This window comes from Megalobrama amblycephala, linkage group LG2 (assembly GCF_018812025.1).
Source record: "Megalobrama amblycephala isolate DHTTF-2021 linkage group LG2, ASM1881202v1, whole genome shotgun sequence".
NCBI lineage: Eukaryota > Metazoa > Chordata > Actinopteri > Cypriniformes > Xenocyprididae > Megalobrama > Megalobrama amblycephala.
The window spans coordinates 32,519,183-32,628,785 of NC_063045.1; the positions used below are offsets into that span (position 1 = coordinate 32,519,183).

At 36.1% G+C, this 109,603-nt stretch overlaps 4 protein-coding genes across 11 annotated transcripts; 3 read left to right on the forward strand and 1 right to left on the reverse strand.

The window, feature by feature from the left end:
* Nucleotides 1-5,542: 5,542 nt before the first annotated feature.
* Nucleotides 5,543-37,806, reverse strand: sec31a (SEC31 homolog A, COPII coat complex component). 7 transcript variants are annotated; one of them, XM_048171072.1, is made up of 28 exons: nt 37,668-37,806; nt 37,043-37,122; nt 34,898-35,021; nt 34,152-34,350; nt 33,948-34,043; nt 32,420-32,560; nt 32,047-32,189; nt 27,900-27,999; nt 27,652-27,813; nt 27,408-27,560; nt 27,093-27,320; nt 26,912-26,986; nt 26,763-26,819; nt 22,437-22,605; nt 22,110-22,288; nt 20,992-21,118; nt 20,290-20,435; nt 19,966-20,139; nt 19,055-19,264; nt 18,849-18,944; nt 15,840-15,933; nt 13,264-13,569; nt 11,330-11,365; nt 10,457-10,515; nt 10,119-10,370; nt 9,872-9,991; nt 6,926-6,997; nt 5,543-6,691 (listed from the first exon to the last, which is right to left on the reverse strand). In XM_048171072.1, the coding sequence occupies exons 2-28, from the start codon at nt 37,119-37,121 to the stop codon at nt 6,512-6,514; spliced, it is 3,777 nt and encodes a 1,258-aa protein (XP_048027029.1). In that variant the 5' UTR covers nt 37,122; nt 37,668-37,806; the 3' UTR covers nt 5,543-6,511. The 7 variants fall into 7 exon arrangements, with proteins under 7 accessions (XP_048027029.1, XP_048027016.1, XP_048027043.1 ...); XM_048171059.1 differs by having other exon boundaries at nt 13,219-13,569; XM_048171086.1 differs by lacking the exon at nt 18,849-18,944 and having other exon boundaries at nt 13,219-13,569.
* Nucleotides 37,807-37,813: 7 nt separating this feature from the next.
* On the forward strand, nt 37,814-41,185 carry zgc:113274 (uncharacterized protein LOC552925 homolog). The gene is made up of 5 exons (XM_048171110.1): nt 37,814-37,938; nt 39,520-39,740; nt 39,821-40,206; nt 40,288-40,373; nt 40,676-41,185. Exons 3-5 carry the CDS (start codon nt 39,831-39,833, stop codon nt 40,832-40,834), a joined length of 621 nt encoding a protein of 206 aa, XP_048027067.1. The 5' UTR covers nt 37,814-37,938; nt 39,520-39,740; nt 39,821-39,830; the 3' UTR covers nt 40,835-41,185.
* A 131-nt stretch (nt 41,186-41,316) lies between these two features.
* Nucleotides 41,317-82,659, forward strand: cdc42se2 (CDC42 small effector 2). Of its 2 annotated transcripts, none has more exons than XM_048171119.1 (5): nt 41,317-42,238; nt 67,160-67,433; nt 74,470-74,571; nt 77,061-77,174; nt 79,120-82,659. In XM_048171119.1, exons 2-4 carry the CDS (start codon nt 67,380-67,382, stop codon nt 77,154-77,156), a joined length of 252 nt encoding a protein of 83 aa, XP_048027076.1. In that variant the 5' UTR covers nt 41,317-42,238; nt 67,160-67,379; the 3' UTR covers nt 77,157-77,174; nt 79,120-82,659. The 2 variants fall into 2 exon arrangements, with proteins under 2 accessions (XP_048027076.1, XP_048027081.1); XM_048171124.1 differs by lacking the exon at nt 41,317-42,238 and adding an exon at nt 59,204-59,376.
* A 4,517-nt stretch (nt 82,660-87,176) lies between these two features.
* sptlc1 (serine palmitoyltransferase, long chain base subunit 1) lies at nt 87,177-105,091 on the forward strand. The gene is made up of 15 exons (XM_048171135.1): nt 87,177-87,286; nt 88,078-88,185; nt 89,861-89,955; nt 90,110-90,203; nt 94,321-94,393; nt 94,472-94,604; nt 94,754-94,883; nt 96,469-96,558; nt 97,311-97,418; nt 97,502-97,597; nt 100,612-100,708; nt 102,860-102,914; nt 103,220-103,337; nt 104,158-104,231; nt 104,321-105,091. Exons 1-15 carry the CDS (start codon nt 87,233-87,235, stop codon nt 104,412-104,414), a joined length of 1,419 nt encoding a protein of 472 aa, XP_048027092.1. The 5' UTR covers nt 87,177-87,232; the 3' UTR covers nt 104,415-105,091.
* The last annotated feature ends 4,512 nt before the right edge of the window (nt 105,092-109,603 follow it).

Below are 109,603 nucleotides of genomic sequence, written 5' to 3' on the forward strand. Positions count from 1 at the left end.
TGGATTACAGTTCTTATCTGTTTTATGTGGTGAAGAATTGCGGTGGTTGGACTGGATGACTGACGCTGGTAGCTGATGGCTGAAAATGGACGAGTAGAGAAGAGGATAACACAGGTAAGTGTAATGCAGGCAAGTAGTCAGGAAAGAATTCAGGTAGAACGACAAGACCAGACAACCATGGAGGGTATTGTGCAGGCCATTACAGTGTGGAGCTGATAAGGGTGATTGATATCAGGTGTAGGTGATGGTGGATTGTGTGCAGGTGGAAGCCCAAAAGGATTATGGGAATTCATTCATTACACAGAGACTGATATATTTCAAATGTTTATTTCTTTTAATTTTGATGATTATAACTGACAACTAAGGAAAATCCCAAATTCAGTATCTCAGAAAATTAGAATATTGTGAAAAGGTTCAATATTGAAGACACCTGGTGCCACACTCTAATCAGCTAATTAAATCAAAACACCTGCAAAGGCCTTTAAATGGTTTCTCAGTCTAGTTCTGTAGGCTACACAATCATGGGGAAGACTGCTGACTTGACAGTTGTCCAAAAGACGACCATTGACACCTTGCACAAGGAGGGCAAGAAACAAAAGGTCATTGCAAAAGAGGCTGGCTGTGTACAAACACATTAATAGAGAGGCGAAGGGAAGGAAAAGATGTGGTAGAAAAAAGTGTACAAGCAATAGGGATAACCGCACCCTGGAGAGGAATGAGAAACAAAACCCATTCAAAAATGTGGGGGAGATTCACAAATAGTGGACTGCAGTTGGAGTCAGTGCTTCAAGAACCACTACGCACAGACGTATGCAAGACATGGGTTTCAGCTGTCGCATTCCTTGTGTCAAGCCACTCTTGAACAACAGACAGCGTCAGAAGCGTCTCACCTGGGCTAAAGACAAAAAGGTCTGGACTGCTGCTGAGTGGTCCAAAGTTATGTTCTCTGATGAAAGTAAATTTTGCATTTCCTTTGGAAATCAGGGTCCCAGAGTCTGGAGGAAGAGAGGAGAGGCACACAATCCACGTTGCTTGAGGTCCAGTGTAAAGTTTCCACAGTCAGTGATGGTTTGGGGTGCCATACTGGTGTTGGTCCACTGTGTTTTCTGAGGTCCAAGGTCAACACAGCCGTATACCAGGAAGTTTTAGAGCACTTCATGCTTCCTGCTGCTGACCAACTTTATGGAGATGCAGATTTCATTTTCCAACAGGACTTGGCACCTGCACAAAGCTACCAGTACCTGGTTTAAGGACCATAGTATCCCTGTTCTTAATTGGCCAGCAAACTCGCCTGACCTTAACCCCATAGAAAATCTATGGGGTATTGTGAAGAGGAAGATGCGATATGCCAGACCCAACGATGCAGAAGAGCTGAAGGCCACTATCAGAACAACCTGGGCTCTCATAACACCTGAGCAGTGCCACAGACTGATCGACTCCATGCCATGCCGCATTGCTGCAGTAATTCAGGCAAAAGGAGCCCCAACTAAGTATTGAGTGCTGTACATGCTCATACTTTTCATGTTCATACTTTTCAGTTGGCCAAGATTTCTAAAAATCCTTTCTTTGAATTGGTCTTAAGTAATATTCTAAATTTCTGAGATATTGAATTTGGGATATTCCTTAGTTGTCAGTTATAATCATCAAAATTAAAAGAAATAAACATTTGAAATATATCAGTCTGTGTGTAATGAATGAATATTAACGAGTTCGTTTGCCCATATAATTTTTAGGGTATTAGCTAATTTGGCTTGCTGTCCACTGAGAAGGGGCTCGATGAAGTATCTTCAACTCGAGCTCTGATACACCCCCCCAGTGAATAAATATAGGATGTGATTACATAGGGCAAGGTACCGGAGATGAAGGTGGAGTTTGGGGAGGTGGAGGGATGCTGAAACAGCTGAGACTGAAGAGAGGTAAGCCGCTGCTTATATACTCTGGCTGTTGATTGGAAGATCAGATGGGCTTGCTCCTCCCTAAATTATGTTTAGGAACTTCACTAATATACAAGTTTCACTTTTTGAATGGAATTAGTGAAATAAATAAACTTTTTGATGATATTCTAATTATATGACCAGCACCTGTATTCTTGTTTCAAGTGTGGCTATACTATCCACTAGTGGTTGTCATAGACCTTCACAGAAAGGGTGTATTCAACATGCCTAGCAAGTAACAGAACAAACAACATACATATATATACATGTATATACATTTAAAAATACTATGAATCCCCCTCCAAAATTGCACAGATGTATAGTAAAAAACATGAAGTGAGTGATATTTCTTTATTTTTTAATTGAGTTGGCTTTAAAAAATCCAACTTACTGATCAACTATATAAACTTATTCTTCTGAGCCAAATTTTAGAATGTATCGCCACCGAGAGCTTTAAAGCTACAACCACCAAACTGCTTTAGTGTGCTATATCTTTTCAGACTGATCAGACTTACGTTTTTCCTAAAAATAAAACTTGGAAAAACTCCCACAGACTTACATTGAAAAGTCTGAACATTCCATCAAACTCCAACTATCAAAAATTCAAATCTAAACACACTGAAGCCCATTAGACTCAATGAAGCTGCCATTCTATGTATTATTAGCCATTTAAACTCATAAACTCATCTATCTATCAATCAATCAATCACACTCACTAAATTACGCACACTCACATACTCTCACATACACACACACTATCACACACTCACACACTCAGTCACATACTCTCACACTCACTCACTCTCACACACTCACATACACACTCACTCTCTCACTCACGCACTCTCACACTCACAAATTTACTCACACACTCACTCACAAACACACACACACACACACACTCACTCACTCTCACACACTGTGTGAGAGGGAGTGTGTGTGTGCTCGAGGGATCGAAGTTTGGCCATCTTGAGCGGCTCAAAGGGAGGGCCTCAAAGAGCCCTAAGAACTATGGAGAGGTCCCATGATAGGATTTTGCAGACCAACTTGGCTTTGTATCTCTGATAATAAAGTTAATGTTCTGGCATGGAAACCTGGACTTTGAGAGTAATTCTTCACCAAGGTTGCAGACACCATGACAGTTGTCTGTAAGGATAGGCTTCCTCTTCAAAAAAAGATGTAGAGCCAGTGCAAACTTGGATTGACGGTTGTGCTTGCCGTCGCTTCTCTATCGTCATCATGTTATACCCGCCAATAGCAAGCAAGGTGGATAAGCCAGTCTGTGATTGGTTCAAAAGTGTAACAGAAGCAGCAGAAATGAATGTATGGGTTTCCAGACTGAGTTGCCAGGCGAAATCAAATCGCCGGCAGATCAGGCTGGGTTTACCCAGTCTAGCATAAAAATACCCCAATATGTTTGCAGATATTTAGGAAACATGCTAAGTTCACCTACTTGTTTCTCAGAAAAACAATGCTACAGCCAGATATTCTACTTTGAAATGTGCGTTCCATGTCGGAATGTCTGTCTTTGTTTTGGTCTGTGCGAAACCGCGTGCTGCCAGTTTATCCAATAGTATTTTGACATCACAGGTTGCCAGTTGGCGGAAAACACTACATATTGCAGCCATGAAAACCAGCAAACAAACTGAGTCAGAGAATCGCAGATTCTACCCAACCTAAAAAGCCTCTGCATCCATCTAAAAATCTCAGCGTATTACAGTTTTTTCAGTTGCTAACAAGCATTGTTCAATACCGAAACCACATTTTCAAAACTCTTCACACAGTCAGTGAAACAGAAGTCAATGCAGACCAAACTGTGAACCATTTTTCATTGCTTTCAGACAAAATGCATTCAGTGACCACACTTTTCAAAATTCAACAACTTTTTTCCCATTCATACTCCACAACATGCAAAATACTATGTATTTTCAGCACATTTTTCTAATGCTAACACACTGCATTCAAAATGATTAAAAACACATTCAAAACAGAATGATGGCAAATTCCAAGCATTTATGCAGTAATTATTTTAAAATATTCTCAATTTTATAGCCAAAAATTTAAAAAATAATCATTACAAGCTAATTGCAATTTTAGCTGAAATTCCACCCACTCCAATGCAAGAGAGAGAGAGCAGACTAGAACCATCACTGTAATTTACTATAATGAACAACTACACATGTTGTTACAGTAATGTGTAGAATGTATTTTATTTATTCTTTTTTTTTATTATCATTGCAGCCCGGGAGTTTTTTCCCTCTTTTTTCACTTTTTGGTTATCATTTTCAAGTACTATATTCATATAAAAAAATGACATTTTGATAAATTTCTGATTCATTCGTGTTACAAATGCTTTCAATAAAGTGAAATTGTGTTACAGTATTCTATGAAGAACTGATTTATGTGGAAAATCATTGAAACTTTAAAAAAGAAAAGTTCATCAATTATGTAATGCTTCCTGTTGTTAGTGTTTTTTAGGTCAGTGTGTTGTGAATGAAATGTGTGTTTTCTGAATGAGAATTGTTGCCAGTGTTATGTTGGTCTGAGTGAGTTTTGTAGGTGAGATTAACTGTTTGGCCAACATTCATGCTGGTAATGCAGACTGTGTGAAGAGTTTTGAAAATGTGGTGCTTGTTAGCAACTGAAAAAAAAACTGTAAAACACAGATAAATCAACTCATCAACTTACATTGTGTAAGTTTCCTCAGCTTTCATTGTCAATTGCGCTCCCTTTTGTTGCGTGTCTTCAAGCTGGCCACCCGCGTCTTTGAACGAGGGGGCGGGTCAAACAATATTTTGAATTTGGACTGCAGTTCCTACATAGAGCCCCTTTAAAACGGATATTCTGGCTTAATTTAAGCTCTCTGTCGTTTTAAAAGTGTAACAATCTTGTTTCTGCATGTGATCTAATGATCATCTAGCTTTCGTTGAAGGTCATATAAAAAAATTCATACCGTCGTCATCTGTTCATTTAACAGCATTGAAGTACTGCATTACTTTCACTGCCAAACAATACATAAGTTGACAGAAATATACAGTACAATACAGTAGTCAAACTGTATATTAGCAATGCTGTACGACTGCATGCAATGTTAATAACAGCCTAGATAACACTGAACACAGAGAAGTGATGCACAGGGTATTAACAGACATATGGCTTGAGAAAGTGTGGTAAGAGAGAGAGAGAGAGAGAAATAAAACCAAAATATACAAAATATGGAGGAAATAACTTTACCAGTATAGAGTTGGATTATAAAATGGGTGTGCATATCAGCCATAATTTGGGGACAAATTTGTACCCAGAAGTGAGCTAAATCTGACAAAAACTCCTTTAGAGAACACCCAAGGATGTCCTCATTACTAGGAAATTAAAAGGGAAATAAATGTGTATATACAGTGTATATTCAGTATGTGTAAAAATTATTCATATTTGAAAGTACAGTAGACTCCTGTTCTGTTAAGGATGTTGGTGAATTAATTCGATGTTTGCAAATAAAATTATTAGGTTGGCATAATAGTACAGAATATGAATATTGCAGTAAAAACGGTTACATACATTTTATGAATTTAACATTTAAAATAAACATCTGTAAAAAAAAGAATCAAACCAGCGGTCTCAATTTGTTTTTAATAAAACAGCAAAAGTGTCATCAGATTTACAGTACAACCTCAATTATTGAGACAGTACATAGATTTCATTAAAAACCCCAACATTTTAGAGCAAGCCTCTAAAACTTTTGTGCAGCTATATGTAAAACTGCAGAATGACAGCTAGCTGAGACTGTGATTTAAAAAAAGAAAAGATTATAAAAATAATATTCCCCTTTACTGTAGCCTGACCTTTTTTCTTTTCTACACATCAATCCTGTTTCTTTTGCTCCTTTGTATCAGAAGTAGGATCCATTATCTGAAAAGATGTTTGAAACGTAGTGACGCACAATAAAGACAGGCAGCATTATTATGGCACAAATATGAATCAAAATTTAATTCTAAATTTCCAATTGTACGAGTGCCACACTGAATCAATAAAAATTAATTGCAAATATTTTACCATGTTACTTTGTTGACATATCCAAGCTTCATCTGCAGAAATGCCATAAATCATATCAGAGAAGATTTCCAGAAAATAAATTGTAATGGAGAGGAGCTGAGATAATCGTGATAATCAAAAATGGAAGATAAAATAATAATAATAATGCCAAATGAATGGTGTGACTAAAGAATAATGCACGGTGCACTGGAAACAATTAGCTTGCTGCTTAGACTACTCTTCACTTAAAGCATAAAACGCATTTCATTTTATGAAGCTAAATTACCATTAAAACTCGAGACATAAAAGGGGAAAGCCCTATTGCACTCTGCTCTGTCATGATTACAAATATGTAATAACAACATTAAAATACATGAAACGAAGAATATTCAGAAGACAAAAGAATAAACAAATAAACAAAACGTGACTGTAAACCAAATCTGTTAAAACTGGCAAAATATATGCACAACTGGTCCTTGCGGAATGATGGCTTGAGGGTTTTTTGAGAATACTTGTTGGTTTGTGTGCGCACATTGAGACAGCGGACATCAAACACCCAGTTTGTTGGCCTGCGTCAGCACCACCTTCAGGACTGGCATGAAGGCAGATGTCTCACTGAAGTTGCTGTTGCTAACGATGTGCGTGTGAATGTTGAGTCCGTCGGTGTAGCTGCGGCACTCGATGCTGCGGGCCATATTGTGAAGTCCACCTACAATAGCTGGAGATAGCTGGAAAGAACAAACGGCATCTAAGTTTGTGTCTCAACCAAACCATTGGAAAAATCACTGCGCCAATTACAATATATAAACAACGGCAGTAAAAAAAAAACAAAACAAAAAAAAACTGTGGAAGCAGTATTTTGAGGCTTTGTTATTACTGTCGCAATGAAAACGTGCAACACTATATTAGCATACACTGACTGGATTAAATAAAAGTGTGTTCGTTAACAGTACAATACTCACTGTTTGTTCTCTCAGCTTGTCATAGAGATACTCAAGTCTCTTATGAGCATCATCCAACTTCCTCTTGGTTTGCTGTTAGGATGAAGGGGGAAAAACTTGGTTATTTGTAATGCTGGGGAATTTGAAAATGGAATAAATAATATTCTTTTTCTATTTGATAAATCTAATTTTCAATTATTGTATTTGTCTATTTTGAGATGGTATCTATGGATTGGTATCTACTCTAGTTCAATTTTTGTTTTCAAATATTTTTATTAGTGAATTGAGTAAATATTGTATATAAAAATTCCATTGAAAAATAAATATTGTGCATAAAAAAATGTAAATCTAAATTTTTGTTATCGTTACTAGCTTGTATCATCAGAGCACATGTGAGCTAATCATCTTTTCCTCTTTACTACGACTACAGCACTAAAAAAATGAATGAAAATCAGAAGGAATGTTGAAAGATACAGTACAACTTACTGTATTATGTCTCATGTAATCACTCAGCTTAATGTTGCATTTACCTTTGCAATGCATTTAATGTTTATAGCTCATAAGTCAGCTTGAAAAATCAACTCTAGAGAAGAGCATTTTGATAAATATGTGCACTATATTATATATTCATATATTTTGACTTAACCTGTTAGTGATATCTTATTTAATGTATGTTTGAATCTGTCGTGAAAACAAGTTCACAACAGAAAAGGCATCTGAAATAATAAACTAAGATACATATCGATGCTGAAATATCTGAAATGCTTTCAATACTCATTTTCCACAGAATATCCAGCTGCGCGTTCCTGCTCTCTCATCTTTCCGACAGCAAGTTGACTCACAAACCTGTATCTCCTCCCTCACTCATTTCATTTGCTCCGGATGAATATTGTTGGTGTTACAGGGCTTGAATATCAGCTTAGAAATGCATGTATTATGCATAATTTTACTTATTCCCACAGATTTTGTGCTCACACCCAGAGTGTGTGCACATAAATCCGCCTCTCAGTACTAAAGTTGTTTTTCGCAGCTTATTGCGTTTAAACAGTGAAATACACAAAATAATGTAAAAATGCTGGTCTTGGCGAGTATTCACTTAAAAACAGTCAGTTATGCGATAACTTGCAATAAAATTGCAATAAAACAAATTGCATGTATTTATTAGAACATTTAGTAGTAAGTATGAAAAAAAAAAAAAAATGGACAAACTACATAGAAATGGCATGAGAACCAATATAATAATATACACTATGGTTAAAAAATTTGTGAAGTTGTTTTTTTGTTTGTTTTTGAAGTAACTGATTTTATTCAGCAAGGACACAATAAATTGATCAAAAATGATCAATTAAAAAAAGATGTTCTTCAAACTTTGTTTATCAAACAATCAACCGTGGAAAGATGTCGAAACATTTACCTCAAAAAAAGCCATTTAATGTCCACAATATTACCGTTTGGACTATTTTTGATTAAATAGGCCTTGGTGATAAATTTTCTTTCAAAAACATAAAAAAATTTAGTAGTGTATAATGGCTGGTACAGAGAACTATTTTTGATGGCTGATATTATAGATGTCTACTGTCTGGCCTGTTAGTGTTTTTTTTTTTTTTTAAATAAACAACATTCTCACTAGTTTATATATAAAAATGTAGACTGTATTTAGTAAAACCAGGAATCACATTATTATAGTATACAAGGATAACTCACTAGCACTTGTGAAGTCTGGCATTAGCCATTTGGAAAGGAAATAATGCATTCTACCGAGCCCCTAAAGGGACATGGGGATGAGATGTGTTGGGAGGAAAACATTTATTTCAATGCTTTTGCGTTCTCTCGCAATTATATTACACTGTATTTAATTTGCAGGCATCAGGGAGCTGCTATCAAAATGCTGGATATTAAAATTGCTTTTGAATGCACGCTCGTTTTTCACTTTCAAATTCGTGATCAGGCCTACTCTGTGTATCGGGTGCGGCGGTACTGACCACACATTTTACAAAATAATATATTTGTCAATATTAGCTGTGTTAACTTGCGAATTTAACTTGTGCGCAAAATTTGAATATCGCATTAAACATTTGAAAATAAAGCAGCGTTTCCATCCCATGTGATCAAGAGAACAAAATTGTCACTTCCAGGAAAATAGGAGAAAAATATCAGTAATAAAAATGGAAGTCTTTTTTCCTCCATCATAAATAACTTGCGTCAGAGCGCGCAGATGAAACAAACACTGTCATGTTCTCTTGCCATCAGATGCTGGTGTTTGGTAACACAATCATGTGAGACGCTTTTGAGAGGGAATTAAATCATTCTGAAGACAGACTCTGCCTCAAAAACGATCAAATCAACACTTTAGATGCTGGTTAGTCCATTTATCCAGTCATATCCACTGTTGAGGCAAAGTCACCTGAGGTTTTTGATGTGCATCGAGGGATTTATTCGGTGAATGTGTTTCCATTGTAGTCTATGCGCATGACTTAATTGAGTGCATATGTTTTTTTTATGTGCATTTTTAGAATTTTTATGCTCATGCTTTTTTTTTTTTTAAGCAAAATGTGCATAAAAATAGGTGGATGGAAACATAGCTAATGATGCTCAGGATCTGTTGCGCACCAAATCCTTTACCATCAGTCATCTCTTCTTACTCTCATCATGTGATAAGTGAAATCTGACTCCTGCCGCTCGTGCTGTAGGGAGCAGAGCAGATGCTTTCAGTTCATAATTGTAGTGTCCGTTGTCCAACTAAGTAGTTTTTATTTCTATCAAAATTACTGTGTATCACAGACTACTGCAGCAAGCCAAACCACATCCCTTTAGGGACTCCGGAGAATGCATTATTCATTTTCCATGCCTTTCCAAATAAGGTATTCGGCTTTGGGCACATCTCTACTGGTTTCTATAGCTTTGGGAAAACAGGAAATCATGAAATATGAGATTGCTTTAATTAGTGTCATTTCACTGTAAACAAACCGGGTCTGAAGCTGCAGCCAAGCATTTCTGGATCAGTCCCTCAAATGTGGTCTTCAGGACCATGTGTTCCTCAGGGATTGGCTTCTTGGTGATCTTCTCAGTGGGTATGGACTGATGTAGCTGAGAGAGACCACAAAATAGAGTGCAACATCAGTAAAACACAAAGCGTATTACCACTGATATGTTTTCAACAAACATTTCCAGGTTAGCATTACAGTTTTATTTTTTAATTTACATAAATTAATACCTTTATGACATCTCCAATTGGTGCTCCTGGTGCACCTTCCATGTTAACCTGAGGCATGTTGGGATTTCTGCTTGGGGGTCCCAGTGGCTGCTGTTGGATGGGGGTGAAGGTTGTTGGGCCCACATGCTGATCTGGAACCTGTTGTTGCGATTGAAGGGTCTGCATACTTGGGGCAGCAGGGACCTGTGGTTCCCCTAGAGGGGTCATAATGGGTGCTGTAATGGGTGCTGGTGGAGTGAAGTTGTCTGGAATCTGGAGACCAAAAACAGGGAATGTTTTCTTGAAATAAAGGCAAATCCATGTACATTATGAGCAAGACAATCTTCAGTCAAACCCACCTTCTTCTTTTTGGGTGCTCTGTTGAGTGTGGGGGGATCGTTCCAGCCATTCTGAGGTCCTGCAGCAGAACAAAACAGATCTTCTCATTTTAGATTTCAGTTGGTGGTGCTGCACTGTCCAACCTGCTGTACCTCTGAGAGGCTAATGCCAGGTGGACATCTGTTTAAAGGGATAGTTCACCCAAAAATGAAAATTCTGTCATCATTTACTCACCCTCAAGTTGTTCTAAACCTGTATGAATTTCTTTCTCCTGCTGAACACAAAAGATATTTTGAGGAATGTTGGTAAGCAAACAGTTGACAGGCACAGTTGACTTCCATAGTATGGAAAAAACAATACTATGGAAGTCAATAAGGCCCATCAACTGTTTGGTTACCGACATTCCTCAAAATATCTTTTGTGTTCAGCAGGAGAACAGATTCATACAGTGTTCATACAGGTTTAGAACAAATTGAGGGTGAGTAAATGTTGACAGAATTTTCATTTTTGGGTGAACTATCCCTTTAACTCTCAAAATTAAATTTCAATGCAATTTCAGTTTCTTAATCACAGCTACTGTGGGGCTAATTTAAAATTATAAGCTAATAAAGCCAGAGTGAGGTTTTGGAAGTTGCCACTGACTGACCTTCATTGCTTACCATGCAAATGCAGAGCAAATTGATTGCTTATTTTTAGCCACTACTTGATCATTACATAGAAAATGACTTCTGAATTAGTGATTAATACATTTTAGAAAAATAAAATCATCAATGTGAAAAAAAAAAAAAAACATCTCTGGCTCTCGGATTGTTAGAAAATTATTCATTAATAATTTGAGATAGACAATTATGGTCCACCATATTAGATTGTTATAACGCTCTTTATAAATTCACCTTCCAAAGACCAGTCTGAGTCTTGGTTTAATCCTCCTGTAAATAAATAAGGTAGCTGCCGCATAACTTGTCCAAAAACATATTTTTAATCAACATGAAGATATTAATTTTAAAATTTAAATGAATAAACATGTAATAAACAAAATAAAATGTAATAAACAACATGTAATAAATACATAATGAACAGTAACTGTGACAACTGTAACCATTTTTAACTGTTGTGTACAACTCAACTGATCACCACTTTTAATCAGCTGTTTGTCTGTACTAGTTAAAATATAGCCCTGCAGTAATAGCAATTGCATTTTTACAAATATCCATGTAGTATTTTAATTAATATGAGGTAATAAAAGTTGCTAAGATAAAATTTTGAATTAACTAAATACTGAAATTAGTTTTAAATGGAGCATGTCACATCGCAGAACAGTTTTTAAAGGATTAGTTCGCTTTCAAATTAAAATTTCCTGATAATTTACTCACCCCCATGTCATCCAAGATGTTCATGTCTTTCTTTCTTCAGTCGAAAAGAAATGAAGGTTTTTCATGAAAACATTCCAGGATTTTTCTCCATATAGTAGACTTCAATGGAGCCCAAATGGTTGAAGGTCAAAATTACAGTTTCATTGCAGCTTCAAAGCGTTCTATGCGATCCCAGACGAGAAATAAGGGTCTTATCTAGAGAAACCATCACTCATTTTTTTTTTTTTTTAAATGTTAACATTTTATACATTTTAACCATAAATGCTCATCTTGAACTAGCTCTCTTCTTCTTCTCTATTAGAATTCCGGCAGTGTAGATGCTGCTAAGTGCATTACTGCCCTCCTCAGGTCAAAATTTGAACTAAATTGTCATATACAATATGCTAGTGCAAGTATATAGTTCAAACTTTGACCTGTGGAGGGCAGTAATACACTTATTCTAATAGAGAAGAAGAAGAAGAGAGCTAGTTCAAGATAAGCATTTATGGTTAAAACATAATTTTTTAATTTTTTTTAGAAAATGAGCGATGGTTTCTCTAGATAAGACCCTTATTCCTCGTCTGGGATCGTGTAGAACGCTTTGAAGCTGCTCTGAAACTGTAATTTTGACCTTCAACCGTTTGGTGTCCATTGAAGTCCACTATATGGAGAGAAATCCTGGAATGTTTTTCATCAAAAACCTTAATTTCTTTTCGACTGAAGAAAGAAAGACATGAACATCTTGGATGACATGGGGGTGAGTAAATTATCAGGAAATTTTAATTTGAAAGTGAACTAATCCTTTAAATGCATTTTGATGCAGTATTTTGATCAGAAATATCAAATCTGTCATTTCTTTGGGATTGAGAAGAATGTAAGGCTGCACTATTCATTGAAAAAAAATAACAGATTTTGATTTTAGCTGCTGTGAATAAGTAATTGTGAAAATGCAAATTGCAGAATTCCACTATTCCACAGCATCTACTATCCAAATCTACTGACGGCCAGTCAGAGCTGTTTAAATGAGTCTGCAAGTCTAGCAGTAACACCAATTGCTCTAATTACAGTAAAACAGTAATACTGTAAAATTCTTGAGAGGCAATTCCGCATATTAGAATGATTTCTGAAGGATCATGTGACACTGAAGACTGGAGTAATGATGCTGAAAATTCAGCTTTGATCACAGGAATAAATTACATTTTACAATATATTCACACAGAAAACAGCTATTTTAAATTGTAATATTTCACTATATTGACCTTTTTATTTTTGATCAAATAAATGCAGCCTTGGTGAGTGATTTCTTTTGACAACAAAAAAACCTTTTTTCCTAATTCTAACTTTTGACAGGTAGTGCGTGTATGGTATACTGATTGATGAGTTTCATCAACCATGTCTTATATGTTTTAGAGCTAGTACTGTGTGCAGACCTGTTCTCTGGGAGGCAGGAATCAGTGCGGGTTCATTCTGAGTACCTGGAGCTCTGGCTACTGGAGGAGGAAGATAAGCTGTGGGCGACCCAGGCCCACCATGCTGGAAAGACACTCCAGAAGACAGAGGTGGAGGAGAGAAAGGTTGACCTCCCTGAGGAGGCCCAGAAACCATAGGAGGTGGTGCTGGCTGAGAGGAGGCAGGATGCATGAACTGTGGCGGATAGACAGCAGCAGCAGAGGATGAAGGTGGAGGAGGAAGAGGAGAGGCCATAGAGGAAGAGTAGGGTACAGGTTGATAGATGCCGGGTGTCCCGGCAGCAGGGGTGAACTGCTGAACAGGGGGGTAGTCTAAAGTTTATGAGGAAGAGGAGACAATAGGCATACGCAGTTAGTCATTTATAGAGATATTTCACATTACAGCCACAGTTACAAGCATGCAAATATTAATACAGTTAATTCTCAAAAAGATCTAGTGAAATGATCTTTAACAGTTAACATACAACTGAATACATACACTAGCAAAAGGTTAATACAAAGAGTTTACAGCATTCTTACAAAAAATCATCATGCACTGCTTAAGTTTAAACTTTGTAGTTCAAGTATGTAATTTCTGCACCACTGGTAGAGCCAAACGGAATTCCAAAAATAACAAGATTCGAGTGTCGCTATGATCTAGCCTAGCTGTGTTTTAGCACTTCAAAGGGTGTTCCAGACAGATGCCCACTGAGCAAGACAAAATGATCCACCCCAAGAACTAAATCTATTAAAAATCGTTTGCAGTAATTGAATAGCTAAAATAAAATATTAATTGAAAAAATTAAACTTAAAAGAAAAAAAAAGCTGCATTGGCATATAATTGAAATAAATAAAGAGTGCTACAGGGATGATTTTTGTTGCCCCGGAAAATTTTAGCATTTTAGCACTTCTGGTTCAATCATCCTGAAGTCATTGGGATTTTTTTCAATGAGATTTTGCCTGACATAAACTCTGTAGCTAATGATATTTTCACGTTTATTCTACGATAAAACAAATCAGTAATACCCCACTTGTACTTGTTTAAAGCTTTTACCTATATTGAAAAAGCCAGTTGCTATCAAGTGTCTAAATGGGACTACAGAGTTTGTTGTACATTAGACATCATCACACGGAACAGGTAAACTCATCTACTCACTAGTCGCTTTCACAGCCTCATTGTGTTTATATGATCACACTCTTGCAAAGTATTATAACTTACACTTTATATATATATATATATATATATATACACACACATATATATACACTTTATATATATATATATACATATATACATATACATATATATACATATACATATATACATATATATATACATATATATATATATACATATACATATATATATACATATATACATATACATATACATATATACATATATACATATACATATACATATATACATATATACATATACATATATACATATATATATATTATATATATATATATATATATATATATATATATATATATATAAACTGAAAAGAGTTGTCGGAAGCTTAGTGTGACGTTGAAGTCATGTGACCGTGGTGTGGTTAGTTTATAACCTAACTTTAGCTTTTTACTTCTGATTATATTTAGGCTTCAAAATTCATAAAAGTTATGTTCATTTGTGACAATTATCCTGATGGACAAAACGTGTAATTATCGTAAACTTTTGTCACAGAGCTTATTTTCTGCAATAATACAAAAGCCAATGGAAAAATCCTACTGGGTTTTTGTCGAGGAAAGTAGAGTGATGCTAACCATATATCTACTAAATATCACAAAAGCACAGAACAAATATACTTTATTAAAAAAAAAAAAAAATAATAATAATAAATTCTATAAATACTACTAAAATAAGTCTTAATAATATCTCCCCTAGATTTGGCTTAAGTCATTTCAATGTAAAGGCTGTGACATACCAGCTGCATCTGAATATGCCTACTTCCTGACCATATAGTAGGTAGAAAATGGTATGTGAAAAGAGTTATGATAGGGAGGTGAAGCGACGTAACTGACTGATTAATTCACGTGGCAATGACAACATGGCAAACATAGTACATCGTAAACATAGTACATCATGGCCACTCTTTCATGGCTTATACTGAAGTGTTGCACTGAAATTCTTCAGTCAGACCCCAGACAGCAGCTTTTTGGTCGATTAAGGATGTTGAATTGGCGACGGAGCCCGTTGTTGAGAGAACGCCCATCAATGTAAATGAGGCCAATTAAATTAAAGGCAAGCTTTACTGTTCACAGAAGCAGAGCATGAATTCTAGCAAAATTCAGTTTAACGGTGAAAGAGTGAGAGGGAAGGCATAGCTAAACATTTATTTTTTACACCCGTTTTATGACAGAAATGTAATAAACAACCTACAGTTATATCTAGTGATGCAAAGTATTCAACTGTCAAATTTCACTGTTTTGAATCTAAAACAGCCCAAATCAATTATGTGATTTATTTAATGTAATTCATAATTGAATATGACGAGACAAGAAACATTAATGTAGCCATTTATGCTTATTTAGTAAAAAGAAACATTTTCATATTGGTAAAACATATACATGACCTACTGTCTCTGTAGACTTACTCTGGTATTGCTGAGAGTACATGGATGGAGTGGAGGAAGGTACGAATGCAGTCATTGGAGACTGAAGGCCAAAGGCTGGAGGCGTGGACTCGGCCTGAGAAAAGAATGAAAGAGACAGATATGTATTTAGAGAGAGCCTTCTGTCACAGCGTGATCCAAACTCACATGGCCCTGTGTGAAACTCACATGGCCCTGTGTGAAAAAGTGCTGTGAAAACATAACTTAAATGTTGTTTATCACACCTGAGTTCAGTTTCTCTAGCCAGATTACTGCCAGGCCTGATTACTGCCAGACCTGTTCGCAATCAAGAAATCACTTAAATAGGACCTGCCTGACAAAGTGAAGTAGACCAAAAGATCCTCAAAAGCTACATATCATGTTGAGATCCAAAGAAATTCAGGAACAAATGAGAAAGAAAGTAATTGAGATCTATCAGTCTGGAAAAGGTTATAAAGCCATTTCTAAATCTTTGGGACTTTCCAAGACGAAAAACGCTGCTGAGCAAAAAGAACATAAAGGCTCGTCTCAGTTTTGCCAGAAAACATCTTGATTATCCCCAAGACTTGGGAAAATACTCTGTGGACTGACGAGACAAAAGTTGAACTTTTTGGAAGGTGTGTGACCCATTACGTCTGGCGTAAAAGTAACAGCATTTCAGAAAAAGAACATCATACCAAAAGTAAAATATGGTGGTGGTAGTATGATGGTCTGGGGCTGTTTTGCTGCTTCAGGATCTGGAAGACTTGCTGTGATAAATGGAACCATGAATTCTGCTGTCTACCAAAAAATCCTGAAGGACAATGTCTGGCCATCTGTTCGTGACCTCAAGCTGAAGTGAACTTGGGTTCTGCAGCAGGACAATGATCCAAAACAGACCAGCAAGTCCACCTCTGAATGGCTGAAGAAAAACAAAATGAAGACTTTGGAGTGGCCTAGTCAAAGTCCTGACCTAAATCCTATTGAGATGCTTGGCATGACCTTAAAAAGGTGGTTCACGCTTGAAAACCCTCCAGTGTGGCTCAATTACAACAATTCTGCAAAGACGAGTGGGCCAAAATTCCTCCACAGCGCTGTAACAGACTCATTGCAAGTTATCGCAAACGCTTGATTGCAGTTGTTGCTGCTAAGGGTGGCCCAACCAGTTATTAGGTTTAGGGGGCAAGCACTTTTTCACACAGGGCCATGTGGGTTTGGATTTTGTTTTCCCTTCATAATAAAAACCTTCATTTAAAAACTGAATGTTGTGTTTACTTGTGTTATCTTTGATTCATATTTAAATTTGTTTGATGATCTGAAACATTAAAGTGTGACAAACATGCAAAAAAATAAGAAAAAATCAGGAAGGGGGCAAGCACTTTTTCACACCACTGTACATTTTGTTCAGGATTCTTTGATAAAGAATTATTATTATTTTTTTTTTTTAAAGAAATTAATACTTTTATCCAGTAGTGACGCATTCAATCGATCAAAAGTGACAGTAATGGCATTTATAATGTTACAAAAAATGTTGTAAAAAATGTTACATAAACACAAAGAACTAGCTACTCCTGTCATAAGTGTTGCATACATTTTTTCCGATATACAGAAACATGTTGACAGACTAATTTTAAAAAACCATCGACTTTCTATTGTGAAAACAGGATACTGTGACTTCTGACTCTGGCTTTATAGAAAACAGCTTCAGCAAAAAATATATTTAACAATCATGTAAATACATGTGAAGGATTTGAAAATTATTGTCCTTGAGGAAAAAAACAACAATTGAGGATCTGTCTAGCTGCTAGGACACAGTCAGGACACACAAACATGCAGGACACAGTCAGGAATCTAAATGTTGAATGGGGTGTTTGTCAACTGCACTGCTTCAGGGGAATAAAGGAGGTTGGATTATCAGTGATATGAAGTTATTACATGCATAAACACTGGAGTAACATCACACCACAGTAGCCAGTCAGACTATTTGCAGAAGGTAGCTAGTTATGGACATTCAGTGGTACCCTATTTTCCAAAATAAGTCACTTTTTTAATCATCAAAATGTGCTGTGACTTATGTTCCAAAGCAACTTGTATAATGCAATTAACGCCAAGCATGCAAAACGCACAAAGCGCACACATTTGGATTTGTCGAATGAGAGATGTATGTGAGCACAAGTTCATTAGTACACCGAGTTCATTACTTCATTAGTTCATTAGTACACCGACTTGTGTGTTGTTGTTTTTATCTCAACAATGCAAAATATGGTAGGTAAAACTCTACATTAGATGCTATTAACATAAAATGTGATGAAAGAAATTGATTATTTGTGTAATAAAACAAATGCATAAATGTATGAATGAAGGGAAGTCACAGAAAATCATTTAAACTTCATACCTGAAAACTCTGGAAAAAGGATGAAAAAGGAGATCAACTCTAATAATACAAATAGTACTTAATAAAGTAAAAACAAAACAAAAAAGTTTTATATAAATGTCTATATATATGCTGTCAAATTGATTAATTGCAATTATTTGCATCTAACATAAAAGTTTTAAAATTTATAATATATATATGCATGTATATATATTTACAAATTTTTATGTTAGATGAGATTAATTGATTTGACAGACAGCATTAATATATACAGTGTGTGTGTGTGTAATATATATATATATATATATATATATATATATATATATATATAGAGAGAGAGAGAGAGAGAGAGAGAGAGAGAGAGAGAGAGAGAGAGAGATTGGAGGGGTATGAAATTTGTTCCTCAGTTTGGAAACAGTAAAATGCACCTAAAAATGGAAGTCTCTTCAGGCCACTGGAATAAACTAAAAAAAAGGTACATTACTGTTTGTACCCAAATACAGTTCACATGGAGCAAACTCCACTAGAGATCGACCAATAATGAAAATGTCAAAAAATGAGCGGTTTGGAGATTCAATAGCCCTAAAGCATTGCTCATGCGGTATGTAGAGTCTGTATCTGTGAGTGTGAGGAGCGCGGGCACAGCTCTGTGTCTGTACCTGCGGGTCTGCGGCAGGCACTAGCTGGTGAGGGACACTGGGCAGAGCTGTTGGGGTTTGGTTACTCCAGGACGTGACAGTAGTGGCAGATCTACCCTGAACACAAACACAAACACACGCTGGTATCGGCCACTGGGTGGCCACTGGTGAGTCAAATAATGTACCTGCGTGTGTTTTTCTCAGCTGTATGTGAGTGTATCTTGTACCTGCTGGTAATACTGAGGAGGCACAGCAGGCTGTGAGGGGCCCTGTGGAGGTTGAGGTTGTGTGTATGTTTGCACGGGTGCAGCAGCAGGAACCGTTTGGTGCATGTTCTGCCTTCCAGTCGCCGCGGCTACAGGCTGCTGCTGCTGCTGCTGCTGCTGCTGATGCCCCAGAGCTCTGCTCAAACGATCTCGCAACTGCTGCACAGCAACCTACAAGGAAGAAGGAAAAAAAAAAAAAAAAAAAAATTCACCAAATACACAAAGCTGATGTTAAACCTTATAGAAATAATCTAAAAAAAGCAATAAATAGTGCCACAAAGTGCAAGAGAGGCCAATGTTTATGAGACTCAATTCCACTATATTCGACAGTTTCAGGATCTCATAATCATTGTCATTAATGTTAACTAAAAATTACTTGTTCACTTTAATAACTAATTTCAATTCTTAATTTAAATAAATATACAAAATGTGAGTAGTAGTTATACATTTAAAGATTTTCAGTTCAAAATATTTATGGGTCATGCATGTGACAGTGATTCAGTGATCATTTTTGATGCATACAAATAGAGTTTTAAAGTAACCAAAGCTGTCAATTTTAACTGATTTATGGAAATAAATCTAACTTTCTGAATCTTGGTGCTTTCAAACTTGAGTTGCGAGAAAAAGATCACAAAATAAAACTCTAAATACAAATTCTTTAGGAAAATTAATAACCTCATAAAGCACATTCAAATCAAGCAACATTGCTTAGTTTTATAAAATGCCCAAAAAATCCTTGTATTATATTTTAAATATTTACCCAACACAGAGTTATTTTAGTATTATTTATATACTACTGTAGTGTTAATTGATATTCTGAATTGGGATTTATTTTTATATTTTCATTTTAGCTTAAGTAATAAAATGATTACCTGCTCAGTGTTGGTGGGCAGGTAGGATATGGCAGTCTGTAAGCTGCCCTGAGATGCCAGCAGACTGGCATATTGATTCATTTTCTCTGCCAGCAGCACACCCATATCAGGGGAAACACCACCCTGAGCCTTCACCACAGCTCTCTGCAGGACCACCACCTTCTCAACCAGCTCCTACAAACAGGTGATGACCATACAGTTAAATCAGTCAACTTAATCATATTCCAATGCTCATACTGTTTTCATTACACAACAAAACAAAATTCATTATCAAGCCCAATAAAAACAGTCGTGTGTGAGTGGGTTCCTGTAGTCCTGTCTAACCTGCAGTGACAATGGGCTGTAGGAGTCCTGAGCTTTGGCCCAGTAGGCGACAAGCTGCTCTACTGTGCCTGCGCAGATGTAACAGAGACAGGCCTGAGCCTGCAGCGCCACGTCCTCAGAAGCCTCCAGCCTGGAGCCCAGCAAACCTGCAGGAGAAACAATCATTTAAATACAATCAAACATTAAATGCACAAAACTACCCATGAAAATATCTGAATGAAGTACTTTCACTTTTTAGATGTCACTTTTTATTAAATTGCATATATGCATCCATGGCGAATTTATAATGTGGGTGTAGCATAAAGCTGAAAGTTATTTGAAACAATGGGTGTAAACATTGACCCTGGACCATGTAAAACTCACCAGTTGTATTATATATATATAAAAAAACTAAACTGAATGGAGGAGTGACTACAAGCAAAAAGGGAAAGTGACAGTCTCTCAGTTGTACGGCAGTCAAAAACGGACAAACACAAGAAGACTCATTATGAGTATTACATCATCAATCCGTGACACGTCCAGTGACTGTGAGCTGCATTTACATGCAGGATCGAAATGGTGGCTAGCTAGCACTAATTTTGACATGATAGCCATGTAGCACTGCATGAGTTCATTATATAATGTTTGACCTTATCAAACCAGCAATCATTATGTCTAATTGTAATGTAATCTTTTGACACATGGAAAAGATAGCAGACTCACCACATAGTGACGAGAACTCCTCTGGCTTGGCGTAAGTCATTACTGCAGCTAAAGCTTCCTTCCAGTTCTGGAGGTCACATGTCTCCAAAATTTCCAACCAGTCCTTCATCACCACGGCACTAATGAGCTAAAATACATTTAGATCCTACATTAATTTAGAAAATCTCAAGATGTGCATTTCAGATAATTCAAAAGACCAACTACAAGTTCTTTCAGGTTACACTAGTAGCAGTACAATATTAAACATTCAGAACACATCTGAGAGCCTGAAGTGAAAATTTAACAATTATTGACCCATATTATTCTGTGTTTTGGAAGTCTGCATAAATATTTTATATTAAAACTATAACTATAAAAGTTTATAGTTTATTAACTATAAAACCATAAAAAGGAAACATCAAGGGGCTGATTCTTGGTCTGATCCAAAAAAAAAAAAAATATCAGAAGGACAGATCTCTTATTATTCATAACTCCTATATAAAGTATAGAAGAACAGTAGTGGGAACTAGGAAAATAATGATTTCTCGATTCACATTTTGAAGAACCAATAGATTTTTAAATACTAAGAATCAATCTTGAGCGTTTCAGTGTTTCAACCACTCGAAGACGTCAATAAAACAGCTTGTAAACAATGTCATGTAATGTTACATTTACCTCAGAAAAGTCATTTAATGTCCAAAGCTTGTTAGTTAGCAAGAAAAACTAACTCTAGAGAGGAGCATTTTGCTTAATATATCCACTATATTGAATTTTTACTTTACCTGTTCTTCAGTTTTTAATGTGTTTGAATAAATCTGTCATGTTTTTGTGACAGCCACCATTAAAATGTTTATATTAAAAAAATAAATAAATTAGAAACACAATTGTGTCATTAAAAATGTATTATTATAATTATAATACAAAAACGTCCTTGTGTGTAATTTAAATATAAGTACCCTACAAATCGGTTCATTGTAACCTTTGATGTAATAGTAATTCACCAATTGGGGTTCCCTGTGGTTCTACAGCATAAGTTGAGAGATATTGAATCAAAACGAAATCGAATGTTTGTGGATCGAAATCGAATTGAAACATTAAATTTGTGTCAATGCCCAGCCCTTGGTATTATAGGACCTCACCTTGGAAATTTTGCTCTGAGTTTTGGTGAAGTATTTCTTCTGAGTCTTTTCCAGAAGCTCAGGACCACCAGCAATAGCAAGGATGATGCCGTCAGCCATTCGGTTGTCATGGAGACAGAGATTAACAGCAGCTTCGTAATCTCCAGTGAGCAGTGCTTGGGTGATCAGCCCATCAATATCTGAAACACAAAGCAAGCATGAAAAATCTATAAATTTATTAAAAGTTCCCTTAGTAGAATTTGAGTCTTTTTTTTTTTTTTTTGATCAATGAACTATTGTTATATCAGTTAGGTTTCCTATGTGATGAACATATAAAAAGAAACTTGCCCTGGTTAACTTTAAGGTCAATGTCATCGGAGGTTAGAGCTGGAGTAACTTCTATGTTGGATGTCTCCTCAATAACAGGCTCTTCATCATCAACAGGAATCTCATCTAGGTCAGGTGTGTCTGTGGCAGGAGGTTCTGCTTCTTCCTCTACAAGGCTTTTCTCTTCAACCTGAATAAGAAAAAAAATACTGATTTTAGAACTGTTAAAGAACCATTTGTTGATATAATCAAAATTGGCTTTAAATGAAAATCTACCCTATCCATTTTCTAAATCCATGTTATTGATCTTCTTGTGAACAATTCATTTGTGCATCCATTGTGCATCGCTTCTTTTTTTCCTCAATTGACCTCGCAATTCTCAATCAAAACATCATAACTCGTTCTTCTGGTGCAATGACAGACTAGAGGTCTTCTTGGGTCCTAAAATCTGTACTAGACCCGAATCGACCCAAAACCTAAAAAGTCCTGACTTCACTCAAAAGGTTCCTGGTCCAGGTAAATGCCTCTGCTTCAGGTCTTTGGGCAGTCCTGATCCAGGGAAACCAGGGAAATGAGAGGCCAGTTGTCTACCTCAGCCATAAGCTGTTGCCAAGGGACACTCACTACTCTGCGGTTGAAAAGGAGTGCCTTGCCATTAAGTGGGCCCTGGAAAGCTTACAGTATTACCTCCTTGGAAGAGATTTCGATCTAGAGACAGGTTGGTTTGGGTCAGACCTCGGGTTTTCGGATCTAAGTGGACTCGTGAAGATCTCTATGACAGACTTCTCTCTGGTGACGTATGCTGGACTCCATGTACACAACAGGTGGTAGAAAAAGTCCATGCACACCACAAGACTGTCCTTCAAGACAATTTCAAGATTTGGCTGAGATTTGGCTGAGAATAGTCACAATACTCCGACTACCGTGCAAGCATTCCTGTGCGAGATTGAAAGTTTCACAGAGTACAGCTCTAGGTGGAATATTGCTGGGCAGGGTAAAGTTACCTCCTCCGATGTAGTTTTCTCTTTAGCCCTGGCATTTTTTGGGCCCCCATCACCAGAAACCAAAAACCTCAAATGGAAAAGCTTACAAAGACATGGCTTCTTGAAGTAGTATGTCTGGAGAAAGGCCAAGAGCAGCCAGTAGCTAAGGGGCACATGGTGGCATCACATCAGATGCTGGCTGTTTGTAAATCAACAGTAGGTGCTTGTATGGATCAAATCAGCTGGTAAAGTTAGCTCTGGCCTAGACTGTATTTTACTAGATGCTTGGTGGTTGACTGGCACAGACTGCTGTAACTCAACTGGTGGAGAACATGAAAGGAAGAGACTGTTGTGGCACATTCGCAGCAATAGGTTCAGGTGGTAACAGTAGAGGATCCCAGACCATGCTTGGAATGTTGCTGACAAGTTGGGGCAAGGCCTGTGACTGCTCTTGAGGTGTAGACTTATGATCAGAAGAATCAAGCTATGACAGTGTCTGGTCAAAGGAGTAGGTGAGATCCACTGGTGGGGTAAAGTCCACTGAGGGATGTGACTGAGGTTTCAAGGTTCTGTCACTGGGGACAAATGTGGGTCAAACAAAAGGTTCGTTCACAAACTGAATGATTAGCTCAAGGTCTGAAAGACTTGAACATTTTGTTCTGAGCTGAGGAGCAGCCAGCACAACAATGGGTTCAGATTTTGATTGAGCTTCAAGGACTGGTTCAAGCTTAACAACAGGGTCAGACATGGGATCAGGAGCAGGAGTGGGATAATGGTGAGGAATGCAAACAAGTATGAAGGAAAGCTTTACACATCACAGTCAGGATAAAAGGGAAGGCAAGCGGTGAAAATTAGGCACACAAGATTAATACACAGAAGTGATGCCAACATGAAAAGCTAATAAAGCCACTGACAAGTATTCAAGAGATTTTATTTTTCAAAAGATTCTTTGCCATTTTCACTTTTGGCAACCTCTGTTTACACTGTTTTACAGATTTCCATTTCAATGTTTTGTTAGAAATGGAAACGGACCATCAATATATATTAGCTGTCTCTCATTTCGAAGGTTGTGTCCTAAACCTAGAATTAAAATGGAGTGTTATTCCACAAGAGACGTAATTACTGTAATTTATTTCTTACATTGGAACATAATGGTTGCTTTTCTAAAATGAGACCACCTCGATGACATACACGAACAACAAATGCAACCTCCGGAGGGCAAAATCGTCAAAATGAGAGACAGTTATAGAGCTGTTAAAGGTCCATTCAGTAGTTCTTTTAGGTAGCATTAGAAAGGCCGCTAGTGGCCAAATGGGTGCCCTATAAGAAGAATCTGCTTTTCCTGAGGTATCTCCCCCTCTGTAAAAATCACTCTTCGCATCTGCAAACAACACTACACTACTAGCGCATCTAGAGAGGTGGCAGCCGATGAGCGTGAAGATTCTCTCTGATGTTTAGTGAAACACCACAGGTCACATCATTTGAACACTTTCAAACACTTTTTAAAGAAAACTATTATGGGTACAGTCTTCATCTCATGTAAGTGTACACCATTCAGATGACTTCACAAAAACAGTTAATTTCTTAATGTGTCAAATATTTAAAATTAGCACCAAATTACTGAATGCTGAATTTAGTGTTAGTTCTAGATTTGATGGCAAACAGTTCAGTCAGCTTCTTATATTATATGTCCTATATTTTTGACTGGCTGGCTACTAAGCAACTTCCAGGGGTCAGGGAGAAGCTCACAACCTTTTTTCAGTTTGCCATTACACAAAAAAGTTGTTTATAAGCTAACAGGCTTATACAACGAGTGTTTTAGAAGAAAAGTTACTTTCCAAAAATTTGCCAATCATGCACTGAAAGATTCAACTGTTGAACTGAGGTAGAAGTATACACTGATAAGCCAAAACATTATGACCACCTGCATAATATGATGTTGGTCCTTAACATGCTGCTAAAACAGTGCCGAGCCCCCAAGGCATGGACTCTACAAGACCCCTGAAGACTGTGGTTTCTGGTACCAAGACTTTAGCAACGGATCCTTCAAGTCCAGCAGGTTGTGGGGTGAAGCCGCAGTGGATCGAACTTGTTGGTCCAGCACATCCCAAAGATTGAATTGACATCTGGGGAATTTGGAGGCCAGGGCAACACCTTGAACTCTTTGTCATGTTCCTCAAACCATTCCTGAGCATTGTGTGCAGTGTGAGAGGGTGCATTATCCTGCTGAAAGAGGCCACTTCCACCAGGGAACACCATTGTCATAAAGGGGTGTACTTGGTCTGCAACAACGTTTAGGTAGGTGGCACGTGTCAAATTGACGTCCACATGAATGGTCGAACCCAGGGTTTCACACTCCCTCCACCTGCTTGTCGCCATCCCACGGTGCATCCTGGAGCCATCATTTCCCCAGGTAAACGGCGCACGCGTAACATAGCCATCCACGTGATGAAAAAAAAACAAGACTCATCAGACCAGGCAACCTTCTTCCACTGCTCCAAAGTTCAGTTCCGACGCTCCAATGCCCATTGTAGGCACTTTCAACAGTGGACAGGGGTTATCATAGGCACTCTGACATACGCAGCAGAGTGTGATGCCCTGTGTGTTGTGACACATTCCTCCCATAACAATCATTAAAATTTTGTGGGACTCGTGCCACATTAGACCTTCGGTTGGCTAGGACCAGATAGGATAGCCTTCGTTGCCCTCGCGCATTGATGAGCCTTGGGCGCCCAACACCATATTGCAGTTTGTGATTTGTCCCAGATCACTGTTGGTAAATTCTCATCACTGCTGACCAGGAGCAACACATAAGCTTTGCTGTTTCAGAGATACTCTGGCCCTGTCGCCTTGCCATAACAATTTAGCCCTTCTCAAAGTCGCTAAGATCTTTATTCCTGCCCATTTCTCCTGCATCCAACACACTGATTACTAGAACTGATTGTTCACATACCATCTAATCTACTCTAAAAGTATGTGGCCTTGTTAGGAGATCTGCTTCAGCTGTGACTGGCCATAATATTTTGGCTCATCAGTGTATATTCTGCTTTGTTTGGTTTAAAGAAAAAAAAGTTGCTTTAGCTGCTGAAGGGTTTTACTGTGCAAGTTTCTTTTACAAATCATTTTTTCCCACTTCCCCTTCTTAAAAGGGAAGCTCATGAAACAAATAGGAAAAAACGTTTGTGTTCCTGTCTTGTTTTGTATAATTAAAGTGTATCTTCTTGTTTTGTTCTCAAAAACCCATTACAAATTCAAACATGCTGAACTTGAATACAGAGGCTCCCTGAACAAGTCACAAAAAAGGAAATAGAAAGGAAATAGAAATAGAACATTTAGTTAAAAACACAATAACTCGTGCACTTACCACATTGGCCACATCGGCCACATCAGATTTGCAATTTCCTTCTATCGCTGATGCAATCTGAAAACCATAAGCAAAACATATCAAGTCCTATACTCTAAGATCCAAAGAAGTAGATTCAGATATTCACACTACAACCCATGTACAAATACCTTTAGGGCGAGCTCTTCCTTTTTGTATCCCAAAAGTTCCAAATATTTGCCACGTGCATCTTCTTCAAAGTTTACCTGAAAACATAAATCTATTGGGTTACACCTTTGATAAAAAGTTGATACAAGCCTGCGGTTCTTGTAACACAAGTACGACAGTTTGGGAAATATTCTAGCAACCTACCTTCAGAAAAGACCAAATGGTTTTCTCAAATTCATTCTGAGCAGCTTCAATCTTGGTTTGGCAGTACTCAAGGAAATTTCCTGCATTGAGTGTCGCCTGAAGTTGGTTTGATCGATCAATGAAATCTGTTTCTGTCACAACCTGACTGACATGCACAACATGGGCAGAAGTCTGCTGGGGCTGTTGGGCCGGTGGCTTGTTGTCCAAAGTGACTAGTTTTCCACCAAACTGTTCACAAAAAGAAAGTTGATTTAAAACAAGCACACTATGTTTGGGGTGTCTAAAATGCACAGTGTTAGGTCTGTGACCACTTACAGCAAAAGATGCTCCAACAGGTCTACGAATCCATTTGGGGGGTTTCTTCAGAGGAGTGATGGTGCTCTGCGAGGAGGTGGGCTGCGGCAGTTGTAAAGGTGGCAGCGTCTTCCCCGTACCAAAAGGATCCATATTTCCAAATGAGCTACTTAACTATTGACCCAAAGGACATCAGGAGCAACTGTGAGATCATCAATGTTCATGCTAGCTTATGAGAATGTTTTTATTAAGAGTTCAGTTGTACCTGATCAGCCTGTAAATTAATGGCATTATCATTGCTTCCACCCATAATGGAGTAGATGCTGATATGGCCATCGAAGGCAGCAGCAGAGAGAACAGCTGGGTTTCTCGGGCACCACTGGATATCAAAACACCACTGCGCACTGGTGGGCAGCTCATACAGGACCTGACAGGTACCAGGGGGACATTGCATGTTATACTGCTGAAGATATTGGCGGCAACACCGCATTCTTCAAATGACTAAAGTCTCACCTCAGCCGTGTTGGGGTTCCAGCACAGGATCCTGTTATCTTTCCCACAGCTCAGGAGCAGCTCTGGATCTGCTACACTCCACGCTATGGACAAAATACCTCTGAAAGCACACATACAAACAGATAAGCATGCAGAAAGACTCATGAAGAGATAGGTGTGTGCAATCTGTATTATCTACAATAGTACAGCAATTGCGGTTTTAATGTGGAAGCTGTCATTATCAATTTATGTCACTCATTTTGCAAAAACTAAACAAAAACACGCCTTGAGATCACACTTTCAACACATGATGCAGCTTAGACAATGCAGTTAGAATGACCCCAAAATTCAATATATGGGGGCAAAAATTCCACTGTATGAGTTTGTGTAGTATAGTTCTACAATATAGTTAAGCAATAACACAGAGAAAACATGCTGTTTTCCTCAACACAATTTTATACAACATTTCAATAAACAAGTTAAAGGTGCCCTAGAATTAAAAATGGAATTTTCTTCAGCATAGTTAAATAACAAGAGTTCAGTACATGGAAATGACATACAGTGAGTCTCAAACTCCATTGTTTCCTCCTTCTTATATAAATCTCATTTGTTTAAAAGACCTCCGAAGAACAGGCGAATCTCAACATAACACCGACTGTTACGTAACAGTCGGGGTGTACGCCCCCAATATTTGCACATGCCAGCTCATGTTCAAAGGCATTACACAAGGGCAGCCGGTATTATCGTCTGGATCTGTGCACAGCTGAATCATCAGACTAGGTAAGCAAGCAAGGACAATAGCGAAAAATGGCAGATGGAGCAATAATAACTGACATGATCCATGATATCATGATATTTTTAGTGATATTTAGGGCCCGAGCACCGATGGTGTGAGGACCCTATTGGAATTGCTCAGCCAATTATTATTCTTCTCCAAAATGAATCGCATTTTTGAGGGCCTAAACGTTCTCAAAAACTCATGAAACTTTGCACACGCGTCAGAAGTGGTGAAAATTTACATCTGATATGGGTTTCACAATTAGGTGTGGCAAAACGGCTCGATAGCGCCACCTACAAAATTTCAATTAAGCGCCCTTCGTGCTACGTTTCACGTACAGTTATGAAATTCGGTAGACAGATGTAACAGCCCAATACCTACAAAAAAGCCCCTGGGTGCAAAGTTTGTAAACCCAACAGGAAGTGAGATATTTTGAATTTTCTCTACAAAATTTTGGCAGTTTTTGCCATTTCCACATGTTGTACTTTGACGAACTCCTCCTAGAGCTTTAATCAGATCAATGTCATATTTGGTCAGTCTAATCTAAAGGCCTTTGAGACGTTAAATTGCGAAGATCTAGAGTTTTCACCAAAGGGCGTGTCCGTGGCGGCCTGGCAAAGTTTGATGTTTCGCCATGAAACAGGAAGTTGTTGTAACTCGGGCATACAGTGTCTGATCTGCCCCAAACTTCACATGTTTTGTTAGAGTCCTGACCCGAAGACATCTATATGACAATATTCAGTTACAGTCATAGCGCCACCTGGGGGCAACAGGAAATGACATGTTTTACACTGTGATTAACTCCTCTTAGAGATTAAACCAGATCAACATCATATATGGCCAGTCTAATCTTAAGGCCTTTGAGATGTTAAATTGCAAAGATCTTGAGTTTTCGTTGAAGGGTGTGTCCGTGATGGACTGACAAAGTCTGTTGTTTCGCCATGTAAGGTGAATCGCTTTTTTGAGGGCCGAAACATACTCGAAAACTCATGAAACTTTGCAGATGCGTCAGAAGTGGTGAAAATTTACGTCTGATATGGGTTTCAGAATTAAGTGTGGCAAAATGGCTCGATAGCGCCACCTAAAAAATTTCAACGAAGTGCCCCTGACACTACGTTTCACGTACAGGTATGAAATTTGGTACACACATCTAACAGCCCAATACCTACAAAAAAGTCTCTTGGAGTGAAATCTGAAAACCAACTAGAAGTGAGATATTTTGAATTTTCTTTGCAAAATTTGTGCAGTTTTTGCCATTTCCAGACGTTGTACTTTAATTAACTCCTCTTAGAGCTTTTATCAGATCAACATCATATTTGGTCAGTATAATCTAAAGGCCTTTGAGACGTTAAATTGCGAAGATCTAGAGTTTTCGCTGAAAGGCATGTCCGTGGCGGCCTGGCAAAGTTCGATGTTTCACCATGAAACAGGAAGTTGTTGTAACTCGGGTATACAATGTCTGATCTGCCCCAAACTTCACATGTTTTATTAGAGTCCTGACCTGAAGACATCTCTATGGCAATATTCAGTTACAGTCATAGCGGCACCTGGGGGCAACAGGAAATGACATGTTTTACACTGTGATTAACTCCTCATAGAGATTAAACCAGATCAACATCATATATGGCCAGTCTAATCTTAAGGCCTTGGAGATGTTAAATATCAAAGATCTTGAGTTTTCGTTGAAGGGCGTGTCCGTGACGGACTGACAAAGTCTGATGTTTCGCCATTAATGATGAAGCTGTTGTAACTCAAGCATACAATGTCTGATCTGCCCCAAACTTCACATGTGTGATAAGAGTCCTGGCCTAAAGACATCTATATGACAATATTCAGTTAGCCATAGCGCCACCTGCTGGCAACAGGAAATGGCATGCTTTACACTGTAATTCACTACCAGATTCACGTTTCATTATGCCACGAAGTACCAAACATGCTAGAAACACGTTAAATTATGCAACACTTGGCTGAGTGCTAATGTTTGCAAATAATGCCACGAAAGAAACAGGAAGTTGTTGTAACCCAGGCATACAATGTCCGATCTGTTTCAAACTTCACATGTTCGATGATAGTCCTTGCCTGAAGACATCAACATGGCAATATTCAGTGACGGTCAAAGTGCCACCTGTTGGCCACAGGAAGTGTGGCATTTCGAAATGACTTTGGCATAATTCTCTTGTATTCACTCACTTACATGCATGTCGCCCACTGTTCACTGTTTTCCTAAGGCCAATGGGTGGCAGTGAGCCCGGGTGCGAGGGCCCTTTCATCGCTGCTTGCAGCTTTAATTGTAAATTGTCTTTCTAAATGTTTCGTTAGCATGTTGCTAATGTACTGTTAAATGTGGTTAAAGTTACCATCGTTTCTTACTGTATTCACGGAGACAAGAGCCATCTCTATTTTCATTTTTAAACACTTGCAGTCTGTATAATTCATAAACACAACTTCATTCTTTATAAATCTCTCCAACAGTGTAGCATTAGCCATTAGCCACAGAGCACTATCAAACTCATTCAGAATCAAATGTAAACATCCAAATAAACGCTGTACTTACGCGATTAGACATGCTGCATGATGAACATTTTGTAAAGATCCATTTTGAGGGTTATATTAGCTGTGTGAACTTTGTTTATGCTGTTCAAGGCAAGCGCGAGCTCCGTGGGCGGGGAGCGTGAGCATTTAAAGGGTCCGCAGCCTGAATCGGTGCATAGTTAATGATGCCCCAAAATAGGCAGTTAAAAAAATTAATTAAAAAAAAAATCTATGGGGTATTTTGAGCTGAAACTTCACAGACACATTCAGGGGACACCTTAGACTTATATTACATCTTGTAAAAAAACGTTCGATGGCACCTTTAATACTGTGAGTAACATTTTAGCCACAATATTGCAATATTGCTTTTTTTCTATTTAGCCAAGCAAAATAGTTCCAAACAGTGTTGCTAACCATTTTCAATGGAGAGTAGCTAAAGCCTGTGTAAAAAGTGACGTAATGCCCCAACTGTCGGCAGTTTACATCCGTTTTCTCTCCTAATCCATGCTCACATACTGAAATTTTAATGTAATATATAGCCAAAAGTCCAATAAAGCTGTTCTCATTTACTTATTTTCTGTCAGATAACAGAAAGAGTATGATATAGTGACTGACTACAAGTTAACCAGCAAACCAATAAGTCACTAGATTTGCTGCCAGTCAGATTTGGAAGTCAGTTGTCCACGACAGGCTTAAACCAGCTAAGGTACCACCACAAAATCACACTTAGAAAAATATTGAAAATATTTTCTAGTTATCATTAACAACAAAATCCCTGAAAAATTCAATTTAAATCTTTTTGGTCAATATCACACACCCCGCAGAGGGCAAGATAAACAGAAAAAATTTTATATCTACCTTGTGTGGTTCTCCAGCACTTTAAGAGGCGAGGTGGCAAAGCGCAGGTCCCACATTTGGATGACAGGCATTCGGTCATCTTCAGAAGCCAGAACCAACTGAGTCGCCACCTCTGGGTTCCAGGCCAGACCAGAGCAATGCATCTAAAGCACAACACAAACATCATCAACATCACTGCATGAACACTAATACGGTCTCAGATAATAATAGTAATAATGACATAGTACTTAAAAAAAAAAAATACTATAGAAACACCATGATAATAACATGATACTTTGTCCTAAGTTAAGTACACCAAGTTATTAGGTATTATTAATTAAAGTTATCTGTTATTATTAGGACGTTTAGTAAAATGACGAATAACTTCACAAACCCTGTTGCTGTGGTCGCTGACTTTAATGATCAAGTCGTTCTTTCTCAGATCCCAGACCGAAGCTTTTCCGCTGGGGCTGGCCGAGGCCAGGATGTGCTGCACCTGTTTGTTCCACGCAACACAGCTGATGTCCTCCAGGGGCTAGAAGAAACACCAAAGTCAAAACTGGACAAGGTTGAGGGTGGCTGCTTACTGTGCCTGGACAAAAGAGTCCACCCCATGTCTCTATGATGTTTCCATCCCTAGATACATGTTGGCTTTCTTTTCTATGCAAGTCTACAGGACTGTCTTTTTTGACAGTTGTTTCATCCACCAGGCACAAATCTGATTGCTTAGAAAAGCAAATTTGGTTCAATCCTCTAATACAGTGATTCTCAGCCTTTTTAACTCCAAGGGCCTTGATTGTCCACAGTAATATTCAAAGGCTGTAATACTATAATTTACATCTGCTGTAATGATTTGTTTTCAAAACATTATCTATTTACAGAAAGTAGTGTGAGTGTCTATTAGAGCTGCATGGTTCTGGATAAATTGAGAAGCATGATTTTTATGTTTAAAATGGGTTACAATTCTCCCACAATTCTGAACAGACAACTACATAAAATAACATGTCATTTACTAGAGGTTCTGACAAAATGACTATTTAAAAATACTCAATTAATTTGAATTAATTTGAATGAATGATTCAATGACTCGCTCATAAAGACTTTTCTTGTTTCGTTACTGGATAAATCAGTGTTTTTGAATGAATCTCTTGAATGAATGATTCAATGACAAATACTACTGGTGTAACGATGTAATTATACAATCTTTATTTGAAGCGCCAAGTTCCATTCAAAAAGTGATTTACTCTATTTTGATCACTTCCATAGACAACAGTGTTTTTATTCGAAATATAAACTTTTATCCCAGTACTTCTGTAATAATTTGAATTAATGTAAGACAGAAATAACGATCCTGTGTAGTTGAAAAGCGTTTTTGTAAAGCTGTTGCATATACATGACAACTGCTCACTCTGGATCAGCAGCAGTGCAAATGCAGATCTGAATATTTGCTGTGATCATACTTGTCAAAAGTTTAATAAAAATAAATGTTTGAATTGATATTGCAACCTTTTAACAATTAATTTGCAGTTCTAGTGTTCATTGATTAAAATAAATAACTTAAGTAATTGTAATTAAAAGAAGTTCCAGAATTTCAGAGGTTTGAATTCCCTCACTTTTTAACCAATGAATCTATGTGACTTTTCCAGTTGTTTGCGATTTGCTTGAATGTGTGAACTAAAATAATATTTATTTTTAATTGTTTTATCTTATTTTAAATAATTTTAAGTCATCTTGTGGACCCCTCAGAAGTTTGTTGAGGCTCTTGGGTGAGAACTACTGCTTTAACTACGTACAAGCTATAGTGATAGTGAACCTTTCCCATGAAAACATTACAGATGGCATTCTTAAAAACACAGTTAAATGTAAGGAAAATGCATTTGCACAATGTTTATCATTCTCCTGAGTGCACATAAGATTTGTACCTGTGTTTTGGGTCCTGGCGTCATTGGGGAGCTAAAGTTGTTCAAATCCCAAATGTAGATTTCTGACTCATTTCCCCCAGAGGCCACAAGGTTTGGCTAAAGAAAAAAAAAAAACAGTCATGCACACTGCTCAAAACACCACTTACTGTCATGGACAAATAATTATTCTAGTGTAAAGTATAAGAACTTGGTTAGGGTGATTACCTGAAACGAGTTGACATCGAGGGCTCTTACTGGCCCTGTATGTTTCTCGCTCTCGGAAATTATCACTTCACTATCTCCAGCAATGATTTTGGAGGCGTCATAGAGGATGATGTTGCCATTCTCCCCTCCAGCAATGAGAACGCCTGATGGAAAACCCTGGTCTTCAATGCCCTGTGGACCCCAGACTAGTTTGTGGTATCTAGAGACAGAACAGAAGGGTTACTACTGGGATTCATAACTCTTTACATAAGTCTTTACTAGTGAGTCATTAATTCAAACCAATTTTTTTTTTTTTTTTTTTTTTTTTTTTTTTACATAATTCATTCAGATTCATTAAACATTTTAAATAGACTGCAGCAATTAATATTTGTCAGAACCTCTAGTAAATTACATGTTATTTTGTTTGGTTTGTTTGTTCAGAATCGTGGGAGAATCGTGATCTGTTTTAAACAACAACAACAAAAATCATGATTCTCAATTTATCAAGAATCACACAGCTCTAAAGGAAAGTTAATGGGCATAGGCACTTAACAAAAGGCACCATAAAAAATGTATTCCAAGTCTTGCAAAGTCATACAAAAAAAGTCATTATTTGCCTATTTTTGGAGGACTATTTTAAGGATTATACTTTTAATCAGTAAAAGCATTGTCTGTCAGGATGTAAAGCCAAACACAATACTGTTACTGAAAAACAAAGCACCGTTTTAAATAAATCATCAGCATGCAATGTGAGCAAAACTTAGTACCTGTGTGGAGAGGAGAAAGACCCACATGACTTCATGGCTAAACTGGGATCAGCCAGGTCCAGTTCAAAGATCTCCAGCGATGCACTGGTGCTGAAGGTGGCATCGAGCTGCTGGGCCGAGGTTCCTGAACAAATATTCATCAATGACACAAATTAAACCAAATATTCAGGGTGCCCACTTCCCAGACATTTTGGCCAATAACTTTTCCAGTTCTTTTTGATTACTAATCAAATTCCAAATCAATTCACTAATGAATCATTCAGACTGATTTGTAAACCAGTTTGACTCACTGTAAAGAACTGATCAGGGAAAGAAAAAACAAAACAAAAAAACATCACAGATGTCTCTATGACTTGAGCAAGTTTAACTCTGCACAGGAGCGATATCACGAAAAACACAATTTAAAAAAAAAAATCTAATAATAACAATGAAACCATTACTCAAAATCACAGATAATTCTTTATTAATCATATTTTATGATCATATCTGATTGTTCATAATAAACGGATCTATTAAAGGGCTAGTTCACCCAAAACTGAAAATCGTCATTAATTACTCACCCTCATGTCGTTCCAAACTCTCATTCATCTTCTGAACACAAATGAAGATGTTTTTAGTAATAAAATATGAGAACTTTCTGTCCCTCCATTAACAGCCTACACAACTACAACATCATTAAAGTCATCCATATGACTCCAGTGGTTTAACGTCAAATATATGAAGAGACATGAGTACTTTGTGCAAAAATAAATAAATAAAATAATTTCCTACTTTATTTACAAAATATTAATCTCCAAATGCACGTTCACGAAAGCACCATGACGCGAGAGTGGACGTTGTTATGTGAACGCGAGTTTGAGATTAAATATATAGTTCACCCAAAATTTTAAATTCTGTCATCACTTACTCACCCTCAAATTATTCCAAACCTGTGTGTGTTTCTTTCTTCTGTTGAACACAAAAGAAGATAATTTAAAGAATGTTGGTAACTAACCAGACAGTTGACGGTAGTCATTGACTATTTTTTTTCCCCGACTATGGAATTCAATGACTTTCGTCAACTGTCTGGTTAGTTACCAACATTCTTTAAAATATCTTCTTTTGTGTTCAACAGAAGAAACTCATACAAGATTGGAACAACTTGTGGGTGAGTAAGTGGTGACAACATTTTCATTTTGGGGTGAACTTTAATATTTTGTAAAAGTGTAAATTTTTTTTTTTTTTTTTTTGCGCAAACAAAGTACTCACGTTTTTTCATAAAACTGAGGTTAAACCACTGGAGTCACGTGGATTACTTTAATGATGTCTTTACTACCTGTCTGGGGCTTGAAAGTGGTAGTTGCGTATGCTGTCAATGGAGGGAGAGAAAGCTCTCAGATTTCATCAAAAATGTGTTCAGAGGATGTCTCCAAAGATGTCTTATATCTAGAAAGTCTTACGTGTTTGGAACGACAGGAGGGTGAGGAAATAATGACAATCTTTTCATTTTTTGGGTGAACTATCCATTTAAACATTTTGTGAAACTGTAAAAAAAATATTGGCTGCATCCGAAAACTTAGGTAGCTGTCTTGCTGCCTCGCTGCCTTATAAGAGAATGACTTGTACAACAGCGTTTGTGCATGAAGGCACCTTACAAAACTGATTTCAGACAGACTTCTGAGGCAGCGTAAAAGTTTAATGATCTACAGCAAAATAACGTGAGCTTTGGTGAGAACTAAACAAATAATTAATTACTACAGTAGTAATTTCTCAAAATTTAAATATGTTGGTCAAAATCGTACATTTATACACAAACTGAGCAGCAAACGCAACTTTCGGATGCCATATTTATTTTTCTAGCTCAACTGTCACAGAATGGAAAGCACAGGATTGTGGGATATCAAAGGCAGCTAAGGATACATCTATGCTTCCTTCAAAAATCTGTCTGAGGAAGGTATCTCATGAGACAGGAAGTGAAGCTAACATTGGATTCGGACGTGCCTTGATGCGTTCCTGCCTTGAAATGTGTCCTCAGAAGGCAGCATTTTCCAGTATTCGGACACAGCCATTGTGTTTCTCTTTCACTGCTTAGCTAGAGCCAGTGAAATTTCCCATGTCAGCTGTACTGTGTATAATGCAAAGGTCTTGAGGAATGAACACAGTTACCTGCAGCCAGATAGATAGGGTGTTGCTGCGCTGGACTCCAGGCCTGGATAGCTGTTCGGTTGATTTCTTTAAGCTTCATCCTAATATTAAAAAAAACAAATACATATGTTATATGCTATGATTACTTTAACAAATGAGACCATTTACAGTTAATGTCCACATTTTCTAGGTAAGGAAAGGTAATAGGGTTTGTTCTGTTTAGCAGATTGTATCACTCAATGGGATTAACACTACTTGATACACTTGCAGTTAATTTGGGAGAATCTCCAGAAAATAATGCAATTATTCATGAATAATTATTATGACAATTAATATCGTAAAAGCAATAATACAAGAGCAGCTGGGACGTTGAAATGACAAATCTAACAGCATCATGCTGCTAAATTTAATAATTTAAGACATTAGGTACCTATCACAATACAAGTTATTGAACAATTAAATATGATTATGATTCACTAGGATTTCATAATAAAACACTGTTAAGAACAAGAAGAGACTAGATTTTCGCCTTGGTGAATGAAACGTGCAATCTATATTTGTAATGTCCTTTTAATACAGAAAATAATGTAGCAGAGAGGCTAATGCAGCAGTCTACTGAAGGATTTTCCTAGTTTTAAGTGTTTACCTTCAGTTGTCGTGCTTCCAGCGGTCACACACACAGATTCATCCACGCACAAACACAAGCGTTAAGCGAATTAGCAGAATAATTGTATAAACCCGTGGGTTTGTGTGCTGTGTGAGATTTGCCCCGGCAGCAGATGGACTGGATTCCACGTCCCCACTGCTGTCCATCAACGTGGCACAACAAGCCCCGCCCATTGCCCTGACGACTTCCGGCAACAACTCCCTCCCCATCAGGCGACAAATTCCGGCGGAAGAGCAGAGCTATGTGTTTTGTAAGTGTGTGTTTTGGTTTTTGTGGCACCTGTGTGTGTTTATACTTCTCAAATCTCAGTTAGTGATACTTGAAGCAGCTTCAAATAGCCATTAGCGATTTGTAAGAATATCTTTGCATGTAAAAATTGCATTACTTACTGTGGACATATTGACAGTGCATAATCATTTCATTTACACGCAGTGGCAGTACTATGGTACAGTGGTGGTGTCAAATACCATGGTACTGAGTGATTAACATATTAATTTACCGTGGTAATTTTAAGGTGTTTTTACACAGTACAGGCTAAACAAAGTGGTAGTGATAGTTTTTGTGGTAGCGCAATACAGAAGTGATAGTATACAAAGAAAGCATTTGTGTGTAATGACAGTAAATGTAGATGTGAAGTTGCTGTTAAATCAAGCTGAATGCTTTTGAATAAAAAAAGCCTTCAAAAACACCATTTGAGAAAACAGTGTTCTCTAAATGTTAAGCTTAAGATGTGAAAGATTTATAGCATTAACATACTTAGATTTAAAGTTTATTAAACAATAAATGTACAAACCATGTCAACTTTTTAAGTAAATTTGCTGTAATATGCTGTATGTAATTAGCCCATTGAGATGTGACTATATTCACAACATAGCAAGTGCCCTATCGTTTTAATTATTGATTGCAGTTACATCATAATAAATTCATTCAGGACCAAATGTTTCTTTATTTGTGCTAGAGAAAAGATTCTCAACCTTTTTGATTCCAAGGTCTCCCTTACTCGAAGGGCCTCTAATCTGATATCTACAAATAAATACTCAAAAATATGATGTGACTTTCATGTTGTACAACTTTATTTTTTGTGTGTTTAGCATTTTTTTATTAAGATTATATTAATAAAACTGAATTTAAATAATTTTAAGACTTTGGACCTGTCCCAAATGGCACAATTCATGTGCACTTTTGGTCTCGTGGACTTACAATGGCCGCTGCGTGCGCGTGTCCGTTAAGTCCACAAGACCGCAGGGTGGCCCATTCGTCATTTAAGCTTAAAGAAGGGTGCTCGTGTGCGCCCTCGATGCGCACTTCAGCTGAGTCCGCAAGACTGTGAGCTACGCAGAGGACTTTACCAGGCAGTCAAAGCGGCATTACGTCGTGAAATTGCGGACGGAAGAACGTGAGGGTTTAGGGTGCCATTTCGGACAGGGCCTTACTGGAGCCTCCTTGAAGTTTGCGAGGCTCCCTAGTGGGCCCCTGTCTCCTGGTTGAGAAGATATAGTGCCTGGCATAACAAAACTTTCCTATCCTATCAAGCAAAAAATGTTAATTATGTGATTGTCTACATAATACTGTCAAGAGAACATCAAACTTATAGCAGAAGAAATCATCTAGTAAAAATCCATGTGAAATGAATGCAAGAATATTATCTCAAAGCACGAATTTCTTCTCTGACAATATGTGGGTGTGGGGACCATATTTCTATATCAAATAATATGACATTCTATTTCTCACTTGAATAACCTAATTTGAGCTTATTATGTACAGTTTCTGTGTCAATATGAAGTGTTATACCTTCAGATGGCTACGACAAAATTATTTCTTCTTCTTTCAGAGTACAGATCCTGGAGCAGAGACTGTCAGGTCACATCACTCTGTTCATTGGTGGTAGAACAGAAAGTAGAAGATAGGGGTTTGGTGGGGTAAGATGAGCCAGCGTGTAAGCTGAGACAACCTTTTATCTAGGCAACTGTGCGTTGTTTTGTCATGTGACCAAACATTCTGAAGGTGCACATCATATCCAGCTGTCTGTAAATGAGAAAACACAAAGGAAAAGTAAGTTTGTATTACTTAAAAAAGTTTTTTCCCATGTCAAAGCATATTTATTCAGCTTATGTTGTTGTCAAACATCATAGGAAAGCTATCATGCCACGAAACTATATTCGAAAAACTGACTGGGGCTCAGTAACCTACGAGGAGCTGGAGAAAGCGTTCGTTGAAGTCAAGCGTGGGAAATCTATCAGAACAGTGGCAAAGGAAAGGAAGATTGGCAGGTCCACCCTGCAGAGGTACATGAAAAAGGCTGAAGAAAAAAGAGAGAAAACAGTAGGGTACAGAGGAACAGCAGAAGCCAAGAGGATCTTGTCCGAGGAGTTGGAGGAGGAGCTCGCAGAAAACATCAGGATGCTGGCTGATCGCCTCCACAGCCTTACTCCAAAGAAATGCAGAGAAGTTGCATTTGAATTTGCGCAAAAGAACAACATTCCTGTGCCTAACAACTGGGGAGAGCAGAGGTTAGCAGGTAGGGTTTGTTGTGACAACTCGCTGCAGTAAATCAAGCCACTGTTCTTGTGTTGCTAACTTGAATTTGTGATTCCTGTAGGTCGAGATTGGCTCAGTAGTTTCATAGCCCGCCACAATCTCTACAGCCACGTAACAGAAGCAACATCTTTGGGAAGCCATGGACAGGTGACAGAGCTATAGCATGTCTGACGAAATGATTAACTGTTGACAGAGTTCCTGCAGTCATGGAAAACTTCCAAATGTCCAGGCCTGGAGATATGGAAATTAATATAGTCAGTGAGCATTTATCAGCACAAAAATAATTCAGTGGTCAGAAATTGCTCTTTGTGATTTTTAAAAATCCTTATCTAGCAATTTGAAATGACTTGTAAAAGTGATGGAAATGCATTGGTCAAAATGTGTGGGAGATTTAGAGCTGTAACACTTTATTTATTCATGTCTACTAAAATACTATCTACATTTTGTAGATCATCAGTTTCAGTCTGGACAACCAAGATGAAATCAAGAAGGAAATCAAAGAGGAGAGTACTGTTCCTGTCCCGATTCAGGACGCTTCAGAGGAGGAGAGCGTGGAAATTTGTGATTCAGACCGAAACCTGTTAGATACTGACTTATTTCTTACATGATATTACCTTTATATGATGAAACTAAATGTAAAAAAAAAAAAAAAAAAAAAAGGTTAAAACATTTTGATGTTTAATCTTGTTTGCTGTTGGTTGAAGTATATCTTTAAGAATACAAGAATAAGTGCTGCAAAATTACTTGAAGTTTTGATCACATATTATTAAATTATTATTATCATACTTTTGTTTTTGCTTTTACTTATGTAAATATTTTTTTCTTCAAATAATGCAACAAGAAATTGTCAGTTAAAATCTTTCTGTATCCATATACAGTAGTAGCCAAAAGTGATTTCCAGTCTAGGAAATTCGACATATTCAGCCTTTATTAAAAAATGTGTTAAAGATTTTGTAAGCATATTGTGTAGTTGTGCTTGGAGTCAATTGTTTTATTAGTGATAATGCAATGAAACATGCCAGATTGTACCAACATCATTTTTGTCCAGGCTGTCATACAAAGAATTTAAGAACATGCGAAAACAAGAGAGAACCAACTAAATATTAATAACTGATTATGTTGTAGTCACTCTAAAATACCCTGGGTTCTTTACTAAATTTTAAAGAACCCTTTATGCCAAAAAGTTTCTATATAAGGAGATTTGACTTAAATGACTGCATAATACGTTTCATGTTAACTTTTTTCTAGTGATAAAGTATGTTTGTTAAGCTGTTCATAAAATTTAAAAAAACAAATTAATTTGATTCAAAGAGTTGTATGACTGAAATTGCCGCCGTGTGAAATGACTACATCTACTATTTAAAACTGCATTTTGCTAATTCTAAGCATTCTCTCAAACATTTATTTTGAATATTAAGTGGTAATGAACTGAGCGGGAATGATTTATTGCTTCATTTATTCATTTAATTATTGCTGGGGTCAAACTGCTACTTAAAAGTTACATAACAGAAAGGTAGCCTACATACTTGACTAAACCCGGCTGAAGCTTCAATAACACATTTTTACTGGATTTTAATATGAGGTCAGATGAATTTTTAGGAAAGAATGGGTTAAATTCGAATTTACCGTTATTAATTTTACTCCAACACCATTGAGGATGTGGAAACAAATCTCAACAGAACGTGGGCTGGCTAATGTGGGAAGATGTGTTGTATTATTCCGTATTGACGCATAGGCGGCGCTGTTTCTTTGTGTTTTTGTCCACCGAACGCACAGTGGGAGTGTTCCGTCTCATTCAAGGGTTCCTTCTCCAACGCTGCTGTCATTTACAAGCAGAAAAGACACAAAGAAAGACGACTGATGACAGTGTAGATCTGAGTGCGTGATAGTGCTGGATGTGTGTCGCTCTGTGTTCATGCTGTTGGCGGATCGTCTCATCGGATCTCTAGCGCAGGTGGATCATTTACCGCATTGATCAGCTGAGCCTCGAAAATCAGCATCAGCATCAGTCGGTAAGACAGCTACTCATACAAATGAAATGATTCATGTCAGTAGTACATCAGTTCACATCAATGAACTTAACGATACGTCTCAGTAAACTGCTTTATTAATCACCCTGAATAAGTATTGAAACCACTTTTTCCTGTAAATGGATTTATCCTTTGAATAATAGTAACTGGTTTCATAAGATGGTAATGCAGCAATTTTTCATAATCATTAAAGGATTTAGGCTTCTTTTTTTCTTTTTTACACGTTTTCAACGTGATATATCAAGACATAACATCAGTGTAATTCCCTGTTACACCTTACTTGTGTTATGGTATAGTAGTCGGCTATAGGTGTACGTGTGTGCTGGAACATTATGATCTATACTGGCATTGTACGTTATGGTACCAGACACTGCCTTACAGAAATGCTGCAGGAACTGTTGAATACCAGTACATTTTAGGAAGTAGTTTATATTCGTTCTGTTTTGACTTGCCTTTTTAGCAGGGCAAACTCAGATGACTCGCTTATTGTTATGAAAATTATAATTTTAGTCTTAGCGTTGCACTGCAAACGCCCATGTGAAGTGGAATTCATGATAGTTATAGTTCATTCTGATTGGTTATACCTGGTGGGTAAAATGTAGGTAAACACACAGAAAACAGTTGAACTTTAGCAGAATAATTGTTTGTTTTTCATATTATATTTATTACTATTAATGAATTAAATAATATATTGAAAATTGGTGCCTTTTATGATATTGCTTCGTAAAATAACTGTAACTTCTCTAACCTGTGGTAAATCACTGCAACACTCATTAAGTGAGGCTATTAAAATGCATGAACCAAACAACCTACATGAATGTATAAAGGGGAATTAAGTAGTGGAATTAATTATTTAAAAAAAAAAGAAAAAAGAAATAAGGTGTCCTAATAATTAAATATTTAAAATAATTGATGATACACAAATGTTTTAACATATCAAACATGTTAGCATGTGCATTACAAAAGATGAAATTCTTTTTAAAATGCTGTACTTTCTCTTAACAAACTCATTTGGATCTAGGGCTGTCAAACGATTAATCGCGATTAATCGCATACAAAATAAAAGTTTGAGTTTGCCTAATATATGTGTGAGTACTGTGTATAATTATTATGTATATATAAATACACACAAATTTATGTATATATTTAAGAGAAATTTGTTATTTATGTACAAAATATTTTTATTTATATATAATAAAAATTATATAAAAATAGAAATAAATACATATACTTGTAAGTATTTCTCAAATATATACATGAATGTGTTTTTATACATAATAATTACACACAGTACTCACACATATATTAGGCAAACTCAAACTTTTATTTTGTATGCGATTAATCGCGATTAATCGTTTGACAGCCCTATTTGGATCTACTGTAGAGTATATTCTAGTCTGAACCTTCACTCCTCACATTTCTTACAGACCAGTTAAAAATGATCTTTGCAGACAGAGACAATATTTCACATAAGATGTGCACCTTTCTAAGCATAACTTCTGGGTAGAGTTTGCACCTCTTCCTTTGTTTGGGCCTTCAGGTGTCCTTTCCTGTTGCCTTTCTCTACTTATCTACAGCAGTGTCTGAGTAGGTTTTACATTTTGATGAAGAACCTAAAGACTTTTACAAAAGCATGCATGTGTATAGTATGACTATCAAGCATTAATATGTGTAGTATGAATGCAGTCCGAATGTACTATATCCGCCACCATGTTAGCATTGTCATGTGAGCTACAGAGTGAGCTGTGTCATTTCCCTGTCATTCACGACTCCTCTCCCATGGCTTCATGCGATAGTAAAGTGTCCATTGGATGTGAACTTGAGAATCATAGCAGAATTAGGTCATCCAGATACTTTTTTGCCTACTGTTTTATGAATACTCTTAAGTCGGACATACAGTATCTCGCAGAAGTGAGTACACCCCTCACATTTTTGTAAATATTTTATTATATCTTTTCATGTGACAACACTGAAGAAGTTACACATTGCTACAATGTAAAGTAGTGAGTGTACAGCTTGTATAACAGTGTAAATTTGCTGTCCCTTCAAAATAACTCAACACACAGCCATTAATGTCTAAACAGCTAGCCACAAAAGTGAGTACACCCCTAAGTGAAAATGTCTAAATTGGGCCCAATTAGCCATTTTCTCTCCCCGGTGTCATGTGACTTGTTAGTGTTACAAGGTCTCAGGTGTGAATGTGGAGCAGGTGTATTAAATTTGGAGTTATCGCTCTCACTCTCTCATACTGGTCACTGGAAGTTCAACATGGCACCTCATGGCAAAGAACCCTCTGAGGATCTGAAAAAATAATTGTTGCTCTACATAAAGATGGCGTAGGCTATAAGAAGATTATCAAGACCCTAAAACTGTCTTATTATAGACAAAAATGTATCCAAAAATACGGTGTTGAGTCGAAATTCCATAGGAAATGAATACAGGTAAATTTGACCCCCTTTATGCATTCTGTTGTTAAAGCAGTTGTGAACATTGTTTCTTGTCTATCTGACATATATTACTGAAATGGGTGTCTTAAAGCCAGCATAATGGAAATTCAATGGAATCTATTTTCTAAATGCATGTTATTGGACTTATTGTGAACAGTCCATGCATATGTTTTTTTGTTTTTTGTTTTTTTGACCTTGTAATGTTTAATCGCAGAGTCATAACTGGATCTTCCGGTGAAAACTCTCTGGTGACATATGCAGGAATTCTCCAATCATTAGTCCACTTATAGAAGAGTTACTTATACAAGAAGTGCTCCATGTTTTAACAAAAAGGAACATGACCTCTGGTCCAGTCTGGACTGTTCTAAGCTTCTGTACATCAAGCAGATAAGATAAGACAGTATTTTCAGGCACATTTGCCAGTTGGTACATTTCCATCCCTTTAATCGCTTATTGTTAGATCAGCAGATCAGAATGTGAAGTCACCATGAAGCAATTTGCTGTTTATTGTAATCATCCCTTTGGTCACAATGCAGCAGGGAAAGCAGATATGGTCTTTGCTCTGCGGTGTGACATGTGAGACATGCAGTCAGGAAAGTAGTTAAGTCAGCGCAGTCGCTCACATCATGGTTGTGCAGAAAGGAAGGAAATGATCTTCAACACCTCAGTCAATCTTACATAGTGTGCTGCAATGAACACCTTGCAACTGTACTTAAACCTTCAAGATACTTTAAGACACTTACTCATTATTAATCATTTTGTTTAATCAATATTGTGACATAGCTACTTAATTATTGGCATTGTTTAGAATGCATAGCCAGAAGAGAAATGGACCCCCGGTGTAGCCTAAAGATTATTTTACTCATTATCTGATTATATGTTTTTCATATCTTGCCACAGTCGCCACTAAAGTGGTAACACTTTATTTTGATAGTCTCCTTTAGCAAGGCCGCAACCATGTCTTGAAGATTGGGGGGGACAAATATTTTATAAAAGTGAAGGAAATTCTGGGTCTAATTCTAGTTGGGAAATAGGTTGTATAAATTTGTATAATATTTGCATTAATTTGCACAAATGTAGTTTTATTTGTATGCCTAATATGTCAAAAACATAAAACCTTTCTTGTCTCGTCACACTCAGTTAGCAACATGAATCAAGTAAATGCATTTTCAATTAAAAAACGACCATGTTTGAGAAAGAAGTCGAGTAGTTTGCATCAATGGATGTTACTGTCGGTCGTTTAACATTTCTATTATAAAAAGTTGACATGTATTAAATGTTTCGCTATTTACATCTTACCACACTCTCTTTCAACGTTAAACTGACAGTTCACGCTGGAGTTTACACTGTGCTTCTGTGAATAGTAAACCCCGCCTACTTGGATTTGATTGGTCATCTCAATCATTTTGACGTTGACGAGCGCCGTTAGACCGATGAGGCAGACCAGACTAAAAATTAATTTTTAAACCTTTTTGTCATCCTAACAACATACAGAGCACTGCGTAATGGAGTGCAGCAGAGCAGTACAAGAATTTCAAATATATGGGGGGGACAATTTTGCAATTTCTATCTGTTGGGAGGGACTTGTCCCCCTCAATGTCTGTGGTGGTTATGGCCCTGTCTTTTAGACATTCTGTTAACTATAAGTAACGTTGCACATATATGTCAGCTAATTCTCATTAGAGTATTGTAAAGTACTATTAGACTGGGCTTAATATCTGCTTAATATCTTAAATAGGCTTAATATCTGCTAACACTTTATTTTAATGCTCCCCAACAGACATACTGACTTTAAGTAGCTTTACAAGTACATGTCAGCTTATTCTATACTAACCCGAACACCGAACACCTAACCCTAACCTAATATTCTACTAATACTCTGAGAGTTATTTGACATATAGTTGCAAAGTTACTTATAGGTAGTAGAATGTCTAAAGTGGACCATCGAAATAAAGTGTAAGCAAAAGTGCTATAGACTTTATTGGTATTTTAACTTATTAATTACAGGATTTCATTGAATTATATTAAATTGTCTTGGCTTGACACCTTTTTGCTTAGCTAAATCTTCAAGGAAATACACCGTTCAAAAGTTTGTGGTTGGTAAGATTTTTTAATGTTTTTGAAAGAAGTCAGTTCTGCTCACCAAGGCTGCATTTATTTGATAATAAAAATACAGTAAAAACAGTAATATTATTATAATTCAAAATAAACTGTTTTCTATGTTTTCTTTTCATTTTACAATATATGAATATATTGTAAAATGTAATTTATTCCTGTGATCAAAGCTGAATTTTTACTCCACATGATCCTTCAGAAATCATTCTGATATGAGGATTTGCTACTCAAGAAACATTTCTGATCATTATCAAAGTTGAAAACTGTTGCACTGCTTCATATTTTTGTGGAAACCATGCTACTTTTTAAAAAAATTAGGATTCTTTGATGAATAGAAACTTAAAAAAACTGCATTTATTTGAAATATAAATCTCTTTATAACATTATAAATGTCTTTACAGTCACTTTTGACCAATTTAATGTGTCCTTGCATAATAAAAGTATTAATTAAAAATCTTACTGACTCCAAACTTTTAATGGTATTGGGATTATGATTTAGACAACACAGCAATGGCAAGTATAAAATATGCAAAAAAAAAAACTCTGTTTGCAAATTTTGCTGCACTACTCTTGAGAAAATGAATTTTGTATATATTGTATAACTATTAACTGAAACCATACATTTTTAGTAAGTGAGATTTTGCCTGCTTCATTAAACTGTCTAGCTCAAGAATTAGCTCCCCTTATCTCCTTGTCAGATTTTTAAGAGTTATGGCAAAGCTCTCGTAAAGATAAGGGAAAGGATACTTTTGAACACTGTGTGTTTTTATGCTTTTTTATACTTTGCTTCTTGCCTACATCTGCAACAAGTGGAGCTCTTGGACAATTTCAGGCTTAAGTTGTATGAAGTGTTGCATCTGTTGTTATTTGGATCTTGATTGTACTAACAGGATTTAATTGACAAATGCCAACAGCTTGGATTAAATCCACGGACAAATCCTGGCAGAACTTTTGTGAACCCAAGAGTAGTTAGTAACAAATTAGTAACTGAATTGGTGAGCTGAAAGTTGTACCCTCTGGTTAGTAGTATAAGTCACCCAAAAATTAAAATGTCATTATTTACTCACCCCTGTAATGTGTCAAATTTGTATGCTGTTTTTTTTTTTTTTTTTGTTCTTCATGGATTGAATTCAATTCAAATAAAATTTTTAAAACAATATATTCATATAACATGCCGTATATAAAAAAAAAAATTCTCTTTTTGTGTTCTAGAAAAAAATCTGAGCATATAGGTTGATAGAATGACATGAGGGTGAGCGAATAACTGCAAGCCATAAGAGCATGTTACTGTTATGCAAACTAGTTCATCATATGATCCAAGAGCAAATCAAATAATCTTTATTTGGTGCTAAGCACTGAAATCTGGTCAAATACTCATTGAGTGGGAGATTGCACCATTGTTATTCAGGACAAAACAAGAGTGTATTCTAGGATTGTTTTAATACCAACTGTTAAATCGCATTTTCCGCTCAAACCATTGCGTTTTTCTACAAGTGTGTTACAACATGTTGTTAAGCTGTGTGTTTGTAGTCAACACTGCAGAATGCTCAGGAACGTCCTAATCTAATCTAGCCTCCATATGTTTCTCTTTAAGAGATCCTCCCATGCTTAAGACCTTTCGTCTGTGCGATGGTCAAAAATTCCTCACATAATTGTACCTTGGCACTTGTCCCTGAGAGTTTGTGGCATTTCAGCTTTAATTCAGTTTTGGTCTTTGCTGAAGAACCAAATCCATTAGTTCATAATGTTATTTTGAGTATCTAACATGGCCTAATTTGATGTAAACTATATTAAAGAGTGTAGAATCTTTGGTGTTTTTATTCTAAGGCAAGCATCACATCTAAGTATAAACTTGTAACATAGGCTCATTGTAAAAAAATGCCTCCACCAACATGTTTGCAAAACTCTAAAAACACACCTATACATACAATTCACTGCAGTTTCCAATAGTAGCCTAAGTGAATAAATGAACATCATTAATTTGTTTAATTTATAACTGAAATATTTGAACATTTAACACTTAAAGGTGCCCTAGAACTTTTTTTTAAAAGATGTAATATAAGTCTAAGGTGTCCCCTGAATGTGTCTGTGAAGTTTCAGCTCAAAATACCCCATAGATTTTTTTTTTAATTCATTTTTTTAACTGCCTATTTTGGGGCATAATTAGAAATGAGCCGATTCAGGGTGTGTGGCCCTTTAATTCTCGTGCTCCACGCCCCAAGAGCTCGCGCTTGCCTTAAACAACATAAAAAAAGTTCAAACAGCTAATATAACCCTCAAAATGGATCTTTACAAAGTGTTCGTCATGCAGCATGTCTAATCGCGTAAGTACAGTGTTTATTTTGATGTTTACATTTGATTCTGAATGAGTTTGAGGCTATGCTGCGTGGCTAACGGCTAATGCTACACTGTTGGAGAGATTTATAAAGAATGAAGTTGTGTTTATGCAAGTGTTTAAAAATGAAAATTGTCTCCATGAATACAGTAAGAAACGATGGTAACTTTAACCACATTTAACAGTACATTAGCAACATGCTAACGAAACATTTAGAAAGACAATTTACAAATATCACTAAAAATATCATGTTATCATGGATCATGTCAGTTATTATTGCTCCATCTGCCATTTTTTGCCATTGTCCTTGCTTGCTTACCTAGTCTGTTGATTCAGCTCTGCACATCCAGACGTTAATACTGGCTGCCCTTGTGTAATGCCTCGATCATGGGCTGGCATATGCAGATATTGGGGGCGTACATATTAATGATCCCGACTGTTACGTAACAGTCGGTGTTATGTTGAGATTTGCCTGTTCTTCGGAGGTCTTTTAAACAAATGAGATTTATATAAGAAGGAGGAAACAATGGAGTTTGAGACTCACTGTATGTCTTTTCCATGTACTGAACTCTTGTTATTTAATTATGCAGAGGTAAATTCAATTTTTAATCTAGGGCACCTTTAATATAACACATAATTACATTAATGATGATTGTGAACATATATAGGGTAAGTAGGGTAAGCTATCAGGCTAATCGCTTATCTCTATGCTATGCTAGTACATAAGCTAAATAATAATGGCCATTACAACCTATTTTAAACAGCATTTATCATAACATGATTTTGTAGGAATTGTAATCAAGTGCTAAAGAGAGTACCTATTAAAAGCAGTTTGAACCAATGGGATCGCTTGGGTTCCTATAGGAGACCCGATTTCAGAGGGGAACCAATTTGTCATTTTATCAGTTAATGATAAAAATACAGAAAAATGTCCTATAGACTTGTGTAAAAGGACCTGAGACACTAAAATATCATTGACACTAAGTGCTCTTTTCATTTCAGTAAATAATCACAAAGTAACACCCTAGAAACCATTCAGAACACCCTCAGAGCTGCAGAGCAGCAGTTTTTTTGTAGCAACTACAAAAATGCTCAACCAACCACATGATTAACTTGCTGTGTGAAGACAGTATCAAGCAATGTCAAATTTAAGAACTGTGGTAGATTTCATTTTTGAGGAAACTGTAATTGAATGTGAGCTGAACCAGAAGTCTTTTTCCATATAATGTCTCTTCTACAGCTGAGAAACTTTTGTAAAGCATATTGCTCATGTTATTGCAATCACTTTCATGGAGTTACAGGAGATACACTGGCATCTAGAGACTCACACTTGTCACTTTGACAATTATGAATTTGAAACTTGTTGATCAGATGAGTTATAACTTTACAGTATTTTTCCAATTTGATCTATGTGCATTGTGTGATTTTCTTGATGTACAATGTGTCACTGTGCCATTATTTTGAAGAAAGGGTCAGAATAATAGTTCAAAAATCATACTAAACTCAAAGAGCTTTAAAAAGTTTTAGAAATAAGATGAGGATGAGTAAATGATAACACGATTTTCATTTTTTTGGTGAACCAACCATTTAATATGGATTGTCGTATAGAGTCTCAGAACAGATACTACAGGCGGTAGGGATGTGTACCATTCAGGATTTGAGAATGCTTTAAAATTCAAATTTTTATTTTTTATTTTAAAAAGTCTTTAAATGTAATGTTTATATATATATATATATATATATATATCGAAAGGAACCCAATTCTGAATTTTGCCTGACCCTGTCTGGCAGAAAGGAATAAATCAGTCAGTGTGTGAAATAGGTAGAGGTGGTGGTAGCAAAGATTTGATATATAGAAAGATGGTGCATTCATATTACTATGAATGGGAGAAAGTGCAACACGCAAAATGGTGGAATAAGTCTTGCCTTCTAAACAAAAGGGCCAATCGCCGAAGTCATCGCATCATTGCAGCTGCCGTTAGAAGGACTGTGCATGTACATTGGCTGGTCTAGCCTGAAAAATAAGTTTTTTTTAATGCAATTTCAGCATAAGATACCACATTTATGATACAGTTGTTGTCAGATTTCATTGATGATTTCAAATATGAGATTAAAACATAAGCTTGGTGAACAGCTTTTGAGAATTTGATGTTTCCCCTTTCAAAGCGATAGGAGCTGTGCTGAAATAGCTGCCTGAGAGGCGTTTCAAAGATGGCCGCCGAGTGAAATGACTTGTCTAAAGGGACTTTGGTGATAGTCTTTGATTTAATTTGATTCGGAGAGTCACAATGTATCCAACATGTTTCTTAAAGGTGGCTTGTTGCCAAGTTCTGTGAAAATATTTCTCATAAAAGCCAAAATGTCTACTTTGAGATGCCAATAGAAATATAATAAGGAAGTATGGCCTATAGTATCAGGGGCAGCTCAGTGTTTTTGGCTCTTTGTAGACTGAAACCCATTGCCAATCAGTGTACATCCTGTTTTCTGTGGCTGTGTATGAGAATGATCAACTTTCAAGCATGTGATGCATGTGTCCTGCAATTGTGAGTTCATGACGAAAAACGCTGATTGGATGTTGTTGTTTTTCTTAATACGTAAAACAATCTTGTTCTGAGTTTTTGTCTTTAGATGTTAAATTTATCTGAAGACTCCAGCACCTCCCTGCCTCTTTGCAGTGCTTGACACCACCATGTTTTTCAATAACCAGAAATATGAATTCATTTAAAATTGTGAGTTTGTTTCCCAGAATAATTTGAAAAAGATAAGTGATGCATTGTTGAATTCATTTTTTTTTACATTGATATATTGTGATTATTTTTGCGTGAGACTTCATTTTTATTTTGAATTGATATTTTATTTATCAATGAGTATTTACTTTGAAGCAAGTCATTAAAATAAGTGCAAATACTAAAACTGCCAATTCTTTGTGGTCAGAGCTGTACTGGACAAAAGTGAAGTGAAGCATGCAATAGAGGTTGAAACTGATATCACAGTTTTAATCTCATGGACATGTTGGATCTCTTGTGCATTTGACATAGTGTCTATCATGATCCAATTATGATATTATATGCATTGCTGTTTATTTAATTGTAATGTATTATGCTGTCATATCATAAGGTATTTGCTAATACCAAGCTGTAGTGTGAGATTAACTTAGAGATGTTTGTATAATTATATCAAGAACCTAGTACACTGATAATAACATTTTTCTTAGGACATTTTTGGTATGATTTCTAAAAATAAAAAAGCTACTTCCCTGATCACCCTGGAGGGTATCATGGTTATGAAGAATCTGAGTTATTCCTTGACAAGCCAAAAATGCAAGTAGGCAGACAGTAATGGCTTTATTAAGCAGTTAGTCAATAGTCAATAGTATCTGGGTCATTCCCTTAAGGAGAGACGAGACATTGATGTTGCCTTTGCCAGCTGGCTGTAATGGCAGTATAAGGCGAGCATTGTTACCACTTTCTTTACAGAGGGAAATTAACCCTCTACCATTGGTGTCATGCAAACATATCCTGCCAGACTTGGTGACATTTGTGGTAAAACACATCCTTTCATGCATGCTGCAAGGTGTAGCATGCTGCATCAGATATCTCAAGTCACACAATGAACTCAAAGTTGCACTGACCTCTCTAAAACAACATCTTTCGATCTCTAGTATGCAAAAAAAAAAAAAAGTATATATATATATAACATTTACTAACAGTTTTAGCATGTTAATGTATATGATCAAGTATGGACTTGCTACTGCTAATAGATACACAGACATGAACATGTAAGATATGCTGCAGCTGCATGAATAAACATGAAAATCCTGTAGCAGATTTACGCAGGTGGAGCTGGGGGAGGTGGAGGGTTTCAGAGGAACCCTATATATGCAGTCGGCAAGCAATCATATCATTACTGCATGGCACAAGCTGATTGACCTCTGCTGATCTTGCAGCCAATGAGATGCTTGCACAACATTTAAAGGATTAGTTCACTTTAAAATTAAAATTACCCCAAGCTTTACTCACACTCAAGCCATCCTAGGTGTATATGACTTTCTTATTTCTGATGAACACTATCGGAGGTATATAAATAAATATCCTGACACCTCTAAGCTTTATAATGGCAGTGAACAGGACCAACGAGTTTGAGCTGAAGAAAGTGTATCCATCCATCATAAACGTACTCCACACGGCTCTGAGTGGTTAATAAAGGCCTCCTTAAGCGAAGCGATGAGTTTGTGCAAGAAAAATATCCATATTTAACAAGTTATTAAGTAAAATGTCTTCCATATTCAACTTAGGAAGAAAGCGTAACTGACATTGCAGTTCCATATGTTAAATATGGATATTTTACTTACACAAATGCATCGCTTTGCTTCAAAAGGCCTTTATTAACCCCCTGGAGCCGTGTGGAGTACACGTTTATTATGGATGGATGCACTTAGATGCAATCAGGATATATGTTAATATAACTCTTGTTCATCAGAAAGAAAGAAAGAAAGAAAGAAAGAAGAAAGTCATACACCTAGGATGGCTTGAGGGAGAGCAAAGCTTGGTGTGATTTTCATTTTAAAGTGAACTAATCCTTTAAATGTTGTGCAAGAACCTTATTGGCTGCAATATCAGCAGAGGTCAATCAGCTTGTGCCATGCAGTAATGATATGATTGCTTGCCCGTTGCATATATAGGACCTAACAGCCTGCGCCCTCTAGAGTTTCATGACTGTTTCATTAGTATTATCATGCCACAGGGATTTTAAGGGGGAAGCAATGGTTTGTTATGATTGAAAATAATAGAAAAATCATATCATCATGCATAAATTAATGATTGAAAAATCTCATCTATCTGAGAGAATTGAAATAATAAATCAGATGTTTGTTTGAAAGGTTTTCTAAAAGTTAAAGTGGATCAGTGGTCTTGTGATTTGGATCACAAAAGGAGGACTGGTCTAATGGATACTGAGGAAAAAGCATGATGTCATCAGAATGTGCCCCTGGCACAGTGGAGAGAAAAAGTTGTAAATATTTCAGCAGCTTTATTATGAAATCAGACATAAATGTTGAGGGTCTGAGTAATGGTTGGCTGATGGGTGGCTGTTGCTTGATACAATGCAAAAATATCTAGTAGATGATGTAATAGGCATTAGTTTGTATTATGTATATGTGCTACATAAACTACATTGTTTCCCATACATTGTCTAGACTGTGGCGGCCCGCCACATTCTAATTTGTACCGCCACAGTCTCAAAGTGAAACGGAAATTAGGCTTGTCGCGATATTTAAATAGCCATCTGATAGTGGGAGTCACAGAGCAAAAGAAATAGACTAGCACCAATTAAGTTTTCGTGCACTATATACAAACTCATCTGAAGCCATTTCATAGCTTCATGTGAGGGACAGAAGAATATGTGCATCGTTAAATTTAAGTTCACGGAAACTCGTCTTCCCTCCGCTGCAGCTGTCAGTCATTCTCACAGCGCGTCGTGTTTGGTAACGGCAGTCAGCAGCACGCACGGTAAAGTATATATCTATGTTTGTGCTGCTGTTGTGAAGCGTTTCATATTATCATTTTTTGCACACTGAAAGATTATTAATAGCCTATTTTGTTCTGTCGTATCTATAGCTTGTTGCCCCATTAAAAATCTGCACAATACATATTTTTTTCATTTCGTAATACAAATAGTAATTTTAAACTTTTGGATTTTATAAAATTACTGTGCAAAGTTTTCTTTTCAAGAATTAGGCCAGCATAATTTTTGCTGCTGAATTATATACTCACCTAGTTTTTATTTATTTATTTATTGGTCAGCTTATGATTATATATTTTTAATCATTTTGTTGTTTTTCTCTATAATGAAGTAGTGTGTTTAGTGCATTCTGGATTGTCAAAGAGTGACCATTAGTTGCACAAATACAGATGTATAGATACAGGCCCCCACTAATAAATTAATTCAACAAAGGTAACCTCTTTTGCTACATATTTTTAATGGTTTAAATGTATGTTTGACCACTTATGAACTATCATTTAGCCTACTATATGTTGTGTCTGTGACTAATGTGCCCTACAATCACCAATAAATAAATTACTTTTAAAGCACAAAATTGTTTACAAGAGAACAAGTTTCTTCATTGATCTAATCACTTAAATTTTGGTCTCAGAAAGCACCAGATTTATGCATTTAAATTTAAAACGTACAAAAATTTCCCTAGAGGAACCGAGGGACCGATGTCCACTCACCACAGGAAACACTGTACTATATTGCCAAAAGTATTTGGACACCCCTCCAAATAATTGAATTCAGGCGTTCCAATCAATTCCATGGCCACAGGTGTATAAAATCAAGCACCTAGGCATGCAGACTGCTTCTACAAACATTTGTGAAAGAATGGGTCGCTCTCAGGAGCTCAGTGAATTCAAGCATGGTACCGTGATAGGTTGCCACCTGTGCAATAAGTCCATTCGTGAAATTCCTCACTACTAAATATTCCACGGTCAACTGTTAGTGGTATCATAACAAAGTGGAAGCAATTGGGAACAACAGCAACTCAGCCACGAAGTGGTAGACCACGTAAAATCACAGAGCGGGGTCAGCGCATGCTGAGGTGCACAGTGCGCAGAAGTCGCCAACTTTCTGCAGAGTCAATAGTTACAGACCTTCAAACTTTGTGTCGCCTTCAGATTAGCTCAAGAACAGTGCGTCGAGAGCTTCATGGAATGGGTTTCCATGGCCGAGCAGCTGCATCCAAGCCTTACATCACCAAGTGCAATGCAAAGCGTCAGATGCAGTGGTGTAAAGCATGCCACCACTGGGCTCTAGAGCAGGTCCATAAAGACATGGATGAGTGAGTTTGGTGTGGAGGAACTTGACTGGCCTGCAAGTCCTGACCTCAACCCGGCAGAACACCTTTGGGATGAATTAGAGCGGAGACTGTGAGCCAGGCCTTCTCGCCAACATCACTGCCTGACCTCACAAATGCGCTTCTAGAAGAATGTCAAAAATTCCCATAAACCTCCTAAACCTTGTGGAAAGCCTTCCTAAGAGTTGAAGCTGTTATAGCTGCAAAGGGTGGGCCAACTCCATATTAAACCCTACGGATTAAGAATGGGATATCATTAAAGTTCATGTCCCAAAACTTTTGGCAATATAATGTATAAAGGGGGATTACCACTGTGGGTGATGTATGTCCAGGGTTGTTATGTGTAAATAAGAGAGATATACAAAAAGTGTAGAGCTGTGGGTCCCCAGGACTGAAGTTGAAAACCACTGATGGACTCATCTGAAACCTTCAGTTCAGAACAATCGCGCTCCTCAACATAGAAACCATGATCTTATTAGTGCTGGCTGAAAGGGTGACCTTATAACATGACTGAAAATTACATCTTTATCCAGTAAATTGGAATCCCAGGAATCCCAGAATGCTTGAACAAAGTTGCACTACTGTTTCCAGCTAATTCACCCACTAAATAAATGCAACAAAGCAGTGCCTGCTTAATATGGTGTACAAATCAATTTGACAAGGTCCTATAAATTCTGAAGCAATGGACTACAGCCACTTCATCACATCCAATAATTGATCATCAGATACTTTAAGGAAATGTAATTTTTGTCAACCAGATTCACAAGCAAGATCAGGCAAATGGCCTTTAAAAGGCTGCACAGTTTCCTCTATTTTTATATCGAGTGACAAAAGAAGTATGTCCGACTTCACCGGACTCATAAAAGAGTTCTGAAGTGTGAATTTGTGCCATTTGTGAATGGCAGTGAAGTGACGTAACTGATGCTGGTAGGTCACGTGATAATGACAACATGGCGAATGGAGTACGTCCGTATTACATTCATACTACACACACTCATACTAATAGAATATACTTTTTTAGAGGTTGTGAAGTTTTTTTACTAGAAAGCTATAGGCAGGTGAAATTGATCAAGGTTGGTGCTAAAGTCTGCAGGAAAGTGGATATCGAGGGCAGAGTTGCTTTACCCTTGTCTTGAAGGTTCAAGATGATACCACAGAATGAGCCAGAATTAAGTACAATACATTTCCAAGTCTGTTGAGGTCATTCCATCAACCAAAGAGATTCCTGTAAAATGCCTTGGGATGTGGACAACCTATGGTTTAGGACAAGTGTGTCCAATCCTGCTCCTGGACTATCGCCACTATCTTGCAGAGTTTACCTCCAGCCATAATCAAACACACCTGAACCAGATAATCAAGGTCTTTAGGACCCCTAGAAACCTAAGGGCAGGTGTTTTGATGCAGGAAGAGCTAAACTCTGCTGTACGCTGGCCCTCCAGGAGCAGGTTTGGACACCCCCTAGTTTAGGGTCAACCTGTTTCCAACAATAAGAAAACCAGATAGGAGGGACAGGAGAGCCATTACCCAAGATACGCAAGGTGGAAGGACAGAGGACAAGATGTAGAGCTAAAATCCCAGATCCTGGACAAAGTGGGACATTCCCAAGAAGAAGATAATGTTGGCCAGCCTCAGGATGCAGGAGACCTTCTGTATCTGCTTGTTTGTCTTGCTGCATAGACAAACCATCTGTGACATCATTCAGCATCTGAATTAATCTGACCTTGATTGGAAAGTTACTTTTATATACTCTTACTATGTATATGCCCTGTACTTGAAACTACAGCTGGATTGTTTTTTGTTGTTTATATTATCCAGAATATAAATGGGCCAAGATGTTGAAGTCATATTTTCTTGCCAGTTTTACAGTCAGGTGGATTTATTGATTCAAAGTCCCTGGGAAAGAGCTGAGTAAAAGTTGAACAAATAATCAGAGCCTCTTCTCTTATTGAGTAAGAGCAGGGAGTGAAAGAACAGGGCAGCTTTTTTTCTCGGGCAAATAAGAAGAAATGATGCCTGAATGGAGTGAAAGTAAAGAAAAGAGGAAAAAGAGACTGCTCAGTCCGCATTTGGCAGCATTGGCAAAAAGGGCTTTAGCCTGTGCAGATGGCCAGTGTGTTTTTGTGGGCCTGTATAATCAACACTGTACTGCCATAGTTTCCCTCCCGTGCACCTGACTATGCCCATGTGTTAGAACATACATACACTGTCTAACAATACACTGTCATATAAATATTTAACAGAAATTGTGTCCAACTATGTCCACAAACTGTCCTAGAATAGAAATTAATTCACAAATGTGACTATAATTTATCATGCAGGGTAAACATACTGTCACACAGCAAAATTTCATAGGCTATATAGTTATTTCAAAAGGAATCCACGTGATCAGGAGTTTGCATGAGGATGAGAAAGTTCGGCATGCAGGTTTGGTCACCGGCAATTTGTTGCATTGACTAATAGAAAACTGCTTTGCTTTAAAATGACTTCTGTGTGAGCGATCATGGTTCATCCATCAATACGCTATTGACAACAGGCAATTTGTCCTTTTTTGTTTGTGAAATTTCGCTAATGTGACCACAGCTGATGTGTTCACAACTGTAACCTGTGTGTATGTAGACCTCCCCACACAACACACATGCACACCGCTATTACTAACTAGTGGCTTCCGTGGCAAGTCCAAGGATGGAGGAATTAAAAAGCAGCGCTCAACAAGCGAAGCAATTGTCCCATGTAGTGCTTTGTTTAATGAGCTTGGTAAAGGCCAGCTGGGTTTTCCCTTACTGAAAAAAAAAACCATTTATATTTCCACTTCTCTAATCAGCCATTTAAACATGCTGAGTTGCATTTGCTCATGTTATATCCATCTCATGTTCCGTTCAATATTCCAACACTGGTGCTTATGAGTCTAAACTGTTGTTTGGAATGTAATTCTAGGAGTCATAATTCTCTTATGTGATACAGGGAACAGGATTATGGATTGTTGGGGTTTTTGTCACTAGTTTTCTTGTAAGCCAGTACATTCTGAATGTTTCTCCACCCTGGCATTGCTTACGTAAGCTGCGTTTAGTGGGAGGATGGTGCTTACATAAAAGCCTCCACGACAGTGGGACGGTTGGGATGTGGGATGACGGTCGGGGGCGGAGCTTATACCTTAGGAGCGTGCACGAGCCCTGGCCGGGGGGGGGTAGAGTCAGTGATGCAGTGAATGAATGCCTCTTGCCCGCTGATCCGTAACTGAGTGAGGGACAAAGGCCTCCTGGAGAGCGGAGCGCAGTCGGGAGCTCACAGCTCCTTAGCCTTACTTACACCAGAGGGGGGATATATACGCAACTCGCCTCTCCTCTCAGTTCATCAATGGAGCGAGCTGAGGATGGTGAGTAAACTCTTTTTTTAAAGATTCTGATTCATTTGTTTCCATGGGAATTGTTGCAGTTGTGATTTAAACGACCAGTTCATGAGGTCACTTGTGTCAGACAGAATTATGTGGCTTAGTAAAATCAGTCTAATGAGACTGGCGTTCGTTCTGTGTGAGGTGTTGCTGATCTTGATGATGATGGTGCTCTGATATATTTGCCTGAGTTAATAAATGCATTCACTTGGTTTCTTACAAACAGGGGAAAGTGGTACGACCTAAACGTTATATGACCTGATGTGATTAATTTTAAGTTTAGAGTTGGTGAGATTTTTTTTTAGAAGTGTTTTTGAAAGAAGTCTAAGAGTGTATTTATGCAATTAAAAATACAGTAAAAATTTAATAAAAATTTATTATTGAAAACGGTTGTGTTGCTCTTATATTATTGTGGATAACAATACATTTTTGTTATATTCTTTGAATAGAAAGTTCATGAGAACAGCATTTTTTTTTTTTTGGAATAAAAATATTTTTTAACATTATAAATGTCGTTGCTGTCACTTTTGAGGCATCCTTGCTGAATTTTGAATGGTGGTGTATACTGATATAGTTATTTTGCTGGAAATTCAATAAAAATGGTTCATATATCAGTCCCAATATTTGAAAAATCCAGTGAATGAAAGTTACATCATCTTATTGCTGCATCTTCTCTTTAATTTTAAATGTCACTGCTGCAAATTGCTCAACCAATGATAAATCTACTGTAGCATCAGCGCAAAAACAGATTAGCATTACGTAACACTTGACTTGTGAACAAAAGATTAATATAATTTTGACTCTAAATTCTGATGGAATTAACTTTCAAAGCTGGTGTGAAATAGTTGTGTAAATAGTTATCCTGTCCACTGATAGCTGTTGGATATATTTACTGCGGTATGGTATGGTATGGTGGTATAATGGTATGGAATGGTATGGTATGGCGGATGACACATTTCTGTCATTGTGTGGTATACACCCTGGGAACAGGACTTGAGTTTATTGTGAAGGCCCTTCCTCTGACCCCTCACACAGAGGGCTTTCTTGCGCCGACAGTCTCTTTTAATGAGCCTGCCTCTCTTTGTGGCTCACCACTAATGGAGAGTTTTCTGTGTGCATCCCATTCTGTCGTCCTGCCCGGGAAAATGGAATTTTCCCTGGAAACTTCAACCTTTCTTAGAGGAGGAAATGGAAATTCATTTGCTGTAGTTTCATGTATTGTTTTCTCAATAATAATGTGAACCCTCCTTTATATGGTAGAGTTCATGTTTGTTAGCTGATTGGTTCAGCTCAAAGAGTCTATTTTTCTGCAGAAAGACCTAATCGGAATTGGAGTTGTGTTTGTTTTAGTCTGTCTTTTTGCTTGGAGGTAATCTGTTCCGAAAAGATTGACTAAATTAACTTTTCACTTCCGCAAATATACGTTTAAAATTTAATCTTCTTCCATGAAAACATTTCTAATGTGTCTGTAAAGTTGATTTAGTTTAAGCACAGCATGTGGTGGATATAGTTCAGTTTGAAATGATTTCACATCCTGTCAACTTTTTAGATCTTTTCTTGATTAATCCAAGATGAATAGAGAGTGCGGAGAAACCAGACACTGTCACATCAATAGAGGAATCAAAGTGTATTGAAATACACAGATAATTTTAGCAACGGAAGATGCTACACAGAGACCAGCTCTGTTCCAAGGTTCATTTCCATACACATTTGGCTCATATATTCGAGCACTAAGTGTTCTCAGCACAGGATGTGCCAGCATGTGTCCACCACCTTGCCTACAATCACATGAATCGCACACTTTCAATCAAAAGTATAAAGCATGCATTACCAGCATTTTGGTGTTCTATCCAAATAATTCATTTGGCAGACACTTTTGCTATGCCTAAAGTTACATTAATATGGCAATAATATTTTCCTCAGTTATTTTGCTTTATTTCCAGATTAAATCAAATGCTTGTTCTTACATACTAGAGCACTCTCCAAAAACGGTGCTTTCAATCTCTTGACAAACTAAAATATATAAATGACATTTGTATATATTCGAAATAAAATATATACATTGTATTTAAAGCAGAACTAAGTAACTTTTTTTACCTTCATAAATAGCTTTCTAAGTCTTTACGATGGTTAATTGACTTGTAGTGGTGTGTTTGAGGCGTGCACTAACCCCCTCTGGCACGTTTACGCCAGAATACAGCACTTGCAAGTTGAGCTGCACCGACCCGATACAATCTCGCCTCATGTTCACGTTCACGCGAGAGTGACAAAATGCTTTACGGTAATTCAAAAACAATGTATATATTATGACTTTATAAGACAATTTCGAAAATTACCCACCCCCATCGAGTGTACTGTATTTGCAAATTACCCACCTCCTCTTTCTTGTACTGTATTTGCAAAACTACTGCGCTGGTGAGTGTTGTAGTCATTGTAGTCCAGAGCTGCGCTTGGAGTATTTACGACAGTGTGATTCACTGAAGAAAACTGTAGGGGGAGCTTCGCAAATCTTTCTGAAATTATGCTTCCAACTACAGCTCGAGAGCTGTCGTTCCAACCACACAAGTTTGCGATGTAGTTTGCAAATGTTCATTTGAACTATGGTTTCGAGAAACACCAAATCGTTGAACTATGTAAGTAACGACAGAACTTGCGATGTTAGTTGGCTAACGATGCTTTTGGGAAACGCACCCCTGTTTAGTTTCTGCCACAGTTTTCACTTTCACAGGTTTTGCCTGAGTTCTTGTTCATTGTTTGTTACTATGGTTTCTGATTAGTGCACACCTGCTCCCTGTTTCGTTACTTATCATTCCCAGTGTATTTAAGCCCTGAGTTTGCTCAGTTCAGTGTTCTGCATCATCAGTGTTAAAGTGTGTAGTTTGTCACAGTAGGCTGTAATAAATAGTTCACGAGAACAAGGAATCTCTGAGACAGACTTTAATAAAAAACTCACAGGGATACACAGGAGAAAGAAACACAACCAACTTAGTATTGACGATGACCGACATTGAACTGAACCAAACAGGAAGTATTTATACATGAGGGTAATTGAGGGAACTAATGAGCTGATTAATAGATGACAGCTAAACATAATGACTAATCAGACAAATTGGGAAAACTAGGTTAAGACAGGTAAACTAAGAACAAAGGAAACGAGACTGTCCTCCAAAAAAAACAACCCTATAGGCTGTTTTTGAAGCACCTTATTACGACCTATATTTACATTTTAAAGTCATGCGCCCTGTAGCTGGCATAAAAATAATGACAGTGTCGTGTTACGTCTGTCGTATTGAAATGACGTATGACTGTCGTTACCAATCAAAATGCGTGTTCATTTAAATGCAATGTGTGGACTTTTTACACCATTTGTCCTATTTCCATTTAGCGAAAATCATTTTTTTATTAACGACCCCTAAACTTACCCTTAGTGACTTATAGTGCATATACACTTTATGAGCACATGCCTTCCCTGGGATCAAACCCACGATCGCATGATCACATGATCACATGATTGCATATTGTTATATATCACAATGCTCTGCCAATTGAGCTACGCGAAACCCGGGAAAAGGGAACAATGTATTAAAATGAAAGTGTCCTGTTGTCGATAGGGGTACTTTAGCAAACACTCATATAGGTCGTATTTCATGAATTAAAATTAAAGTGTAATATAAAGTATTTCAGGAAAGTGACAAACGACCTATATATTGAACACAAGGGGTATTGGTTGGAGAACATGTTGCAAAAAAGTGTCTTTATTGTTCATTCTGTATCACACATCTCATCTTTGTGGATTACTACTGCACGCAATACATGACAATTAATAATCTGATCACAGAAGATAAAATATTACATCGCTGAGTAATAATGAATTAAATGAATCTCTATCTATGTGAATGTACAAATTTGTGCATAAAATCTGTCTAGGAGCATTTTCATGCAGAAATCTGTGCATATACTGTAAGTATGGATAATTCATGCAATTATTAGTGAATGATATTATGATATAATACTCAGAAACTAATATTATAATACAAATAGTCCCTCTGTGAATTCTGATTGGATGAGCCATATTCAGTTGCGTTATAAAACAGATGATATGCACATCTTGAATTCTAAATTAATGTAGTATCAATAACAATGTGGTATCGATTGGTGAACATTTATTATTCACTTCACGTTATATACCTTAATAACAAATTCTTCCTCATGTTGTTGAGGGGTATAGCATATTTTTGAATTACACCAAGTGTCTCACTCTAACATTTAAAGTAACTTAAAACTACTTATGTGTAAAACAAGCCACTTGTAAATTTGTAGGTGTCCCCTGCACTTACTTGTGCTTTAAACTCAAGTAACTATGCTCTTGCTCATGAAGAGATTGTTAATAGTGCAGAAGAGTTTAAGGAACGTAGCCTGTTTAAATTCCACCCAGGCGGCTTCTGAGTGCTGTGAGGCGGATTAATGACCAGAGACGTGGACTCTGGACACTAATGACTCCAACACACCACCAAGTAGAATTTACAACCCTACGTGGCCGTCTTTCCTTCAGGTGTGGCTGTTCAACAGTCAGTGGCATGTTAGAATTGACAGCATCCTTATTCTACCATAAAGACTCAGAGGGCAGGTAAACGTTTACATGTTATTTATTCCATAATGTATAAACAGATGGTAGTGACAGACGGTACAACTAAACATGGTGCAACGTTTCATGCTTAGTTGTACTGAAGTTCTTTGGCGTAGGCCCCATCCTTCGTCCGAATCCTGGGGATGCAGATTTGGCTGATCCTGCCTGAAGGTGAAGGCAGGGGCGGAGGGATGGAGGGGAACGTCAGCTTCATCTACTGCGAACGTGAAACAGAGAATTCAGTGCTCATTTATACCAGGTGTCAAGCAGTGATTGGCCAGACTTATTACGAAGCATGACGTGACATTAAGTCTTCCTGGTAGAACTTGCTCTGGCGCTATATCATCAAGAACAAGCCACTTACAGTTCCACAAGGCACTCTTTCCTTAATTTTCCAGAAGGTGTAAAGCTACTTATTTAATTTAAAAAGTTTTGAAATCATTATTTGCTCAACCTCATGTTGTTTTCTTCAGTCTTCAGCCATTAAACCTTTACAGTAGCCTCAAAAAGTATCTGGATTTGTTTTTACGTGATTGCCTTAATATAAGAGGTGTTTATTTGAAAGAATGATAGATTATTGCACATCTTTTAAGCAAAGCAGTTCACGAAAGGAAGTTTGTTAGATTATAAATGACAAAAGATGTAGTGAAGACAAAGTATTTGGACACTTTGTTGTTGTCAGACATTACTGTAAACCGAACAGTGAAATTAAGTGAAATGAGTTCGTTTCACTCAAATAATAATGAAAGTTCATTGTACTTAATAGAAAAAAGTAGTTTGAACTCAAAATTTGATTGAAGTAAGCTGAACTTAATATGATTGAGTTGCAGCAGATTTCTAATTCTCAGCATGTTTTGCGACAGACTATTTAAGGAAAATAAATGTTAAAATGAAGTATTATTTTGTGTGCTTTTGCACAAGATTAAGTTAGTGTTTAGTGTTGCGTTATGTTCGGATTTACATGTTATGTTAATTTTTTGGGGTTACCATTGTAGTGAAGGATAGGGGTTGAGGATAGGTGGCAAAAATTTTAAGACCACATATAGCTACTGTATTTTGTTTGATTATATGCATGCTATATAATGACAGTCTCTTTAACAGTTATAATAGCAAAGCGAAGGGATGCCAGTGACTTGATTGTTAATGAGAGACACCTGTGCACCGCACTGGCCTTGCTCTGCTTCCACGGCTCTCGGCCCCGCCCCTACTTGTCACAACAATTTTAAGTTCTAAGTTGGTTTACTTAAATATTTTGAGTATTCTGAACCTATTGAGTTTTGCAGTGGTCCTGTTGTCATCATTGCTTTGTACAATGTTAATTTTTGCTTAGTCTTATGTAACTTTATTACTTTGAGTTTGATCAAACCATTTAAGTTGCTATACAGTTGTTAAGACTTAGTTAGATTTGTTACATGAATTCAAACTGAATGAGTGGAATAAAATCTTTAAGTTGAGTTTACTCTAATGATTGACTAAACCAACACTAAAATATAAGTGAATTTAACTTAATGTATATGAGTTTACAGTACTCATATTTATTGGTTTTAAACAGTAAATGGTTTAGGCAGTCGGTTTCCTCAAATGGTTTGAGTTACCATAACTTATTGGGTTTTACAGTGTAGTGAATGTTCCCAAGTACCCCTGAGATTTTAAATGATGTATTAAATATTAGGGCTGCATGATATATCGCATGAGATTGTCACGCGCATTTCGGTTCCCTGATTACTGCTAAATCGCCATCACTTGCTTTCAAATGGAGCGGCATTTAATAGACAGAGCCGTAGTTCACTGATAAGCCACGCAATATCGCGTTCATTATCGAAGGCGATTCATCTGCAATATGAACGCGATATTGCGGTGCTTATCAGTGATCTACGGCTCTGTCTATTAAATGCCGCTCCATTTGAAAGCAGGTGATGGCGATTTAGCGGTAATCAGGGAACCGGCTTTACTGACGAAATGCATGTGACAATCTCATGCGATATATCATGCAGCCCTATTAAATATTATATTATAAATTAAATAATTCAATAATTTAATGACAAATTTGCATGTTCACGCTTCTCTAATGTTGTTTAATGTTCACATGACGTGTAAGTACACAGATAAAACAACTAATCTGGTTTTAGCAAGGGTTTTAATTTCATTGTTTTTATTTTAAAATTATATATGGGCTGCATGACTTGGCAAAAAAATTATATTGTGATTATTTTGTCATATATTGCCATTGCGATTTTGAACATTCCATATAAAAATGTGTCATATTGCAACTGCTGAGTCATTGAAACAAAGACTATACTTTAATTTAAAGGATGTTCACACGTGTGTTCACTCTTTACAAGAACAAGTTACAGTACCAATATTTATGACAAATATTATTCACTTTCAAACATTCAGAATGCTGGTAAAATGCTGTAAAGTTCTGTCCACAAAAATGTTGGCAATTATGCAAATGTGAATGTAAATGAACTGAACCAGAGATCCAGTTATAGGCCTCAATATACTCACATTTATTTACGTACTGTAGCACTTTATACAACATTGCTGTAAAGCAGCAGCTTTAAATGCCACTTTCAATTAGAATGAGAACTTTCTACCAAAGAGCGGCTCTCCAGTGTGTTTTACTCTGAACTCGAGGGACTGAACAGAAAAAATGAACCGGAGAAGATTTCCACGTCAAAGAAGGCAGAGCCACAGAGCCACACCTATCTAGTATTATGTTATTGCCACAGACCAATAGTAGTTTGAAGGTGTTTACCTGCCAGAACAAACTTTTCTGGAACATTCGCATTGTCAACTCCATAAACAAACTCCATATGAACTTCCTTTTGACCTGATTTTGTTTGAAATGATGTCACACCAATTCATTCTTCGTTTTTGTGTATATCAGGGAGTTTATTCTGAACCAGCCACTCTGAAAACATGCTATTATAAGCTGCACATGTGAAAAAGAACACAGTGAAAAACAGACTATATACTTCAATTCAATCACAGCCTTTGATTTGATAATCATGATCTGATATATTGTTTTATTTCGATTAATTGTGCAGCCCCATTTGTTTATTTTAATGTTATTAACATAACCAAATGGGAGCTTGAAGCCCTGGTGTAAATGATCTGACAGATTCTTGTGTCCTGCAGGTCTGAGCATTTGCTAAGTGGACAGATCCGTAATCAAGCTCCTTGTCTGGATCTCTGCCAGCGCTCTCTTCCTGCTCCCCTGTCCCTGGATCCTGACCTCAGGCTGAATAATTCCGGCATCACCCCAGATTGGATCTTTGAAACGTGGGACCCTGTCCAGATCCCCCAGAGCCCCTCCGGGCCCACGGGCATAGCGGCACTTTAGGACTGTCTGCTAGTCATGAGTGAATTCTGGTTGTGCTTCAACTGCTGTATCGCCGAGCAGCCGCAGCCGGTAAGAGGAACAATGAACATTCAGGCTCCAAACCACAAAAACCAGGAAGAAATCATTTTGATTTCACCTGCTCGTCCCAGTTCCTGTTTCCCTGCCGAGTTCAGAGTTACCCATTTCTACATTTCTCTTTGTTTTTTGTATTATCCGTTAAGTCCACTTAAAATGTTGGTCAAGGTTTTTTTTTCTGGCATAAAACATTCATAATATTGTTTTTTCGTGACCATTTTCAGTCCCAATTTATAGGTTTCTTTAACTAGTGTGCACTTACATGATAAAATTAAGCTTTTGATACCACTGTCTGCATACATGTTGTTCTGCCAGATTTGCAGCTATTGAGGTTGTGATACGGGTAGGGTTAGCCAGAGGATTTAGGTTGGGGTACAATTACATGCAGTTATTTAGGAAAGCACAACGAAACAACATGTATGTAAACAATATAAAGTATATTGATCAAATGTTCTGTGTAAATACTCAAAGAAAGTGGGTCCCTATTTTCCTTTCTCTCTGGACAAAATTCATTTTAAATATGCTAAAAATACATTACCGGTCAAAAGTTTGGAATAATTTCGATTTTTTTTTATGTTTTTGAAAGAAGCCCCTTCTGCTCACCAAGGCTGCATTTATTTGATCAAAAATACAGTAAAAATAGTAATGTTATGAAATATTATTACAATTTAAAAGAACTGTTTTCTATGTGAATCTAATAAATGTAATTTATTCCTGTGTTCAAAGCTGAATTTTCATCATCATTACTCCATTCTTCAGTGTCACTCTCAAGGATCAAAACTTTTAAACTGTAATGATATTTCACAATATTACTATTTCTACTGTATTTTTGATCAAATAAATGAAAAATATTTTTTTCAAATTAAAAAATATATTGAGTTTAAATCTTTAGAAAATATATTTACAATCTTAAAATACATTTTCAGTAAATGAAAAACATATTTTTAAAATATATTTTGGACAATATATTTAGATTTTAGAAAATATTTTTAAAAAATGGCCAAAAATGTACAAGTAAATATGAGTAACTCTCTTTCTCTCTCTTTATATTTATTACAGTAATTAATTAATTAATTAATTAATTTTGCTTAATGGGTGTAATTGGCCAACATTTGTTTATGGTTATAGTTTCAGCTCCTGCTGGCAGAGTTCTTTTTAGAGCTGTTTTGTTTCAGTAGACATTATGAGTTGACAGGGAAGGAAATTTTGCATTTTGGACATGATATGATATTCTTTAAGAGTAAGAAGTCTCCAATCGAACTCTGCGGGACTCCTGTGTTCAAGAGCATCATTGTAAAAGCACATATTTTAGCACATACATCAGATGTATGCTCATCTATAAAGCGTTATGAGTAGGGCTGCACGATATATCAAAATTATCGAAATATCGCAAATGTATATATCACAATATGCACGTTGCAATGGCTTGCGATAATTGCATGATTTTAATACTAAATTACAAAACTTCCACATTTTTACTGTTACATGCATGTGACATACTTAATTTTTTTAAATGCAATAAGCCAAGTACTCACGCGCACAACAAGCCGCCTCTCGGACAGTGCGTGATCCCGATTTCAGATTTCTTCAGCTTATACCAGATACACACAAAATTATGTCAAAATGCCCATCCTGGTGAGTATTCATGTAAACACAGTCAGTTATGTCTGAAGTGAAGTAAATATAACAATATATTGGATCTGATCAGCTCTTAAAGTGACAGCAGCCTAATAAACCTGCTGCTGTCTGTGTGCTTAATGTTAATCAAACAACAAAAGACAAAGAGAAAATCCCTCATTGCTCTTGACTGAACAACTTTTGTAGCTTTAATAAGAATCAGTGTATATTTAATTCATACAGTGAAAACTAAGCAGTGATTTACTTTTTACATTTGATTATTCAATTTCTGTTGATAATTTAAATAAACCCATTGTTGGCCTACCTGAAACCCTAAACCCCCTGGTTTACACTGACGTTAAAATGACACTTACTTTTTATGTAAACACTGCTGTTCACTGCAAAAAGAATGTGAAACACGTAAGTTGGTTATTTCATTTTCAGTTTTTAAATTTATTTAAAGCTGCAGTCCGCGATTTTTGGCCCTCTAGCGGTTAATAAACAGAACTGCACGCGTCTTGCGGAGGAACTTTGTAGCCGGAGCTGCTTTTCTCCATGTATGTCTATGGCGAGTCACGCAGTTACTGTGATACTCTGCGGCGAGTCCTACCAGTCCGGTCTAAAATAGTCTGAATATAAACACTTATTATAAGTGTAACATAATGATTCCGGATAAGACAAAAACATGGTTTGGAAAATGGATTCATGTTGTATATTCTCATTATATAATTTTAATACAAAAAAAGTTGCGGACTGTAGCTATAAATATAATTAACATGTATTTTACACACTTAAAGCATTATCATATCACATGTCAAATATTGCATTATTTAAGGAGTAATCACATTTCTTCAATATCTTGCAGCCCTAATTGTGTGTGTGTGTGTGTGTGTGTGTGTGTGTGTGTGTGTGTGTGTGTGTGTGTGTGTGTGTGTGTGTGTGTGTTTGATGAGTCTCTTATCCTTGTCTTGAGTCTCAGCTCTATGTGGATGTGAATGTTTTTGCCCCAACCATTTTTAATCATCACACATCTGTTGAGACATCAGCTGTCACAACACAGTAATGTCAGAATTTGTCTCTGCTCAGTTAATAAAGCAGACAAGATGTATAACAACAAAAATACTTTAGCCCCAACAGGCGTACTATGACATCACAAACCATAGAAGGATTTATGATAAGCTCAGAGCCACTCTTTGATGAAATAGCTGGTGTTAAAGAATGTGTGGATGTTGTTATTCAAAGGTGTTTATATTGTTGCATGTCAATGAATAAAGGCTGACCAGCATGAAATGTAGTAAGGAGGGTAGTTTCAGTAAATGAAGGTCAATAAGTATCTACTGAAGAAAATGTAACCATCTAAGCAGTATTTTTTGTTTGGTGACATTTTCTCTAAACTCATAAACAGTCAATATGTTGAACTGAGTTTGGTTTGACTGAAGTTCGGTATTGGGACAAGCTGAGAGATTTGCCGCCTTTGGCCTTTTAAGCACACAAGGAATTTCTGAGACTTGTTATTGCAGGCGCTTGTGAAGTTCGACTGACCGGTTACTGAAATTTGTGCCCATATTTTCTACTGCATTTTAAAACTGATATATTACTGTTTCCCTATTAGCTACATCCTGCAGTTTCCCTGCATACGTCACCAGAGAGAAGTCTGACGTTTTCATAGGAAGATACTTATAATTTTTTTGTTAAACATTACAAGGGCAAAACATTTTAAAAAATGGAACAAATGCATGGATGAATTCTTCACCATAAAATCCATAATCGTGCATTTAGAAAATAAATAGGATCTATTTTCATTTCATGCAAACTTTAAAAAATTGAGTTGAATCTATAACTTAATTTAACCAATTTCAACTTCATTTTTTATGATGTTATTTTGAGTTAAAGTAATTGTTACCATGACTTATTGATCATTTTTAGTATATGTATATATATATATATATATATATATATATATATATATATATATATATACTTTAATTATTTTATTGTATTATTTGCTAATAATGAATTTTGTTATTGAATTTTGCTCATATTATGAATATTACTCATATTATTATCATATTATGAATAGTAATTTTATTTTTCACATGCAACCTCAGGTAACTCTATAATTCTGTATTAGTAAGCTCAAAAACAAATAATTAGCATAAAACAGCATAATTAGGCCTAAACCAACCCATAAAACACAAACAGATCTAGTAATATCACTGCAGAGAAGAAATACCTGACAAGAATGGTAGGAACATCAAACTTAAAGGTGCCTTAGAATTAAAAATTGAATTTGCATAGTTAAATAACATTGAAAATTGAATTGCATAGTTAAATAACAAGAGTTCAGTACATGGAAATGACATACAGTGAGTCTCAAACCCCATTGTTTCCTCCTTCTTATATAAATCTCATTTGTTTAAAAGACCTCCGAAAAACAGGCGAATCTCAACAATACTCACATAATTCGATGAACACTTTGTAAAGATCCATTTTGAGGGTTATATTAGCTGTGTAAACTTTGTTTATGCAATGACAGAGTCGAGAGCTCGGGAAGGGGCGGAGAGCGTGAGCAATTAAAGGGGCCGCAGCCTGAATCGGCGCATTTCTAATTATGCCCCAAAATAGGCAGTTAAAAAAATTTATTAAAAAAAATCTATGGGGTATTTTGAGCTGAAACTTCACAGACACATTCAGGGGACACCTTAGACTTATATTACATCTTGTAAAAAAACGTTCGATGGCACCTTTAAACCACACTTAAAAATGCATGAATGTCATTGTAGTAAATAAAATATCAAAGCAAATGGCATTTATATAAAAATAGTACAAATAAATACACTTTTCAAGCAACGAGAAATACATACACACAAAATATGTTTTCTAGATTTGAGATAAAACGGCACTACAATGGTATAGTACATAGACGTATGGTTATGCCCAAAACAGGGCATACACTTATCTGTCCTGTGATTAAAAAAACACTTTGATATATTATCTAATGCAATGACAGTGATGCATTTTTAAGTTTGACTCAATTGTCCAAATACTTGTTTGGGCCACTCTAGGTGTTTTACTTTAATAGAATTCTTCTCAGTATTGCTTTACACAAATTAATAACAATTTTAGTGCAAAAGTTTTCATCTGAACTTAAGGGTGGCTAATCTTAAATCAGTGTGTAATTTAAGAAGATGGGTGCTTATTAGGTCACATTTTCCCCAGAGCAAAGAGTGTGTCCTAATTATGAGCTGTCATCTGTCCTGTGATGAGCACTGAAACCTTCATACACGACGAAGATAGATGATCTATATCAGTGCCTGATTATACAACAGCAACAGCATCATACAGACGCCACACCAAACAACTCGCAATTAACTTTGAGGTTTTTATTTGATATCTATTTTTTATCTACTCTTAATGAATAGTTTATGCACTATGCACTAGTTTGGGGTCTGTAAGATTTTTAAATCTTTTTGATATATATATATATATATATATATATATATATATATATATATATATATATATATATATATATATATATATATATATATATATATGGAATATAGTAGGCTACATGAGACATATGAACAGTCTTTATAGATTTAGCTTTATTGGTACAGGTTTAATATGTTGCATAAAAAGATTATTGTGTGTTACACCAACGCTATCTCACGACCAATTCATACGTATTTTACGAGGTGGCTAATTTTTAAGACCTCACTGGTACAAATTCATATGATTTGTCTAAATCCCTGTGTTAGGTAGATTTAGGGATGGGGTTAAGGGTAGGTCATTAGTATGAATTCATACGAATTTGGCAACTCGTGAAAAAAAAAAAAGATTAGCCACCTTGTAAAATACATACGAATTGCCGTGAGATCAGGTTGTTTACACAGAAAAATAGTATACAGGTTTGGTATAACATGTATGAGTGTTTGACAGAATAGTCTCAGAATTTACATTTTTGGTTTCCTTTTAATTAACTGTTCATTTTAATATTTAGCTTGAGATAGTACCACAAAAACGTGGCAACTATGTTGATGTGGACCAGTATTTTCTACAACTGAAGCTCTACAGGTTTCATCAATGCAGAAGCCGTGGGCTGTGAAATGCCGCTGTCATAGCAACTGCAGTATGTCGTGTCTGACCTGATACTGAGTAACTGAAGGCTAAAGGTTTCTGTCAGAGTCTGGCACATTAAGAGCAATGATTGACTTTTAATCTGTTTAACAAATGAGCCAAAGCCAAGCAAGGATTTCCCCTTAACTTTGCATTGACTAAGAGGTGTTGTCATGTACATGTATATGTACTGTATTTGTAACCTATTTGAATCCATTCAAACATTTATCAATAATGCTGTTGTTCAATATGCAGTAAACTGCACAGTATTCAGTCTTTATGATTTTTGTAACTTTCTCTGCCTAAGTAACACATGGTGGATTTATGAAGCGAGGAGGCTGGGTTTGAGCTTTTTAGTCCAAACTCATTTTCTATTCCCATTTTCTTCACAATTTACGCATTAAACCTGTTTATGATTTTTGAGCATATTCCTGAAAATGATCTGCGTAAACTAAAACCTTGGTACTGATGGCGTACTGGTTTCTATTGAAAGTATCTACCTATATGATCTACCTATGAGTCAATTAAAAGTCACTGAGATAAAATATGTAAAAAAGTCATTTGAAGGAGGATATCTGTATGTGTTATATTATGACACAAGAATACACTTGTCAGTAATTGTTGAATATCTAGTCTCAGTCTGAAATATATCAGATATTTTTGTGTGGGTAGAGTGCCTCGTCTGTCAAATCCAATTACATGCTTTTACGTGGCAGTAGCAGCTGCTCGCTGTGTCTGCTTGTGTTTTAACCAGCGTCAAGGTCCAATACACTCACCTACTGTATACGTTGGGATGTCAACCAGATACTGGCGCCGGACATACGTGTACTATTCATTTGAAATATTACGGTTATTTCAATGAAATAACATTTAATTAACACGATAACAATATTTCATTTTTAAAATATCGCGGTTATCGTCACTACCGTTATATCGTGACACGCCTAATATAAACATTGAGCAACACGAATACATAGAGCACATCAAATATGGTAAATAGAAGCTAAAACATGCTTGATGCTAGAGAACAAAACTCATTTGTGATGGACTTTCAGTGGAGGGACAGAAATCTCTCAGGTTGTCATTAAAAATATCTTCATTTGTGTTTCGAAGATTAACAAAAGTCATGCTGGTTTTGAATGACATGAGGGTGAGTAAATGATGACAGAATTCTCATTTTTGGGTGAACTGTCCCTTTAATGTAAAGCTACAAAGGGTAAAGGAAAATTTGAATAGTTGCTGAAAAAAATCTTGAATTTGCTTGTTCAGATTATGTTTGTTTTTCACTCTGCAGAAGAGGCGGAGACGTATAGATCGAAGTATGATCGGCGAGCCAACCAATTTTGTCCACACGGCCCACGTAGGATCCGGAGATATCTTCAGTGGCATAAACTCTGTAAGTACAGCGAATGTTCGATTCACAATTACATCTCATTGTAATTCAGATTACAGTTCAATTACATAATGTAGCTCAGTAGATCTCAGTGTATCAATGACATTGTAGGGCTGCACATCTTTTGCAGTTACCTTACCTAGTTACCTTTTGCTTTGCTCTTTCTGAAGTACATGGATGTTTTGAGGGTCTCCAAATGAAATTTAAAGCTAGAAAGCAGGGACAAAAGATGTTCTGCAGGTGTAGCAAACCTGCTTCTGGAGGGCTATAGTACCTTCTTGCAGATTCATGCTGCCTTCACATGTTATCGGAAATTTCCTATTTCCCAGTATCAGGTTTGTTCTTGCCTATTTCTTGGGGAAATCTTATTACAAATATTATTACATCTTTAAGCATGCAATTCCCCTTGTAATTCGCTTCATTTTTCTAACTTTATGGAAGATTATTTTATGGAAGTTTCAGTGGTTTTATATGTGTGTGTGTGTGGAATTGGAAGCAAGTAGAATACAGCTGTTTCTAGATCACACATAGTGCCATCTTGCACCTGTGGTTAAAAACTAAACTCAAAATCGACTCGTTGAGGAGAGAATGTTACGCCAAACTCTGAAACTTGGGTATCAAAATTATCTCAAGAGTTTGCCAGTAGTAAATAGGACTTGGGCATTCATGTCCAATTTCTGACTAGGAAACTCATATTTACAATAATTCCGATAGGTTGTGATGGCAAGCATCTGTCCTAACTTGCTACAAAACACTGCCTGGTAGTTCTAGTGAACTTAAACACCTTGATTAGCTGGTTCAGCTGTGCTTGATTAGGATTAGAGCTAAACTCTGCAGAACAGTGGCTCTCCAGGAGCAGGATTGGACACCCCTGCACTGTAAATTCTAACAAGTTCAGTTTACTTAAAAAAAAGTTTGGAAACCGATTGCCTTATTTTTGCAACGCAAACTTAAAGGGAAAACTGAAGTTAAGTTAATAATCTATTAAAAGTAAAGAAATCTAACTCTTCCCAAGTAAATTAAGGAATAAATATCAAGTTAGTTTAATGTCAATTCTAGTTAACATACTCTAGAATATTTACTAATCTTACTTAAGATTTAATAGTAAGATTACACGAGAAATTCCATTTAACTAACAGTGTTATGTTGTGTTCTGCAAACATCTTAAATACTATTATTCTCAACATGGCTTTAATCAGCCATTTTATGCTACGTAGACTTAAAAAACTATGTGCAATCGGTTTCCACATTTTCTTCAAGTAAAGTGAAAGAAGAATAGTATGTTGTACTGACAAAAGCTTTGTTAGTATAGTTCACTTACACGAGAGTACTACTAACTAAAAGAAGAATTGTAGAGAGTACTTAATTTACTTTAAATAAAATTTTATTGTCACCATTGTTGTGGTTTGCATGCTGAATGTTGAGATCTGTGTGTGGCTCAAGTGGTCAGCTGTAAGCTACTGTTACAGATACTCAATTAAAAGTTTAACAAGATGTTGATAACATAGTGTTAGCACAAACATTACTACTGAATACAAAAATTAAACATCTAACTAAACAACATTCAGTTAGAAATCAGATCATCTCTTAAAAATTATCTTTTTATTACTTCCCTTCCTTTGAAACCATAAACAATGATTTCTTGATGCATGGCTGCACCAAAATGGAGAGAATTATAAAATCTTTAACAAAATTCCAAGTGCCCAACCAAAGGGAACATGAATCACCATCATGGTAAGTAAAAAAAAAAAAAATAATAACTTTTTAGGAAAATCAACATCAAACTAATTGATCTTAACTTGGGTTTTCTGAGTAAACAAGCCATTTATAGACAGCAAGAATAGCTTTTACTTTTATTTCACTGAAGTAGATCCACTCTGCAAACATAACGTTGAATCCTCAGTCCATGTGATTCTGCACTGTGTGGAGGGATGTCTTGAAATTTTTTTGTAATTTTACTCAAATTACATTAGTTATGAGAACTATCTGTTTTAAAATTACAAATTTGTAGTAAAGTCAACATTTTGGTTAAAATCAAGTAAACATACTAGTGTTTTTATAGTAAGGAATACTATTTGAATTTACAGTGTGGTCTAGGCTATATCCAAAATATACCCTAATTGGCTGCATTACTCCACTAATGTAATCCACTGAATGAGCGAATGAAAATGAGCGAGCCACTGAGTGTGCCGGAACGTTCTCTTCTTCTGTAATGCAGGAATTAATTCAAAATGACGCTCACAGTATATGTATTATTTAGCAGCTAGCCGTCGCATGTGCACCGATTGTACACCCATTACTGTGGTGCATTGTGGGATTGAATGAGTGAACTTGATAATGTCCACTAAAAATGGCTGTTCCTTCAAATAGCGCACTAAATAAGAGTATAGGGGGCATTTTTGGAAACAGCCCTAGATATCTCTGGTGTGCATAATGATTGCCTCTAAAGTAGTCTGAGTTGATTTTGCTTTAATCCTGTGAATTGTGTCTAGGTGAACTCAATCCAGAACCAAATGCAGTCAAAAGGAGGGTATGGAGGAGAGGCCATGTCTGTTAACGTACAGCTGGTGGATACAAAAGCAGGATAATGCGAGTTGTTGGCAGGGGTAAGTTAAACGCTCCTTACTTTGGACTGTTTGTGGACTGTTCACCATATTTGATTTAATGTTAAGTTCACAGCCCCTTGTTTTTGAACTGGAATTTAAGGGTGTGTTTACACTGGTAGGTTTGGTTTGATTAAAACGAACTCTTGTGTGATTGCTCTGAGTTGAATAAGTTGAACAAGTGGACAGAGACCCTTGAAAAGGTGAACTCTGAAATGAACTCTGGTGCAGTTCGACTGAAATATGAATGCAACTTGGACCAAAGACATGTAACTGAACCAAAAACAGTTTGTGATGTCACAAGATGCAACCCTAAAAGGGGTATTCCTGTTTTTTTCTCGTCATAGTCGCGATGTTGCCCATTACAGTTCAGTACAGGCATAAGAAACGCATCTCCTTGCAGTAAATTTTCAATTTTCGTTTGTGTGTAACGAAGGAATTCCTGCTGCTGTTTTGACTCCTTTACACATTTTATAAGCTCTTCATGAGTTCTCAGCTGGTAAAAAATACCATCATATGTACAAGCACATACAACAACCGCATTTAGCCCAGCACCCAGCATTGTTTTAGATGTTTTGTAAGTTCTATTTACATTGAAAAATAATGGAAAAGTAGTGCAGTGGAATGAAGAAATGTGTTCTGTGTGAATGGCCCCTTAGAATGTTAGAATGCTTAACAACAGACAGCCAATCACGTGCCTCATATTCACATGCTTTGGACAGTCATGGAAAAAACATTGTATAAACAGTAGTTACAGCGTTTAAGTGGAAAATATCAAATGGTGACAGAAAACGATTCAATTGAAGAAGAGTGAAGAAGAGGCCATTTCATTCTTACTTTTATAGTGCGAAATGTCCATTGGGATAAACTTTAGTCGGTAATGTATAATATGAGGATGTTCAATGCTAGAGCCTTTACGTAAACAAGCCACATGCAGAGTTTATCCAAACAGCGACACTGACACCGCAAATATGCAAATAAAGACGTTAACCCAGGGTTTAGGAATGTACAGTGTGAAAGAGCAGTTTACCCAGGATTAATTAATTGGATTAACCCTGGGTAAATTACAAGCAGTGTGAAATGTGAAGCAAGATCACCCAGGATTCCCTTTACTCTGGGTTTAGTATGAACCAAGGTTGACTATTTCAAGTGTGAAAGCAAAACTAGCACCCCCTGATGGTAGGAAAGAAAAAGTGTCTAGGGGTTGCTTACATGACACCATTTTCAACCAAAATGGAACTTTTTATGCTTTTTGGTCATTCATTTACACAACAACAGCGTTTTGGCGGGGTGAAAGCACAAGTTTTTGAAAACGATACCATTATCATCTTCATGTAAACTACAAAAATGCAAATTTGTGAAAACTGTGATGTCATGTGCATGCGTATTATGTGTTCAGTCTATAGATGTGTAGCGTTTCTTTACAAACTAACATCGCCAACTACTGGCCTGGCATGAATAATACAGCATCTTTAGTCATTTTCGACAATCAGTGTTAACGGGGACCGTTTTGACAATCTGTATTGTCATCTGTGCACGAAAAAAGCAAAGGAAAAATAGTTTGTTTTTTATTACATCGTTGTCATGTAAACATACGCTAAAGGGGACTACAGAGGCTGTTGGGGACATTAAACATCATCAGCTGAACAGGTTAAACTCTCAATTTTTTTAATAAAGACAGAAAGAGTTGCTGGAAGCTTAATGGTGGTGGACATTGAAGTCATGTGACTGTAGTGTAGTTTGTTTAGCTTTAGCTTTTTAATTCTGTGATTGCATTTAAGAATTATAAGCTTTTATTGGAATGGAATGGAATGGAATGGAATGGAATGGAATGGAATGGAATGGAAATGGAAAAATCCTACTGGGTTTTTGTTGAGGAAACTAGAGTGATGCTAACTTACAGGTTGGCCTCTTTGTATGATGCTAATCTGTGTGATATTTTCCACAGGTTCTGTGATGAGTTATTTCTGCTCACTGGTTCCCCTCCAGCATCTCTCCATGTTCCCTCGGCGGCAACTTCTCACCTCATTCTTACCCAGCAAACAAATGGACAGTTGTGCACTCCATGGTAAAGAGGTCGTCCTGCCCATCGGACAGCAGGACACCACAGCGCTTCAGTGTTGTGTCCGCTACAGCTTCATAAACTACGCTCGCATGCCCCTCGATGCCCACCAGCCTAGAACTGCGAAGTGTGTCCCTGTTTTCTTCTGTGGTTTACCATAAACTGTTGCTTTCTCATTACTCACATTTGTGGGTCTGGAACCAATAAGAACACTTGTTTTGGGTTTGCTCATATTGCCATGAAAAGACTGGTTTTTATTTGTGGATTAATCATCAGCGCGGAGCCGACAACAATGTTTGTATAAGAAAGTGGCTGTACCTGCAGTCATGTGGTGCCAAACTGATCAGTGCAACGGAAAGATAAGAAGTACTTTGTGTTTTAACATGAACACAACAAATGCCATTTATTAGGAAATGTGATTGTTACTTTGCTGTTTACATTGTTCCAATTTGCATTTCTTGTTTTTTTTTCTGTTCTCACTGTAATGATTTTTGGGATTAGAATTATAACTGATGTTGAAAGGCATGAGTGGCATTTCACCCTCTGCTCTGCTGTCTGCTGTGTCCACGTCAACGTCCGTAACTTGATGTAAAGCTATAGATAGTGTTCAGATAAAATGTATAAAAAAACAATTTTGTTTAGTTCTAGTGCTCTCTATGGATGTAGCTACAGTTACAGGGTCATTTCAATAAATAAGGTAAGAAGACCTGTGACGTGAAATTTACTCAGCTCAGGAAACATCAGCGGCACTTATCGACCATAGCGTCCAGTTTGAAGATGACCGGACTCATGATAGATCATGATTAAACCTTGAGATGCACAATAAGATCCTTTTCTGTGTATAAAAGTAATGAGACTCTTAAGGGAACCCAGTGATGGAAAACATGTGATATGGGAGGAAAAAATCTTTATTTCAATGATTTCGCGTTCGCTCGCAAATGTTTTGCGTTTCCCCAAGAAGCTCTGCGTTGAACGCAAAACTGATGATGGGAATGATAATAGATTTGAGCAAAGTTTCTTTGGGAAATGCAAAAGCATTGACAGAATTTTTCCTCTCATGCCATTTTTTTTTACCCTTAGTGGTTCACAACACCCGCTGAAAATTTTCACCTGCTTGTAGAGGTCATTCACTTGATCCAACCGAAGTATTATGGAAATATTAAATGGGTACCTTATTTACTGAAAGGCCTTCATATTGCAAAGTCACGGACTGAATTCTGGGGCCGTTCCACTCTCTCTCGCCTACTAGTATAGTTTTAATCAAACATTGTTCTAGATTGTAGAAAATATATTTTCCTTTTGAAAGACACTGGCTGCGTCTGAAAATTTAGGCAGCTGATTCGTTGCTTCACCTCCCTGTCAGGCAATGACTTTGTAGGACGAATTTGCACATGAAGGAACCTCATAAAACTGTTTTCAGCAGATTTTTGAGGCAGCGCAATGGTTTAATGATCTGCAAGAAAATAAAGCGAGCTTTGGTGAGAACTGAGCGAATACTTCTACTAATTACTAATTTCTCGCTAGAAATGACATCAAGTGGAAAATGGTTAAAAACATACATGTAAACAAATGGACCACCAACTGCAACTTTCAGATGCCATGTTTATTCTTTTTTTAGCTCATTTAGCTAATTGAACAAACAGGATTGTGGGATATCAAAGGCAGTGAAGGATGCCTAAATCAATCAGTTGATGATCAGATGAAGGTATCTCATAAGACAGGAAGTGAAGCACTCACTGGATTGGGATGTGTCTTGATGCCTTACTCCCTTGGCAGCATTTTTAAGCTTTCGGCCGCAGCCTCTGTTACATTCTCTTAAAAAACGCTGTGTTGAATCTCATGAAACCTGTCAAGAACAAGTCGTAGGACAAAATTATATTTTACATAAAAAAATTAAGTCATTTTTTGGGACTTTTTTTGCATTGTGATTTAGTAACCTCCATAAATCTCATTACTATAGTCGGGAAAAAAATATGATTTGATTAGGAAAAATATTGCTCATGCTTACATGATGAAAATAATGATACGGTGCATATATATTCTTTTAATTTTGAGGTAAATGTGAACTTGACCTGTACATGTTTTTGTGAGATTCATCTCGTGGCTGTTTTTTTAAGATTAAACAGGGAGTTTAATTAGATTTTCAGCTGATTTCAGCCAATTAGTCCAGCCAGTTGTGGGTTACCATACAGTGAACAGTACGCATTAAGTCTTCTGAAACCTAATTAACCAGTATTGCCAATGCTATGACAAAAGCAAACTTTGCAATGGTATAAGACAAAAACTGAATTATCTTAAGTACACTGGGTATCTCTCTATGACCCAGTTTGGTGTGGTTTATGAATCCTTTTAGTTGTTTGGTATTTTGTGCAATTTAAGGCCTGCTGTGTCATTGTGAATATATTTGCCAGATGAAATGTCGAACCTTGAAATATTGGCTTTGAGAAAGTCAAAAGATAATGTATTTGAGATTTTTAAATGCAAGTAAATTCCCATGTAGGTTTTAACATGGAATGCTAAATGTATCGGTCCCTGTTAACTGTTGTTGTTTTATCAAGTGCTATATGTTTGTATATATATCTGCACTCGGTTTGTCATAACCCTCCCTTAAATTATTGTCCCTGTTTTGCTGCTGTGTTTTCTTGGCATGTCCGTCTTAGGGCGTTACGCTGCCTCAGAGAGCTCTGTCAGTCCATTGACTTCAATGTGGATGATGAGCTTTATGGGTGTAGAGGAAAAACCCGAGAGTATGCAAAAGTGACGTGCATCAAACCGTCATGTTTTGAACCTTTGCTGCAAAACAAACTCACTGTATTCCTGCTTGATTTTAAACCGACCCGAGTCTTTCCACACCTTTAAAATACATATTTGTCAAATGCTCAGAGCTTTCTCTGGTGTGCAACCCTAAGCCATCAGCCATCTTGGCACTTTTTCTTAGTCATTTGGGGCCTTGTTCATGAAAAACAAGCATGTTTTATCTAAACTGAATTTCTGATGTAAGTTAGTTTAACAAATGATTTGAAGATATTCGCCGTGTTTCATGAATAAGGCCTGTATTGTGTACTGGACTGAAATGGTACTGATGGCAGAAATTAAAGCGGATATGTGATGGGATGATGAAGACATTGAGAAGCCCATCTAGTTAGATTGGTGATTTTGTTTTATTGCAACATTATTTAAAGTGTGGCCAAAGTGTTGTTAACCAAGAGGCAATACATGACAATAAATCTCTGCCTTTGTTTTACCATAGATGAATTTCAGCATCAGGGAAACAAGCTCAGCTTTCTCAATATCAGATGTCAAACTTCTTTTTTTTTTTTCTTTTTTTTTTTGGTACCCATGTTATTTTACATTGTGTGTCAACTGGTAGATTACCTGATGTGTTCTGTTGAAATAAATATTTTTTACATGCAATACGTGCACTAATTTTTGCTCATTTTTACAGAATGAGAAATGTCAATGTATTATAAAAATGTCTGCACAGTGAATTAATATTAAATGTGGACAAAAACTGAAACAATTTAGCTAAACCACCTGTCAGCTTATTGATAAGGGATCTATCATGAGAGAGCACATATTTATCTGCTTTAATTTAGAATATAAACTTAGAGCAAAACAGCCATAGAATAATCACTGCAGTCTTAAGGCAAATATCCCACTCCTGATTCTCATGTACTGGGATAAGAAAGGCTGCATTTATTTGATCAAAAGTGGGAGCACATGAACAAGGGTGTGATTCTCTCTTGAGTGTTGTCTCTGTAGTGGCCATAAATATGCCTGAGGTTAGATAATGAGCGCATGACACACTGACCCAATAGCAGCATACCCGTATAAACGACATTAGTGACTTTAGTGTTTGCAGCAGAACAAGGTCAGCAGTCACTCAGCTGGAGGAATTTGCTTTTGCCACAGTTACAATTTTTATTCTGCATGACCTGCTGATGAAAATTAAAGGCAGGTGTGAAATATGCAATATCATAGCTATGCGAGGCATTTGTGTTTGCATTATGTCTGCATTTATATAAAAATAACACATTATGACACCAGACTATAAATAAATATTAATGCAATACGATTTTGATCTCTGTCCATGCATCCCTTATGAAAAAGAAGTGTACTTCAAGTGCATTTGATGAAGTAATGTTCAAGTATATTTTAAGTATACTTTATTTAGTAAGTATACTAATATCAATGTACTAGTAGTGTTTATTTTAATACTGCTTGGGACCCAATTTAGTATATAAAAAGTATATGTTTAAGTGTACCGTAAATATAAAAGTAGTAAACTTTAAGTGGACAACTAGTACAAAACTATGTTTCTCATTTGTACTGCATCTGTACAACAAGTGAACTTATACTAGTGATTTACTATTTTAATACTTAAAAATACCTTTAACTGTACTTTAACTAATTTTACAAATAATTTACTCTAGCTTCATGTATCCTTTTTTTATTTATCAACACTTGAATGTGGATAAGTTTCATTGAAAAAAAGGCAACATTTTAAACAAAAAGCTGAGAAATTTGCATTTTTTTCAAAGACTTTGTCCAGATGGGATTCAGATCAATGATCAAAACATAGATGGTGTAGATCGAGTCCATCAACACCCCCAAAGTTTCACAGTCCTAGGTTGACATTTCAGTGCCAGGGAAATAGTAAAGTAGATTTGAAATGAATTCCTGACCAGTGGACTAGCCAACACAAAAATTCAGATACTATTCATTCAGATATGCAATTAGGAGCATATCTGTTTTCTTTATAAATCAGTATTTTCAAACAATGTAAGTTTGTAAGACTGTATGTAAAACTTTATAAAAAGTATATTTAATAGGCTACTCCATCAAAAGATTAAATACAACTACAAGGTTAAACACAACTAGATTGAGTACAAGTACAGGCCAAATATACTTTTCTGTCAGTATAAGTCAAGTTAAGTGCAATTTTAAGATTGCAATTTTAGACTGAAAGTATACTTTATTTTTTAGATTAAAAGAAGTATACTAATAGCACACTTGAATAAACTTCTTTTTCGTAAGGGATACTAGCTACTTAATGGGTTAGTTCGCCCAAAACTGAAAATTCTGTCATTAATTACTCACCCTCATGTCGTTCCAAATCTGTAAGACTTTCGTTCATTTTTGGAACACAAAAAAAAATCTTTTTAAAGAAATCTGAGAGTTTTCTATTCCTTCATTGTGGATACACAACTACCACTTTCAAGCCCCAGAAAGGTAGTAAAGACATCATTAAAGTAAACCATGTGACTCCAGTGGTTTAATCTCAATTTTATGAAGCCACACGAATACTTTGTTTGTGCAAAAAAACAAACAAACATAATTTACCACTTTATTTTGTAAATAAAGTAATCTCCAAAAATTCACCAGAGCACCACGATGCATGCATGCTGTGTTGACGCAAGAGCAGACGTTGGAGATTAATATTTTGTAAATAAAGTGATAAACTGTTCTTTGCACAAACAAAGTAAGTTGTTTCATAAAATTGAAATGTACAGTGCTCAGCGTAAATGAGTACACCCCCCTTTGAAAAGTAACATTTTAAAGGGTTAGTTCACCCAAAAATGAAAATTCTGTCATTTATTACTCACCCTCATGCCGTTCCACACCCGTAAGACCTTCGTTAATCTTCGGAACACAAATTAAGATATTTTAGTTGAAATCCGATGGCTCCGTGAGGCCTAATAACGACTTATTTAGTGATGGCCGAAGCATTCCTGAAGCATTGTTTTGAAATCGGCCATCACTAAATAAGTTGTTATTTTGTTTTGTTTTTGGCGCTCCAAAAATATTCTCGTCGCTTTATAATATTAATATTGAACCACTGTACTCAGTCTAATTATTCATTACACAGGTGTCCAGCAGACAGTTGACTATAAAAGGGTGTTAAAACACCTTCCCATTTCATGCTGTCAGCAATGGCACCACATGGAAGAGAAATATCACAAGACCTGAGAAAGAGAATAATTTTTAATTTTTACACCAGAAAGGTGAAGGCTACAAGAAGATCAACAAAGCTTTACTTATCAGTCAAAATCAGTTAAAAGTGGTACAAAATTTTTAAAAAGATGGAACTGCAACAGGAGCGTCTTCTGATGAGAAGGGTTGAAGAAAATCGGCATGCAAGTTCACTGCAGTTATCTAAAGAAGTAGAAAGCCAAACTGGGTTGAATAATTCCCGTGACACAATACGGCGTACACTGCAGAGGAATGGCATGCATGTGTACCGTTCACGAAAGAAGCCTCTCCTAAAGCCCAGGCACAAAAAAGCCCTCCTAGAGTTTGCCAGGGCCCATGCTGACAAAGATGAAGACTACTGGGACTCTATACTCTGGAGTGATGAGACCAAGATATATATATTTTTTTGCAACTGATGGCTACAAAACTGTATGGTGTCGCAAAGGTAAGGAATACAAAGAGAAATGCATGGTGCCTACAGTGAAACATGTACTAGATGTAGTAGTTTTTGTTGTGGAGTGTACTCATTTTTGCATTACCTTAATTTGAGTAAAACTCAAAAATGTGTAATCTAAGTTATATTATTAACCTTCCTTTCATGTTATAAGTTAAACAGATGTTATATTAAACTTAGTCTTGTCAACATTTTTGAAATTGTTTTTGCGTTCATTGAGATATTGTTTAAAATGTTACTTTTCAAAGGGGGTGTAATTTACGCTGAGCACTGTGTAGTTGAAGTGCAACTGAAACATATTTCAGTTTTGTAGGCTGTCAGTGGAGGAACTGAAAGCTCTCAGATTTCATTAGAAAGTTCCGAAGATTCCGAATGAAAGACTTTCGGGTGATGAATGACATGAAGGTGGGTAATTAATAACAGAATTTTAATTTTTGTGTGAACTAACCCTTTAATTCACCTTGTCACACTTCACATGTCTCAGGATCACAGATAATAAAAAGCCCACTAGGTGTCAGACTCATACAGAAAGAGACCAGAAAGTCTCCTTTGATTTGTGAAATGAAATGGTGGTTAAAGGGTCACCCCGAAACAAACTGTTCAACAAAGAAACCCATAGAGTAGATATACAGAGTCTGTGAATATAGGCTATTTCTATATTTCAGAAGATATTTTTGGGCCAATTGTGCCTTTTGTGTACAATATGTTAAGGTGATACTGTACATTGCCATTTAAAAGTTTGGGGTCAGTAAGATTTTTAGAGAAAAAAAACATCTGCAATGCATAATTTAATGCAGAATGCATTAAACTGATCAAAAGTGACTTTATTCATCCAATCCAGAATTTTTTTTTTATGGTTTCCATATGAAGCAGCACAACTGTTTTCAACAATGCCACAACAACAACAACAGATATATTATAGAGTTACATTATGAACAACATTAGCTGCCAGAAAAAGTTCTTTCAGTGTTTTTAAAACATAGTTTTAGTTTATTCGACAAGGTTTATAACAAATTTGTTTTGCAAATAAAATAAATAATTCCATAATGTATTGTTCTTCACATAAATATCATTCTGAAAATAAAAAGTGCATCAAATAATGTGATACATGCACAATTGCAAAATTGATTCTTTTTCCAGTCCACAAAATTGACAGAAATGTTAATCTTAATTCTTTCCAAAACATGCTTAACTGGATACATCCTATGTAGTGATTTGTAGGACACTTCTTAAATGTTGTTATTGCTTCAAAATTTGTTTCGAATTTTCCATGCTTTGTCCCAATAGATATTACCAATTAAAGAAGACCAAATAAATCTTGCTGTAGAAAAAGAGACAAAAGAGCTTTTATAACCTGATAACTACAATGATGTTTTAAAACATTAACAGTGTGGATTGATTCTGAAATCATATATAAGTGAGTGAAAAAATAAATAAGTAAATACTTTAAATAATAATAATAATAATAATAATAATAATAAATAAAAACGAAACTGCAATGGCGCGTGACTTCCACGCGATGGCGCCTCATATTAATCAGGAAGACGCACTCAGTCATGTGACTCAGTCAAAATGGCGTCGGGGCAACAGTGGGTGTTGGTAGAGATGGTACAAGCTTTCTACGAGGTAACTACAAACTTTCTTCTTTTATTATTTCTTTTTTTAATTATATGTAGATATCGATAGACTTTTTTGTGTGTGTTCAGTTAAACAGCACCGGCACATATGATTGTATTTGGCTATATTTCACACATAATCTTCAGTATTGTCATAATGCAACTCCAGGAAGTGTGTTAAACATGAGTGTCAGACAGGTGAAACTCATTCATATACATCTGAATTTACTACGGTAAACATAGTACCCCGTTAAAATGTTATTACCCTTGTTTTTAATGCACTAATATCATGATATTAATATGGGTTCTCATAAAATATATATGTATGAATCTGGAACTTCATTTTTCTCTGTTGTCAAAGGAAGTGATTTAACATTGACCAAACCTGTATGATGTCATGTATGATGTAATTTTTCTTTCTTTCTCTGGAATGTCTTATATTGATTGTTTGTGAGAGTTTTATATGAGAAATAAAGCAGTAATAAAAACAAAAACTACAACAACAAAAAAAATAAATAAATAAATAATAATAATACATTCAGTCACAGTTCTCTAAGCAAGCACACATTCACCTTTAAAATGTCTAAGGAGTGCTTCATTGGGAAAGCATTGCATTTTAATTATGGTGTAAAGTCATCTGATGAAAAAATGAAAACCTTAATATCGGATGTACATCACAAGTGTTCATTTATCACCATCATTTATCACAAGTGTTCATTTATCACCATTATACAATGTCTTCTCAAATTAGGAAGTGATGCAGTTCATTTTATAATAGTGTGTTGTTGATTTCTCTTCTAGGCACCAGCATATCATTTGATTTTAGAAGGTATTCTCATTTTATGGATTATCAGACTGCTGTTTTCCAAAACATATAAACTTCAGGAGAGATCAGACCTCACAGAAAAGGTAAGAGATCCATTATGCATTTCCTTTAGACGCTGGTTCAATGTTAATTGAAGGATGTTTTCTTTAATTCTGTGGCTATTTGGAATTCAAGCAATCTTATTGTCCACTATTGTTCAAAACTTTGGGGTCAGTATGATTTTTTTTTTTTTTAAATGTTTCTTAAAGAAGTCTCTTCTGCTCACCAGCTGCAATTATTTGTTTAAAATGCAGTAAAAACAATAATATTGTGAAATATGATAGCAATTAAAAAAAAAAAAAAAAAAAAAAAAAAAAAGCTATTTTCAAAGATGAATTTTCAGCATAATTTCTCCAATCTTAAGTGTCACTTCAGAAATCATTTGAGTATGCTGATATGCTTTAGAAACATATCTGATTATTATCAATGCTGAAAACAGTTGTGCTGCTTCATTATTTTGTGGAAACTCTTGAGGATTCTTTGGAAGTTCGATAGAAAGTTAGTAATACCTTTATTCTCACTTTTGATCAAATTAATGTTTAAGTTGATGTTTTTATGTTTAAGTATTAATGTGAATAATAAATTTGATGTTTGTAAACTATAACTGCTTATTATTTAGTTAGTTGCCACTAATTAAACTAAAATTTTAAGATCAAAACTTAATCCCGTCAGAATCTGCGTAGTCTGTTTTTCTCACACAACCTCCAGAGCAAATTACCTACTGGGTCATTCCCTATCAAATCAACCAAATTTTGGAAATTTCCCCAGCTCAAATTTTTGAATTTGTTAATATTTTTTCTGTAAAAGACAAACATAAATAGTGATGAAAGCCAAAATATTAAATGTCACATTTTGTAGAGGGGGTCAAAATGACAATTTTTACTTGAGATTTGGAGCCAAATTAGAGGGGTGTAAAAATGACTTTAGAAAGATGGCAGCATTTTAGCAGATTAGAAGGTCTATTAGTAAAATCTGTCAACTTTAGCAATCTTTGTTTCATTATATGCAACAATGACAGTTCAAAAATGCCAAAAAGCGCTTCTTGTGTTTTTTTGCCTCCAGTTTGCATGCCTGTAATTTAAGAAGTATTAAAGATATCTTAATATCCTTTTAGATTCTGGTTCTTGACAAACTTTCCTTTGGTATCTTCATTTTAAAGGCCTTCGATGGTTCAATCCCAAAGATATGGACATATAAATGGCTCCATGAGTAAATTGGTACACATTTTCAGTGGTCAATAACCAAATGAGGTTCACTTTGCATACAGCTGATACTTTTTTCTTTTAAAGAGGAGTGCCTGAAACATAATTAATGTTTAAACTAGAAATGTATCTTGTTTCCCGCTATCAAAGGCATTGCATAAAACAACTCTGAGTACCAAAAAATGCACTGAAAACGGTTAAGTTGAGCACATTAACTTGCTCTCAAAAGTGTATTTATAAGAATCTATATTTGAATCAGTTTTAGGGATATTTGGAAGATGGGACTTTGTTCATTTCAGTTGAGTTGTGACTGAAACATTGTTTAGAAAACTAGTCCTGTCCAAATAGGGCTTACATCTAATTTAGAAATGTGTAAAATGAAATGACAATATGATTTCAGAACCACAGAATGATTGTTATACTGGTAATCATAATTTGATTCGGTTACATCAAGACAGGAAATTTTGCTTGATTTTATAAGTGTTTTCTTTCTGTCCTTTATTCCTGTGTATTTCAGGAGAAAGAGGAGTTAATTGAGGAGTGGCAGCCTGAACCGCTGGTTACTCCCGTATCGAAAGACCATCCTTCCCTTAATTACGATGTGGTCACAGGGTACGTCTTGTGTGTACAGTCTGCAAGTGGAGACATTTTTTATTTGAAACGATGTTCAAATCAACATCACAGCTTTGTCTGACCCCATATGGAATAATAATTGCTGTGTGCTGTGTAAATTATACTGACTGAAGGCAATGTTTTTCTTTTACAGCCCTCCAAGCCACAAAATCATTGTAAATGGGAAAGAGTGCATTAACTTTGCCTCATTTAACTTCTTGGGTCTGCTCGACAATGAGCGTGTGAAGGTTTGTAGCAGCACAGACGCTAGTCTAAGTGCTTTTCCGTTCTTCACATTAACATTCATCATAGCTGATCCTGATTGTAATGTGCAGTTTGCTCATTAATGCTAAATACATCTTGATTTGGAAGGCGTAGTTTGCATGGCACTTACTCTTACTGTCGTTAAGATTTTTAATGCTTTTGATAGAAGTCTCTTCTGCTCACCAAGGCTGCATTAATTTGAACAAAACTACAGTAGAAACGGTAATAATGTGAAAAATTATTACAATTTAAAATAGCTGTTTTCTATGTGAATATATAGTAAAATAGGGCTGCACGATTAATCGCATGCTTTTGTCATGCGTGTCTCGTCAGTAAAGCCGGTTCTGTGATTAGCGGTAAATGTCCATCACCTGCTTTCAAATGGAGTGGCACTTAATATACAGAGCCGTAGTTCGCGGACAAGCTACGCAATATCGCGTTCGTAATCGAAAGCGATTCATCTGCGATTATGAACACGATATTGCGTAGCTTGTCCGCGAACTACGGCTCTGTATATTAAGTGCCGCTCCATTTGAAAGCAGGTGATGGACATTTACCGCTAATCTCAGAACCGGCTTTACTGATGAGACACGCATGACAATCTCGTGCAATAAATCGTGCAGCCCTATAGTAAAATGTAATTTATTCCTGTGATCAAAGCTGAATTTTCAGCACCATTACTCCAGTCTTCAGTGTCACATGATCCTTCAGAAATCATCCTAAAATGCTGATTTGCTGCTCAAGAAGCATTTCTAATTATTATCAATGTTGAAAACAGTTGTGTGGCTACATAGTTGAAAAGAACAGCTTTTTTTTTGCACTAGAAATCTTTTGTAATAATATAAATGTCTTTACTGTAATTTTTCATCAATTCAATGCATCCGTGCTGTATAAAAGAAAAAAAATCTTTTTTATAAACTCATAAAATATATAAAAAATAAAATCATATTTTATTTTATTTTTCTGTTCAAATATATAGTAGTCAAATGAAGTGTGGATCAATAAATGAACCAGTTATTTTGTTTGTCCAGTATGTCCAGCTGATATAATGGCACACAGAACCAATTAGAGTTTAATCTTTGCTGTTTGAAACTAATTTTAATACAGTTATATTGTCATAATCTTTCAACAAAATGTAATAACTTGCTCTGTAGGGATGTGCAACAATTAATCGCGATTAATCGTTTGCAAAATAAAAGTCTGTGTTTACGTAATATATGTGTGTGTTCTGTGTATAATAATTATGTATATATAAATACAGACACATACATGTATATATTTAAGAAAAATGTTAGATTTATATATAAAATATTTATATTTATATGTAATATAAAATATATATAAATATATATATTTATTTAAACATGCATATATTTCTTAAATGTATACATGTATGTGTCTGTATTTATATATACATAATTATTATAGTCAGAACGCACACATATATTACGTAAACACACTTATTTTGCAAACGATTAATCACGATTAATTGTTGCACATCCCTATTGCTCTGCTTTCAAACTCACTTTCCACTTTCCTCGTGTAGTCAAACATTGAGCATGTTGCAAGCAACGCCAGTGTAGTGGGTTCAATTCCCAGGGAATGTATAAACTGGTAAAATGCAAGTATAAACTTGAATGCAATGTAAGTTACTTTGGATAAACTCTTTTGCCAAATACTTGAATATAAACTGCTCTATATGAGTGAAGAACCACCACACGACTTAGTCAACATGACCAGTATTTTTCCTTATTTTACTTTTGTAATGTGACATCATAAAGCATTAAAAACATTTGTTTGTACCATATGTACCATATGACCTGGAACATATATTAGGCACAATATGTAAGATTTTTGCAGTAAAATATCCAAAAACCACTAGGCCAGTGTTATATATTTTGTTCAGTTGAGTACTTAGAATATCCCAAATGTTTCCAACTATTTGTAAATCATGAGAAAATTGTGATTTTTAACCAAGGATACGGGACGTGTGAAGAGTCGCCTGTCAATGGCGTCATATCCGCGTTACCCTCAGTTTCCGGTTTTATTTTGTAGAAACCATGGAAGCACCAAAGACGCTTTAATATATTACATGTTTTATTAGACAAGGGAACAACTGTTTGGTTACATTTATAGACAGAAAGCGAATTATTGTTATATAGCTCAACACATTTAGTCTTATTGTTTAAATCTAATTCTCTTGATTTTCCGAGAGTACCATGCTTTTACCATGCCTCAGAAAAGCTGCTTCGTACTGTACAGTAACGTTAATAATCTCATCCATGAACATGATTTCTGCTCAAGTCCTGTCCCGATTCTTTTCCACTGGCTGTGAGGTGAAGACGACATTTCCCAAGATTCCGCGCTCAAACTCGGTGTCATCAAGCTACGCCTTTGTTTTGAATAGACGACCTCTAGCGGCGAAAAATCGACATATTGTAGCTTTAAGCAAAGTAAATAGTGTTGTTAATTTCATCAGCTATTATTTTTTAGTCCTCTGTCAAATGTACATTTTAGTTTTTATCATATTTAATCAAACTTGACAAAGCAAAAAACAGGACAAGGCTTAGTCGATTAAATTTCTTGGCATTTTAGTCTAGTTTTACTCAATGAAAACGTAGTCACATTTTCGTCATGCTGGAAAAAGGTTTAATGAATAATCATGATTATTTGTCATTTGAGAAATCTATTGTTACATTTCATAATTATTGCACTTTATTGCAAGAGTTTTCTTCATCTAGGCCTGGTTTCACAGACAGGGCTTAGCCTTAGCCAAGATTAGACCTTAGTTCAATTAGGGCATTTAAGTAGCTTTTATAAACATGCCTTAGAAAAAAAACATTACTGGTGTGAATCTTGAGACAAAACAATGACACTGACATATTTTAAGATAATTTAAGATATGTCAGTGCAAGTAGCTTTAAGTTAAAACAGTTCAAACATCCATTTTAGTCTGGGACTAAGCTTAAGCCTTGTCTGTGAAACCAGGCACTATTCTACTGATTTATTATAGGCTACTTATCATATAAATTAACAGTCTTTGTCTACGTTATGAAAACAGGTACAGTATTTTTCTCTCTAACCTTTTTAAATCTCATTGGTGCAACAGTATCTAATGTACTAGTGAAAATGGTGCACATGCTGCTAGTCATTTTCTCGAGATCATGTGTGTGTTTAGGTACGATGAGCAGCTGAGACAGATCAGGCAGTTTATTTGTGAATTTATCTATAGTTGTCGGGAGAATTGTTCTGCCTAGTCGATATCGCGGCGCAATTTGACAGATATCATCAGTGTGCAGTACGCATGTTACAAGATAGTGATCAGTGACATCATCACTTTGCGGTAGAATTTCTATATCGGTAGGATTGATTCCATGTGATATAATTAAATCTAGTGTATGATTAAAACGGTGACTGGGTCCAGTGACGTTTTGTTTGACCCCAAAGGAGTTCAGTAAATCTGTAAACGCAGCCCCTAACGCATCATTTGTATTGTCTACATGAATGTAAAAATCTCCAACAATCAGCGCTTTATCGACGTTGACCAATAGGTCTGAGAGAAAGTCTGAAAACTCTTTTAGAAAATCAACATAAGTCCCTGGAGGTCTATAAACGGTAGCTAAAGCAAAAGATAGTAGCGACTTTTTACTTATATCTGAGAGTGTAACATTTAGCACAAGAATTTCAAATGAATTAAACCTATAGTTTGTTTTCTGAGTAACATTAAGATTATCTCTATAGATTGTTGCTACACCACCGCCACGGCCAATCGGACGGCATTTGTTTTTATAACAGTAGCCAGGTGGACAAGACTCATTAAGACCGAAATAATCATTTGGTTTAAGCCATGCTTCATGCTTACATGTTTGTTGGTGTTTTCAGATAATCGTGTCGCTTCTTCCACAGTGTAGGGAGGGCGTGTGCGCAAGGTAACATTTTACATAGTAAAACACTGGAAAAGCTCTGATTGGGGATTTAAACTCTTAACATCTGGCAACATCAAACATGAAAGCTTGTAGTAGAGTAAATCTGAAAATCTTATCGTACTTCAATAAAAGCATTAAACCACTGTGTCTTACAGTATCAATAATTTGTTTTCAGTTGAAGGCTTTGGCGTCACTAAAAAAATACGGTGTGGGAACTTGTGGACCAAGAGGATTCTATGGGACCTTTGGTAGGTAGATTTATCATCTCGGGTATCTGTCTGTCTGATGTCGCTGTGTCAGTTTTAAAGCATTTAAATGTTCTGCAGATGTTCATCTGGAGTTAGAAGAACGCTTGGCAAAGTTCATGAGAACAGAGGAGGCTATCATCTACTCATATGGCTTCGCCACCATCGCCAGTGCCATTCCTGCTTACTCCAAGAGAGGAGACATCATCTTTGTGTAAGTCCCTGTGTAACTCCGAACGCCTTCCACCTCCATTGAGCTTCTTAGGAACATCCACAGCTGATCATCTGTAGCAGTGAATGAAACAGGAACATTTTTAGAGATGATAAAACAGTCTGATCTGTCTGTGTCTCTGGTTTTCTCAGCGACGAGGCAGCATGTTTCTCCATTCAGAAAGGCCTCCAGGCTTCACGCAGCTTCATCAAATACTTCAAACACAATGATATGGAGGATCTAGAGCGCCTTCTGAAGGAGCAAGAGATTGAAGATCAGAAGGTGAGATGGAATAACTGGTGACATGAAGAGAAATTCAGTAAATACAGCATAAAATGCTGTTTGTAACCTATTACCTGGTAAAACAGTATCAAATAACGTAGACTTGATTTTAAAGGCGCAGTAAGCGATTTCTGCAAAACAATGTTGATATTTGAATGGACACTCAAATAAACACACCTCTTCCTTCATTGCTCCGCCCCCAAAATAACAAATACACAATTCAACACAGGCTAACTTTCAGGCTTTCCCACGTTCCCAGGGCTATGTACAAACACATTTTTTTCAGCACACACACAGAACAGACATCTAGCAAATATTCACAAAATTGTTTGTTTAGGTGTTGATTTAAATGTTCAACAGCATCTCAGAAATCGCTTACTGCACCTTTTAAGTTAACAATTTATTTTACAGTGTCCTTGTTACATGTAACATTTACACTTACTGTAGTAATAATGGTACATTAATGGTACACAACCCTAAACCTATAGCAAGTTGTTCATTAATATTACTTAGTATTTAAATGTATAATTACACTGTAACAAGGAAACATTGAAATAATGTGTAACCGATTTTAACAATTGGGATTTGACTGGATAGTGAAAATTACATCAGTTAATCGGTTATTATATTATTTTTCTTTGCCCACGTGGCCTTTTTGTCAACATGTTTTTGAAATGGAGAAAAACAGTTATTTCTTTTGTAGAACATGCACCGATGTATCAAGTGCAATAAGATTTAATAAGATATATTAGTAGTACATATACAGTGGCATGAAAAAGTATGTGAACCCCTTGCAGAATCTCTGAAAATGAGAATTATTTTAATAAAATAAGAGGGATAATAAAAAATGCATGTTATTTTTTGTTTAGTACTGTCCTGAGTAACACACCCCGACTCTTAATGCATCGTGTTTCCTTCTGGAGCATCAGTGAATGTTTGAACCTTTTTTAATAGTTGAGTTTGAGTCCCTCAATTGTCCTCAGTATGAAAACACAGATCTCAAAATCATACAGCCACTGCTGGAAAGGGTTCAAATATGCAAAAATGCTTGAAAACTGATGAATCTGCAGGAGCTGGAGGATTTTTCTGAAGAACAGAGCTCAGTTTAACTGCTCAGAACAAACAAGAGACTCATGAACAACCATCACAAAACATAAAAACAGTCGTGGATCATCAGGGTAACCACACACAGTATTGAGAATCAATGGTTCACATACTTATGAATGGGGTTATTTTAATAAATTCAGCTATTGTTTTGTCTTGTAAACTAAATGCAAACATCTTTTATGTAAAATATCTTACTCAGGACAGGACTAAACAAAAAATAACATGCATTTTTTATTATCCCTCTTATTTTATTAAAATAATTCTCATTTTCACAGATTCTGCAAGTGGTTCACATACTTTTTCATGCCACTGTATGCATCTATCCACAACCACTCAAAAGACCTTAGCATCTGTCTATATGCACATTATGAAAGATTACATATTTTTTTAAATGCAGCAGCTGTTTGTTTGTTGTTTTGCTATGCACGTATACATGCTTGTTCATTCATAGTTATTGTTTTTATGTGTTTTACTTCAGAATCCACGTAAGGCGAGAGTAATCAGACGGTTCATTGTAGTCGAGGGACTCTATATCAACACTGCAGATATCTGCCCACTACCTGAACTGGTAAGAACATTTAGATTGCAGTGCATTCAGAAAGAATTCAGCTTATTTTCCACATTTTGTTTCATTAAATTTCATTTCATTTAAAAAATGCATTAATTAACTTTTTCACATCGATCTACACTCCTTACCACATAATGACAAACAAACAGATTTGTGATAGAAAAAAAAAACTGAAATATATAAAATGGGGTGCAGATCATTTAAAAACATAAAAAAAATTAAAAAATAAAAGCGTTTCATCATAAAGCTGCAACATAAGAACAACTGGCAACACTTTACAGTAAGGTTCATTAGTTAACTACTTTAGTTAACGAACTAATAATGAACTACACTTCTACAGCATTTATTAATCTTTGTTAATTTCAACATTTACTAATACATTATTAAATGCACTGTGAACTAACATGAACAAACAATGAACTGCTGTATTTTCATTAATTAACATTATCGAAGATTAGTAAATACAGTAACAAATGTATTGCTCATGGTTAGTTCATGTTAGTTATCTGAAAACATTAACTAATGTGAAGTAACTAATGTGTAACTAATGAACCTTATTGTAAAGTGTTACTGAAAAATTGAGTGCTCTGAATACCTCTTCTAAATTTGTTGTGTTTGCATCACAATACTGTTGTTTATAACTTTTATGGGATTTGAACAAACAATACATAAATATTACACTTCTGCATATCACAGCTACTTCTGCATTTCATATAATCTGATGTTTTTAATGGATGCATCTTCTTTTCCAGATAAAACTGAAGTACAAATATAAAGTACGAATCTTTTTGGAGGAGAGCATGTCTTTTGGAGTGCTTGGAGAACATGGAAGAGGGGTCACAGAGCATTTTGGGGTCAATGTACGTAATGGCTAGAATATACACTATGAGCTCAGTTGTTAAATAATCATGTCACAAAATTTTCATGTGTGTTTTAATTTCAGATTGATGATATTGACCTCATAAGTGCCAACATGGAGAATGCGGTGGCATCCATTGGAGGTTTCTGCTGTGGACGATCATTCGTTATTGATCATCAGGTATGACTGCAAAAGAACAATAACTGATCAAAAAATAAAAACGGCTCTTTATTACAGGAATATTCAGTGTAATGACTATTGCTGCGTTCCATTCAACTCAGAAAGTAGGCATGGCATCTGACATGGCATCAAATTTTCGTGTTGCGATACTTGCTGAATTTTTTATCACGGTATACAGTATTATCACGATATTGAAATAAGTTGCAAAAAAAGGTGTTGTCATACTATAACATACAATCAAAAATTCTTATAACAAAAAGAACTGAACATTTAAATTCAATAAAGTAAAAAAAATATATACAGTAAACAAATGTTTCAAACAGATTAAAGTGCTAAAGAATTATAAAGAACAATAGGTAACACTTTACATTAAGGTCTCATTAGCTAACATTAGTTAGTGCATTAACTAATATTAATGATGAGCAATAGCTACATTTGTTTCAGAAGTTATTATTCTTTAGTTCTATAGTTAGTTAGTTTAAGAAAATAGAACTGTTCATTGTTAGTTCATGTTAGTGCAGGTCCATTAAATAATACAGTTGCAACATTTGATTTTATTAATGTGTTATTAAATGTTAAAATTAACTAAGATTAATAAATGCTTTTGGAAGTATTTTTCATTGTCAGTTCATGTTAACTAATGAATTAACTAATTTTAACTAATGGAGCTTTAATGTAAAGTGTGACCGAACAATAAAGGATCAAAACATTTTCATTCAGTATCTAGGGCATGTTTTAGTTCAGATTAAAATGTTTGTTTGAAAATAAATAGCCTATTAAGTCTTTAAAGGGATAGTTAACCCAAAAATGAAAATGATCCCATGAATTACTCACCCTCAAGCCATCCTAGGTGTATATGACTTTCTTCTTCCAGACGAACACAATCGGAGTTAGGACGTAGGAGTAGGGTTAGCTTAGACGCCTCTCACAGTTCAAACAAATAAGGCTGGGCAACAAACTGGAGCTCCTCTTCTCTTATATTGAAATCCTCCAATATTTCTCTTTAAAAATTCTCATTTTAGACTTTTAATTCAAGACCAGTGTTTTGATTTGTTCTATCCTCTGGGCTTCCACATTCGCCCATGCGTCAGGTCGGAGACTATATTGGCGCAAGTCGATTTGCCTAGGATTTCTGCCGGAAGCTAGTTATTTTTATTATTAACCCCCTGGAGCCGTGTGGATATCTTTTATGATGGACGGATGTACTTTTTTGGACTTCAAAATCAGAAGCGCCATTATAAACCTTTGAAGAGCCAGGAAATTTTATAATATAACTCCAATTGTGTTCGTCTGAAAGAAGATAGTCATATACACCAAGGATGGCTTGAGGGTGAGTAATAATTTTCATTTTTGGGTGAACTATCCCTTTAAGTATTTAAGTATTCAGTTTTGTTTACTTGGATACTTCTTTGTTGATAGTAAAACTCCTGCATAGTTAATGGTAGGGCACGTAGGGCAGTTGAACAATTTTACAGTCAACACTATTACATACGTAGTAATATCCCACATCCGACTTTGAATGATAGGCTGAAGCCATAATACCTAGCCTCAGTCTAATGTCCGTTTACATCATCTGTGGCTCGCTGTCCATTTTTCCACAGACAATCATTTTGACTCAGTGTGTTTATTAGCGCATGGGAAATGTGTTTACAGCAAATACTGGCAGCCAAAAATAACCCAGAATATTTTTTAATCTGTATTTTCAATATTCAACATTGGTTTTGTCTTTGTATTCAGTAAGCAAAGGATTTTTGTATGTTTTACGTACTCTCAGCTGTTTGGTGCTGTGAATCTAAAAGATTTGGCTGTCTGGTTATTGTTTGAATGATCAAAAGAAGCTTCTTTTGATGTATATTTCTGTACACATGGTTTTTATATTCTGGAAGTAAAACTGTAATTATATACATATGCTTTTTTTAAATCTGGACACACGTGTGGAATTATCCTCATGTAACCTAGTCACTTTGAAATGTGATCCAGATCCTTGTTGGAAAGCAGAAGTTCTTGCATCAGTAATCCGTAATCCTGTTTGTTGAATCCACAGTTTCTTTAGAGTCTCTACAGCTGGGTAATTGACAGGAATCAATCTTCTGCTATGACATCATTCCACTTGAGTTACCATATGATGTATTTTGCCGTCCTCTGTATTTATGAGTTTTGATACACCAAGTACTGTTATACAGTAATTTATTCTTTTTCTTGCCTGTTTGACTGTCATATAACATCACTTGTGATTCACATGCATCATATCAGATTCACTCTTCCCTTAAATGATGTGAAGGAAGTGAATCCACACGCTCTACTTAAATGCAAATGGAGCATCAACAATCTGAGCTGCTTGTGCATCGTTTGCAGATTTTCCTACTTATAATTTTACTGCCCAGTTACTTTGAAAAATGCTCAGTGATAATGCTTAAGCATCAAATTTATAGTCCAATTTGTTGAAGATTTGACAATTTGTACCAAATATACAAACATTTATAATGTTAAAAATGGCAGACAAGTAAACAGATGGGGCAATATTGATTTTCTTTCCTCAAGGGATAGTTAAAAAAAAAAAAACTGAATCTTTAAAGAGCATATTTATCAAGTTTTGGTTCTAAAGGTGCTTGATAAGTTTCAAAGTGTTCAAATGGACCAATAATATTGGCGACCTTGATTAAAAGCTTATTTATGATTGTAAAGTTATAAGCATATTAATGATTAATATTAACCACCAGGTGCCACTGTCTCCACTGTCCAAATCAAAGTTTTTTTTAAAGTTTGTTTTATGATGAAATGTTACATAGCCTAACTTTTGTAATGGTTGCAAAAAACAGAAATCCAGATGGACTCCTCATTGCTCGGCTTCTAATAAAGATTTTTCCCACCATTATTATACCCTAAATTGAATATGAATATTTTCTGTTATGAATTGATTGAATATATATATATATATATATATATATATATATATATATATATATATATATATATATATATTCAATTTTTTTTTTTTTTTTTTTTTTTTTCAGCGTTTGTCAGGTCAGGGTTACTGTTTCTCAGCATCCCTTCCACCCATGCTGGCCGCTGCTGCTATTGAAGCCCTGAACATCATGGAGGAAGATCCAGGTAACAACATTTACATAAATAAAAACATGCATGCATCTTCTATAGCCATTTAGTATATAATTTCTTGCTAGTTGGGAGCATGTTTTATGTACCTCTCTCTATCTCTCTCTCTCATACACATATATATATATATATATATATATATATATATATATATATATATACCTGAATTATGGTTTTTGACTTAACGTTTCTTTTTTTTTCTTTTTTTTAACTGAGTGATTTAGTTAACTGAGTTGGCTGGACTTTAAAGAGAGCCTCTGAAAATCATCTGATCCAAACCATATGCAGCAACACTCAGACAGACATAAAAACGGACATCATTTTTAGCTGTATTTGCTAGGCCAACACAATTACTCACATTTAGTTAAGGCACTTGAATAAAACTCTAAGTAGAATCAGACTTTTGCTTGGCGGATGTTAAAAGGGCAGACAATCCCATAGACTTACATTGACGAGGGAACCATGCCATATCAAAAGACCAGAATATCCCCAACTCTTTTTGACTTGGTCCAGAATAACAATATAGAAACACTCTTAAAGTCCTGATATACTTCAAGCGAAATCGAGGAATGAACTGGTGTGACGTCATTTTGAAGTAAATCAGGCCAAAATGAAGTTTGTTTGAAGTTAGTTTCTGGAGTTTAAATAGCAACTAGGGATAGAAATGGTAAGGAACTGAATGATTTAGTCTTAAATAATGAAGAAAATTTATAGTAAATATATATTTTTCTAGTTATGCATAGCTGTGAAATATTTAACCAGGTTTAAACATTTGTAAAAAGGCATAACTTGTAATTGCGTGCGACTAGAAAAAAATCATACATCAAATAGTGTGGAACTCCTGTGTGATACTTCAGTGTTGAGCAGTGAAGGTTCTAGCAGTTGTTTGTCTCTGAGCCCATCAGTGGTGTTTGACTTTAATGAATGTTGAGAGACAGTGTTCAGACTGGTTCAACACAAAGGTGCCACTTCTCCCCAGGGGAGATGAGTTTCAGATGGCTCTCTCAGTGGGAATTGAGTGCAGCTCAGTTGATTCCAGCATGTCACATTAGTGTGTGTGGATTGAGCACCAGCCTCACTCATGCCAGAATAAACTAATTACCAGCTGAGCCTGTATCTTTTGTTCTCTATTCTATATTTTTATTCCATTTTTACTCAACATTTTTTCTCTACACAAGGTGGGGTGGCTGATGGCAGATAGAGTTGTCAAAAGTACCGACATCGGTACCTAGTTGGTACTGAAATGTAAAAAATGTGACGCTTTGAGCGTTGTTGAGCGGATTCGTAAACACCTGATTGGCCATTGTGTTGACGCGCTCATCGGATATGTCTGTAATTGGCTTCAGTGATCAATGTTGTAAATTTTCATCAATGAAGCTCTTCACCGAGTGCTTACACGGATACACACGGGAGCGTTTGAAAGCAGGCATCTGTCGTGGACCAATCCGCTGATAGACGCCTGCTTTCAAAGCGCTTTCAAATTCAAACGCTACCGTGCATTGATCATTGTAGCAAATCACGGACATATCTGATGAGCATGTCAACTCAATGGCCAATCAGAGGTGTTTACAAATCCGCTCAACAGCGCTCAAAGCCTCGCATTTTTTAAATTTCATTACCGATAGGTACCGAAGTCGGTATGTGATATCACACTATTTTATTTAAGTAGAGTAAATAACACAACCATAACAATTGCTGCAATTAAATTTATATTTATTTACCATAATATTTACTAAAACTGATTTATATTTTATGAACTTAAGTTTATACTTAATTTTATTTTGATATCTGTCCCACTTATCGGCCAAACTGAGAAACATCGGTTAATGCTAATTTGCCAATTTCTCAGACAATATATCGATTGAGCACTAAGTCTCAAACTTCAGTACTCAAGGGGGCGATATAGTTTTCTTAAAATGTCTGTCATTAAACTGTGTTATTATTCAGGTCGCTCAATGATGACAGTAGTTGACTCAACAACACTAATACTGTAGAAACTTGTACTTGCTTTCCTTTCTGACACATTTACCAATGCAAACACACTTGAAATTTAGTTTTGTTAAAGTGCATTCGATCACTTTCTTGTGTAGAGCATGGTTTTGGCAAACCATCACACTGAGTGCGGTATTTTTTCATGTTCTCTCACAGGCATTTTCAGGGTTCTGCAGGAGAAGTGCAAACACGTCCACAAAGCACTGCAAGGGCAAGTCAATCTTACTTCCTTCTTTCCATTAAAAAGAAACCAAATTGGCCACAGATGTTAAGTAACCTAAATGTAGATTGCCTCCAGTGAACTCCATCATTATAAAAATGAAACATCAAGCTATGAAAATAAAATCAGTGTTACTGGCGTTATTATGAGCAATAATAATAATCTACATACCGACATGCCAGATGTCCAGGAATTAGAAGTTCTTACTGACCTAATGCACCTGTTAAGTCTTAAGTGTGATGGCTGGTTATTGACTGTGTGGTCAGGAATGATGATATCATTGGGATTTATTGCAGGACTCCAGGATTGAAGGTGGTGGGAGAGTCTTTAGCTCCGGCTCTCCATCTACAGCTGGAAAACAGCACAGGATCCAGAGCAAATGACTTGAAGCTGCTCCGATCAATCGTCGATTACGTAGGTTCAACCAGGAAATCACAGACAAATGAGTCTCTTGTCTTAGTGTGGTTATCATCAGCCTATAAAACTTAATACATATAAATGCGTTTCGCAACCCACTCTATTTTTTTTAGTATGAAGCATTTTGCAGTTCAAGAAGAAAATGTAGGACAAGACTTTAACCATTGGGAATTAGTTGGATCATAAAAAATGAGTATTAGATACCAAAATGAACATTCAAACGTTTGGGGTCAGTAAGACTATAGTCGAAAGAGTGTAATTAAAGGGATGGTTCACCCAAAAATAAACATTCTTTCATCATTTATTCACCCTCAAGTAGTTCCAAACCTGTATGAATTTCTTTGTTCTGCTGAACACAAAGGAAGATTTTTGGAAGAATATCAGTAACCAAACAGTTCTCGCCCCTCATTTACTACCATAGTAGGAAAAATAAATACTATTGTAGTAAATTGGGGACGAGATCTGTTTGGTTCCTGACATTCTTCCAAATATCTTTCCATTCCGATGAAGTAAAAAATAAAAAAATAAAAAAAACGTAAACTTTTTTGGTCAAAAATGACCGAGCAGCAGAGGGTTAGTTAACCCTGGGCTAGATAACCAGAAAAGGAACATTATTTTAAGAGGCAGAGAAACATTACATCAAAATGTTACAAGTTTCTCATTACATTATATTTATAATATATAATGTGCACAATAAGATCACAAACAATTACTAAAAAATGTTTAAAAAAGGTAGATTTTGAATTTATGTTGACTTTCAGAAATTATAGTTGATGCGGTGTAAGTAAAAGAATCTGTTTTTTGGTCATTTCTGTAGAGTTTGGACAGACGGATCGCGCTGACTTTGGCTCGATACCTGGACAAAGAAGAGCGATTTCTTCCACCGCCAAGGTGATTAGCTGTTAATGATTTCATCAGTTAAACCTCTTTGAAATGAAGTTTTGACTCAAATGCTGAATGAACATCTGTTGTGTCCTCAGCATTAGAGTAGTTGTCACCGTCGAGCAGACGCAGGAGGAAATCGAGAAAGCAGCGCAATGCATTCGAGAAGCAGCTGTAAACCTCCTGAAATGACGTTAACGCATCAACATGTCCATCACACACCACGAAGCTTTAAATGTGTCATTGACCTGAGATCAGCAGAGACATGAAAGTGAGAGTCATCCTGCCTGATGGTTCTATGACCTTTGGCCCTGAAGACCTCAACAACACACTGATTGAACCCGTTTCTGTTATATTTATGTTTTTCCGTACTTGGTGTACAGATAATGTGGATTATTTTAGTCTCCATTTCACATTGAAATAAATGCAGAGCTGATTTTTCATGCTGTTTGCAGTTGTTGTGCACCATCAAACCTGTTTATGATCTGTTCAATGCCTTGAATAATGATGGGAGATCTTAACTAATCAGTAAACATAGCATAAAATGTAAAGTAACTTTTTATACACTAGTATTTACATGTTACCTTTGACCAAAGAGTTGCTTCTTTACCACATTTCAAAATGTTCATGCACTGCGTATGAATTGTGTTCGTTCTCTAGCTGTGAGGAATTGTACATTCTCAATAATACAGTTAATCTTATGTGGACTTTTTCGGTAACAGTGCAGTGTGAGTGTTATAGAGCAAAAGCTCACACACAGATATCAAATATGATCAAATAGTTTTGATTCAGTGATTGTAATTATGTCAAAATGTGACTTTGTTTTTAAGCGAAATTCAGGAATAAAATACATTTCTTTATACAAAGTAGTCATGTTGCATTGGTTTTTATAATCATTTTATCTCCAAAAACACATTACCTTTCAAAAATGTGAGTCAGTAACATTGTTTTATGTTTTTGAAAGAAATTCTTAATTCTGCTCACAAGGGCTGCATTTATTTGATCAAAAATACACAGGGTTCCTACGCGGTTTGGAAAAGTATGGAATTTGATTTGAGTAATTTCCAGGTCTGGAAAAGTATGGAAAAAAGAAATCAGAGTATGGAAAAATATTTGTGTTTCCATACTATTGTCTCTATTCAGTTTTCTAATTTATTATACCTGCAAACTAGACACTTTACAGCGAAATTAGCTCTTTTGAATCAAAATACATAATTTATGTGAATTTAGAGAAACTTGTTCATGCTTTCATCACCAGCAGGGTGGATTAGTGTAATGGGCTCCTCACTGGCCTTCCCAAAAAGACCATAAGACAACTGCAGCTCGTACAGAACGCTGCTGCCAGGATACTGAGCAGAACCCGAAAACATGAACACATCACACCAGTCCTCAGGTCCTTGCACTGGCTTCCAGTTGCATTTAGAATTGATTTTAAAGTACTGTTACTCATTTATAAATCACTCAATGGCCTAGGACCCCCAATACATTGCAGATATGCTCATAGAATATAAACCTAACAGATCACTCAGATCATCAGGATCAACACACTTAAAAATACCAAGGGTTCACTCAAAGCAGGGAGAATCTGCTTTTAGCTGTTACGCCAGCCGCAGCTGGAACCAGCTTCCAGAAGAGATCAGGTGTGCTCCTACAGTAGCCACATTCAAATCCAGACTCAAAACACATCTTTTTATCTATGCATTTGCTGATTGAGCACTGTGCTATGTCCGAACTGTTTGCACTTTATTTTATACGTATTATCTTTTTATTCTTTAAATTCCTTTTCCTGTTTTTATTTCATTTTTAATGTATTTTATCATCTTGATTCTGACTTTTAAAGCATTTTAAATATTGCTGTAAAATTCTCTGTTTTTACTGTTATTTCTATTCCTTATGTTCTATTTTTATTATTATTCTTTATGTAAAGCACTTTGAATTACCATTGTGTATGAAATGTGCTATACAAATAAAATTGCCTTGCCTTGCCTTGCCTTGCCTTGAATCGTGTAGATCCGAAGAGGTTTTTTTCAGGGCGAGTGCCTGTCTCAGGATTCTCACAAGAATCGAAAATGGGCTACTTTCCCATAGACTGGAGTGAGTCGTGATCTTTCTTGGTGCTCTGTGGCATGATAGATCGCTGTAGCTCTCGTGAACCAACCATCTCTTCCGCTTTACTAGTTACAGCACAAAATAAACATGATTGAACATCCATATGTTGAAAGAAAAAGTACAACTTACTGAAATCTGTATCGCATGCAATCGATCAATCATTGTTTCAACTGCAGAAAGGCATCAATAAAACAGCATGTAAAAATATCACATTTAGCCTACCTCAGAAAAGCCGTTCAATGGCCAAAAACTCATTATTCAGCTACAAAAATGAACTTCAAGAGGAGCATTTTGCTAAATATATGCACTATAGGCTATTGCATATTCATTGTATTTGTACTTAACATGTGCTCCGATATTAAATGTATAAATCTGTTTCATGACAGCCACCATTTAAATGTTTAGGCCTAAATAAAAAAAAAAAAGAGTAGAAAAATAATTGTCATTAAAAATTTATATAAACTTCCTTATGTGTAATTTAGCCTATATGAAAGTAGCTTGCAAATCAGTTTTAACCTAATATTATAATGATGTACCAGCTGTGGTTCCTTGTATAATTTACAGCATTAGTTGAGAGAATTTTTTTTTCTTTGAGGAAATTTGCCATGTACCTGATAGGCCCCAAATGAATCTACATTGAATCGAAGGTAATCAAATCAAAATAAAATTTTCAAAAATGTTCAAGATCAAAATCAAGCAAGCTTCTGAATCAAAATCGCATTCAATTGTGAAATTTGTGTCAATTCTCAGCCCTACTGTCAATAATTTATTATTATTTTTATTTATTTTTATTTTTTTACTTGAAGCAAATGTTGGTTTTCCCATTTATTTTCTTGTCAGAGTGCACCAGAATGCTTCATTTACATGTTAAAATCACAAAAATCTTCTCCTGGGGGAAGATGCCCCCAGACCCCCCTACACATCACCTTTTACACCTCTTTTTACTTTGCAGATGTTTATAAACTTATGAATTTCTAAAATATTACGGAAACTGATACTGCGCTTCTGTAGGCTACTCGTACTCGTAGGCTACTCTATAGAAATGTTTTGATATCAACAAATCCTGGCAACAGAACAGAATGGATAAATCAGAGAAGGATGTCTATGAAGTAAATGTGTCGAATTATTAGAATGTTAAACAAATTAAATATTTACACCTATGTAGCGAGTGGTATGGTCAGAAAGGGAAACAAAGTCACTACCCTTTTAAACAGGGAATATATTAGTACTTGTAGATTAATCCGCAACAGAAGTCACACAGGAATGTAGTTTTAAGAAGAGAAGGGCCTAGACGTGAATACTAAATACAAAACTTTATTTCAACAATCAAACACTGATTTAAAAATCACTAAAAGACTGTAAGACCCCTACTACAAACACGAAGCAGAGAAAACATAGAAAAGGAGACCGAGGCTTACCAATGGCAGAAAATCGTTTGGAAGGAGGTCTGGAAATTTGAGTCTGGAAAAGTATGGAATTTTGAAATGGAAAATGTGTAGGAACCCTGAATACAGTAAAACATGAATAATGTGAAAAATAACCATATAAAATAACTTTTCTATTTTAATACGTTTTAAGATATAATTTATTCCTGATAAGTGTGAAAGTTACTTTTAAAAGTAATGCTTTACAATATTGTGTTACTCCCTTTTACATTACTTTTTATTGAAAGTAATGAGTTGCATTACTTTTGTGTTACTTTTTCTCACCTGGGCTGGGCTTGCTTGTTTTTTAATAACAAAAAGTTCTACTTTTGGCAAATGTAAAGGCCCTTTCACACCAAAAGTGAAATGACCCAGGAGAAGAAAGTTCAATACTCTTACTTCAGAAATATATATATAAATAAAACACAAATGTGATATGTGTTACTTTTGTACTTTGCTTATTGATATGGTTGATCATTGAAGGTCAGCAGCAAAGACATTGGATAATAAGGTGAGATTAAATACATAAAGTGTATTTGTGTTATTTAACATGTCTAATTATTGCAGGTTTGCGTAATATTCTGAGTTTGCATTTCACTGTTTTTCTTCATTTTGAGGAATACTGAATGTTTTTGTGCAAGTGAGATGAGTAAATGTTCACATTTAGTCTAGAGCTACAATAAGCATCATATTCACACAGTGCACACGACGCCTCTGCACTTTATTTCTCTCAACATGGGGAAAGGAGAGCTGTCAGTCAATAAATGGGAAAACAGCAACTTGCATTACTTATTTGAAATAGTAACGAGATAGTATAAGAGATATTTTGTTGTAAATTTAAAAGTAATGCCTTACTTTACTAGTTACTTGAAAAAGTAATCTGATTACATAACTCACGTTACTAATGAGTTCCCCCAACACTGCCTGTGATGGCAAAGCTCAGTTTTCAGCATCATTACTCCAGTCTTCATCATTCAATCAGCCTGAAGCCTATAAAGCTACAGTATCATATTTTATTTGCAAATTTCGAAGGTTTATAAATGATCAACATCATCAAAATGTTGCTAAAAAGCCTGTTTTACTCAATCTATATAGTCCTTCTGTCGTTTGATTGATAGTTCATACTTTTGTTTTGCAAGTAAAAGTCTTTTTAATGTAATGTAAAAACATCCACCTTCAGCTCGTGGTTCACATGTCTTTTTACTGATGAAGTAAACATAACATCAACTTTTATATTGTTAGTAATATTTCAAGATAAACACTTTCTGGACTGAAGCAACTTTTACTTGATAATCCAGACACTCCTGTTTAAATGTGAGTATCAAATATGATCATGAGACTTTTGAGGAAGGTTTATTTGTTCATCTCGCAATCATAACTGTATTGCGCTGCATTAAATTAAACAGAGCTTTGATCATAAAACTAAGCATCTGTATATCATCTTTTTAAAGACATATTATTGGCAGATATAGAGTGACAACTGTATATGCAGTTTGTGTAAGTATCTGCTATACTGATATAAAAGTCTCACTGATTTACATTACAAGCATCAGAATTTCATCTTACTTTTTGGCCATTTTTGCTCAGTTTGGGCCTCTGAATAAATTTAGGGTGATTTTTAACTCCTTTAGATTTTATGAACTCCTGTTCCATTTCTAAAATATTTTCTGACTATTATTTCAGGTTTTACAGGGCTAATATGCTGATTTGCTGCTCATTTCTTATTATCAGTGTTAAAAACAGTTGTGCTGCTTCATATTTTTGTGGAAACCATGACAGTTTTTTTTTTTCCAGGATTCTTTTATGAACATTCAAAAGAACAGTGTTTATTTGAAATAGAAAGGTTTT

Bases quoted from the DNA above. Each gene is read 5' to 3' on its own strand.
- cdc42se2 (XM_048171119.1), top strand. From the start codon at position 67,380: ATGAGTGAATTCTGGTTGTGCTTCAACTGCTGTATCGCCGAGCAGCCG. The intron at 67,434-74,469 runs GTAAGAGGAACA...TTCACTCTGCAG, and splicing joins TCGCCGAGCAGCCGCAGCCG to AAGAGGCGGAGACGTATAGA. The intron at 74,572-77,060 runs GTAAGTACAGCG...AATTGTGTCTAG, and splicing joins TCTTCAGTGGCATAAACTCT to GTGAACTCAATCCAGAACCA.
- sptlc1 (XM_048171135.1), top strand. From the start codon at position 87,233: ATGGCGTCGGGGCAACAGTGGGTGTTGGTAGAGATGGTACAAGCTTTC. The intron at 88,186-89,860 runs GTAAGAGATCCA...TGTGTATTTCAG, and splicing joins GATCAGACCTCACAGAAAAG to GAGAAAGAGGAGTTAATTGA. The intron at 89,956-90,109 runs GTACGTCTTGTG...TTTCTTTTACAG, and splicing joins AATTACGATGTGGTCACAGG to CCCTCCAAGCCACAAAATCA.
- zgc:113274 (XM_048171110.1), top strand. From the start codon at position 39,831: ATGCCACGAAACTATATTCGAAAAACTGACTGGGGCTCAGTAACCTAC. The intron at 40,207-40,287 runs GTAGGGTTTGTT...TGATTCCTGTAG, and splicing joins GGGAGAGCAGAGGTTAGCAG to GTCGAGATTGGCTCAGTAGT. The intron at 40,374-40,675 runs GTGACAGAGCTA...TACATTTTGTAG, and splicing joins CTTTGGGAAGCCATGGACAG to ATCATCAGTTTCAGTCTGGA.
- sec31a (XM_048171059.1), bottom strand. From the start codon at position 37,121: ATGAAGCTTAAAGAAATCAACCGAACAGCTATCCAGGCCTGGAGTCCA. The intron at 22,606-26,762 runs GTAAGTGCACGA...TTTCTTATTCAG, and splicing joins TGGCCGATGTGGCCAATGTG to GTTGAAGAGAAAAGCCTTGT. The intron at 6,692-6,925 runs GTGAGTATTGTA...TGTTCTTTCCAG, and splicing joins ACAAGCTGAGAGAACAAACA to CTATCTCCAGCTATTGTAGG.